General features: G+C 36.9%; 3 protein-coding genes and 3 long non-coding RNA genes across 11 annotated transcripts; 5 read left to right on the forward strand and 1 right to left on the reverse strand.

Annotated features, from left to right (window-relative positions):
• The first annotated feature begins 3,406 nt into the window (after window positions 1–3,406).
• LOC139116596 (zinc finger protein 665-like) lies at window positions 3,407–5,051 on the forward strand. The gene is made up of 2 exons (XM_070679192.1): window positions 3,407–3,691; window positions 3,960–5,051. Exons 1-2 carry the CDS (start codon window positions 3,407–3,409, stop codon window positions 5,049–5,051), a joined length of 1,377 nt encoding a protein of 458 aa, XP_070535293.1.
• A 10,924-nt stretch (window positions 5,052–15,975) lies between these two features.
• LOC139115187 (uncharacterized) lies at window positions 15,976–72,474 on the forward strand. 5 transcript variants are annotated; one of them, XM_070677123.1, is made up of 17 exons: window positions 15,976–16,105; window positions 16,679–16,719; window positions 47,035–47,111; window positions 47,992–48,102; window positions 49,259–49,369; window positions 50,290–50,418; window positions 50,674–50,791; window positions 52,167–52,291; window positions 55,746–55,935; window positions 61,201–61,329; window positions 62,648–62,837; window positions 63,206–63,318; window positions 65,571–65,702; window positions 66,659–66,901; window positions 67,165–67,311; window positions 69,194–69,328; window positions 70,570–72,472. In XM_070677123.1, exons 1-17 carry the CDS (start codon window positions 16,068–16,070, stop codon window positions 70,980–70,982), a joined length of 2,442 nt encoding a protein of 813 aa, XP_070533224.1. In that variant the 5' UTR covers window positions 15,976–16,067; the 3' UTR covers window positions 70,983–72,472. The 5 variants fall into 5 exon arrangements, with proteins under 5 accessions (XP_070533224.1, XP_070533223.1, XP_070533226.1 ...); XM_070677122.1 differs by lacking the exon at window positions 16,679–16,719 and having other exon boundaries at window positions 16,024–16,105; window positions 70,570–72,471; XM_070677121.1 differs by lacking the exons at window positions 15,976–16,105; window positions 16,679–16,719 and adding an exon at window positions 45,798–46,133 and having other exon boundaries at window positions 70,570–72,471.
• LOC139115172 (uncharacterized) lies at window positions 17,164–23,584 on the reverse strand. The gene is made up of 4 exons (XM_070677092.1): window positions 22,015–23,584; window positions 21,550–21,810; window positions 21,013–21,107; window positions 17,164–20,880 (listed from the first exon to the last, which is right to left on the reverse strand). Exons 2-4 carry the CDS (start codon window positions 21,566–21,568, stop codon window positions 17,920–17,922), a joined length of 3,075 nt encoding a protein of 1,024 aa, XP_070533193.1. The 5' UTR covers window positions 21,569–21,810; window positions 22,015–23,584; the 3' UTR covers window positions 17,164–17,919.
• LOC139115173 (uncharacterized) lies at window positions 33,918–39,259 on the forward strand. 2 transcript variants are annotated; one of them, XR_011548069.1, is made up of 4 exons: window positions 33,918–34,010; window positions 37,369–37,445; window positions 38,041–38,239; window positions 38,613–39,259. It is a non-coding gene; the product is annotated as an uncharacterized lncRNA (long non-coding RNA). The 2 variants fall into 2 exon arrangements; XR_011548068.1 differs by lacking the exon at window positions 33,918–34,010 and having other exon boundaries at window positions 37,130–37,445.
• Window positions 72,475–84,309: 11,835 nt separating the features above from the next.
• LOC139116439 (uncharacterized) lies at window positions 84,310–88,924 on the forward strand. The gene is made up of 4 exons (XR_011548294.1): window positions 84,310–84,427; window positions 87,556–87,744; window positions 88,070–88,198; window positions 88,742–88,924. It is a non-coding gene; the product is annotated as an uncharacterized lncRNA (long non-coding RNA).
• A 3,067-nt stretch (window positions 88,925–91,991) lies between these two features.
• LOC139116440 (uncharacterized) lies at window positions 91,992–95,971 on the forward strand. The gene is made up of 3 exons (XR_011548295.1): window positions 91,992–92,116; window positions 94,004–94,138; window positions 95,434–95,971. It is a non-coding gene; the product is annotated as an uncharacterized lncRNA (long non-coding RNA).
• Window positions 95,972–107,169: the final 11,198 nt, after the last annotated feature.

The following is a 107,169-nucleotide window of genomic DNA, read 5'->3' on the forward strand; positions in this document are numbered from 1 at the left end:
CATAGACTCCCATGTATAAGGCCAAGAAAAATAAAATTTAGTTTCTCATCGTATTCATATTGCAAAAACGGATGCAGTGACACAGTTTTTAGTCCCCACGGATGAAGTCCAGGGGGCTTATAGATTGGGTCATGTCCGTCCGTGAGCTCATCCGTGAGTCTATCCGTTCACGCAGATATCTCAGATATTTTGACAAAATGTCATGTGACCTTGGTGACCTTTGACCTCAAATATATATATTTGTCCATAACTCAGTAACCACAAGTGCTACACCCTTCATATATGGTATGATGGGACAGCTTATGACGCCACATATTATACCTCATTAATTATGCGTATATCTAATTTTGAGCGAGTCAATAGAGCTAGAGGTCTGATTTTGGTATATAGGGACAACTTAGCAATACAATTTTTTTTACAAAATGTCACGTGTGACCTCGGTGACCTTTGACCTCAAATATACATATTTGTCCATAACTCAGTAACCACAAGTGGTACACCCTTCATATATGGTATGATGGGAGACCTTATGATGCTTCATACTGTACCTCATTAATTATGCGTATATCTAATTCTGAGCAAGCCCATAGAGCTGGATGTCTGATTTTTGGTATGTAGGGATAACTATAGGATAGAATTTTTGACCAAATGTCATGTGATCTCGATGACCTTTGACCTGAAATATACGTTTATGTCGATAAATACGTAACCACAAGTGCTATGTCCTTTATATTTAGTAGGGTGGGAGACCTTATGACAACACACGCTTTACCTCATTAATTATGCACACATCTAATTCTGGGCAAGCGAATAGAGCTAGAGGTCTGATTTTTGGCATATAGGGATTAATTAGCAATACAATTTTTTTTCAAAATGTCACGTGACCTTATGACCTTTGACATTGATTATACATATATATGCATAACTCAGTAACCACAAGTTCTATACCCTCCATTTCTGATAGGATATTAGACCTTAAGATGTCACATCTTGTACCTCATTATTATAGCATATGTATTTCTTGGCTGGCCAATACAGCTAGAGGTCTGATCTTTTTTCCCAATTTAGAACCATAACCATGGCTCATGTGTTTCAAATTGGGAACAACGACATAGACCTATGTGCCCATAGATCTCAACATATACACTCCAGTGATACTTCTTAATGACCACATTTCCCTGCCCCATCAAGACTAATACTCCTATTACAAGTGGGGACTATGTCATTGTCAATGACTTGTTTACATCCATGTTGTGACCGACTCGTTTGCCTGGCTTCCCCGATAATACATCGTCGACTATCCATACCAATGAAGTTCTCACCTACTGTATTCCAACAGAACCTCCACCATGTGCACATCGTATCAACAAAACATCTTGAATGGCAAGGAACACGACTTAGACTTCCTAGTATTACCCCGGTATTACCAGGCTTGCGAATTTGCTTACATTTTCTTGCCTGTTCTCGTTTTAAAATGTTAGTGTGTTTTTCCCTTCCGCGTCCATGTGAAGCGTAAGTTATAGTATTTTCCCCAAAAGACAGACAGCCCTCGCTTCAGTTTCCGAGAACTAGATGGATAAAATCATCAACTTTTTATTCAGTTTTTTGTTTGTTAAGGTGCTGGTACTGCAAGCACGCCTTTTCAATAAAAACGATTTCATGGTATTTGATACATTGTCTATGTATTCTGTCTGTAAAAACGTCAGCGACTGCGTTTAGGTTGTTGCGCGGCACAACAGAGGGTCCACGCTGACTTTTATATATTTTCGCTGTATTGTTATGCACTTTCCACCATTATCATTCTTCAAACACGCAACTCAACGACGGCAGAACATAATTAGAATGAGCTAAATAGGATAGGAAAATGCAGTCAGGAACTTAATCTATGTCATCAAAAATTTTGTAACATAACGGTTGCTGTTCTCCTTCAGGCCGTTCAGATTTATTTTAATTTTTTTCTGAGCTGTCTCTCCACATGACTGTTTCTATTGACTTTTTAACTTTTCTACATTTTCTCTCCTGATCGGTCGGACGGTAGCCTAGTTGATATTTTCTATATTTTCAATATTTCTCTCCACAACCAATGGCGCCAGGTCGTGGCTGTAAAGTGTTGAATTTTACGACATGTTTCTCAACGACCGTGGCTTTCAGGTATTCGACTTCATTTCTGTCCACGGCCGGTTGTGGTCGTGGCCGTAAGTGTTAAATTTTTCCCGACATTTTCTCAACAATCGGTCATGAGGTTACGGCTTTCAAGCTTTGAGTCTGACTTTTTTCCCGGTAATTTTTCTCAACGATCGGTCGTGAGGTCATGGCTGTAAAGTGTTGAATTTAGCCCGACATTTTCTCAATGATCAGTCTTGAGGTTATGGCTTTCAGGCTTTGACTTTTTTCCTGGTAATTTTTCTCAACGACCGATCGTGAGGTCGTGGCTGTAAGTGTAAAGTGTTGAATTTTTGCCAACATTTGTCTACACGACCGGTCGCGAGGTTGTGGCTTTTAGGTTTTCGACTTTTTTCAGTAATTTCTCTCAATGGCCGGTCACTAGGGAGCTCCTTTACCGTTTATTTATGAATAATAAGTTGTTTACCTTCCTGTTTATTTACGAATTCATGAATATTTAAAGCGTCCACTATTTTACGGATGACATCGTGACACTGTGTCTGTGATCTTCAAACCTTTCCTTATTTTAATGCGTGTGGGACGGCTGTGGTGTTGACTCAATCAATACTCAGAGGTGAATCAGAAGGTTCAGAAGGTGCTGGGAGAACACTTGATCATGGCAAAGAACTGCATGGCTCACCTGTACCTAGCCCGAGTGAAGCAGTCATGTCTGATAGTGAATCAGAGGGTACATGTGCAGAAAGTGTCAGTGAAGTGCAAATTTCAAGTAAAGATTTAGGCGGCACACCTACCACAAGTGAAAAAGTGAAACCCGACAGTGAAGCACTGGACTCGGGAAGTGTTAGTAGTAAACCTATTTCCAGCAGAGTTTCAGATGACCTATGCAGCACTACCGATAGCAGAACAATGATGTATAAAAGTCAGTCAGAAGGAATGCTATCTTCCAGCGGTGATTTTGATGACCCAGCTAAGGCAACAAGAACCAGTAACAACAAATCAGGAAGCCTTTCTAAGAAGAGAGAAGACAGTGAGTTGGCGTGTTATAAATCCAGCCAGAGCTCCAAGCCACAGGTTTTGCCTAAGAAGCAACAGAAATGTCACAAACAGACCATTGGCCACAAATGTAAAGAGTGTGGAAAGGTGCTTGCAACAAAGGTGGTCCTGAAGACACATTTAAAACGTCATCATCAGGAAAGATGGAAGATTAAAAAATAGTGTTCCCACTTGTGAAATATGTAAGGTCTTTGCCAGGCAGTGTAATGTCCACAGACATAAATTAGCCATGCATCAGAAAGGTAGCAGAAAACCAGACCCTTGTGAATTTTGTAGCACAGAGTTCCTTCACTTGAGAGATCTGCATGTTCACAAACTTGAATCACACCAAGGTAAAGGATTGTCCACCAATGGCAAGGATCAACTTGAAAAGTGTAGGTGTTCCATTTGTGGCATAATCTTATCAAACTTTTCCAACGTGAAAAGACATGAGAATTCACATGCACGGGAAAAGAAGAAACCTGCGGCTAGCAAAGGTGGAACTCAATCTTCTGACATCAATGTTGGGGGCCAAGTGAGCAGAAGTGAAAAACAACTATTTGCTGATGTTGAAGTAGACCTATATGTACCTAATGCAAGTGGAAGTCTTATTTCAAACAAACATTCTGAGGGGGACTCTCATAATGCTGATATTGGTGAAGGAGAGTGGCAGTGTTGTGCATGCAAGCAGGGCTTTGAGTCTGAGGATTTGTTATGTAAACATCAAGAAAAAGACCATCAGGGCATGAAGCCCTATGCATGTGAAAAATGTGGACATGCATTTGCATCAAAACCTGTTCTAGTTAGACATCAGAGACATCGGTGTTCTCGTCAATTCAACAAGAGTGAAGTCGTCACATGTGAAATGTGATAAGAAATTTGCCAATGCTGGAAATGTTCAAAGACACAAATCAGCCATGCATGAAATAGAAAGCAGGAAACCAGATCCTTGTGAATTGTGTGGTACAGAATGTCTTAACTTGAGAGATCTACATCTCCACAAACTTGAATCACATCAAGGTGAAGGATTGTCTGCTCTCGAGAAGGACCAACTGGAAAAGTGCAAGTGTTCAATCTGTGGCAAGATCTTGGCTAACTTTAGCAATATGAAACGACACCATGAGCTGCATCACAAAATTGGATTTCAGAGCAAATTGAAACAACATCAACGGTCACAGCACACCAGTAGGTCACAAAGGAAGCCCACTGAAAATAACAAGTGGATTTGTCGTGAATGTGAGCAGAGTTTTGAGTCACAAATACTGCTTCGCAAACACTACAAAACTCATGATAACAAGTGCTACAGATGCGAAAAATGTGGGAAGAGTTTTGGAATGAAACACAGTCTGTCCAAGCATGTGATGTGTCATCGGTATGAAGGGCAATTTGAGTGTCCTATCTGCCGTAAAGTCTTCGCTCAGAAGTGGTACATGCAGAACCACCTACGTGTTACCCACTCCACCATAAGACCATATTCATGCAACCAGTGTGAGAAGTCATTACAAGTGAGAACAAGTCTCCTCTCCCACAGACGCATTGTGCATGAGAAGGACAACAAACAACATCTGTGTACTGCATGTGGAAAGATGTTCAAGACTAAAGGTAACTTCAACTTGCACTTCAGGGGAAGGCACACCAACGAAACACCTTATGTCTGTCCGGTATGCAGCAAGGGCTTCCGGTATAACACAGAATTCAAGAGTCACATGCAGAGACATTCACAGGGGCTGAATTTCTTATGTGAACTTTGTGGGAAGGCTTTTAAAACACAAGTTGCTGTTTCAAGACACAGAAATGTGACTCACTCCAATGTATTTCCATATACTTGTCCTCTGTGTGGAAAAGTATTTAAAGTTAAAGCTAAGATGAAGGCACACTTAGCCAGACATAGATGAAGGCATACTTATCCAGACATACTAAGTCTTATTTAAATGGGCAGTGATATTTGGTATTTCTTTTTAAGGGACCATAGCTGTAACTTTGATGAAATATTCTCATATTTTTGTTGTACAACGCAAACAAATTTTCTTATTCTTAGTACTCTACAGCATGTGAGAATACAAGACATTAGGCTAAGAATAAAATGCAAATCATTCATATGCAGTGTTATATAATAAATTATTTTCTCGACAAAAATTCACACTTCAAAAATAACATTGATTATTAACACATACAGATTCTGTAAGTTGAACGCCAGACATTTCAAAGCTTTTTGAGTGGAGTAAGCAGAACAAAAAGCAATTTTACTCTCAGACTACAAATACTGGAAAACTTGATAGTCCTGTTCAAATCATTGTTTATTTTTTCGTTTAGGAATCTCTACCTATCCATACATGTTTGTGCATGTAAAGTCTGTTTTTGACTTAGCTGATTTTTTGTTAGTTGCTGATAAGTATGACATCTCACAATTGCGAGAAATTGTAGTTGAAACTTCATTAATTTTAATTCTTCAAACAGCAACACATACCGGGGTACTCATGCTGTAATGATTATTGAACATATGATTCAAAGTCAATGTTTGGAAGATACATTGTTCTTCAAGTTTATTAGAAATTCAGTTTCTTGCTTGTGAAGTGTAACTCCCTGGGGGAAAAATGATTAATGTTTGCAAGTAGTCATATCTGATATTTTAGCAAATACAGCTAAAAAGTGTGTTTGCTGCATTTCATGAAGATGTCACGCATATAGCCTCATTTGCACATTTAAACTTTTCGATTTGAGTGTGTAGAAAAATTCAAAATTCAGCGTTAGAATTAAATTTAAACTTAATGATAACAAAATGGAAATTTTAATTTTTTTACCAAAACAACAATCTGCTAAATTAATTTTTGACCATGGCAAAGTAGTGATTACAGCATAAAATTTTAACACATTTTGTAATGCGGGTTTTCATCTTGATTCAGGCTTGCGGATGGAACATCATGTAAGTCACATTTGTAGAACAACTTGTACAATCTTTGATGAATTTTTCATTATTTGAGTTAAGGCACTGATGAAATTCTTGTTCAGGCTTCATTATCTCAATTTGCATGGCATGCCAAATCTTTTTTTGATAAATAATGTGTTTTGAATGATGTACATGTAGTGATGGTGGTGATACATCTGAAAAAGTATGATGGTGTGACCGACTCACTGATTCAACTACACTGGCTTCTAGCAAAGATCGGGATACATTCAAGATAATTTCATTTTGTTTTAAAATGTATTGAATTTTTACTCTGATTAAATGTATACTTTTTAGTGTGTTGTAAAGCCTTTTTGAATATTTTACTGTAGAAAAGCTGTTTTGACTGACTAAAACATTGTCATTTTCAAACAACTTGTTGCAAAACTCTGTTACATTCATGTCACAAACCTGCATGTACTAAGTTCTGTGGATCAGCCATTTCCAAGATTTAAGTCCTCATTTTGGCAAATCTGCAATGCTTTCACACAGCATTCCAGTAGAAACCATAGACCCTCCAAAAAGCTATGTAGAAATTGACTCTCTGTTAACTTAAAATTGTCATTTTGTGCTCCCATATAGGTAAAAGTATTGAATAGTTCATCTTCATTACCATGCAAACCACAGGCATCAAACTCTGATCAGTTGTAGCTGTTTCCAAATCCCAATATGTAGCACATTGTATCTCAATTAAGTTAACCACTCATAGCTATCAAAATAACAGACAGACAGACAAACATCTTCCCCTCACTTAGCCCCTTTATGTCAAAGTGGAGCTGTAATCTGCAAACTTGTGACAAGTGCTGTACTTTTTCCCTGGCTTTTCATTATGATAGAGTTCACTGCAACATCTTATTTTATGTTGTTATTGTTCATCAAAATTAGTCACATTTACTCTATAATAATATCTATATAAATGAAACAAGTTTCTTATGTAACTTGTTTTAGTGGGCTTAAAACTAAGAGAGCAGGGGCTCATTGTTTGTAACTTTTATTACAGAACTGTACCCATTTTAGTTCTGATAGTAGGTATTGTTTCAGATATTTTTCATATATTCTCAATTTGATTCTTTTTAATCAAGCTGTAATGTTCATTACTTAAAATGTTTAACATTAATCTGTATTATTCACTATTAAAACTTTTTAAAATGTGCCTGTTATGTATGTCTGTATGTATGTATGTATGTATGTATGTATGTATGTATGTATGTATGTATGTATGTATGTATTGTTACGTGCAGAGAAAACGAACAAAAGGGTGAACTCAGCAGTTAATGTTTAAACAAAATTTATTACAAAAATAAAACTAATTGCTAAGTCAGGGATAGAGTACAAGCTTTAAAAGTGTACAGACTACTTATCTCAGCTGGGACGGCAAAGCTCCAGTCTCAGAGTTGTAACAGTCAGTTGGATGAATGAACAGTCCTTGCAGGCTTGAAGCTGCACAAAGTCCACAGTATAAATCCAGCGTTGGCAGTGAAGGTCTTGAAAAGTCTTGAGAATGACTACTGCTGGAGTTTAGTAACACACAAGAGACACGATCCCAAAAGTCTGACTGGAAGCTGTGCACGTCCCTTTTATAAAGGCATATAAGAACAATCTAGAACTTTTATTGACATGCTAATTACTGTTCTAAAATTATCTCCCTTACACAACTAATCAACTTTCCAGAACATTCCAACATGACTAATTGAATTCAAGGTTGTGAGGTCATCAAGGGCAGTGACCTTGAGAATGTTCTAGACTAGTAACACACAAGAGACACGATCCCAAAAGTCTGACTGGAAGCTGTGCACGTCCCTTTATAAAGGCATATAAGAACAATCTAGAACTTTTATTGACATGCTAATTACTGTTCTAAATTATCTCCCTTACACAACTAATCACTTTCCAGAACATTCCAAACATGACTAATTGAATTCAAGGTTGTGAGGTCATCAAGGGCAGTGACCTTGAGAATGTTCTAGACTAATTGAACTCAGTCATGATGAGTGTGGGGAAATGACCTACATAACACACCCCCTCTTCAAAAAAGAAAATTTTTCAAAGAAAAATCTTTCTTTTACAAATGTAATCTTGAAAAGGATTTAAGTACTCAAATTTTGTTTTACTCTAAAGTAAAATTTCTTTAAAGTGAACAACAATAAAATTTCTTGAAAGTGAACAACAATAAACTCTAATACGAGAGAGACAGTCTGCAATTAAATTGTCTCTGCCTTTGATATGTCTAATGTCAAGATTAAACTCCTGTAACATTAAACTCCATCTTAGCAATCTCTGATTTTTGCCTTTAAATTTCTGCAGAAAAACAAGAGGGTTGTGATCGATATAACCACTATTGGCTGATTTGAAGAAGTAACATAAACTTCAAAATGCTGTAAAGCTAATATCAAAGATAAACACTCTTTTTCAATTGTAGAGTAGTTTCTCTGGGATTTGTTAAATTTGCGTGAAAAATAGCAAACAGGATGATCTATACCATGACTATCCTCTTGCAATAAAACAGCACCAGCAGCCGTATCACTAGCATCTACAGCTAATTTGAATGGCAAAGTGAAATCTGGTGCAGACAACACTGGGGCACTTTGCAGTATGGCTTTAAGTGTATCAAATGCCTGTTGGCATTGCTCTGACCAAACAACTTTACTTTCTTTTTAAGTAAGTTAGTCAAAGGCTCAGTAATTGTGGAGAAATTTGGACAGAATTTTCTGTAGTAACCAGCCATACCGAGAAAGCGCATCAGTTGTCGTTTGCAGTTTGGTATGGGAAAACTTGAAATGGCACTGATTTTGGCATCAACAGGTTTTACCTCACCCTGTCCTACAGTATGTCCGAGGTAAGTCACCCTTGCCCAACCAAACTCAGATTTGGCAAGGTTGACAGTCAACATTGCTTTGCTCAGTCTCTCAAAGAACTTCCGCATGAGTTTGATGTGTTCCTCCCAGGTGTCACTATACAGGACGACGTCGTCAACGTAAGCTTCACATCCGTCTAGCCCGGATATGACGTCGTTGATCATCCATTGGAATGTTGCCGGAGAGTTCTTCATTCCAAATGGCATCACCTTGTACTAGAACAATCCGTCTGGTGTAACAAAGGAGGATATTTCACGAGCACGATCCATCAGAGGGACTTGCCAAAATCCCTTCAGTAGGTCAAATTTCGTCACATACTTGGCTTTTCCCACTCGGTCGATGCAGTCATCAATCCTTGGGATTGGGAAAGTGTCTGTCTTTGTTAAAGTGTTGACCTTCCTAAAGTCCGTGCACATACGATAACTGTGATCTGATTTGGGAACAAGTATGCACGGCGAACTCCAGTTACTTTTACTGGGTTCAATAAAGTCATTGTCCAGCAGGTATTTGACTTCTTCCTGGAGTATTTTGCTTTTGTTGGATTCAGTCTGTATGGATGTTGTTTTACAGGCTTACTGTCCCCAACATCAACGTCGTGATAGATGACGTTTGTCCTCGTTGGAACATCTTGAAACAGGTGTTTATATTCGTGGAGCAGTTCTTTCACCTGTTGTTGTTGTTCTGGCTGGAGGTGTGCCAACTTTGTAGACTCCAGCTTCTCCAGGATTTCTGAGTTCTGAAGCTTGACCGAGCCCAGCTTTGAGTTTAGAGTATTTTCACTCAAGTCAGTTTCAGTATCACTATCTTCATAATGGCCAGAACTGACGGTACTGACAGGCTGAGTTATAGTAGGATTATCCCTATCCAAATATGGCTTAAGCATATATATGTGACATAGCTGTTTTTGTTTTCGCCTGTCAGGTGTTATTATGATGTAATTTAAATCACTCAATTTCTTATCAATTAGATATGGCCCAAAGTAACGAGCATGGAGTGGTTTGCCAGGAATTGGAAGTAGAACAAGAACCTTTTGACCTGGTTCAAACTTCCGTTTTGAGGTGCTTTTATCATATTTGGTTTTCATTGACTGCTGAGATGACTCAAGATTTTCTCTGGCTAATTCACATGCTTTAGAGAGTTTTGTACGAAAATCTGACACATATTGCAAAATATTCAGACAATCATCATCGTCTGATAGGAATTTCTCTTTAACGAGCTTAAGTGGGCCACGGACTGTATGTCCAAATACAAGCTCAAATGGGCTAAAACCAAGAGACTCCTGAATTGACTCTCTAACAGCAAAGAGCAGAAAATGAATTCCTTCATCCCACTGCTTCTCTGTGTCAAAACAGTAGGTCCTAATCATGTTTTTCAAAGTTTGATGAAATCGCTCAAGAGCACCCTGACTTTCTGGATGATAGGCGGATGACCTATACTGTTTAATGCCTAGCTGATCCATTACTTGTTGAAAAATACCAGACATAAAGTTGGAGCCTTGATCGGACTGGACACATTTAGGGAGGCCAAATAAAGTGAAAAATTTGACTAGAGCTCTCACTATAGTCTTTGTCTTTATATTTCTCAGTGGTATGGCTTCGGGGAACCGAGTTGATGTACACATTATTGTCAGCATGTACTCATTTCCTGATCTTGTTTTTGGTAGGGGCCCAACACAGTCTATTAGTATCCTACTAAATGGTTCTTGAAATGCAGGAATTGGCTGTAAAGGGGCCTTTGGAATGGTCTGATTTGGCTTTCCTACCATTTGACATGTGTGACAAGTTTACAGAAATGTGCTACATCCTGCCTGAGATTAGGCCAATAAAAGTGACTGAGAATTTTATGATAAGTTTTCCTTACTCCCAAATGACCAGCCCAGGGGTTTCATGGGCCAGGCGCAATATTTCAGTACGGTAGGGCTTTGGAACCACAATTTGATGTTTTATAGCCCAATCGTCATCAACCAAGACATCTGGAGGTCTCCATTTACGCATGAAATACCAGATTTTGTATAATAGGAAACAGAGCTATCTGAAGTTTTACTCTTCATCATCTACCCTGTCAAACAAACACAAAATATCTGGGTCTTTGTGTTGTTCTGCAATGAGATTTGATCTAGAAAATGTCTGACTTTGGTCAGCAGAAGTTTTACTGGAAGTTTCAAATCCACGAGGGATAACGGAATGATCCGTGTCAAACACCTGACTGAGAAAGGTGTCATTTAAGTCAACATCTGTGACATTATTCTTGAGAGTATTTTGATTCTCGGAAGTTTTCTTTGACATGGCTCGAGTAATTGCACACGAAGGAAATAAATCGGGTATCTCTTGTTCAATTGGCTCTGGTCCTGATCTAAACTAGGATTATCAGTCACAAGTGGATTAGTAATGACCTTGTCCCCAGCAAGGTCGTTTCCAAGAAGAAGGTGAATCCCTTCAAAGGCAAAAAAGGCCTAATACCTAAAGCCACAGGTCCAGAAACAAAGTCCGAAGACAAATAGACATTATGGAGAGGAACAGGAATAAAGTCATTGCAATCTACCCCCTTAATAAGAACTTTAGAACCTGAAAATGACTTTTCAGAAAACGGCAGGGTATCTGCCAACAAAAGAGACTGGGAAGCCCCGGTATCTCTTAAAATTTTGACAGGGGTAGCGGAAGAAAAATCACTAGAAAGTGATATAAAACCATCATGAATAAATGGTTCGAAAATACCCATAATGCTATCTTGAGAAGAATTGACCTTGACCTCATTAATTGGGGATAAGAGGGGTTTAACCTCAGAAAATGTGTTACACACATTATTAGACTCTAATTGAGTTGATGAAGAAATAAAGCCGGTGGGCTTAGATCCACTTTGACCACTTTGACCTTCACGTTTTCTTTTCAACTTGAAACATTCTGACATTAAATGGCCGTCTTTCTTGCAATAATTACAAGAAAGTGTACCGAACTGTTTGTCAGAAGGAGATTGAGACTGGGATCTGATGATGTGGAAGTGTTACTTGAATTTTGTGAACTGTTGTCATTTGATTTCCTACTCTCCTTTGAAAAATTCTTGATGAAAAGGAGGAGTTAAATTTACCTGCATTGTTTCTGTATGAAAAGGACTGGGATGGTTTGCTGAGAAATGAAGATTGTGGGTCAATGAATAATCATCGGCCAAACGTGCAGCAACCTCTAATGTATCTGCCTTTTGTTCATTGATAAACGTCTTGATGTCACTCCGGATGCACCTTTTAAATTCCTCAATCAAACGAGCTGTCGTAATTGTCATAATTCTGACTGACCTTTTCAGAAGAACACCAACGATCAAACAGTTGTTCTTTTGTACGAGCAAATTCAACATAAGTTTGATCCTTCACCTTCGCACAATCCCTAATTTCTGACGGTAAGCTTCAGGCACCAACTCATAGCCCTTGAGAATTAATTCCTTCACAGAATCATAATTTGAAGCCTGCTCTACTGACAACTGAATGTAAATTTCTCTGGCTTTACCCACCAAAACACTCTGCAAAAGCATAGACCAGGACTCCTTAGGCCAATTCAGACTCTGAGCAATTTTCTCAAAATGAAGGAAATATTTATCAACATCCTTCTCTTGGAAAGGGGGAACTAGCCTGAAATGCTTAGTGATGTCAAAACCGTCTGAAGGGAAGAATTTTCCTGACTTTCCAAGCTCTAAACGTCTCATTTCTAATTGCAGTCGGTGTTCTGCTAATTCTCTTTCCTTTTCTTTTTCCTCTCTTTCTTTCTCTCTTTGTCTTTCTCCCATTTCTAATTCTTCTCTCTCATTTGTAATTCTAGTTTCTTGATCTCCAAATTTGTCTGCATTTCTAATTCTAATTTCTGAGTTCAGAGGTAGACTCGGGCTCATAATCTTTTAAGGCAGACTCCTCAAAATGGCCTGATTTAACTAAATGTTTTGCAATCTTGAACTGTATTTCTCGCTTGCGCATAGATCGTTTAACTTCTACCTTAAGGAAATTGGCCAGTGTTATGAGGTCGTCTTTTCTGAGGGAATCAAATGTGTCCTGATCAAGGTCATCCATTTCCTCTGGTTTAAATTCCGCCATGATTAAATTTCGCTGAGTTCACAGTATACAGTAGTTTTAAAAAGGCTGGCAAAATGTTGTCAAACGGCTCAAAATGTTCGATCCCGGACAAGCCCCCAATTTGTTACGTGCAGAGAAAACGAACAAAAGGGTGAACTCAGCAGTTAATGTTTAAACAAAATTTATTACAAAAATAAAACTAATTGCTAAGTCAGGGATAGAGTACAAGCTTTAAAAGTGTACAGACTACTTATCTCAGCTGGGACGGCAAAGCTCCAGTCTCAGAGTTGTAACAGTCAGTTGGATGAATGAACAGTCCTTGCAGGCTTGAAGCTGCACAAAGTCCACAGTATAAATCCAGCGTTGGCAGTGAAGGTCTTGAAAAGTCTTGAGAATGACTACTGCTGGAGTTTAGTAACACACAAGAGACACGATCCCAAAAGTCTGACTGGAAGCTGTGCACGTCCCTTTTATAAAGGCATATAAGAACAATCTAGAACTTTTATTGACATGCTAATTACTGTTCTAAAATTATCTCCCTTACACAACTAATCAACTTTCCAGAACATTCCAAACATGACTAATTGAATTCAAGGTTGTGAGGTCATCAAGGGCAGTGACCTTGAGAATGTTCTAGACTATAACACACAAGAGACACGATCCCAAAAGTCTGACTGGAAGCTGTGCACGTCCCTTTTATAAAGGCATATAAGAACAATCTAGGACTTTATTGACATGCTAATTACTGTTCTAAAATTATCTCCCTTACACAACTAATCAACTTTCCAGAACATTCCAAACATGACTAATTGAATTCAAGGTTGTGAGGTCATCAAGGGCAGTGACCTTGAGAATGTTCTAGACTAATTGAACTCAGGTCATGATGAGTGTGGGGGAAATGACCTACATAACAGTATGTATGTATGTATGTATGTATGTATGTAAGTATGTATGTATGTAGTATGTAATCCCGTCAACATCGATAACTCGCAAACCGCTGCACTTTTCAGCTTGGTATATAGTGTGTTGATGCATCCAGGACTATAGATGGGAAAATTACTATTCTTGGGCAATTTTTGTCATTTTGGTCATAAAATCGTAAAAGTATTTTCTTTTTAAAGCCCCTGGACAGACAGCTTTTATATTTAGTCTCAGATATCCAGAGATGAAAATAGTTAGATATGTGGAAATTGTCCTGAAATATACAAATTTGTATTTTTAAGACAATTTGTCATTTTTGGTCACGAAAACTTGTTCTCAAAATTGCTTGTCTGATAGCTTTATAATTTTGTATAAAGTCCCAAGGGATGTTATTAGATAAATATTCTGCTCGAAGTGTTGGGAAACCCCCAATTTGTGTATTTTAGGTAATTTTCTCAGTTTGTAACCTTAAATGACCTACAACAACCCAGGATATGTTGTGATACAGTTTCAAAGGCTGTGAACACAATTTTGTCATATTTGGTATCAATTTGTAGGAAAATTTGATCCAGAAAACAAAGCATAGGTGAATGTTTCATTGTGGACCAATTTCTGCAACTTTTCTGGAACTGATGAGAAATTTGGATCCAGGATAATTTCAGTGGAAGGCTACCTCATCAATCTTCTAGACCCTACCCCCTCTAGAATACCACCCCTTGGTATTGCTTTAATATTGTTTCCATAAGGCCAGATGGCAGGAAATATATTTACAACCTTGGGGATTTTTTAATTAATGCTATGAGTGCTATCATTCTAATGTAAAAAGAACTTAAGTTAGTTATAGATAGTGGAATGCATTACTTTTTACCAGATCCCTTGTACATTTTCCCCCACTCCCACCTTTTCTTTTTATGAAGCCTTCTGTGGCTATTTTTTGTTGTTGACATAATGTATTTAGGATCTGCTTGTCCCATTGCTATAGAAGTTGATATGCATGACCCTAAAGATGACCTCCAGTACCTAAGTTGGAGATCTTATTTGCTTTTGTCATTCTCGTTTTTCTTGTTTAAATATTTCTTGAATGGACCAATCAAACCGAATGTGAGCACATAGTGTCCTTGACAGTATTTCTGTTTTCTTGTGCTCTTCTTCCATCCAGGATATTTATCTGGTGATTTTGGATGTAGTACTGGTATGATGTCCAATTTAAGTGTGGCTCCTTTGACCAGTTAATACAGAATGTACCTGGAGGTCAGATATTCAGACTTTCAAGCATTTAAGACATCCTTTTGGCATATTATGAAATGGCAGATCATTGTTATGACACTAGATTTATACCTCCGTTGATAGATTTGCAATTTCGTACATGGTGCCAAGTTATGGAACAATTTATCGAATACTGTTAAAATAAGTACATCACGATTTCAGTTCATAAAATCATTAAAACAGTGGTTGTTACAAGACTAGTTGTGAGAAAGTTTAATACTTATCACTTCACTGAGCGCCACATGGTGGAATATGTAATGTAAATATTTATGGTACCAGACTCGATTAGCATAAAGCTATTTTTCTGGATCCATATTTGCATTTTGCCTAGTTTTAGTTTATGTAATAATGAAGTTGTCAGTCTAAGATTTCAAAAAGGCAATAAAATGATGAATGAATGAATGAATGAATGAATGAATGAAATTTAAATTTACCCGTTGGCTGTAAGTCCGCTCTGCGCCAGATACACGTCAATCTTACAATACCATGTCATCTTCCGCGTTCGATATCACTGTAAAAATAAGCAAGTGTATTTATCACGTAACCGTCAATCGTTCCCGTTCATTCCCAAAATAATAATTCAACATTTTAGATATTCGGAGATATTTTTCTGTGACCTTTCTTTGTTGACAAGTCTGCAAAGCGTACGGAAGTAAAGTAAGCTATTAATTATTATTCGAACGGTTATGTTATTGAGCCAAATCTGTCTTTTGTAAGGGCACAAGGCTGTGACGTCATGAAACTCTTGAATGCTTCCGTTGTCATACGATAACATTAAATACTATTAGACAGCAGTGAACGCTACACGAAGGCTACACCTTCCAGCAGCCATGAATGTAATCACAGATTTAATAATTGTTTTCAGTGTCCTATGTTACTTTGTCAACTCTGGAACTGTGATGCCTCAAGGTAAGATGGCAGTGACTGCATCTCGAGTGTATCTCTTTGCTGTGTGTTGGCTATTTGTGGTGCAACCTCGCTAGCCAAAGGTGTTTATTCGGGTAGGGACTTCCCCTCAAAAATGTAGGTTAGACTACACCACACCGATCTACTCAAGCTGTACGGACCGGGCGTTTGTGGCTTAAGCTTGTAATTCTGCCAGTATTGTCTGTTTCGCCAAGCAATTCACAGATTTTATATAATCTTGGAATAGGGATGAGAGAAAAGCATCGGGGAGAAACTTAATGATAAAGACGGGATCAAGATATCATGTTCTGGGTATGTATTTTCTTGACTGCTCTGAACGCTAGCAGACCAGGCTCCCTGTGGTCTCGATTGAAATTGTTTTGTATCGCGACATCATTTTCTGTGTGAATTCATCGAAGAAATTATAGTATAATAATAAAAATGTTGGCAATCGATGAAATAAATTGCATGTCCACAAATTTGAAGACATAATCTCGAAACATAAATAATTGTAAAATATTTATAGCATTTAGAATAGACTGTTTTTGTTAGCTTTTACCTTTTAAATAATTGCAGCATAAAAAGAATCAAGTTACAGGTACTAAGGAGTATCTTTGGTAAGTAGATTTTTCAGAAGCCAGACTTTAGCCTTTACTTTTGTTTGCGATCCTGTACAACAAAATGTGTATGTTTATCGTTTTGGGCTAAGAACAGTACAGTAATATCGTATCATATATCCTTCCTGTGTGTTGTCCAGAGGACCTTGTCACTTTTAAAAAAACTAAGGTAAAAACTCGTAGAAAGAATATAACTATACTGGTGTCACAAACTTTGTGGTTGAAATAGTCTGTGGGCCAAACCCTTAAAAAAGCTCTGGAAGTTGATTTTTTATGTCAGGATATTAGGGCATATTGATATTATGGGAAATTACAGTTGACAACATGCTTGTATGGAATCTCATAATTCAATTGCAAGATCTGGAGCAATAATTAGAGTTTTTGACCAAAAAAGCTCATTTTTTGATATTTTCAGTAAAAACGGAGAAATGAATGTTGTTGCTCTGTTAATGATATTTATTGCAAAGTTTACAGATGAAATCCATGAAAATGATGAAAACCACTTTTTTTTCATTAAAAAACCACAAAAAGCTGTTTTTTACCAAAAGTACGTAAATTTGCATTTTTTTCAAGTAAATAGTGAGGCGATGTTTAATGGTTTACTTTCAGTGAAAAAATATTGAAACATCTCCCTTTTCATGATATGACATCCAAATTTATTTATTGAAAATTTCTAAAATGTATATTTTAACCAAAACTACAGTTTTTAAGCTTTTTTCACTAAAATAGAAGACATACTTAAAGGGCATTTCAAATGATTTAAATGAAATGGTTACTGATTCGATATGAAAAGGCGTTATGTGTTTTGTTATTCCTTCTTGAAAAAAACTGATTAGTTTTAATTTTTGTGCAAAAGTATTCGTATTTACCAAATATGGAGAAATCTTAAGATCTACAATTCTAGTAATTTTTACCATTATTTGCTAAACTCTTTCAGATATGATCAAAATACAATGGAAGTATGGAAATTGGTGAAGGAGAAATAACCACATTTGTTAGACTTTTAACATGTTTTTATTCTCCCTGTTGTTTTTGAATGCAGCAATCAGCAGAAATACATTTGAAAAAGTTGCAATTTTCTACGTTTTAAAGACACAGATATTCCTCATATTTCCTTGTAATTGGCACGTATTGTCCGATTTGTCATCACTATGACTGAGCATTCTATTTTGTCTCCCATACAGTTAATTACTAATTAGTTCATTCAATGTCACTTTCAATGTCTGAGAAGCTATCATTCTCTTCATCTCCCAGTTCGCTTTCATCAATGTTTGTTGTGTTTGTACAAGAAACACACTGACACAGCTCTGTGCAAAGCAAATCCACTTCTCTACACGAACATCTTGACGAGCATCCAGACTTCTTGCATTTACAGCTTACAAACTTGATGATAGAATCTGGTGCAGGGGTAAGTGTCATCCATTGGATTGATACATCTGAGTCTTGCACTATCCATCCATGTCCGTGTGGGCTTGGTGCATCCATTTTGGCTTGCAAACATCGCCTGTAGATTGCTGTTTGGTAGTTTGCACGCTGTGTATGCAATTTCAGGCTGTCTTTGTTTGGAGGGAGGGCACCATCACTTTGTAGGCCAAGACGAAAACAATTGTATCTTGCTTCATTCACATTGCTGCATTGGCTTTGTCCATACAAATCACAGACAAAGGACTCTATTTGTGTCATCAGTGTATCAGACAATGTCCATGACATTCCTAAGTCATGGAATGTACCAGTGTAGGTATCACTTCCCAGCAGCAGTTTTATCATCTTCTTTTTGCCTTTGCCTTTGAAAGCACTCACGCTATCACAGCCAGAGAACACATGAAGGCTGAGGAGAGCCAGGGCAGTCTTGTCTCCCAAAGACTCTGATATTTTGTTCACATGGAGTATTTTACCATTTTTGCTGGTTTGATGTAGGAACAGCTGGCCCTGTAATTGATGAGCACAACTCACAGCTAACATGAAGACATCTGTATCAGGACTGCGAATGACAATGTTGTCTACCTCCCCGATGTATGATGCATGTTGAGCATGAAGTAGTAGTCTTGTGTCAGCCTCTTCATGGTCACACTGTAATTCAGGTACTTCAGTTACATCCATGACACCATCTGCAGATTGCAACCTGTAGCATAACTTGCCATTGGTAACATACATGGTGATACCCTGCAGGCATTCTGATTTATATTCTTTCCATGATTCAAACAGAAAGAGTAGGAGAGATTCATTATTCTTACCAGGGGCAAGATACTTTTTGAACTGCCTTGGCATATTTAGAGTTGGTCTTGTGATCCGGATCTCAGTAAGGGTACCTGTCGTTGCCCTACGTTTTCTCTCTGCATCTTTTATGGACTGTTCTCTGTACTGATCGATGACAAAGTCAATTCTTGTGGCATCATACTTAGCGGCGATTGCTCTCAACTGGTAAAATATGCTGGATGCAAATTCTCCAAATGTCGCCGGTATCCTACTTTGTATTTGTATCATCGCCATAGCATCAACCATAATGGCAGTCTTGCCTTTGAAACTGAGGTCAACAATAGCTTCTGGAAATGTTGCCTCCAGATGATGAGCAAGAACAGCTTTATTTGTCTTCGTCATTGTCTCATCGAAGTTAGCCAACATTGCTGGAACTGGGCCTAGTGGGTATGTCAGGGCATCATGAAGATCAAGTTGTCGTACCTGTGCAATCAACAGCATTCTCTGGAGAAGATTTCTATTTTCTTTCAGTGACAAGCAGTTCATGGTTACTCTTGACTTTGGTTTCTTGGATATATCTGCAAATGTTTTCCCTCGTACCACTGACATTTTGTCAAACAAATCTTTGACTCCTTGTGTCAAACGCTCATTCTCAAACTGTAGGTAGGCCTCTTCACCTCTTGAATATGCATTGGTAAGATCTGATGTGATCTCTTCACTAGCTAGGGCACCAGCTGTAAGATGAACTAGTTGACTATCTTTATCACTGGTGAACGGTGACCCGACTGACAGCAAGGTTGACATCACTTCCTGCACATCCGACTCATCTCTCTTCATTCTAGATTGTGTCAGGTCTTTGTATTCTGACTGCTTGTCTGTCTTGCCAGCTTGGATAAAGCAACCTGTTGTGATAGCTGAACGTGCCGGATGACTGAGAATCCATCGGTTGAGTGCACCCTTGTTCTGCGTGAAACCAACCAGACCACCTTTGGTCTTCGACTCACGATTAAAAGTCTGTTCGATGACTTGATCACATGCTGTCATTGAAAATGGATGGTCACATGATCGCTGTACAGCAAATTCACCTTCACAAAATTTCTCATATACATCTGGATGTACCTGTGGCAGAGCTAACATTTCCTGCAGATAGACTGGAAGATAACGTGAATAATTGACCTTCCCATAGGCAAAGTACCATGGTAACATCTGTCGTACAGCAGCTAGATGTAAATGCCAGTCCCCCTCACGTGTACCTCTGATGAATAGGAGTAGTAGCTGTACCATGTTCAAATACGAACTCCAGAAAGCATAATTGACATTGCTTTCACAGCACTTCTGTATGTGGTCTGTGTATTTCTGTTGTAACTGCTTCATTTCTTCTGTATTTACTGCATCGATGAACGAATGTGGGTAGCTGTCACGAAGATCAAGAAGGCTGGCGATTACTGGTAAATGTTCCTCTTCAGTCAAGCTGTCGAGGAATTCATTAAAGCGGAGACGGTGCATGGCCTCTGCAACCAGTTTATGGCTGCGAACACTTCGGTTGTAATGATGTCCGCTCATTACACCATTGACTGAACCTTGGGCTAAAATACCAGACTCTATCATGATATCCTCCAAGCCAGCATCTCTGAAGCGCTTTCCTATTGCAGATAGAAATGACATTGCTGTGTGAAATTCTCCAAGACGTAGTATTAGGCGTTGTGTGTACTCTTCATTCTGCCATCGGATTTCCTGTGCCTTTGAATAAATTGCCAGATCCATATTAAGTACCACACTTTGCAGACGGAGTTTATTGGCAATATCAACACTTGTACTCAGTACTGTGTTTACTGTGGACTTGTCTGTTGGACTGGCATCTATCACTGGTAGGTAGCCAATTTTGCTGACAGGCCGGATTATGTTGCCTGAGAGTTGCTGATTAAATCCAGTCCATGCTGGCAAAGTCACATTACCTTCCTCGACCTAATGATGGAAACATGAAAAAATCAAAGTGCAACTGTTTAAAGTAGAAACAAAATGTAGAAATAAAAATATCAACAATCATGTGTAATAAAGGGATTGAAGACTTTGCCAACTTAATTAGTCAATACAAACCTGCACAGTTTTGCACATCCAAAATGCCAAGTCTTTAGTAAGTGGGATATCAGTCACGCTGTCCTTGCTTCGAAGCATGCAGTCAGCATCTGACCCTACAAGTAGCATGAAAAAAATTGTTGTATTGAACTGGATATTATTTATATGATAGTCATAATGTTATTTCTTCTGATAATAATGGAATAACACAATTTGTAATAATAATACTTATGTTATCTCTTCTATGAATATAGTACAATAAGAAAATGGACACTAACAATGCACATTATTCACACACTTAAAATATTAAACAATACAATAATGCATGTTGGGGTTTATTAAAGGGACATTAAATTGGGGTAAAAGACACTGTATATATGCAAAGTAATTGGTTTGATTGTTTATGTATTGTGTAAACTGCATGGATGTAAAAATGATGAAGGTTTCGGATGAAGGGGAAGGGCAAGTAGGGCATAGTGCAATTTGTGCAATAAATGGCAACATTTCATTAATGAGTGTGCACTTAAAGTACTTACAACCGTAATATGAGACCATTACAACCGTAATATGAGACCATTACATCATGATACGTGGTGACTGTGATGATTATTGTATTTCACAATGTACAACCTGACGGTGCAGGGCCATGGCGGGGTTTACCATGGTACTCAATAATGTTGCTTGGTGGAGCAGTAAGTGTCCTTTGCTTTGACTTTGTAATGGCAACTGCAGTTGAAAGGTTGACAGCAGTACTATCAGCTTCATCTCCAGAGTTCCTTTGAATTATGATTCCATTGGTGTTGTGAGTTGTACCTTTTCCTACAATAAATGAAAAACAAATATAATTGTAAAAAATTACAATATAAGTGTGCGATTCTCCTTGTAGTAAAACTACAAAAAGTAACAGGACATCAATACTTTTCAAAGTCATTTTTTAAAATTTTGTTCATGGTGTCTTGTCATAAAATCAAAACCTTTAAAATAAAAAAGCTAACTACAGTATGTGTATCTGAGTCTACTTACCACTTAGAGTTTCTTCACCAAAATCATTATTGTCCCAAACTAAGGTGGTAAACACTTCTTGACAAAATCCCGGTGGCAAACCATCACTGTGAAGTTGTTGAAGAGCCAGTGCTGTGTCATGCTCTAAAACCGATGAATGTGAAATACAGTGGCCCAAACCATTCAGCAATCCTATCAAAGATGAAGACCCTGTCATGTGACGCACTGCCATACCAAGAGACAAGTGTTTTGGGGTGACTTTCCGTCCTCGAGATGACAAGAATATTAAGTCCTGACATATCGACAGCAATTTGTTTTCTACATCTGCTGGGACATCCACACGTTCACTTGTAAGAAAGTCCTGTGATGTGCCAGTACACCAAGCTAGGAAATTGAACAGCTTTGTTGGCACAATACTTCTACTTTGTTGGATTGTAAGGTCTTCTTCCCTTGGAGGCCAGTTATGAACGCCTTCTGTTTCATCAAGAATACCTCGAATATTCATTGCAGTGTGAATCATCTCAAGCCTTTCATCTTGGCTGTTATCATAGCTTGTTGTCATCGACTGTGATTCCATTTCCTTTCCACTCTCTTCACTTTCAGAATCTGTATTGATAAAATTCAAGATATTACAATCTGCAGCAGAATCTTCCCGGGTAGCCATCAGTACTTTGCATTGCCGATACTTAGGTCGAATAAACGCAAGTTTGTCACCAAACCTTGTTTGCAGTCTTCTTTTCAGTGACGAGGTTTTATCTGGATGCATCTATGTCTTCATCATCATTGATCATTTTAATAAGATATTTCTCATCACGCCCATTGAAATGCACTCCCTGCCCTTCAATGATTCTCTTTTGTATAACTTCATCGCAAAATTTCTTAAAGGATGGAGCGTACATGATACTGCTGTCTTCCTCTGTTTTTTTCTGATACGTGTTAGTTACGCATCTGATATAACTTTTGTAACATGATCTGTGATACTTCACTTCAATACTCACTAAGTCTTGACCTCTGAGTTGAATCAAAAGTTTCTCATCTTTCCTATATTCGGCGGCTTTAATTAATGTACGTCCGTCAGTTTCACATGAAGTAAGTTTTTCAGTTGACTTCTTTCTTGTTATCGGATCACGTCTTTGCTTCCGACGTCTGCACAAAATGCATATCGGTGGTAACACATGTATACTTCGGCGTTTTGCTGCCGATATGGAGGTGGAAGTAGGGTTGGATCGAAGGTGTCGCTTTTTAGAGAAACATGGCATTGACCATCGTTATCAAGTTCTGCGGCTCACTTATTTGCTTGTTAAAAGCGTTTTTCGCAGAGTACCTTTCTCTTTGCGTGTCCGTGCCTGAGTAAGCCGGTGTTTATCTGTGAAACGCTGATAGCATACACGGTGAAAGCCCGCCCGATCTCGGCATTCAGCGCTTACCTGCAACGCTATTTCCTGCTCCAAACCATCAGAATCCTTCCATACTTCAGTACATTGAAGCAATTTAGCCCATGATTTATCTGTGAAGGAACAAATAGGCTCCTTTCTTTTCGTCTTCACGACGTGGCATACACACTGCATATCAACAGGGGCGGCCATTTTGTGCGACTATATAACGCATTGTTTGATTGGACCATGTGCAGGGAATGTTGCCGCAGCCGCCAATGAGAACGTTTGTTGCTGTAGGGAACAAAGCTCCTGACCTTTAACCCCTATTTGCATCTGCTTCGTATTTTGAGACTTTTCGGTCAAATTTAGCGCTCCGCCCCAGCAAACGGGATTGAAAATTGACTTTTCTGTAGCTCCTAAGCAAGGATTTATGCATGAAGTTGAAAAAATAATGTCACCTCTACTATGACACATTTTTGAAACGATAGACCGGGTCGGCCCACAGACTAAAAAGAGAAAATCGTGGCCGTGATTCGCTACGCAGATAATATACGCTCCTTCTTTCGTTTTCGAGAGTGACGCCTAACACTTTTAGGTTCCAGGGAGCTTGTTGACTATTGACGAGGAACTCGACAGTAGATAATATGAAGTCATGATTTCCGAGGCAAGTTTGAATATTTTCTAAACCATATCATGTATACGTGACAATATAAGGTGAAAAGCGCTGAAATAATCGCAAATTGTTCTTCCATAATTTTAAACTTATGCAGGATTTAATTTAGTAGGACTAACCTGTAAGGGAAGGCATTATCGCGCTGCAGGTTTAAGGTCCTGTAAAATTTATGTGCAATCCATGCGCTGTTAAGTTTTGCATAGTAAACCGTCATTTTGTTTGTGTGTGTAGAACTGTCCAGATCCAAGGAGCGCACGTTTTTAATATTAAAACTGTCGAAGCATAACGTCAACCAATGAGAAATAGAAGTGCGAAATCATATCTCGCTCATGTTTACTTCCGTTTAATGAGTAACCCACACAATCAAACATGTCAGTCCTTCCACTCAAAGGTTATCAAATGTCACCCCGAACGGGAAGAAACATTTAGCCGCTGGAAAACCCATGACGGGCGAAGCGATAATATAAATGAAGATAAAACGTAGGCAATACGCATTCATCAAGAATGTGGAGCATAATATATTATTGTATTTCCGATTTTTTAAAATATAAGCTTAAATTTGTATCCTCCGATGACATTTACTTGACTTTTTTCTTGTATGTATTTTTTGTAAATACATACCATCCTTATAAACGTGGGATAGCAGCTGATTCAGTTCTCATAATCTTTATCCATTGACATCATTATGGCCTAATGTAATAACAATAATAATAATAATAATAATAATAATAATAAATAATCGCAATCATACCAATCCATAATCCATAACACTAGGTCAAAATTTGTAAGACAATAGTTGTAAACATAGACACAAAACAGCACAGAACAGACAGTAAATAGACGGTACAAACAAAGTCAAATTCATGAAAGAAAGATATATGGACCTCTGGCCAAAAGACCAAGAAGTGATGTCAGGTGTTTCGAAAATAGTAAGCGCATCCTGCCCCACATGTGGCACCCGCCATATATCAATCTGTAAGTCAGATAGGTAGTGGTCACTAACTAAGGCCCAATGTCACCGATGCCATCAGTGATCATTTGTCGAAGAGAGATATTGTATTTATCTACCAGCTTGTGATACCTGCCAAAAAAGCGTTTGAATGTAGAGACAAGTCTTGCTCTGGTGTAACCTTGATTTAACAGTTGAAAGAGAGATGGCCATGTCTCTCTACAAAATCACCATATGAACTGCATGCTCTGCATATCGTATAAGCTGGGAAATGTATACCCCATAAGCAGGTGAGAGTGGAATATTACTGATGAGGTGTGGAAAATTAATTATACTAAAGTTGAAATCATCTCTCTTGTCATATAGCCTAGTAGAAAGGTGACCATTGGAGTCAAATTCAAGTAAAATGTCCAGATATGAAGCAGAAGAGGCCGTTTCTGTAGTTTCTTAATCTCCAATTCTGGAGGATAAATCATAGCGAGATATTTATGAATTCAGAGTTATTCAATGAAATAACATCGTCTATGTATCTAAATGTTAGGTTGAAAGTACGAGCTACAGAGACCTTTTTTCTGCTTGATAAGGTTCTGGATAAATTCTGCCTCGTATGAGAACAGAAATAAGTCGGCAAGTAGGGAGCACAGTTAGTGCCCAAAAAAAATAATAATTAATATAAGTATTATATAGAAATAATAATGCGAATAATAATAGGTTCATTTCCGTGAAAATTTCACCATAAGGGTATTTTGGGTCGAAAGACCAAATATGATATCAATTTCACTGCCCCATGTTTCCATGGTAACCATTTTAGGGGTTGAAAATTTCAGTTTTGCTAATATCCCATGAAAAGTTACTTTGATTGATATGAAAATTACCTAGTGGGGGAGTTCGGGTCAGAGAACACAAAAACCAGACTTATCTTAATGTTTCGAGTTGCCATGGTAACTATTCTGGGATTGAAAATGTTACTCTTTCACTAATTCCTATTAAAGAACTATTGATTGATGTAAAAAAATCATAATAAGGGTTTTTCTTGTTAGCACACCAAAACAATCACACTCATTTTAATGTGAGATGTTCCATGGTACCATTCAGGAATAAAAATTACCAGTTTTTCAAAGATTCCACCTAAAATCCAGTAACCGACAGAATATGTTATAGCACAGGGATATTTTGGGTTAGAAAGACCAAATATCCAGTGTAAAAATCCAGTAATCAACAGAAATATTACATCAAAGGGTTATTTTGGGTTAGAAAGACAAAACATGGTATCAATTTTTACTGCCCTGTTTCCATAGTAACATATTTGCGTTTTAATATTTCAAAGTTTTCCAAATTCCATTAAAAGTAATCCCAGTTACTATGCAAATGCTCTCCTAAGTGTATTTATCACAGCATGAACTCCATCTTCATTTTATTTCATGTTGCCATGGTAACCATTTAGGTAACCACAGTTTTTTTATTTAAAACCATGCATATTTTAGATCAGGGGTATCTTTTTTCGTTAACCAGACAAGAAAAGGCTATTTACGAGATTCTGCCCATGAAGTGAATTTTCTAGTCTTTTGATGTGTATACTTGCACACCTTTAATACCCAAGGAAACAGGTATAATGGACGACAGTGGGACTCAAAAGTTTTGTGACCTATTAACAACCCGTTTCACTCTCAGAGTTGTATGCAAATTTTAAAAGTCGCCATGACAACCTGGCAACAACATGGCCTTTTCAGCACTGAGACATACTGTAGCAGGGCTAAAAATTGGCCACGGCCCTTCTGCCGGAGGAGGCATAATTTCTGTGTCATTGTGATTGATACATTATTATCAAATCATAAATGCAACGAGAATGCGTTTTATTGGCCATCGTTTCCTGTGCCTGTCATTCAAGTAGTCAGTTCAGATATTTAACTTTGTTGCAAAGTTCCACCGCACGGCCGGTCGTCTTCGTAATTTCCAGAACAAAGTCACATTATGTGCCCAGCTGGGTTTGACTGCATTTATCTACCTCGTCCCAAAGTGACGGACGGATCTTTCAACCTTTCAGCTTGGTGAAAAACGCATTTATTGATTCGCCAAAGGCCTGTGGATTCGGTTATTTTTGCACAAGTGCTACATGGACATAGGAAAAAGTTCGACTCACCTAACCCTCTCGATTGTTGAATACAACCACGGTCCATGATGAGAGTTTTCGAATCAAAAACTGTAGCCGTGCTCGAATACAAATGTCTTCTCATTAAATTACGTCATTCTATATACAAGAGTTAGCATTCCAAACCTGTCACCTTTTTTTTCCAAAGTTTTGAGAAGGGCTGTATTTCCATCTGAATGATTGAACGACGTGAAACGCAAATTCCATCGCATATCCGGCAATATGTGCACTGTACAGTAGAAATACTGTATACGCTGCAGCCAGTGCAGGTACGTATTTTACAGTATAAGCCTATACTCCACAAATGGCCACAGACGGCGTGAACTTTCTGAAAGGATTTCCTAAACATCCTCCTTGGTACCTTAGAGACTTACATGTGATGTTCTGGAAAGTATTCTCTGCAGTAATTCCAGTTTCTGTTAACATGCACACATTTTATAGCTCAACGACATGATAGCGCGAGACAGTTCTACGGTGCGCCGCTGGCGGTAGGACATGGCGAGTCGCGGAGCGACGAGCGCCGAGTCACGAAGCGACGAGGGTCTGGTGACTACCACTGCATTCCACTGTGATGACGCATCAGGACAGACGGAGAACAAAATTTGAATATAACCCTTGACCTACTTGAATATTCATTCTGAAAAACCAAGACAAATGCATGTGTTTTCAATATGCGATGGTCAACATCGAGCTCGTCGCAAATGTCCGGGGCAAATGTACTCTGTAGACAGTGACAATGCTGAAACTCCCGTGAAAATATACAGAAAGCATGCGAAGACAACAGCCAACAGACTTCCCGTACCCAGTTGGCAAGTTTACGATCTTAGACGTCATTCCCCTGTAGAAAAACTGCGATTGCTTCAATTTACTCGTCTTTCAGGCATTCTATGGCTAATTTTTCTTTGCCACAATCGATTGCCTTCCTAAGTTCGGCTGTCAACCCCATTTTCGCCAGTTGAATTTATGCACGTCCGCGTACTGTGAATGCCCAGTGCGCTCTTTATCAGCGCGGACGCGTCATTTGGGGAATCCGAGGGAATCCTTTTATGTATGTAATATCATTGCGTAGTCACTTGTGACGAGCTTATTGACATTGTCAGTCACAGAAGTTCCTAAAAGTTGTTGGTAGATATTTTTACAAGCCCCTCCTTCTATTGAATATGCATGAAAGTTTGCCTGTTGTTGTGGTTGTCGATTGAGCCATATGATTGGTTGGGTATAAATATCTTGGAATGCGGAAGCCAGTAGTCTCCAGACCCCGTCGCCCAGCCAGTGGAAAAATCACTTCATGCTCCTACCGCCAGCGGCGCACTTTGCACTGGCGAAGCGACGAGGTCTGGAAGCGAGACTACGGTATACGGTACTATACACATTCTCGCGCTCCCAGGCTCAATTGCGCATGCTCATACTTGCAGACAACGTCACCTGTGTTTTGCTTCCGGCGCGGCCGACTTGGCAACTTAGGTTGAGCAAACAAATAACGAACAGCCGAACGCACTCTCAATGCCATTATGCTCGATTTCTCAGTGATGGCGGCCATCGTATTGTGTGCATACCGAGACGATCGCTCGCCGTGCGCGTGTTGTTCCTCGAATTCTGACCCATAAACATTTAAAAAATGCATTCAAATGTGATAGTGAAAGCTGTTCTCAATTAATAAGGTGGCATACTCAGCATAGCTGGATGTTTATCGCTAGTTTACCTTTGACCTCGCGACATTTGCAGGAGAAGTTTCTTTGCACGGACAACTTGATAATATAAAGCATGGCGGTCTGTAAGTATTTTCATTAATGTGTTGTGTAATTACGAGGTTCAATTTTAAGTAAATCAATTTTAACAAGATTGAAACCGATTTAACCGTGTCCGCAGTGATTTAATCTGTACATTTCATGGCGTGATTTGTCATGGGTTATTTTTTATGCGTGTGGGTTTTTTATTTCCGTCCATATGTGCGTTGCAGTTGAGCATAGTTTTTCGGACCATCACGCATGTCTCCCTGGTAACGGGTTTGTTTACACACTGGCATATTTTCTGGCGCCTTTTTCAATCGTCTGTTGGCCTAGACTGTGAAAATGTCATTCGAATTTCATGCTCGTGTGCTAAAAAACCGGTGTCGTATTTGTGCACGGAAAATAAATGGTACAAGTCATCCATGCTCCAATTTTATCTTACAGGTACTTACAGGTACTTACAGGTTCTCTTCTGACTACAGGCCTTAATTAGGCCTCTAATGTCAGCTCTGTTCGGTTTTGTCGAGTAGGTAAATCCTCATTTATGTTAAATTTAAAGGGTTGATATTTCCACAATTTATCCAGTCTGTTTTCAAAAACTTGTACTGATTTTGCTGTCACAACTGCTTCTGGTAAACTATTCCATAAGTCCACACTTCTATGAATAAATGAATATTTCCTGATGTTGAGCCTGGTATATTGTTTGTTGATTTTGTACAGGTGTCCTCTGGTGCCATGAGCTGATCTATGTAGTTGGATGAAGTTGGATACTTCACTGTCATATTTCCCAGTTAGAATTTTGTATAACTCTATCATGTCACCTCTGACGCGTCTGTATTTCAGCGTGGGTAGGTTTAGTTTTCGTAATCTGTCTTCATAGGAGAGATCTTTGAGGCCTGGTATTAATTTTGTCGCTCTGCGTTGAACGTTTTCTACTTCTATTTCCTGTTTCCTGAGGATAGGTGCCCATACTTGGTTTGCATACTCAACATGGGGTCTTACAGAGCTTTATAGAGTAAAAGAAAAGACTTTTCATCCAAATATTCATATGTCCTCCTTATGAGTCCCATGATCGAATTGGCCTTATTCACCTTGTTACTGAGATGCATCGAAAAGGAGAGATTTTCATCTATATATACACCTATGTCTTTTTCAACTGATGTACGCCGAAGTATATGCCTCTCTTGGCCCATAGTATAGTCTTTCCTATCTAGGTTTGATTTCCCGACTCTCATGGAGACACATTTGTCTGGGTGAAACTTCAGTAGTGAGTGATGAGTCCAATTGCACATTGCATCCAAGTCTTCTTGTAGTTTACAACAGTCATCTTCTTTAAAGATACCTTTGAAAATTTTAGTGTCATCCGCAAATAGGAACATCTCAGAATTTGTTATCACTTCTGGGAGTGAGTTGATATACATCACAAAAAGAACTGGTCCAAGAACTGTTCCCTGAGGTATACCACTAAGTACTTCATGCCAAGGTGAATGCTTCCCATTGACAACTACCCTTTGCTTTCTGTTCAGAAGAAACTGTTCTATCCAAGCTAGCACTGGTTTACACACACCATATTGTTGTTATACTTGTAGTAGTCTTCCATGTGGTACCTTATCAAACACCTTCATGAAGTCGCAATAAATGACATCAATACAGCCACCCATATCAAGGATTTCTGTCCATTTATCAATTACTTGAATAAGTTGTAGAACAGTAGAGCGACCTTTTACAAAGCCAAATTGTCTGTCACTTAGTATTTTATTTTCTTTCAGGTAGTCCATCAGGCAATAACGGATCAAAGATTCCATGAGCTTGCACACTACACTAGTAAGACTGACTGGTCTGTAGTTGCCCGCTATTACTTTACTCCCTTTTTTATGAAGTGCAGTGATATTGGCCTTTTTCCAATCATCTGGTACAGCTTGGAGTCTAATTGTTTCCTTAAATAAGAGAGTCAATGGTTTGCATAATACTTCCCTTGCCTCTGCTAAAACTCTTGGGTGAATTTCGTCAGGTCCCGGTGATTTAGAAATATTGATCCTTTCAAGTAGTTTAAGTACATCTGTTTCTGAAAAGCTGAATGCCATTGGAGAAGTTGGTGCTATTGGATTTGGTAGTTTCCAAATACCTGCTGGTTCTCTGGTAAATACAGTTGAGAAAAAGTCTGCGAGTACCTCAGCCTTTTCAACTTCATTAATGGTCAGATCTCCTTTTTCGTCACCACTCTTCGATAGATGAGGTATTCCACTCTTTACTTTTGTTTTAGTATTGACATAGTTCCAAAATTTCTTTGGGTTCTGTCCAACTTGTTTAGCTAAGCTGCTCTCATATATTTTAACAGCTTTTCTGGTCAATCTTCTTATGTTATTTCTCAGTTTACAGTATTCCTTATAAACTTCTGGTCCTTTGTTGTAAGTAATTCCTCCATAGTCTGGTTTTTCTTTTAATTTTTGCTCTAGTTTTATGGTCAAGTGGAACACGCCCTTTTATCCTGTTAGTACTTTGTTTCAGTGGGATGCAATTCTCTTCCGCTTCTTTCACTTTTGTTTTAAATGCCCGCCATTGGTTATCAATATTGTCCCCATGTTCAGTAGTTGCTCCCAATCTATGTTCAGTAGTTCCTTCAATTTCCCATAGTCACCTTTATCATAATTTCTTCTGGAGGTTTTACTGTTGTTGATTTTGTGAGAGACGTTCAGTTTGACACACAGTATCGCATGGTCACTCTTACCTAGTGGAGCTTCGATTGCTACATGGTCAACAATGCTTTCATCATTTGAGAGAACAAGGTCAATCAAGGATGGCTTGTCTGATCCTCTGCCCCTTGTCGGCGAAGTTACATGTTGAAATAGATAACTATCACGTACAGCTTCTAGAAACTTAAAGTCTTCACTGTTTTCACTTGTCGCACATTTGCCAATTTGCCAGTCAATGTTCCTATAATTTAGATCTCCTGTGATTATTAAGTGAGAATAGCGATTGTCTGCAAGCTTGGTAATCAGATCATTAATGTTGCTATTGTTTATTGTTGTAGAAGCTGGGCTTCGATAAATGGAACAAAAACATAGAATATCCCCCTTCAAAAGTTTCACTTCCAATACTATAGCTTCGTTGATATCTGTATTTACCATTGTAGAAATATCGATAACTGAAAAGTCTAAATCCTTATTTACATAGATGATCATTCCTCTGCCAATCTTCTCCAAGATATTTATATGCTCACATTCATATCCATCGATGCCGTATAGAGCTAAGTTAATTTCCATATTGCGTGTCTTTGGTCTAACCTCTGATATAGCTATAATGTCTGGTTTGGTAATTGCAGAGTTAATTTTGGCTTTAAGTTCGATGATTTTGGCTGAAGTAAGAACATCGGCATTGGATGATCATATCGTTAAACTGTAATGTTTTCTCCCCTCTTTTTTATTCGGACAACTTTTCTGTTCCATGGTTCGCCTCGCACTGTATAAAACACTTGAGGGTCCAAGTTTTCCTGGTTTTTTTTGTATGCTTCTGATCTCAATTATCGTAGAGTTAAAGAATTGTTTCAGAGTACAGTTTTAGTGAAGACATTCTGATGTTCACCCGTCCAATTTTGTTGTCTCTGTAAGAGAGTCATTGCTTCATGGCAGCAGGCAGAAAGCAATAACAAACCTATCGGCCAGGGACACACGTAGTTAAATGGTCCAGACACTGTAGAGTACGGAGATGTGCGGTGTGTGATGCATTGTGTAAGGCAGGAAAGAAAAAGAAGACAGTAAAAACAGGGGCAGACCAAGTCAATACCAAGGCAGTGACATTTCTGGTATCACTGGCAAGGAGACAGAAAGACGGGGAAACTACAGAGTGAAACTATGGCAGTACAAATCTAACAGCAGCTGTAAAACAGAGGGCAGGAAAAAGATGAGAAGATTCATTCCCTTGCAGAGACAGAGGTTCAATGATCTCATTGAAGAAATGGAGTGTCCTATTTGCAAAGACATAATAGATGGACCAATACAACTTTTGTGTGATGGACCACATGTGTTTTGTGCTGAATGTTTGTGTCAGTAGTTGCAAGTTTCTTCATCCTGTCCTGTGTGCCGTCTCTCTATTATGTGTGAATCTATTGTAAGTCCCCCCATTGCCTCTGCAAACATGCTATCAAATGCCAGTCACATGTGATTATGGGAGTGTCGGTTGTAAATCAGTTGTGCCACTGCAAGATCTGCAATACAACACGGAACGGTGTGTTTACCAGTCCATTGCTGGAGACCACTGCTTCTCGTCAGTGAGCACATTTCCCTTCAGAAGCCACCCTACTCCAGTCCCCATTCCTGACACAATCAATACCGAGACATCAAATGATGAAACATCAAGGGATAGGCAGAACAATATATGTGCAGTGAAGGCCGCAGAAATTGTATTGCAGAATGTATCAGCTGTGCATATGCTGAGCTATGAAGAAACCGAAACAACACTTGTCAAGAAAAAAATAGAAGCAAACGGAAGTGATGATAGTTCAATGAAGATTAAAACCAAGGGCCAGGTGAGTTTTTTACCAGCATTACTCTTGCTGATCTATACCCACATATCAATATACAGTTAGATTTTGGAGTAAATTCTTCTGATAAAGCTATCATGGAATATGATAATTTGTAAATTTGTATTTGTAATAACATTTATTTGGTTTTGTAGTACATGTGTGACCTGGTAGTGGTTCAACAAATTAATTTCATCAAGTAATGAGCTAGTCCAATTTCATGAATTTATCACCCAGTCCCACATATACTTTTGAAAGATAAATTTGGTTTTTCAATTTTTGGTGTGATTTTTTTCAGCCATTGTGTTTAACATATACACCAAAGCCACGAAAAACAACCTCAGAAGCTAGCACTAGGACAAGACGTCAGAGGGTGTTGCAGTTAAGTCAGAGGAGAGACATTATCAGTGGTGGTGATGCGATGCTGCAGCTGAGTGAGAGGAGGTGTGACACCAACAAAAGGACAAGAAGGAAAATCCTCCAGATCTTGGGACTCACTCTACTCCTGACATACCTCCAGGCGCTGGCCTTCATTTGGAAGTTGCTATGGGAACAACATGGGCTGCCAAGAGGAAATTACGGCGTTACTTCAAGGCATGGCATGTGAATATTGGAAGTGAGGTATGTTATGCAGGTCATTTTCCCCCACACTCATCAAGGTCACTGTCCTTCTTGACCTCACAACCATAAATTTAATAAGTTATGTTTGGAATTTTCTGTAAATTTAATTAGTTGTGTAAGAGAGAGAATTTTAGAACAGTAATTAGCATGTCAATAAAAGTTCTAGATTATTCTTATATGCTCTTATATAAGCACATGAGTATTAATATTGGGACAGCAGGCTTCCAGTCAGACTTTTGGGATTGTGTGCAAACTCTATTATGATCATGTAGAGAAAGACTGGATAAGTAATCTTGTTATCACATATTACTGAATATATGTGTTACTGTTGTTTTTGCATCTTGTTCATATTTGTCTTCAGGTCTAGCAAACTTACCTGGCATGGTACAATACCTACCAGTGAAATTTGGATAAAGTTAGGTGGGGACAAGGGTCAGGGAACCATGAGAATGGTTTACCAAGTTGCTAACATCAGTAATCCAAATGTAGCAGATAATACAGTGATTTTGAATACATTTGCAGCACCTGATTCCTATTACAATTTAGAAATAGCTTTAGCTGTTAACAGAGGTCAGGTAGACAAACTGGATGGCACAAAGTGGAAGTAAGTCTAAACATGCATACTGTGTTTTACTAAACAATGAACAGATTGTACCATATATCTATTTTGGTACAATATTTGGAAACTTAAGGTGAAGGCCGACGAATTCGGACGCGCACAGGCTTCAGAACGTTTCTGCGCAGATTTAACTCCAGCCTGCCGCAAATGGGTTATTTTGTAGTAGGGAGGCCAACTGAAATTTTGAAATGTTCAATCTGCATTTTAATTAATGTAGTTTTTTAGATTTCAATGAGAGAAGCTAAACATTTTTTTAATTTTCGAAATTGGATGAACGGTTACAATTTTACAGCTTTTTAAACATTTACTTTTACTCTTTCTGTAGAAAGACAATACATATAATAACAATGGGAACAATGGGACAAAAATGAAGGAGTTTTAGCTGAAATTTACAGTAAATTTGCTGTAACTTTGTTAATAAAACATCTTTTTGTACCAAATTTGGCATGGAGATAGATTTCAATGGCACACACAAATGTATCCTAAAATCACGCGATAACGATGGCCATATTGGATTTATCCATGGCAACGGATGACCGACACTTAACGATAAATGACAAAATGAAAATATTAAGCTCAAATGGCATAAGTGATATATCAAATTGAAGGTCTTTTTGAGCTGATGACACTTTTGAATAGCTCTACTGCATTAAAACTACCTACAAAAAGTATTTTATCCAAATAAAGGCTTCTTCAATTTTATCAGTTTCTGAACAATTTGAAACTTAGAATTTAATTTAAGGATTATTGGTTAAAACTGTGTTCTAAATTATTGATCATCTTTAAAATTCAGGAGTAAATTGAATGAGAAGTCGATGTTTGGAGGTGCTAAAAATTGCACACTTGTCATGGTAAAGTTATCAGCAACTAAGATGGTCTCATCATACCACCTGTCAGACATGCAAATTTCCTTTGTTACAAACATTTAAAAAATCAATACCCTTTCTTTTGCCTACACAGATGCAACTTATTCCCTTAGTTTCCTTGAAAATATTGTGCATGGCTGTCAAAAATCTATGTCGACAAAATCACAAAATTACTATCTCCTCTGCGCAAAGGGATTGATCTTCTCATTATTCACCGTGAGAAATTAGAGAATTATGATTATCAAAACTATGGTCCCAGAATTTTGATATATGGACCGAGCTGTTCTGTGTACAGAAGAAATTTGCTCCAGTTCAATGAGTGATCTCCGTGTGTACGGATCATGGAGAATTGTGGGTAGCCTCACTTACTGTGAAGCGTGGTTAATATCTCCGTCAATAAATACGTGAGCTGTTCAAAATTTCTCATTTTTCTAGCAAAAATTCAAAAGAAATAATGATAAACTGCGTACTAGAGGACGTTTCACTGAGAGTTGGTCGGGTTAGGTCTCAGAAAAATTGCTCTCAATTTTTTGTCTTGGATTTGGTTATATACACTGCCCTATGTTGGTGAAGAACCTTATATTGCGAGAAAGAGCGAGATCTGGGCTTTCAAATGAGTATTCGATGTAAGGGATGTTTTGATTGGCTCACCTTCAAACATGCGTTTCAAAATCGGCGATGTAAATATTAGGTGCTGCCATGTTTCAGATCGCCGTTCCCGGTACGTTTCTAGCTCATTTTGCAGTTTATTCAAAAAGTAAGTAGTTCATATAAAGAAATAAAAAACATATGAGAGAATAGCTGCATTTTTAATTTTTAGCCTCATGTATTTTTTTCCACAATTTTCTTTCCCGTTATCGATGTTTTTCAATTTTGAACATGACTAAGTCACTGGTGATTGAGTGTCAATTCAGCACGTCCTGGGCGACCTGCTGGCCTCCCTATTGTAGCGCATGTATTTAACATCACCTGTCATTGTTGAAATTGCGCTTTTACCGAATTTTTTGACCCAGTGTCTTAGAAATACATGTGACCTATAACCTTGTCATATTTTGACCCCCTAGGAAGCTGGTTTTTATTCAATATGAGCGAAAATTAACATTTCTCTCCCATTTATATGGCGCATATTACCCATTCACCTGGAGATGTTGTAAAAGGTAGCGTGGTGACACCCTTTTATTAAAAGTGTTAACTAATGGTATTATGTCAGGATTTTATTCGCCAAGTTTGGTCAAAATGACACCATTCAAAGACGACAGGAAGAAAGTTCAAAAATCATGTAGTGATATAATTTCGATATCGTCATTTTGTAATCGATACTTATGTTAAAATTTCTTCACAAGCATCACGAAACTATACAGTCGATAGATATGGATCTTAAGTCTTGGTATTTATTAAAATTAACTCATTTGCTAAGCGTTTTATAATTGCTTTCTTTAGTTTAAGTGAATTATATCATTTTTATTTATTTCTAACGACGCCATTTTAACATCCGTTTCCATGGAAACGAGCTTGGTGACCCCCATTTTTATTTCATTTTGCACTTGCACAACTTCCAAGGATATTTGTGCAAAGTTTCAAGAAAATGACACCACAACTTAATTTTGACGTAATTCGTAGTACTTCACCTTAAGATACATACATATTGGTTATCCAAGTTTAATACATGCATTATACTGCTGATCCAAAAATCTGAAAAACAATGTGCAAATCTGACCAAACTTATGCAGCATAAATATGATACCTACATTAAATAGTACAAAAGGCAAAGTTGTTTTCTTGCATGTACAAAATGCATTGATGTGTAGAAACATGGGCATTAATTTAGAATGGTGTGGACAATTGTCTTACATTCCACTTTGATTTATTTCAGGGACAAGACACTATTAGCACGGATGATGAGAGATTATGAGTATCTGGCCAAGAGTTATGGATTGTCTGGACCAAATGGTATGAAATGTATACTTGCATGCTATGATTTATACATAAGAAAAGTTGAGGCACTGACAGGACAGACAGTTTATTGTGTACACTTCAGTTTTACCTATGATTTACATGTGTACGTCCTTGACCTATCAGTTTGCAATATGTGCGACTGTTAATAATCAGCATGCATTGTGTATGATATGCTGTGTATGATAATTTGTTGTAGTTTTTCGTTGACTTAAGACATTCACAGCTAACATTGATTAGTCAGATAAATTTAAAGGAAGGGGTACACAGTGGGTCAGATCTTGATAAATATTTGCAAGCTATTGACAATGATTGTTTTCCTCTGTAGAAATTCTTGTGTTTATTTCTCAATTTAATTCTTACACATAGTATTAATATGTATACTGGCAATGCAAAATGTAGTAACCATGAATTTCTTTGAAATAAATATTTAAATTGATAAGTTTGCATATTACAGGTACATCCTCTCCAAGAGTTCACACATGCACATCAAATTGACTTCATGAACACCAGTCATGTCTATACCTACGAAGGTTTTTAAGTAATTATGTCAGTTTTTGTTCCTTGTCTTCCTCACATTGAAATATTTTAGGGAAATATTTTTGCGTATGCTGTGTGATCAGCAAGGAACAAGCACAGTTGCCGAAGGAGGAACAACCATTGTCATCAATGAAGAAGAGAACCCTTGATGATATCAGAAAGTGTCACAGTGAATTTCTTTCAACTGGTGGAATCCTAAGCAGCACTACAATAGTGTCAGAAAGCCACTTTTCAATGTACCACTGCACAGAGTATGTACTAATCAATTCAATCCACTATGTTGTTTGCTTCCATTGACCAACTAAACATATAGCTCTGTTCTGTTTCAATCAGTTCACTTTACCTTTCTCTGAACAGTTCAACAGACCACACTGTGACCTATCTACATGTATGCATGCCACTATGTCCATAACGGTGTGCACAAATAGAAGTTTATTAGTGAAGCTATACGCGAAAATAAGTTGACAATGAAGGCAGCACATATGTCAGCATTTGTGATCAATCTAGTTGTTGTATATTTGTATGTAGTGTTTTCTTCATAAATAGGTAGGTATGAACGTTACAAGATATTGTCATACATTAAAAGTAAAAGATACATGTGCTAACCCTTATATTTTATCACAGGTTGCAGTCCCAGGGTTGCACATCAGTCCTGGCTTGTTTTAAAAGTTTTTCACCATGATGGAAGCTAGCTGTGCAGTACTGGATATCAAGATCATCACGACTCTGGAGAGAGATGATGACATTGATGAACCAGTGCTGAAGCCTGCTGGATTTGACACATATGTAGCCATGTTGAAACAAGTTGAGACATTACAGTGTGAAGCGAAAGAACTCCAAGAAGAAGCTAAGACTTGGCTGATAGTGTTGAAAAGGCTCTCCTTGCTGATGATGACTGTGACAATGATGATGATGATGATGATGACAACAGTGAAGATGATGACAGACCGCCACTAATGACCTTGGGCAAAGTTAAAAAAGCCCAGGAGAAAGTGCAGGAACTCAGTGAAGAAGCTGACAGGTTAGTATTTATGAACAGAAGACCATACTACATTAACAAAATAAAAATACATGATTTTGTGATAATTTTGAAATCTTGTGAGACACAATTAATTTCAGTGGCAGTGAGTTGCTAGCCAAGTCAAACTTTTTATCAAACTGGAATAGTTGCCATGTTAAATAAACATGTAATGTTTGTTTAGCATGGTGTTAAATTTCCTGTATCATGTGAGAACACCCACAGATAACCTGTCTAGCAACCTGAGATCTCAGAGGGTCTCCTTCATCTTTAACCAGATATGAACTGAAAATGCTCACGTGTTTCATTATATATTGCAGTTATGTGTAAATTAGAACCTTTGCCACATGTTTGCAACTTCATTGAAAGTATTATGATCAACATGATGAGCAATAATCACCGCCGATTAATTCTAAAACGTCATGAAGTATACAAATATGTAAAAATATTAAAGTTCTTTGACTGCTGTCATTGTATCACCATTTTATATAGCAAGTGTAATTACCGTTGGCCAAGACCTTCAAGCCATATATACCGAGCTGTGAAAGCTCATTTGATATGCAAATTATAAATTAGCTGACATGAAAATGTGAAATGACTTTCGATATTGTTTTAACCAGGTATAATCATCAATATACATAGCATGTTTTGCCAACTTTGATCAAGTCAATCCCAGTATATATCCCTATAAGCAAAGTTCATTAAATATGTAAATTAGGAATTGACTCAAGTAAAAATGCTTAATGATTGTCAATAATGTTGCATCATTGTATCTGCAATATATGTAGCAATTTTGTGAACTTTGGTCAAGTCAATTCAGATATTTATGTCTAATTAGGAAAGTTCATTCAATATGCAAATTAGGAATTGGCTGAAGAGAAAATGCTTAATGACTTTCAATAATATTGTATTATGGTGTCTTTAATGTACATAGCAAGTTTCATCAATTTGATCTAGTAAATTCAGATAAATATCCCTAATTATGAAAATTCATTTAATATGCAAATTAGGAATTGGCTGAAGTAAAAATGTCTTTTGACTTTCAATAATGTTATATCACAGTATCTTTGATGTATATAGCAAGTTTCAACAACTACAATCAAGTTAATTCAGATATATCCCTTATTGGGAAAGTTCATTAAATATGCAAATTCGGAATTGGCTGAAGTAAAAATGCTTAAGACTTTCAAAAATGTTGTATCATAGTAGCTCCAAATACATGTAGCAAATTTCATCAACGTCGGTCCAGTCAATTCAAATATATATCCCTAATTAGCAAAGTTCATTAAATGTGCAAATTAGGAATTGGCTAAAGTTAAAACGCTTAATGACTTTCAATAATGTTAAATAATAGTATCTTTAATATATACATACCAAGTTTGGTCAATTTTGATCGAGTCAAATCAGACATATATCCCTAATTAGGAAAGTTCATTAAATATGCAAATTAGCAACTATCTTTCATGTAACCCCTTAATGGTTCCCACTGGTGATATATCTTGGTGTGATCAATATTGTAGCAAATCTCATCAAATGGTGTGTAGTCGTTTTTAATGTATATCCGTTTTTTCTAAAATCATTAATTATGCAAATGAGTAAAAAGTATGCAAGCCACACCCACCAAAAACTAATCAGTTCTTGCCATTTGCTAACTGAATATATGTACCAGATTTGATTCTGATCTGACAAGCCGTTTTTGAGATATCGGACCAACAGACAGACAGACAGACAGACACACAGACAGACAGACAGACAGACAGACAGACAGACAGACATCGCTGCGACATATGCTCACGTGTGTAAACACGTGAGCAAAAATGGCATATTGATACCAGAAGTAAGATCATTTTTGTGATGAAAGCAATAACATTGTAAATCTCAAGTGCACAGTCATGTCTATGCTGCATTTTCAGAATTTTGGCTTGTGCACATTTGTAGTGCAGTCATTTCCAGACAACACAGTGTTTATCTTTGTTTTCTTAGATATCCGAAGCTACAGTAAAAGCGAAACTGCCAAAACAATGTGGTTTTGTAGTCTGCGGTATTGACCAAGCTCTGCAGTCATTTGGTGTTGGACGTCATTCTTACCACGGGCAGGCATTCATCGGAAATCATGTGAACGAGTGCTGTAAAGTATGTGTTTTACAACTGTACACTGTTTTGTTGCTAAAGTCATTAAAAGGTTCAGTATTCTGCTTGTCATGATTTTCAAGCTTTCAGTGTCAGATTTATTGTGTGTTATATATATACTACAGAAGATGTATTTCGTCTACATTATTTTGACCTACTTTCAGTGAAACAACTCTGTTTGCTTCTTTGAAAGAAAGTTATCATATCCTTTTTTTATTTTTTTGTGTTTCAGGAAGAAACATTCAAACGTTGTGCAAGAGCGTCATCAGGACCACAGCCAGAATATGCCCATAGCTGAATGAACAGGTTGCACACATTTGTGGTCTGTATAAGCCAATATTTTCAAATTTGCAGCCTGCCATAATCTTTAGAGTACAAGTAATAGAATGTCAGATGAATATATTGCATTCTCAGTTCAAACATATCACATTTAATGGCATATTACAGAGAACACTTTCCTTATGAAAGTGTACCCCCAAAATGCATATGTTAGAAGATCATGTCATCCCTCAGATTGAAAACACAGGGTTTGGCTTTGATTTCCTCACAGAACGGTGTAGAGAGTATCCATCATGAGATTAGGAAGGGAAACATATCACATTTAATGGCATATTACAGAGAACACTTTCCTAATGAAAGTGTACCCCCCAAAATGCATATGTTAGAAGATCATGTCATCCCTCAGATTGAAAACACAGGGTTTGGCTTTGGTTTCCTCACAGAACGGTGTAGAGAGTATCCATCATGAGATTAGGAAGGGAATGGACCGGTATAGTAAAGTATCTGGCCATAACGGTTTAAAGAAATTAGAACTTATGGTAAGGGAGCATAATGTGATGACCAATCCCAGTCATGTGAAAGTGCCAAAAACACAAAGGGGTTCATACAGAACCAAATAAGCAACGTGAAATAATGATGGCCATAGTGATAAAAGTAAAGATAAATCATGATAAAATAAACATGTAAAGAACAAATTAATTAATTCAATAACAAACCAATATGTAAATAAAAACATTGAAATCTGGTTCTTTCTATGAATCATATTTTTACTAAATTGATGCTTGTATTTTTAGTCCCCAAGATACCGTCCGGGGGGACTTATAGGTTTGGTCATGTCCGAGCGTGTGTCAGTGTGTGCGTTTGTCTGTCCATGCATCCGTCTGTTCACGCAGATATCTCAGAGATACATGGAGCGATTTCATTCAAACTTGGTACAAGGATTACTTGATATGTCATACATATGCACGTTGCTTTGTTTTGTGATATGATCCAATGTGGCCGCCATGCGGCCATTTTATTACAATTCTTTTATGTACAGAGCCATAACTCCGACATGTTTCAACCGATTTTATTGAAAGTTAGTACAAGGACATTGACCTTCATCATACATATGCACATCAATTTGTTTCACAACATTATCCAATATGGCTGCCATGCGGCAATCTTATTACAATTTTGTCATGTACGGAGCCATAACTCAGACATATCTCAACCGATTTTATTCAAAGTTGGTACAAGGACATTGACCTATGTCATACATATGCATGTCAATTTGTTTCATGATATGATCCAATATGGCCGCATGGCAGCCATTTTGTTACAATTTTTTCATGTCCTTAGCCATAACTCAGGCCCGTCTAAATGGATTTTATTCAAACTTTGTACAAGGACTTTGACCTATGTCATACATATGAACACGATATGGCTACCATGCCACCATTTTGTTACAATTTTTTCATGTACGGAGCAATTACTCAATCATATCTCAACCGATTTTATTCAAAGTTGTTACAAGGACATTGACTCGTGTTATACATATGTATGTCGATTTGTTTCACGATATGATCCAATATGACCACATGGCGGCCATTTTGTTATGGTTTTTTTTTATGTCGAAAGCCATAACTCTGGCAAGTCTCAACCGATTTTATTCAAAGTTGGTACATGGACATCGACTTATGTCATACATATGCATATAGATTTTTTAGACAGTAAGATTAAATATGGCTGCATGGCGGCCATTTTGTTACGATCTTTTCATGTACAGAGCCATAACTCAGACATCTTTCCACCAGTATCATTCAAAGTTGGTATAAGGACATTGATGTATGTCATACATATGCACATTGATTTGTTGAACGGCATGTAGCAGTATCATGTCAATTACCTAAGTTTCATAATTAGACTGATATGTCGAGAAATACTGCATCAGATTTCATTAAACTTGGTACAGATGTTAAGCTTACATTGCTTTAACAATGAAAAAGGCATTTATCAGTGTCATTTTAATTAATTTGTAATTGCTTATTTAATGAACTTTCCTAATTAGAGTTATATATCCACAAATACTGCGTCAAAATTTGATGAAACTCGGTACAGATGTTGATCTCATAGTTAGTAAATACTGCATCAAACTTTATGAAATATGGTACCGGTGATAATCTATTAGGATAGTATGCAAAAATGTTCGGCAACATCCTGTTGATTCATTACTAATTGACTCATTTAATGACCTTTTGTAATTAGGATGGCGGCCTACATTGGTTTTATGTTTTCACCACCGTGGAACTCATTCTTGGCCATTTAGCGCCATCTGTATCACAGTATTTTTATCATAGACCTTATTAATGAAGAGGACTCTATCCTCTCTGAGGACTTGTAATTAAAGTACCAATGAACAAGTGGGGACTGTGCCATCAACGACTTGTTCAATTAAAATTGATGCTTAAAAAGTCATCTTTATGGTGAGTCCAGTATATGTAATGATGAATTAAATGTAAACTTACCATTTTAGGATGTTTTCACATGTTCAAATGAAACTTCCTTCAGTTTTATCTTACATGAAATATCATTGGAAAAGTTAAATTTTTAGCATGAAAATAAGAATGAAATACTTCTAAATGCTTTCATTATGATTTAGTATATATACTAACAAGTACAGATGTAAATAACCTTGTTTTGCTTATCTATTTACAGAATACAACGACCCTGGAAGTTGCAAGGTGTCCATTTGATTTCAAGTATTTCTCATTTTTTAATTTTGTTTGTATTTTTCAGATTGTATTTAAAATAAAGGTATTTGATCATTTCAATTTGTATTTTTTTCAGCTTCTGTGTACCTTTCCTTTTCGTTTCCTATATTTTTTGTTTAGCTCTTTATTTGTCCCTTTTTTAAAATGCAACTTTGTGGGATAAGTTACTTTTGATATTCAGAGAGTTTGTAAAAGATGTTTGCCCGAAACTTTGTTACCGGTACATGTAATTTATTTGAGTCTTGTCACTTCAAGAAATAAAAAAAAATGTTTTATTCTATATGCACGTGCCTGTTTTGATCATTTATGTTATGGTTTGAAGTAATTTTTAATAACATTACAGTTAATTTGCCATTGTGCTGTTAAAACAATCACCGTACAATACAATAAGGCAATAATACATTGATTTCTGCCTATATGATGAAAAGGTGCCTCTCTAATTTTTGCCGTTTGTGGCGCTGTTCTGTGGCTTCCGATTGAATGTGTATCCATAAAGTTCGCACACAAGTTAAAAGTCTGGGCCTGCTGGGTATCGCTTTAAACTGCTTAGTGTCACTTTTCCGACTAGCATTTAATTACTCCTTGGCCTGATGATGTCCCTCTCTCCGTACAGTATTATGTATAATTCTGCGCTGCACGTACAACAATTAGAAGTCACCCCTTTTGACAAAATTAAAATAAACAACACCTCTTTTTCAGAATTCCCAGAGCTTCAATGAACTAGTGTTATTACATTTCTATATAATACTTATAGCTCCTAAACTTGTAATAATAATAATAATAATAATAATAATAATATGTAATATATATTGATTATATCTTTATTATACCTACCCGTATGTGTACTTATGTTTGACTCTGTGTCTCTCTCTACCCCGGCGTTTTTCTCACAAAAGGACACCAAACCAGGAACCGTGGTATTTACACCACCGGCAGGTGTACAAAACCTAAAAATTTGAGTGATGTAGGTGACTTAAACCATCAAATCCAGGATGAAAATAAATTAAGTAGACACAATTTGCATCCATTTTATTAATGCAGTTCACTTATAAATTATTAAATTTAACTACAAAAATACAAGTTCACAGTCCGCACGTGTTAAAAAAGAAAGAAACAGGTTATGGCGATATGAGATAGCTAACTTCTTTCCGCCAGTTCTAGACTATTTTTACGCTCGTAAGGAAGTCCTGCAAACTTAGAGTAACTTTAAATACCGGATGAATTCAATGACGTCATGTTACAGCAAATTCAATACTTAATTCAGTGTTCGTTCGGTAAAAGTGAAAGGGGCTAGAATATTCCCGAGAAAACTGGTACGTATTACAATAATCAGAGTTAACATAAATATTTACGGATGAAGAAGACAAAAATTCTGCTCCTTTAGCTATTACATCTAAAGTTCCCATGAAAAGGTCTTACACACAAACGTTGGGATCGCTCCCAGTTCTAGTATTTCAACCGTCTTGGATGACACGATTTATCTGAATTTGATTAGAAGGCGGTAATACTACCTCCCCTACGGGACATACAATACCAAATTATCGACTCAACCGTTGATCTGTAAAAAATAAATGCAAAACGTTCCCTCATTCATCATATCAAAGTAACTTACATAGAAAATTATTCTTTGATGACATTTATAGAGATAGCTTGTGGCCGAGCTGACGTTTGCAAAGTTGGTTTGACTTTACTGTTGGCCTGGCTGAGTTGGTTTTGGCCGAGTTGATTTTGTGTCGAGTGAACTATGAACCTAACTGTACCATTACCTGTCTGCTGTATAGCACGAGACTGTGACGTCATGAAACTCCCTTGAACAATTTCCGTGTCATATGATGACAGTATTCACTAGACCAGTATTAAACGTTCGACTACAGATCCCAGTAACCATGAATGTAATCACACATTTAATAATTGTTTCCAGTCTCTTGTTTTACTTTGTCAACTCCGGAACTGTGACTTCTCAAGGTAGGATAGTGGTGACTGCATCGCGAGTGTATCTTTTTGCTGTATGTTGGTTAATTGTGGCGCTACTTCGCTAGGCAATTGTTTTTGTGCTTTCCCTCAAAAAAGGTTGGTTAATGAGGTAATGCCACCTCGACCTACCAATCTGTACGGACTGGACGATGTTTGTGCCTTATAATTTTGATGTATTGACTCTTTCTCAAAAACAATTTATAGGTTTTATGACATCTTGCAGTAGGGGTGACAGCAAAGCATCGGGGCAAAACGTAATGATAGCGGGATCAAGACATATTGTCAGCATGTATTTTCTTGACTACTCTCAACGCCGAACAGACCAAGTTCCTTGTAGTCTCGGCTGAAATTGTTTTGCATCGTGATACCATTTAATTTGTTAATTCATCAAAAATTGTAATTACAAAAACGCATGCGATCGACGAAAGAAGTTGAATCTTCACATTTATGACGATATAAAGTAAAATTCTCGAGAGATCAATCATTTGAAAATATTTATAAAATTTAGAATAGACTTATTTTTCTACGTTTATGTTTCAATAACAGCATGAAAAAGAGCATCTATGATCACTAGATTTCTCACGGGCCAAACCTTAGCCTTCAGTGCCTTTGCTTGCGATCCTGTACAACAAAATGTATACCCATCCAAGAAAAATAGGTTTATGTTTATAGGTGTTCGGGCTTAGAACCGTAATATAGTATCATATGCCCCTACTGTGAGTTTTCCAGGGAGACACTTCACTTTGAAAAGACTAAGAGTAAAACTTGAGGGAGAAAGTAACTATTATGGTGTTGCAAACATTACGGTTGAAAAGAATCTGGGCCGTGATTCACTAGGTAGAAATGTACGTTTTCTACTTTAGTTTTCGAGAGTGATGTCTATTGCTTTCAGGTTCCAGACAACTAAATGGCTGGTTACCTATTGACGAGGAAACCATAAGAAGACAGTATGAAGTCATGATTTTCGAGGCAAGTTGAAATACTTTCTAAAGCTGCAAGTTCATGACTATGTAACAATTATGTGCAATCCATGGGCTGTTAAGTTTTGCATAGTAAATCGTGACTGTAGAAATGTCTAGATCAAATGAATGCATGTAATTCATATCAAAAAGAAAGTCTAACGTCAACTTAATGAGAAAAAGGGAAGTGCGAAATCATATTTTGCTCATGTTTACCGCTTGAGTGCTCAGTGCAATCAAATATGTCGGTTCTTCGACACAAATGTCAAAAATCTATTCAAATAACATTTCTGATGATGACGTTACCTGTGTGTCACAACTCCTTCAGGGAAGAAATATTTAGCCGCGGAAAACCCATGATGGAGGAAGTGAATGTTATGAAGCATAGGCAATACGCTTTTTTCAAGAATGTGGAGCATAAAACATTAAAATTTTTAGAGTTTGTCATCATTTTAACCGTGTACAGTTCTTACCTTTTTTATTGTTTTTCGCTCTTAGTTTCTTGTCTTTTGCTTTGCTGTTATTTTGTCGATTTAAAAGTGTAAAACGCACTGAGAAGTATGTGTAGAACGTTTTTAAAGAAATATAATTTTTTATTATTATCATTATATTCGCAATTTTAATACTGGAAATATAGATTTGTATCAGCGATATCACTGTCACTTATCTCTTTTTATCATCTGTTGTTTTTTTGTTTTGTTTTTGTTTTTGTTTTGTTTTTTCATAATACACAAGATCCATACACATAGCAGCAGATTCAAATCTTCACAATCTTTATACGTTGCCATCATTATGGCTTGTGATTTATATTGGTTATATCTTTATTGTACCTACTCGTCTGTGTATCTGTTTTTGTCTCGGTGTCTCTATACCTGTCTTTCTCACAAAAGGACACAACACCAGGCACCGTTGTATTTAAACCACCGGCAGGTGTACAAAACCTTTCTAAAAGTCTGAGTGATGCAGGTGACTTTAATCATCAAATCCAAGATGGAAATAAAGTATGTTGACACACTTTGCATTAATTTTATCAGTACAATTCACCTACATATATATTAAACTACAACAATACAAGTTTACAGTCTGCATATGTTAGCAGGGGAAAACATATCGAACTTCTTGTTAGGCTATACTTTTACTCATTAGGAAGTCTTGCGAGCTTAGAATACATTTACATTAACGGGTAAATTCAGTAAATTCAAAGTGAACCGCAACTATTTTCAATTTGACAGTTTTGCAATGGGTTTTACAAAATGTTGTTTCATAGAAAATCCAGTTTGTAGAAAATTATGCCTGAAAAATCGATAAACTGCTTACCAGTGATTTAAATATAATTTGACTCACTATAACGGGGAGTTTAGTGATTAGTTGTACTGCCGTCGCATGTGAAATTATGTTGCATGAGCTGTTCAGTCAATCATTTCAATCGTCTTTCAATATGATCTTGTCTCTTACACTCACATACTTACATTATATATATATATATATATATATATATATATATATATATATATATATATATATATATATATATATATATATATATATATATATATATATATATATATATATATATATGCGTTTGTGTATAAATTTGTTTGTTTTTTCATTTATTCAACGTTCTATGATATTGTATGTTTGTTTATTTATCTATTTGTGTTTGTTTGTTTGTCTGTATGTTTGTTTATTATTACATGCCTCGATGTGAATGCAAATCAGTGCAATGGTTTGAATAGGAACACCCGGGGAGTTAGCGGGCCGATGAATGATGTACTAACCAGTTTCCATAGTTACCAGGGCCATTGAAGCCCTTCGACGTTTTCTACGTCAAAGTAGACGATTAATGCTAGATGTAAAATATCCATACGCGCACTGCCATTTTGACTTTCGTTAAAATCTCTTTGATGCTTGTGGTCGATAATGGTAAATTGTTTAAAAATGCCCTGCATGTAACTAAATGTCATGTAGCATTAACTGTGGAAGAGGCATGTAATAAAAATATTATTGCCTGAATACATGGGCTTATGCACCCTCGCAGCACATAAACCCATGTATTCTGGCAATATGGCAATATATAATATATATCATGAATGAACAAACAGACCTATGATTGAATATATAAAATAGGTGAATACTATTGATATCTTTTCTTTCAAGAATCAACGTTTCCAAATAAACCAAACTAATGGTGATATTATCCTTGCTGGTTACCTTGACTACAACATCGACCAGACGTACGAGTTACACGTAATATTTGCGTCATTTCAGGTAGGTTATTAAGAGAATAATTTTTTAAAAGAATAAGTTTTCCAGAAGTGTCTCACAAAATGTTAGTACTGTAAATCGTATCCGGTTCCCAGGTTTGAGACAGATTACAGAATAGGATCTTGTTTTCCTGTGAACTTTTAAGAACGTGAATAATTTATCCCCAGACATTGTGACAGCTGAAACACTTGACACCTTCAGAGCCAAAGTGGCAAACTACTTTGACTGAACCGTTTTTCTTTATGTCCTTAAAACTCTGTAAAGTTAAGTTGCGTACAACTAGCAAAATCTTCAATTTGGTGAAGGTGGCTAGGATAGGAAGAAGAAGGAGAAGAAGAAGCAAACAATGTCGCGCATTTACACATTGTCGATAGAAAAGTGGCACACATTACCTAGAAAATTACATGTGAATAAAGTTGCCAAAATTTAGTTGGTACAAGTTTGCTTATTTGAACGTTGCCTCCGTACAGCTCCACCACCACCAAATGTTTTTGGACGAAGATGTTGGCAAGAGGACTAGGAAAATAGTGTATAATCCGTTGCTGTTTACAGTTCATAAACATTGTACCTCTTCGCAAATTTTAAGATCTCCATTCTTGACTTGGATATACATAAACGCGTGTCGCTTGAAGTCGTTGTTTTTACAAAGTAAGCCAAAATGGCGTTCTCCTTCCTTGGTTGCTTTTATCCAGAACAAGTTTAATCCTATTTTGTAGGCATTTTATCTTTAGTGAGTATTTTCACCATGGCCAAAGTCTGCATTCAATTCAAACGTCTTTAATCGGTAAGGCAGAATATACAAAAGAGCTACTCTCATCGAATGGTATTAAATGATTTTAGCACTTTATACTTCACTTTAGCTTTTGAATCCCAAATCACATTATCATTTTCTCAATACTTTTCTGTAAACATTCATTCGATAGGCCGCACGCATTTATCATGCTGAGGATGATATATCCTATACGTTGTTTGTCAAAATCGTTGACGTCATAGAATGGCCGCTGGTCTACAATGAATCATGCGAAACCGAGTCACGTGAACAAAGTGACTGGGTACGTAGGTTGATGTTATTATTTTCATAAGTTTACCTTTTGCTTCTTATTTGTTGTTAACGAGAACACAAAATGTTTTTTCTGATGACACATTATAGTTAGTATCAAGACTGTAAATGCTATCAAGGGTATTGGCAACCACAATTTACAAATTTTCGACTCAACCTGCTGTCAGTAATCGATGTCACGCAGCAGTAATTGTCCAAATATAGCATACATAGTAATGTATCACTTTTTCCGCCATTTCTCTGTCAGCCAGCGTTGTTTAGAGTGTATTTAGGAAAAGAGAAGTTCCCAGCAGATAAATTAGTTTATACACGTGTTGACGAGCCCCCACTCAGTTATATAGAAGGCGATTTGAATAATGATCAATGTAAGTACTGAGTCTTGTGGTAAGCACTTGTAATTTTTAGATTTGCCAGTTTTGAATCATTTTCTGAGCGAAACAATATCAGGCATAGTGTAAAACACCCAATATTTCAAGCATATGCGTTAATATCTTTTTACTTGTAAAAAATATGATCCAATCATGTAATGATAATGTAACATGACACACGTATAACCTGGTCATAAGGGCTATAGCGCCCGTTTATTGCCCCGAGGACCATGCGTTACGAGAAACACATTGTTCCTCCCCGAGCCCGTGGGCCGAGGGGTAAAGCAACGTGTTTCTGGTAACACATGGCCACGATCCGAGGGGTAATAAATGGGAGCTATAGCCCGAATGAAGACCAGGTTATAGGTGTTGTATAACACGCCACACGCTCATGTTGTATTATGTTATGGGTTTGGATGTGCTTTAATAAAATTTATGTTATGCACTGCATCAATTCATTTTAACAAGTTTACTTGACGATTTCTCCACAGCGGTAACAGTGGTACCACATTCTTCCCAAAACATTCTAGGCATACCTAGCAACATCCTTCGTTGGTTGTAATTGAATCTTTTTTTTCGATAAGCTGCATAAGTTCCTACGCTGTTAGAATGGAAAATCTTGCTGTTTTAGAGATAGCAGCTCGTCATTCATCCAGGGCGAATCACCCACCATTGTTTCAAAGCTAGAAGCAGACGACATTACGTCACATGACTAGGCACTTTTCAAAATGTGGTCATAAACTATTGCTCTATGGACATAGTCAATTAAAATACCCTTTGAGGTCATTTTTGTTGAGTTTTGAGGGACAAGAAGTATCTATTTCCCCGTCACACGACTTATTCTGGTAAATCCTCACACCAAATGAGCATGTGGCGTGTTATAAAATGTATTACGTTTTAGCTTTACCAACATCAGTGAATTTTGAGTCATCGTCTTCCCAAATTATAATTGATAAGGTATCCGATTATCCAGTATTGTGGCTCAATATGTTTTGTGAATCTGCAAATTCACCGGCATTGCCAAAGGTATAAAATAATAGCAATAATGTACCCCTCCTGGCCAATAATGGACTCAAACAAACTTTGCAGACAATAATGTACTCTGCTTCGCCTCGTACACTTTGTCGTGCAAAGTATGTTTTCGTAACTTATGGGCCGAGGGGAGGTACATCATTGCTTAAATATACCAGGTTATATAATATAACAGTAATAAATTTGATATAAAACAGTACTTTATTACAAGATGTCACAAATCCAGTACTAAATCATGTCACAAATTCAGTATTAAATCTGGTATTATATCCTGTTCATTAAATATCAATATGATATTGGACGCAGCAGACTACAAGAACTTACGATATTTTTCTAATAGGTCATCTTCGAGCATTCAGTGAGGTCAAGGATCGCCATTTGCCGATTCAGAGTGCAGCGGACATATTACTTCTTTGTTCAAACCACATTATTCCAAACGTTCGTATTCTTCGCCACTACAGCAAAGTAAGATATTCTTTTAATGGTATGATTTGTTAGCATCCGTTCATTGGCAATTTGCCCTTCCTCTGCACACGATTAAAAGGTCTTCAAACGACAAAGGATAAGTGTTAGGAACCGGGTAAGTCTTTGATTGAGAGTCCTAATTTCTGACGTAACCGATAAAGATAGATTATTTGACAATGGAAACCCGACTGATTTATGGAACATTTTCGTAAACTAGGCCAGAGAAAAAATGATGATTTTCCTTGAGCAGTCTGTGGGCAAAATAATTTTTTATACATATTGCCGATCGTGTTTTGCAGAAATGGAAATCTGACTTTGAAAGTTTTGAAAGTCTCCAGAAAGCATCCACTAGCAAAATTAAACCTAGATTTGATGATGAGTTTAGCAATATGTACCAATATCCAGAGCAAAATTTGAATTGCAGCTAGATACAGGAGAAGGATATCTTGAAACAGCCCCATTTCTAAATTCTAATATCTCTTTTGAAGAAGTCGGAAAAGCTGTTTATCACTAAAATCTTAAGAAGGCAGAGAATGTTGACACACTAATATGTGAAATGCTCCAAAAACTCTATTATGATCGATACACTTCCTTCGATGTTTCAAAATATCATGTATATTGCGAGGGGGGGGGGGGGTCAATAATACAAAAACACCGAAAAGTGGATTGAATGACTCACGATAACCTCTCAATTATTGGGGTATTAGGGAGTGTTCAGTTATTACGGCCGGGGGAGGGTCGGCAAAATCCAGGGGTCATCTTAAATTTTAAAACTGCAAAGAGGGGCTATGTATTTAAAAAAAAGCATAGAGGAGGGGTGCACTTCATTTTCACAAGTATCTATGCCGTCAAAAAGCAGTTTCAGTGGTGATATAAAGGAATTTCAGAAGACCAGAATCTCGGAAAAATATCTTTTTCACTGATGTCACACTGTATCTATGCTTTGGTAATGACCAGTGTTTCATTTACGATTGGATCAATACTTTTTTGGTTTTGGGGGGTCGTGAATTTTTTGTCATCTTAAAAGGGAGGGCATCAATTTTGGGGATCATTTGGTAGGGGGGATTCACTTATTTTAACCGATCTACAAGAAGAATTTGCCGGTCCACCTCGACCATAATAACACGACGTTCTCTTAGCATTGTTTCTTCTGAAAGTAATCTGTACACCACAATGTCATATAAGAGACTTGTTTAATATTTAGATTAAAACATCTTATTCGTTGAGGCACAAAACTGATTCAGGATAGTGAGAGCATTTATTGTTCGTCTTTATGTATTATTAAGTATGATTTCAAAATTCTACAATGGCATGTGGTCAAGAATCTTAATGAAAATCCACTTTCTTGTATCAGCATTAATGGTGACTTTACATTCCCCTGGCTTTCAAGTACCGGAGTATGACAAAGTGATGCCCTCTCTCCTAACCCTTTTTAGCTCACTTGTTCACACACGTGAGCTATTGTCGTAGCGATATATGTTTGTCTGTCCGCGTGTGTGTTAGTTTGTCTGTCTGTCTGTCTGTTTACACGATAACTCAAAAAAGCAGAACGGATTCGAGTTAGATTTGGTAGACAGGTACTGTATCCTCATTGCAAGAACTCATTAGATTTTGGTCAGTGTGGCTTGCATATTAATGAAGCTATGAACTGTCATTTTCAGCTCACGTGTTCACACACGAGAGCTAATGTCATAGCGATGTCTGTCTGTCTGTCTGTCTGTCCGTGTGTGTATGTAAGTGTGTCTGTTTGTCTGTTTTCACGGTAACTCAAAGAGGCCCAAACGGATTAAAGTCAGATTTTGTAGACAGATAAACTGTGCAAATTGCAAGAAAGTATTAGATTTTGGTTAGTATAGCTTTTATATTAATGAAGTTATGAACTATCATTTTTTTATATAGTGGTTGAATACAGAATTGTTATTACTTACGAAATAACTTCACCAAATTCATGAAATCTGCTGCAGGTACTGATCCAACAGCTATGTGACTGGGTTGTGAAGCATTCAAAAGTGTGAAATTAATTAATTATTCATTTGCATATTTAATGAACTTTGTAATTAGTGATATAACTCCGAAACTACAGAATTATATTTGATGAAACGTGCTACAGATGTTGATCTTTTAGATATCTTATTTTCTCATGAAGAATTGAGCAGTGTCAAATTAATAAGCAGCTCAGCTGTGATGAAGAAGTATGTATTCATGTATACGCTGACGACATAGTTGTTTTAACAGGATATGAGGAGAGTCTCAAAAACAAATTTACAGCTTCAAATTCGGAAAAACAGCGGTGTCAAAATTGATACTTGGTTATCATTAGCCAACATATACGGATAGCTAACTTTAGAAATAATACGCACAAATTAGGGTGTGTATTAATAAAGTCAGGGGAACTTTGAGTATCATTTTTCACTTCAAGTATATTTGGATTGTCACGAATGAATATTTAGACAAAGGAGCAATCCTCTCAATGTTCATAAATTTAAGGATTTTCATTTCAATCCTTTGTCTACCCTGTTTACCTCTTGTGCTTTAGTTATTTTTGGTTACTAAAAGCTATCATGATTGGCACAAAAATATTTTGAACATTAATGTATCATGAATTCAAGATGTGAAACTATTTACGTCGGGAAACTGATAAAAATAAGCAAATGGGCCAAAAGATTGAACAAGTAAAACCTAAATTGACCACTAGTCAGATTGCTGGTGGTTTGTATAGTAGAGTGGTATCACTTGGCAGCACTTTTCAATCTTTCGTGGTTTTCTGTCGTTAACTCTCCCGTTTGGCATATGCGATATATATGGCAATACCAACTGTTTTGGCTGTGAATATGTGTACATTTTACATGTTAATACCTATATAAATTATATATGTACACTTCTGTGTATATTTCAAACTTTCCACCGCCATGGAAATATGTGGCATGAAAAAGGTCATTGATTTTGTTATTTACATCCGGTAATTTTTTTTAGCAATTAAGCCTAGATTTAGTGGGATTTATGTAATTGATAGCATCAGCCCACACAATGGTTTCAATGGAAACGTGTGACATAAAACATTTTATCACGATCCAAGAAACCAACTTCATAGTAATCAAATCTATTTTCCATGGGATTTGGAAAAATGGATACTTTCAACCCAAAAACATTTGCCGTGGAAGCAGGTGGCATCAAATTTGAAATACCAAGTTGCTGAAACTTTCGTGAAGGGAACCTACTTTTTCAGTTATGATATTATATTATTCTTTATTTGATTACTTAATTGTTATCATTACTATCAATCTAAGGTTATGCTACCACTACGATTGGTTGATGATGTATATAGGCCACAGCCCAGGTATCATGTATGCCACGCGGCAACATCGGTAGAGTGAGTCAATTTTTGAGATATATCCATGCAATAAGAATGAGCGTCGATCGTTCATAAGCCGATACTACATCTTAACTATTACAGGAAGACTTCCCATCCGATGCCATTGTTAGTCCCTACTGGTTTCGACAAAAAGCATCACACGGTCACTACAGCCTGTTTCAAATTGACATCTACAACATTGAAACAAGGAAGCAGCCTTTTGTGAGCAACTGTTCCCTGCATCTTCAAAATCATCTCATGTTTGCAAAGGAGGTTTATGCATATATATTAGGTAAGTTGGCCTGACATCAAATCAGCATATTACACAGCCATTTTTCTGTGAGGGTCTTTTATTCAGCGAGTATTTAGACACCTGTTATTTCAATAGTAAAAACGGACCCGAAGAGCAGATTGGCCGATCCTTGCTTATAGAGTGAAAGTTCCTACGTACTGGTCACTGTTACGTTTGGGTTATTTCATTTGCTGCCTTCCAGAAGGAGGCAAAAAATAAATACACTTCATCTCATCCCAGGTGGAAACCGCCATGAGATCCCATATTTAATCAGTTCTCAACCTCCATAACAGACTATTAAAACAGTGGAGGGGGGGGGGGTTTGACAGGTCAGCAGGAGTTTTTGCAAAAGATGTTTCCTTGGGGCTTTCATTCAGCTTCATCCCCCTACTTACTTGTCACCGTTACTGTAGGTTTACACAGAATCCAAAACTAAAATGGAGGAGGGTACATCCAAATAAATTCTCTAGGTAGAGCCACACCTCAAAGAACCTAAAGCGGAACTTGCTTCTATAGGCACATCCCTGAGGTAAAATTTAGTAAAGGTATTTGGTGAAGCCCAAAAACCAGCTTTCAACTGACACGCCTTTAAACAAAGCCCACGAGGCAGCCATAGCTCGCGTATCATGTGCTCTGATGGAATGTACAAGCCTACGTAGGCCATCGAAAGAATCATAGGCAAGTTTGATTGTTTCCCTTAATCATCTAGAAATAGTGTCCTTGGATGCTGGTCCATGTTGAAGAGGGATCACCTTAATGAATAACTGTTCTGTATCACCACGAAGTTGTGCAGTCATATTAATGTAGTAGCAGAGAACCCTTAAAGAACAAACAAGTTTATCCTGTCGATCACTAGACATATTAACAAGACTCGGAATGAATATATCTGTACTAACATAGATACAATTTCATTAGTGGAAGGGAAACCTGCCCTGGGCAACAATGTAACACCTGTAGGGTCCCATCTGAGATAGCAGTGTTCATAGACATAGCATGAATCTCACTACGACTACGCCCAGATACCAAGGCTATGAGAAATTCACTGATAGGCTCATAGGGAGCTGGCTTTAGTGAATCTAATACTAAAGGAAGACTCCAAGAAGGAGACAGTCTCCCCTGAGGAATACGCTCAACAAAAAAGCCTTTCATCATACTATCCAAAAGAGGATGCTGACCTTCACTATGTTCACCCTAACTTAGAAGAAATGAACACAACGCTGAACGATGTGTTGAAATAGTTTGGGGTTTTAGACCTCTAGCCTAAAAGAGAAAAGCCAAAAAGTCAGCCACAGAACTTAGAGGTGGATGCATGGGACCGACATCATGTTCTTTGCATCATCCACTGTATACTCTGAACCTGTAATTGTATGATTTAATTGTTGATGATCGACGGGATTGTGCTGAATATTCTGCAGGTCTCACTTAAAATCCCTCTGAGCGGTTCTTGACATTTTCCAAGCAGTCAGCTGGATGACAGATGGATCTGGGTGAAGAAAAACCTAACAACGACTGTCTCAGAATGTCTAGGGTCTCTGATGGCGTCATTGCAATTTCTATTAGCAACTCCAGCAATCGATGAAACCATGGTTGTCTGGGCCAATTTGGCGCTATCAGCACAGGCGACCCATTTACTGAGATTTTCATACTGTTTTCTTTATCATTTTCTCCCCTTTCTTCATGCTCTGACTGATCGGAGTAAATAAAATAAATGGTTTATATAACCTAACCTAGCCTCTGTGACTCTTTATTTATTTTACACTCCATTACATGGACGTATATCTCTCATACACACATGTTGTAATTAATTAGTCAACACAACTAATTATGCTAATCCGTGGACTTATCAGAGGTTGGTCAACATCGGAAAGATAGTGATGTTAATGAAAAATGTTTTAGTAACCATTCCTATCTTTTGCGATGTTGACCGACCCGTAAAATCCCTGATAAGTCCACGGATTAGCATAATTAGTTGTGTTGACTAATTAATTACAGCATGTGTGTATGAGAGATATACGTCCATGTAATGGAGTGTAAAATAAATAAAGAGTCACAGAGGCTAGGTTAGGTTATATAAACCATTTATTTTATTTACTCCGATCAGTCAGAGCATGAAGAAAGGAGAGAAAATGATAGAGAAAACAGTGTGAAAATCTCAGTAATACTTTATGGGTCGCCTGTGCTATCAGATGACAACATCCTCATCGTGTCTTATCTTGCGTAGAACTCTAGGAATCAGAGACACTGAAGGAAAAGCCTACGCAAACATGTTAGTCCAAGGAATTGAAAAGGCATCCACTGCCTCTGTTCTTTAGTCTGGAACCAGAGAACAATACACCTGCAGATGGTATTGTGCGTTGTTGCAAACAGATGAGGCCTGTCTAACACTTTAAAAGGGGACAACACCAGCTGGTGCTTTAATATCCACTCTGTTGAGATAGTTCGTCAGATTGCACCTGCCTGGTAATGAGCTGCCCTGATCATGATATTTCTGACAATGTATCAATTCATTGGTTGCAAAGTAACGATGCAGAGAGATTGGGACCTTGTTCCCCCTTGCCTGTTCAAATTTGATACTACGTTTGAATTGTCTGATATTAGAAGAACCAATTTCCTGAAGATATGAATTACGAAGGTCTTTAAACTTTCCCATACTCCTGAAGCTCAAGAAAGTTTATGTACTCTTGTTTATAGGCTACTAACCAGACTCCAGAAATGGTCAAATCTTCCATATGAGCTCCCCAACCTTGCATTGAAGCATCTGTGGTTATTGTCACCTGGGGGGGGGGGAGGATGAACTATTCGCAGAAAGTCTAATTTTAGCAGGAGGCTGCGAGTGGGGCTAAAACGAAGCAGATCGCTTAACTCCCTGACTGGATCTAAAAAGAGAGACTATTTTCCTAACATCTGTGGTAGCTTAAGCTTCGATTCCTGGTGCAAAATATCTGAGACTTCCCCATGGAAAAGTTCATCACCACGAATAGGATACTTTATAAAACGATTTCGAGTTGATCTCGCACTAAAATCTACCTGATCAAGAAATAATTCTCTTCAGGTAGAAACTGACAAAGCAATGGCAAAATTTGATTTGTCGATAACTAAAGAAAACTGGAAATATTCCACACCCTTAGACTACTGGTCACCAGAAACTGCAGTATGAGAAAAAGTGGTCGCAAACAAAGAATGCGAAATGCATCTGAGTAAAACTCTAAGAGCTTTATCTACCATAAGTTGTCCACGATCGGCTTTATGGGTAAAACCTCTTAAATCCTTGGCTGAAATATGCTTCTTATCAGCTGCCAATTTAGTGTGGACAAAACTGTCTACACTCGGCGCTCTTGCAAACTCCTCAATTTTTTTTAAAGGAACCGGAAATTCTTGTCTGCAGACTTTGTGTACTTTACACTTGGGCAAACTTTTCTCAATAGCTGCCCACCTTTGTACAATGAGTGATTCAATGGGCAAACGAGGAGCACCTGAAACTAAATTGTACTAGTGAAAAAGACTGACGTTGACTATCATTGCTGTCATCTTTTGTAGAGCCAAGCACATTGCGAATAATGATAATAATGCCATGCAATTTCCAAGACAAAGCTTCTGACATGTCAGTATCAGCAGATGGAATTTCTGAATGAGTATCATAATGAGCTATATCACTTCCTACGTGATCCTGAGATCTAGCCACGGTATTACTGTCTCCATCTGCGCTTTTATCAAGATCACTCGGAGCAAACAAAGAAACAGAATACGGATCTCTATTCTTGTAGGCCGGCTGAGGAAAAACTCCCGACTCAACTACCTTCTCCAGATCACGTATCACCACTGTAGGGTCCACATGTAAATCCCTATTCAGATTGTGCTTTTGGTGTTGGGGCTCCACATAATTGCCCTCTATCACACAATTACTCTGCAATTGAGCAAGAAAACCGGCCAAGATAAAAAGAAACCTCCTCCGAAAATTGTTCGAATCTAGTGTTAAGAATGCACTCAATCTCGTCTTTGGAAACATATGAATCGTCAGAGTGCAAACTAGCTGCTGTACTACAAGCCGACTTCCTGGACTTGTCCTTCTGAGACTTTCGTTCGAACTTGCTTAACCTGCAGCAACTCAGAAAATGACTTGCATACAGCCGAGACAGTAACTCACACTCCCAAGAAGGAACAATAGAGTACAAATGGACGTTAAAAAAACAGATATACTGGAAGGCTAAACAACGGTGTATTTACACACACCAAGGCAAATGAGAACTATTTGAATATTGAATCTCATGACGGTTCCTGCCCGAAGAGATGACATATATTTAAGTGTTTGCCTCGTTCTGGAAGGCAACAAATGAGATAACCCAAAAATAACAGTGACAGGTCAGTAGGAGGATGAAGTAGAACGGCAGTGTCAACATTGCTTGAGGTTTATAAACAGGTGTCATTGTACATATTAAGTAAGGGTACGGGTAATTGCAACTTGAGCGAGCATGAGCAAGAAAAGTACAAATACTTTAAGTTAAACATACATCGGATTGATTAAGACCCACATGATAGACGTGCGGACATGGACGTGGACTCTCAATTACTGAACGGATAGTCAAACATACATGTCACCCTTTCTGCCGTAAAAGCAAGTGTTTCCTTCCGAGATACTATACGCTGTTCCATCAAAGTTACTATGCCAATCTGCAGTTTATTACCTTCGTAATATATGGAACCATTTGGCCACCTGACGTCGGGCAAATGGTCACCTACGTTCGGACACTTCTTTTGGCTATAACATATATATTATTCAATAGTGCTTTCAAATATAAACAATGTCAGACCACTCATTAATTCTCACAACAGATAAACAAAACCACTGAAATAAAACCTTAAAAAACGATAGCATTTTGAAGTTAAAATTTATCACATTAATAATATTCATTTAAACAACTCATAGCATGTCTTTAAGTCATAACATGCTATTCTCCATTATTATTTTTGGTAATTCATAAACAATCATCGTCATGACATTCCGTAGAACTCTTTGAATACTTCCACCCGTCTTAAATGGCCACTTATCGCTTTCGATCTGTTAAGCTCAATTAAATGGTAATGCTGATGACAAAGTACATGCTTGCGGAAGTGTTTCTACATGTCATCGAAAAATGTCATTGCGCCGTCGATATTAGACCATATACATTGTCTCTTTCGAACTCTTGTTCCTTGTTTTGGACTCCGGGGGACATTATCAGAATGGTTGCTGGTTTATATTGCTTGGTCGGTTTATACTATCAACAGGTTGCCCATCTGGTAAGTACGGATTCAAGTGTGAGAAAGAGTGCATCTGTCAGAATGGTGCCAGTTGTCACGTGTTTAACGGGGCTTGCAAGTGCACCACAGGTTGGTATGGATCGGCATGTGATATCCGTAAGTGTTATTTGTTGATTTGTAATTGTTACGGTAAAATAATGCAATACAAACGATGAATTTCTTCACTGTAGGCTTTGAACTAAAGGTGTACCAAATCAATAGTCTCTCAATGAAGGGGGCTTTGTGTCATATCTTGTAACATTTGGAAACAAGTTATTCTCAATGACTGCTTTTAAAAGGCGTCATGAACCAAGTAACAGATACAGTAATCATAAAAAAAAATAATAAATTACTGAACAGGAAAAAACATCTGGGCCTCTAAAAACACATGACCATGTCCTCCAGTGACGTAAGTGGTTATGTATGGTGCATGTTACATATCAGCCATGCTGCATCCACTCTATGAGAATCATCTTAAGTTATGGCTTAGATGAAGGATAAGGCGCAGACTATAGCCGACTCAACATACTTTTGTTTCTTTTTTCTCAAATGTTCGTTTATTGTACGTCGCGAATGATTCTACATATACATAATTAAGATTTCGATACTAGGATTTGAAAAGGTAAAATGAACAGATTACATACATCATAATCATCTATACTTTTATATCTAACATAACTGTTTTCTGAGCCTGTTAGGCAGTTTGCAAAATTTACTGAGAAGCATTTTATATGTAATGCCCTTACGTTCATCTGTACTTACTCACTCGTTTGTATATTTTTCTTGCTTTTTTGAAACCTTCAACTGTTTGTATAAAAGTTCATTATATTACCATGCCCTGTCCATCGCATTTTAATTGGTCGAGCTGAACGATGTGACTGCCCATAATTAGTGATGGTTTATTTACATGCCAGTAAATATGAATAATATCGTAAACATAGTAACTTTACAGCTAAAACGAACATTGTGATTTGAACAAAGATAATAATCAATCACAAAATAATAATGGAGCACTTGTGGGCCAAGTTTAGACACTTTTTCAAAAAATCTCCGGATTTGCAAAATGTTTGCAGTGCGCGCATTACTCACTGACAAGTTCTGGGGCCCTGTTGTCGTTCGCACGGGAAATTCTCGTAAATGTTGATGGTTTCGGGAGTTCGTTGATAATATAATGGAAATACTAGACTCCGCGCTGACCATTAACGTTTATTTATGGGCGGGGACGAAAGGAACGCCAAAGGCAAGCCTCGCCCGTTAATTTTTGGCTTTCCTTTTGCCCTTGAAAATAAATAAATGTTAATGGTCATTGCGTCGCCCGTTGTTTCTATATTGAATGTTGACTTATTAGCCAATTGGGCTAGACAACTGATAAAGCTGCAAGTCACATAATAAACAATTACTACTACAATATTTAAAATTTACATCTATTTGACAGCGAGACCTTCAATCGTTTTGTCTTCAAAAGACGAAGCGGCCAGTTATGGCGGCACACTACAACTGATTTGTGAAACTGACAACATAAAGAGTGTAAATATGCCATCTATTAGCTGGTTCTTAAATGGCCAAGAACTCGTGGACGAAAAGAATACTCTCTATGCCATAATAGGCGAAGAGAGATACACCAGGTGATTGCTCACGAAATTTGCATTGACGTGACTTCGTAGTTAAGATGTCGAGAAACAAACATCACTAAATCTAGTTAAGAGACATACTACGAATACATGAACTAGCACTTGACTTGAGCATGAGTGGTAAAATGTGGAACTATCGTTTCCAATTTTAGCTAATATGTGTGGCCAGACAGTTGTAATGCGACATTTGTTGATATACATCTGTAACAATATATTGATCGCGATGATATTGTCGTTTCTGTGGTAGGCTGCTGCTATTTTCAAACGATTGGCACGATAACATAATCGAAAATCAGATTAAATTTATTGGCTTGCTATACCGAGCAATAAAATTATACGTCTCGTTTTATTTTTACATGCAGTTACAGCCAACTTCTAATTCACAATGTGTCAGATGAATGGGCTGGGGTGTACACATGTCAAGTACAAGATATCAATGGCAAAATATACACGGATTCTTCCACCATTGACGTCAGTGAGTGTGCTTGATGTAATTCGTAAATTCCTGTGAAAAGGGGAACATGGGATATGTGCAAAAGTAGACTTAAGTACCATAACTTCCTCTGAGACTCAATTACATGTTTGTCTGCCACATACGGGTTTGTATCTCATTTCTCTATCTCAAGGTCAATGTTGTTCTATATATAAAAGTCATATAACTGTGAGATAATTACTGCCTATTCAGATGATGTTTGAAGACCATAAGATGTTTTACTTTTCTATTTCTTTCTCACAGCATTCTAACACGCGCGTCCTACAAGAGAGACAAGGTCTTAACTGTCCGTGCATAATGACACACTACCTATAGATCAACTGTCAGCATACTGCATCGTACTGTCTGACGTTTGTACGGCGCCTATCTGACAAAATGTGCTTTTCTGACAAAACTCTTTTTAGCAATACCCTGGGGAGTCACTTTAGCCAGCGCACTTAATGCGCGTGGTGCATGTCGCTTCGCTCTTCGTACCATGTTGTGTACACGGAGTGTGCCAATTTAACGTTAATACGAAGTCTTCTACACGAAGGATTTTGTTTCTGTAAACTACTCTCAAATTGTTGACATGTAATTAATTCTTTTTTATTGTGGTTATTCTTCCATCGGCCGGGCTCGCGCTCGCTCACTGTACTGTAGATAACTGTAGATAACTCCGTATTGCAACATGTAGGTGCTTTTTTCTCATCCACTTGCATGTTTATTGAGTATAATTTATGTACTTAAAGCCCCCACTCAATTATCAGATTTATCTAATATAAATATTATTAACTTGATAAAATATTCAATGGAAACAAAAGAATGACAAACTGTTAATGGGCTATTGACACATTTGCTAATGCGAGAACCTGGGATTGAGAAGGGCGCCTTTAAATGGCAAAATTAGCGATCGAGTAAGGTGATGGAAAACAAAAACAAGAAGTACTCTGCTTGCCATTGTGGTGATGTTGATACTCCCTCGCGTACCGTGAGAGCGGACGACCTCATGTGACCTCGTGCCCTCTCCTCTACCCCTTAAGACAGCCTCTATGTGTTGATCGATGCATACACAGTGATTGATTGAGGTGCTCGGCGATTTTTGCAATCAATGATATTTACTGTATTTTTTAACTATTATATGGCTATTTTGTGATGTTTGTGATTTTAAAATGCTCTAATTAAGATTTCGTTTGTGTGTTTTAACAGACAAAATATTGTGTGAGGGATTACTTTCCACAAATGAGTATGGCTACAAGCAGTAATTAGTTGTTTTTGTCAGATAAGCACATTTTGTCAGATAAGCGCAGTACAGACGTATTTCCAAATTATCAATTAGTGCCCCTAACATTCGGTCTTGAAATATGACTCCCTCTTACACAGTCAGGATAAGATAAAGACCATATGTGGAAGACACGAGGCTGTAAAACTCGAAAAGTGCGGAAAACAAGTTATGGAAATTGTCAGTTGAAAGCAGCAGCTCTGCCCCTCCATTTGAGTTCCCACAGCACAGTCCTAATATTATTTCACGCTTCTCATTGCTTCTTCTAACGTTGACGAAGGACCTCATATAGTAGTTACTTAACGTCTGTATATTAGACGATGTAATCAATTGCAGAATAACGCAATAACCAAAACAATCAATCCATTTATAAATAAATAATAAAGTTATTGAATAATAAATAAATGAATGAATAAATGAATAACGAGCAAATAGTATTTATGATTTATTGCCGCTATTAACATCATTGTAAACCTTTTCTTGATGTACCTCGTATATAAGATTGATATGTACAATCCATAATATATAAATTTACCAGATTTTCAAATATTCTTTGTCATATATTCAAACTTGCTATTAGGGTTTTTTCGGAGCAATGTAATTAATAATAATAATAATGATAATAATAATAATAATAATAATAATAATAATAATAATAATTATTATTATTATTATTATTGTTGTTGTTGTTGTTGTTGTTGTTGTTGTTGTTATTGTTGTTGTTGTTGGTGGTGGTGGTGGTGGTGGTGCTGCTGCTGCTGCTGCTGCTGCTGCTGCTGCTGTTAGTGCTGCTGATGATGATAATGATGATGAAAATTATGCTGCCGCTGATGCTGTTGTCGTCGTCATCATCATCACCGTAACCAGCATCAGTAACTATGCAGGCATGTATCATACAACACGAAAGGTTTCAAAAATCCTCTCGATTCTTGTGTGACTATTACAAATAATTCATAGATTCTTTTTTCTCTTACAGAATGTTTCTATAATACCTTCGGTTCTGCTTGTCAATCGCCCTGTAACTGCATGCCCGAGACATCAATATCGTGCGATCGATATCGAGGTTGCATTTGCAAAGAAAGCTGGAATGGAACGCACTGCCAGATAGGTAATGACAAAAAGAAATCACTGATGCTCTTTCAAAAGCTCCTCAATATTGACAGATAGTTATTACACCACGTCATTGTGTCGTTTTTCGCTTTGTATATGATTTGTTTATGATTCAATTCCTGTTTGTAAGCCTGTAACAGCTCAGTTCACTACTTGTGTGAGTGGAGTATATAAAGCTAAGTAGTATATCATTTAAAGCTTATTTTGCTCACCTTTTGAAAGTGCCTTCTATACTAGCAATCTGGTGGCAATTTAGTTTTCGATAATGCAATTCCCTCTTTCAGGCTCAAATAACGTTCCTTCAGAGATGATCAATCTTTTATAATATTGGCTAAATTTGTACATTCCGATTGTAAAGCAATTATCGTGTTCTGACACTTATGCCTCTTATTCAAAATGTAAGAATTTTATTGCCAAGCAAAATAGTCGTTTTTATTTTATAGTATTTAAAGAACATAATATGAAAATTTCAGAAAATTTGACCCAGTTAAATTCTTTGGAAATTTGGAAATTGGGAGGAAAAAGAAGCCAGGAAATTGGGTGATTTGCATACATTTGCATAAATTAACACTTCTTTATCACGCAGCTTTCGACTGCTTGACAAGCTACAAGGTGAGCCCAACAAATATTTTAATCGTGGGTTTACAAATTAATTAAAATTGAATAAATATTTTGCAAAAAAGTGATTTTTTGAGCAAAATATGCTGTGTTGGGTGCAGCGCCCCCTTAAGCAGCGTTGTCAGGAGTAAGACATCCAAAATTGGCAGAGCTAATGAAGATTATTTCCAAAGCTTGATACTTATAGAGTTCTATGTTAGTTGAGTTCAAAACTCTATTTTCGTAAGTATACCTCATTATTTTATGTTTCCTGAGTTTGTAAATTGGCACAAAATGTTTCTGTGATGTCATTTTTACAAGAACTGAAAGGTTTTTGTCCTATATATCTTACCACAGATAACATAAAACCGACAATACAGATGTGCCCGTTAAATATCACACAGTACGTAGATCGTGGCAAGGACTTCGCTACCGTCACCTGGAACAAGCCTGAATCTTTCGACAACTCAGATCACCTGAATTTTACCGGTACACATCGACCGAACGACAAATTCAGAATCGGGAGAACTTTAGTTACTTACACAGCCGTTGATGGCAGTAACAACATGGCGACCTGCACGTTTTACATACACGTCGTGGGTAATGTGAACTATTAAACTTTTAATGACAACTATTTAACATTTAATCTGACATAACCGGATAATGCCATTTTTTTTTACTTTGATGACTATATTAAAAGTATGTATGTATCTATCGATGGATGGATATCGGACAGATAAAAAGTAACCTTTGATTTAAGAGATAAGAGGACCTTTTGTATTATATTGCATTATATTAACATATTGAACCGGTTTTTCTCTCAAATGCTTTTACGTGTACTTCCATCCTATTACTGTTAACAGCAAAACCAATCGATGTGGGTAAAGTTGGAGGAGCTGCCATATCTATTTTCATCATCCTTGTGCCCCTGTTCATTTACATTGGTTATAAGTACAGGCTCAAGATATATTTAGCATTTTCACTTCCCATTGAAGAATACGATGATGACGGTACGTACCCCTACAAGAATAGATATATCCTGTGTCCATAGACATTACAGCTTTCACTCCACTATCATTGTCCTATCATCTCTATGTTTGATAAATAGAATATTTGACTATGATCACCCCTACCTCCTTCATCATCTGTTTTTTTACACCCATGATGCATTGCATCATTGAATCCATGGTGATGTCATTCTACGAAATGCTATGTTTGGTTTACATGGTCATCAACATACATAAAGTTCGATTAAATTCTTCTGGTATGTATTAATTTCATTTATTTCTTTTAAGGTTTAACAATTAAATATCAAAGGGAAATGGTTCTGTCTGATCTTTGCCGCCCAGTCACAACAAATCATACAACATTCAACCAAAACCACAAATATTTCACTTTGACACTGTGGTCGTCGACATTTGATCATAAGATTCAAATCGTTTGCTCTTGTGTCATAATCTCGATGATATTCGTATTATCAATCAGCCAACTAAATAAATCGTCAAAATGTGACATTGTATCATTGTTTTTTCCACATGTTGGCCTAATGGCAGATCTAGCCTAAATGTTAAGATAGTTTAAAGTGAAGAGAAGGGTCAGAAATGCTGGCATATTTGGATTAAGTGAGAACCGGAAAGAGGCGATTCTTAGTTTTACATTGGGTCCCCGCTATCGACACAGCAAAGAGGAAATATAAAAAAATTAGTCAGTAGTATGTATTAATTTCTTAATGAAATTGCCATTGAATATGTGTAATTGGACGATGTCGAGTCACTCACAATAAATTGTATACGACTCCCCAGGATTATGCTGATATCTTATAAGCTTATTGTTCAGAACGATCCTTGTATTTCCAAGTCCTTTCTATCATTGTAAGAAAACTGACTTAGCAGGGGTACCGACCGTACACACACACATTGGCACAGCCAAGAAAAATGATTCTTGATAATAGATGACAGTCATGACAATGAAAGTATGTAGTGACAGCACGGATGACAATGAAAGAATGCAGTGACAGCACGGATGACAATGAAAGAATGCAGTGACAGCACTGATGACAATGAAAGCATGCAGTGACACCACTGATGACAATGAAAGCATGCCGTGACAGCAATGATGACAGAAATAGCAGAGACAGAGAGTAGATGGTTTCGCAATCACCTTATTGCCACTGAATTCTGTGTATTGCTAAAAAGCAGTCCATATATTTTTTTTCACTCAATGATGCCGTACATACAAACCCGGTACAGACTACAAGCACTGCTGTAGCCTTAAACTATGTTTACATTGGAGTTCATTCACTCAACACTAATTCCTAAACACAAGGTGCCATGCATATTCGGGATTCAATGTTGCAACTCTCACAATCCGACATACTATATCGTAAAAGTAATTCTAAATTGACAAAATAAAGCAAACCATATGCCTTCTATTTTATAGGTGTTTATATGCCCCTTATACTATACACATCATGTGATTGTTATGCTTAAGCAATAGTATGAAGGGTGTGGAATTTATTTGAAATGACTTGTGATGGAAAAAGATATATCACAATACCTAAATCAGCAGAATAAGCTTAAAATCATTTTCAAATATTAAAATGAGCAAGCTGAACAATGGAAGCAGTGATCATGTTGTAATCAGTCAACTCACAATCCACCCCTTTCCTGACAGATCAAAGTCCCTTCCTAAAGGCTATTTGTTCTTTATTCTGGCAGCCATAACTAGGCTGTTGTACATTTGTTGTGTTCGATGAACCTTTTACACCTGATTATATAGGATACTTTTTAATTGATTTTATAATGATTATATAGTTTTGCCGATTCAGTGGGTTTAATGTATCGAATCAAAAATTTATGTAATAATGACCATGTTTTATTTACGAAATCGCAGATGAAAAGGAATGTGACGCATTTGTGACATATAGCAGCAAAGATGAAGAGTTTGTAGATACTGTTTTGACAGATCTCGAGAGAGACAACAGATACAGGCTTTGTCTGCATCAACGAGACTTTCAGGGCGGCCGAAGTAAGTACCATATATTCAGCCATTCGATAATGATTCAAAACAATCGCCACATATACTGTAAAGAATGCGGGAGCATTATTTGTGATTGAAATGAGAAAATATTGATATGACCTTGACAACTTAGTTCAAATATTAGCAATGATCTTCGGCAGCTGTCAACTAAGGGGCCCGACTAGCAATAACATTTGTCTAAAGTTCAATTTGGTCTTATGATTTTCATAAAAATCCTGAAGAACAAACAAATAAACAAACAAATAAATAAATAAATAAATAAATAGCTGACTGGTGCAGAGGTATGTACACAATTGCAAGGGAAAAATAGGGAAGTCATTGAGCGGGATCATGAGCTAACCAGTTGCCCTGTTTCTCACCTTTATTGTTTGTTTTTAACTTCAGTAGAGTGTTAGGGTTAGCCTTTTGTGATCTGCAATAGCAGATCACGGGAATGTCACATGATGATCACATGACTGGAGAGTAAGAGTGTTGATCAAGTGAGCGATAGTGCTCAGACTGGCTTCGCCCTGCCTCCGCACAACTCCGTAAGGGTCACATTATAACATTCATTTTTAGAGTTTTGATGTTTACATATATATAGTAACACAGCACTGTTTGATGAAAAGAAAATATTGACGTTTATGAAAAGCGCAGAAAGAGTTGTGTTATTCTGTAGAAGTAAAGTGGTATAAGCTGGAAAAGGACAACATGCGTGTTCTTCAGGTAAATCCAGGACAGTGGTTGTGTTAGGTAGCTTCAGTGTAATGCAGTATCCTGGCTTTGTGAAAGAACGATGATTCTCAAATTTAAAAAAACCTTGAAACTAATAGTGTTTTTCAGGATGCAGAAGTTGACGAATAGCTCCGTAAAATGCGAAAATGTGTGGAAACCCTATTTGATTCATGACACAAAAAAACTTGTATTTTCCAGATAGAAAGGAATATATATTATATATATATATATATATATATATATATATATATATATATATATATATATATATATAATTGTGACCTCACAGAGTTGCTTGGCAGTCTAGCGCAGTGTGCAAAGCCGACAACAGTAATGTCAAACAATCAGCACCCTTGCTTTTTAGTCATGTGATAATATCACCATCAGGTTACTGCTGCATGATCAGCAATACAAAACTTCTTTTCTAGAAAATAGCCTTGCATTCTACTAACCTCATGACCATTGCAACTTTTACTAAAATAATCGGTCACAACTTCATCGCTTGGTTTTTTCAGGTATATTTTACAATATCGAAGAGGCATTAAACAAGAGTAGATGTACCATTTTGGTACTCTCTCCAGCATTCATAGAGAGTAAATGGTGCCAATTTGAGACAATGTCAGCTATGAGAAGATTAGTAGACAGTGGACAAAGGCTGATACCAATCATGAAAGAAGATGTCATGCACCTTGAACTACCTCTTCTAATGAAGAGGATTCTGGATTCTGTTACTTACATAAAGTGGACACAGAATGGAACGGCGAAACAAAAAGAGAAGTTTTGGAATGAGCTTAGTAGTGCTATCAGGAGACGAACAAAACACCCTGAAGGCCGTTTGAGGAGGATAATGATTGCCTTTCACCAACGAATTTTGGATTGTGTTGCATTTCGTTATAGGAGACTCAATAATCACGAAGATGTTGCGTAGCTCAGTTGAAAGCATTCCATGATGTAAAATGGTTATGCAGTAGTATGATATCAGTAGAACTAGCATATTGGAAAAAGAATGCATTAATTCGTAAAAGTAATAAAAGCAGTCGTGAATTTTCAATCCCTCACAGTTACAATACAGATATGTAACAGTATATGCTGCACTTGTCAGAAAATTGACATTTTACTATTACAATATTGCCATGAGTCTGCCACGTCCTTTAAATTTCTATTTCTAAAATCAGGAGCGATAATTGAGAAAGGTCCATGCAATACACAATTTTAGTACATACCTGATGTAAAAGTTGCTAAAAATTGTCATTAATAGCATCTTTAATGTACTTAGGCCAATCTCACTTTTGCCTCTATTTAGTATGAGTTTTGACTGATTTATAATTATCATTATAATCATGTTAAATTTTCAATCAGTGAAAGTCAACACGAATTTGTCAATGGTCGTTCGGCTGTGACAAATCTGATATCATACACCAACTTAGTTGTGGACAAATAAGTGCAGCCTGACTCCATTTACCTGGATTTTTCAAAAGCTTTTGACTCAGTACATCATCTTTTGTCGCTTCATAAACCAGGCTCTCCACATATATAAACTGTAGAGTACAAAGGATTGCTCTTGACGAACAACTGCCGTCATAGTGCCAAATAATATTAGGTATATTCCAAGGGTCTATTTTGGGGCCACTCCTATTTGTAGTTTACATCAATGACATGTCTGAATGTCTGAGTCATGCAAATTTATCTTTGTATGACGACAATTCCAAGTTATTTATGTCCATTAAGTTGTCTGATTGCGTAATGTAAAAAAATGTTTCTGTATTTCATGTACGATGAAACAAAATGTCAACATATTTCCTACAAATGTGGGAAACAAACTTTCTAGAATCGTGCAAATCTTGTATGAGACCTTGGTGTATTTCTAAACTTAACTGGAGTATGCATACTAAGCATGTTGTTGTAAAGGCTTTCAAAATGTTTAGATTTATCGAGCGTACTTGTAAAACATTTTATCAGTATCCAAGTTTAAGAACATTATATGTCTCCTTTTCAGAAGCCACGTTGAATATTGCTCACCTATCTTCCCCCCCCCCCACAAATTGTATTATATATGGAAACTAGGAAGAGTCAAAATGGAATTTATCAAATATCCTTGCATCCGTTCATCGCATGCTTATTCTAAGGAAATGTATAGTAATTTGTGTTATAAATTTCGCCTTTCTACACTCGACAACAGACAATAAGTTTTAGACACAGTCTTTCTTTTTAAACTCCTACACTCTTGTTATAGTATACCAGATGTGTTTACACAAACTAATTTTAACTTTCCTGCTTTTACATTGCGTCATAGTTTTTTTAAACCAACACATACAAATATCTTGAAAAACGTTTTTATCAAGCTCCAGACATATTTTAACTCCATTTGCCACTTGCAAAATGTTTATGTTTTTAATAACTACACTCATTTCCGACATTCACTATGCAAGATTCTTTTTACTCAATAGTTTGACATGGTTCTGCTGAGTGTTTTTAACTCTGTGAAATATCATGTTTGTCTTTCGCTTAGTTGTTATTTACTTTGTAACGCATTTTATTTTAAACGAACCTGTTATTTGGGCAACCTGTTGGTTCGTGAGTAGAATAAATGAATAAATAAAAATAAATGCATAATATCCTGAACATTACTTTTCCTCAGCTGGTGGCGTTTGCGATGATAGGCGGTTGATTATGTTACTCATACAAAGATTTGCGCTGCAGTTACACCTAGTGTTGTTACATTTCTATCTATAATAACATGGCTCATCCATGTTTTCAGTTACATCAGCAGCTGCTGTTTATTTAAATGCAGTCATCTCTTCTATGGATTTTGCCTTGATCATCTTGTTATGTTTATATATCCCCTTGCATGATAATATCATTCAGACTAAGGTGCTATACGTTGGCAAACCTTTATTGGTGGTATCTGACTGTCGCCAAAACATTACATCACTTTTTCTGCCATATCTTCCATTCATCGAATCCAATACACATTACTACAGACTTTGCTTTTAGGCAGAGCAGTATCAGCTAGGTCATACAAGAGCTATATCGCCTCACATTTCAGTCACGCCAAACACCCCTCATTACCGAAGGTATAAATCACTGCAAAGTAGCCTTTAGTTAGTTAAACATGAATGTATTTGTCCGGACACAGTATTAGTGTGCACGCTGGTCAAGCTTTCATTTTACATTCATGTTTGACATTCGAACTGACCACAGACCCTCGAGAAAACTTCTTGATGGTCTAGAAAGTTGTGTACCTATCCATGTTTCTTCAATGTTATTTATTTTATGTACGTGTTTGTAAACAAACAAAAATGCAACAAGAAAACATCGGAGACCGACTTCCCGATGAATACAAAGACTAAAAATGGTTATTCGATTAGAATGTACTTCTATTCGGAATATCCTCTAACACACTTCCAAATACAAACGTAAATTGTTGTAAAATAATATATTGTTACTATTGTAGTAGGTCTATTTTAACGCTAACGCTCATGCCCTTGTCTAACCCTTGTCAAAGTACATTTCAAATGTTGTGCTTAAAGGTGCTGGAAATCGTAAAAAAGCTTGAAGTCTCTGAAACATTTGATATTGGGGTGGATGCTTGAAACCCTTCATGTGTAACACAACCTTTTGTTGACAAGTCAGGATAAGCTTGGCCTATAATTGTAAAGAACAGCAATGTACATCAAATATCCGGTGCAAGCTATGTAAACAAGCTGAATTGAGTATTCCAGCATGTTTTTAGGAGTAAGGAGGGAGACAAATAAATAATTCAACCTAAATTGCCAAATTGAAAAACCGGGTAGAGATAAAACATCAGAAAAGTATGAGAGACGTTAGGATCTTTGGTGAAAACGCAATTCTGAAAATTGGCGACCTGAGGGCACGCCGGAAATGAAGGGCAGAAAGAGAATGTCGGTTCATTTTCTCTTTTTACTTCGTGTCTGCTTGTAATCTTTTTATCTTTCCTGCCATCCTTGGCTGCATTTCTTTTTAAAAGCAACCTCTTGTAATTTTCCCCCCATCTTCCAAGGCCCCCAGGATATCAAATGGTCTAACCAGGCCCCCAGGATATCAAATGGTCTAAGTTAAAAATTGGGACCGTCTATGATGATGATGGTGATGATGAATATTATTATTATTATTATATTATTATTATTATTATTATTATTATTATTATTACAAGTTTAGGGGCTATAAGTATTATATAGAAATCTAATAACAGTTCATTGAAGCTGTGTGGGAATCCTGAAAAGAAGTGTGTGACTTCCAATTGTTTTACGTGCAGCGCAGAATTATGCATCATACTGTACGGAGAGAGGGGGATATCATTAAGCCAAGGGGTAATTAAATGCTTGTCGGAAAAGTGACACTAAGCAGTTTACGCGATACCAGCAGGCCTAGACTTTTAACTTTTGTGCGAACTTTACGGATACACGTTCAATCGGTTCAATTTAATTTTGTTTTTAGTTTTCTTCCATCAAAAGTCACGACTATGAAAAAGATTTCCAATATAAATTAACAATCTCTCTCTCTCTCTCTCTCTCTCTCTCTCTCTCTCTCTCTCTCTCTCTCTCTCTCTCTCTGCAGTGAAATTGCTATGCTGCGACCACCGAACGAATATTTTCCATACAGTAGGGATAACATTAAAAGTTCATTATATAAATCTAACTTAATTGCTTAAGTTAGTTCTCAGACCCCCACCCCACCCCAACTCTAACTTAACTGACCTAAAATTGAAAAACATTTCAGACACGTATCCTGTACTAATTCTTTCATAAACGTACCAATGTACAATGGATTCATTCTGATGTATAAATTAAAACTTATTCAGACTTACTTCGTAAGCGTCATATTGGCATTGCAGAATAAACATTTTTCTGCATTTCGCATGTTTCGCCCTGGCAGTGTAGTCTGGCAGAAACCCTGCGATTCGCGTTCTTCTCTGTCGGAACACGCGCGCGCCCTTGAGAGACGCGACGCGAATCCCAGAGCATGCGCAATTGAGAGTGCGTGGCATGACAGTCAAACGTCTACGCGTCTCCGATCTCGCGCTATAGTACGTGTCGTTGAGCTTTCAAAATGATGGAATAATGACAGAAACTGGAATTACTGCAGAGAATACTTTTCAGGATATCACATGTGAATGTCTAAGGTACCAAGTAGGACGTTTAGGAAATCCTCAGAAAGTTCACGCCGCCTGTGGCCATTTTCTGGAGATAAGCCTATAAGCTTACGTAACTCAGCAGCGTATACAGTATTTCTACTGACAGTCCTGTACATATTGCCGGAACATATGCGATAGAATTTTGCGTTCAACGTCGTTCAATCATTCAGATGGAAATGCCGCCCTTCTCCAAACTTTGAAAAAAACAGGATGACAGACTTTAGAATGCTAACTCTGCATAAGAATGACGTAATTTAATGAGAAGATATTTGTATTCGAGCACGGCTACACTACAGTTTTTGATTCGAGAACTCTCATCATGGACCGTGGTTGTATTCAACAATCGAGAGGGCTATAGGGTGAGTCGAACTTTTTCCTATGTCCATGTAGCACTTGTGCAAAAATATGCGAATCCACGGGACTTTGGCGAATCAATAAATGCGTTTTTCACCAAGCTGAAAGGTTGAAAGATCCGTCCGTCACTTTGGGACGAGCTAGATAAATGCAGTCAACCCAGCTGGGCACAAAAATTTGCCATAATATGACTTTGTTCTGGAAATTACGAAGGCAACCGGCCGTGCGGTGGAACTTTGCAACAAAGTTTCAATATCTGAACTGGCATACTTGAATGACAGACACAGGAAACGATGGCCAATAAAAACGCATTCTCGTTGCATTTTGATAATTAATTATCAATCACAATGACACAGAAATTATGCCTCCTCCCGACAGAAGGGCAATGGCCTATTTTTAGCCCTGCATGTTACACTATGTCTTAGTGCTGAAAAGGCCATGTTGTTGTCAGGTCGTCGTGGCGACTTTTAAAATTTGCATACAACTCTGAGGGTTAAACGGGTTGTTAATGGGTCACAAAACTTTTGAGTCCCACTGTCGTCCATTATACCTGTTTCCTTGGGTATTAAAGGTGTGCAAGTATACACATCAAAAGACTAGAAAATTCACTTCATGGGCAGAATCTTGTAAAATAGCCTTTTCTTGTCTGGTTAAAGAAAAAGAAATACCCCTGATCTAAAATATGCCAACTTCAGAAAATGGTAGCCCAAGTGGACTACCAGGGGAAAAAGTTAATTTCGAGCATAAAACATTTAACTTGTAATATTTCCCCCTTGTCTTGGCCTGCTGGGTTTAAAAAAATGTTTAAAGGTATACAGGAACCATGTTCAAATTTAGCCGTTGCTACCATAGACAGAGGAGATCTAGCTAATCATAAAGTTTATGGCCAGGCCAGGTCACAAAAAAAATAATGCACCACTACATGGTCATAATTTTACTTTACTTAAACAATCAGAAATAATTTGTCTTCATTATTCTTCCGAGAATGAGGCAAAGAAATCAAAATAAATTATTATAACATGAATATTAATACGTTGTTCATTATAATATATAAGATAAATAAGCACCAGTGAATTATGTTTTAAATAAAAAAAACTGTGCGCTACTCTTACCGCCTGTGATAAATATTTGTACACTGGGTGAAAAGGGGAATTGGTTCATAAATTAATTGAGATACTAGTAGAATTAATTTTAGCACATAAAATTAATTTGAACGCATAAACATAATTCGATGCATAATGAGTTAGTACTGTACTATATACACTTATTTGGGATGACTGCATGAAACAAAATTAAAATACTTCAAAAATTATTTCTGGTCTATATACAATTAATTCTAACACACTAAAATTAACGGAAAACATAATTTTGACCAGAATGGCCCAAATATACATTATGTTTACTATTCATCCTAGAATGAAGGCAAAGAAATTACAATTATTATTATATAGAACATATTTCTAAGTTGTTACTTAGAAATCCATAAAATAAATGAAAAACAGTGAATTATGTTTTAACATAGACCCTCTCGAGGGTCTATGGTTTTAAATAAAAAAACTGTGGTTACCAAAATGGTTACCAGGGCAACATAAAACAAAAATGAACATGGAGTTCATGCTGTGATAAATACACTTAGGAGAGCATTTGCATAGTAACTGGGATTACTTTTAATGGAATTTTGAAAAAAAATTGAAATTTTAAAATGCAAATAGGTTACTATGGAAACACAGGGCAGTAAAAATTGATATCATATTTTGTCTTTCTAACTCAAAATAACCCTTTGGTATAATATTTCTGTTGATTACTGGATTTTTACACTAGATATTTGGTCTTTCTAACCCAAAATATCCCTTTGATATTACACATTCTGTTGATTACTGGATTTTAGGTGAAATCTTTAAAAAACTGGTAATTTTTACTCCTGAATGGTTGCCATGGAAACATCTCACATTGAAATGAGTGTGATATTTTTGGTGTGCTAACCAGAAAAACCCTTATGATCAAATTTTTACATCAATCAATCGTTCTTTAATAGGAATTAGGGAAAAAGTAACATTTTCAATCCCAAAATAGTTACCATGGCAACTCGAAACATTAAAATAAGTCTGGTTTTTGTGTTCTCTGACCTGAACTCCCCCACTAGATAAGTTTCATATCAATCAAAGTAACTTTTCATGGGATATTAGAAAAACTGAATTTTTCAACCCCTAAAATGGTTACCATGGAAACATGGGGCAGTGAAATCGATATCATATTTGGTCTTTTCGACCCAAAATACCCTTTTATGGTGAAAATTTCATGGAAATTGAACCTATTATTATTCGTGTTATTATTTCTATATAATACTTATATTAATTATTATTAATGCCAACCCGTTCGTCTAATACAAAATGAAAATGCGTGGTGTATACAACCTTAAGACAAATTCGCGATCTATAAAATACAAAGTGACGACAAAGATTAAAACACTATTCAAAAAAGACAAACACAGCACTTGTCGATCAACAACAGTACAATTCAAACTAATAATGATGTCGCGTAAGCTGTCACTGCGATAAGGTATTCACTTGGTAGAACATTGTTGAGATTTCTTACTGTTTAGGGTCAAAAGGTATTTTTAAACCTGTTTGTGCGGCACATAATTGAGTGATACCTGGTATCGGACCTCAATTTAGTGAAATTACTATTCAATGGATGAATCTTGTCAGACAATATAGTCGCAGGTTTGTTTTTCATGCATTTCATGTACAAGTCGTTAAAACTAGACAATACCACACCAAGAATATTTCAACCGTCTTCGATGACACGATTCATCTGATTTTGATTTGAAGGAGGTAATACTACCTCCTGCAGAACAGGACATACAATACCAAATTATAGACTCAACGGTGATCTGTAAAAATACATGCAAAACGTTCGTTCATTCATCATATCAAAGTAACTCACAAAGGAAATTATTCTTTGATGACATTTATGGACATAGCTTATGGCTGAGCTGACGTTTGCAAAGTTGGTTTGACTTTACTGTTGGCCGGCTTAGTATATTGCTGAGTTGGGTAAGGCCGAGTTGGTTCGGGTCGAGTTGGTTTTGTGTCGAGAGTGAACTATGAACCCAACTGTACCATTACCTATTTGCTGTTTAGCACGAGACCGTGACGTCGTGAAACTCTCTTGGACGATTTCCGTGTCATATGATGACAGTATTTACTAGACCAGCATTAAACGTACGACCACAGATTCCAGTAACCATGAATGTAATCACAGATTTAATAATTGTTTCCAGTCTCCTGTGTTACTTTGTCAGCCGGCTTAGTATCTGGCTGAGTTGGGTAAGGCCGAGTTGGTTCGGGTCGAGTTGGTTTTGTGTCGAGTGAACTATGAACCCAACTGTACCATTACCTATTTGCTGTTTAGCACGAGACCGTGACGTCGTGAAACTCTCTTGGACGATTTCCGTGTAATATGATGACAGTATTTACTAGACCAGCATTAAACGTACGACCACAGATTCCAGTAACCATGAATGTAATCACAGATTTAATAATTGTTTCCAGTCTCCTGTGTTACTTTGTCAACTCCGGAACTGTGACTTCTCAGGGTAAGATGGTGGTGACTGCATAGCGAGTGTATCTTTTTGCTCTATGTTGGTTAATTGTGGTGCAACTTCGCTAGCCAAATGTTTTTGTGCTTTCCCTCAAAGAAGGTTGGTAAGGAGGTAATGCAACCTCGACCTACCAAGCTGTGCGGAGTTGACGATGTTTGCGGCTTATAATTTGAAGTGTTGTCTCTTTCGCATAAACAATTTACAGTTTTATGAAATCCTGCAATAGGGGTGACAGCAAAGCATCGGGGCAAAACTTAATGATAGCGGGATCAAGACATATTGTCAGCATGTATTTTCTTGACTACTCTCAACGCCGAACAGACCAAGTTGCTTGTAGTCTCGGCTGAAATTGTTTTGCATCGTGACACCTTTTCATTTGTTAATTCATAAAAACTCGTAATCACAAAAACGCATGCAATCGATGAAAGAATTTGAATCTTCACACCTATGACGACATAGAGAAAAATTCACGAGAGATCAATCATTTGAAAATGTTTAAATCTTTAGAATAGACTGATTTTTTTACTTTTATCTTTCAATAACACCATGGAAAAGAGCATCTGTGATCACTAGATTTCTCACGGGCCAGACCTTAGCTTTCAGTGCCTTTGCGTGCGATCCTGTACAACAAAATATATACCCATCCCAGAAAATACGTTTATGTTATAGATGTTCGGGCTTAGAACCGTAATACTGTGTCATATGCCCTTACTGTGAGTTGTCAGGGGACACATGTCACTTTGAAAAGACTAAAGTAAAAACTTGTGGGAGAAAGTAACTATTATGGTGTTGCAAACATTACGGTTGAAAAGAATCTGGGCCGTGTTCACTACGCAGAAATGTACGCTTTCTTCTTTCGTTTTCGAGAGTGACGTCTATTGCTTTCAGGTTCGAGACAACTAGATGGCTGGTTGACTATTGACGAGGAAACCGTAAGCAGACAGTACGAAGTCACGATTTTCGAGGCAAGTTTTAATATTTTCTAAAGCTGCAGGTTCATGGCTATGTAAAACTTATTTGCAATTCATGGGCTGTTAAGTTTTGTATAGTAACCTCATTTTGTTTGTGTACGTAGAAATGTCTAGATCAAATGATGACACCTTATTCATATTAAAACGAAAGTATAATGTCAAACTAATGAGGAAAAAGGAAGTGCGAAATCATATATCGCTCATGTTTACAACAGTTGTTCCGGTTGAGTACCCAACGCAATCAAAGATGTCAGTCCTTCGACACAAAGGTTATCAATTTATTCAAAGAACATTTCTGATGATGAGGTCACCGGTATGTCGCAACTCCTTGAGGGAAGAAATATTTAGTCGCGGAAAATCCATGATGGATAAAGCAAAAATGTTATTGAAGATGAAGCATAGGCAATACGCCTTCATCAACAATGTGGAGCATAATACATTTATATTTGCAATTTTTGAAAATATAAAACTGTATCCTTCCATGATACTAATCGTTATCTTGGTTTTTCTTCTGTTTTCATAAATACATACCATCCTTATAAATATTATACCATCCGTATAGAATAGCAGCTGATTCAATTCTCATAATCTTCAGTCATTGATATCTTATGGTCTTGTGTAATTTATGTATCCTTATTATATCTTCTCATGTACCCGTCTTTCTCACAAAAGGACACCAAACCAGGCACAGTTTTATTTAAACTACCGACAGGTGTACAAAACCTATCTAAATATCTTAGTGATGACGGTAACTTAAATCATCAAATCCAGGGTGGAAATAGAGTAAGTGGACACAACTTTGTACCGTTTTTAATTCACGTTATGTATATACAAAAATACAAGTCTACAGTCCTAACGTGTTAGAAAGGGGAAAAGCCGTAAGGAAGTCCTGCATGCTCAGAGTAACTTTATGTTAAGGACAAATTCAATGACTTCATGTCACAGCAAAGTTAATATTTTACTTCAGTGTTGGCTGGTATAAGTGAAACGGGCTAGAGTATTCCCGAGAAAACTTAGTAATCGGAGCGGAGATATTTGAGGATGACAAAGACAAAAATTCATCTCTTTTAGCTATTATATCCATAGTGGATAGTTTACATGTCCGTCCCCAGGCGTGGGCGGGGTAGAGGTGTCTTGGCCTCAGCAAAGGCTTTTTGTAACTATTGTTCATTTTATTTTAATACGTTTGACTATGATATAATCGCCATTACAGATTAATACTACCGACCTTGGTTATGTTGGTCCTATCTTTGTAATAGATTTGTATTTTATAGAGGTTTCTTTTCCTCCTTCACTGTGCCATGTATGTTTTCTTTGACACTCTTACGCGAAGTTTTATCACCATGCTGCGTCTATTTATCTGATGTGTTTGATTGCCTAATACGCTAAAGTAAGCAAAGGTAAGTTACTAATCTGTTGATGCTGCCACCAAATAATCAGCGGATTAACTTTTACACATTTAAACGGTGAACGCACCAGTAAAGGTATAACAGTAATCTGTTATACGCTTGCTGGCCGATTTTCATCGTCCAATGGCGCACTGATATATTTATATCACTGTTATGTAGTTTATCGACATTTACATTTGCGCATGTGAATGAATGAATGAATGAATGAATGAATGAATGAATGGTATTAATCGTGATTAAACGAACTGACGCATGAATCAATATATGAATAATTAAATAACACTGTTATTTTATGTTTTATTTCAAGAATCAACGTTTCCAAATAAACCAAACCGATGGTGATATTATTCTTGCTGGTTACCTTGACTACAACATCGACCAGACTTACGAGTTACATGTAACATTGACCTCACTTCCGGTAGGTGATTATAAGAATAAATTTTCCAGAAGTGTCTTACAGCAAGTAAGCTAACGGTTAACTGCATGTACACGTCGTCCATAAAATAGTGACACATGTTGCATCACAAAATTACATTAGCATATGGTTATCATCATTTAGTTGGAACAAACTTGCTCATTTGAACGTTTCCTCTAGAACAGCTCCACCACTATCAAATTTTTGGACGAAGACGGAAAATAGAGCATCAACCGTTGCTGTTTACGGTTTATAATCCTTCCTTGTATTTGTCCAGAATAAGTTAAATCCTATTTTGTATGCATTTTATATTTAGTGAGTATTTTCACAATGCCTAAGTTTGCATTAAATTTTACAATACATTAAATTTCACATTGCGTTAAATTGGACACTATTTTAATCGGGAAAGCAAATTTCAATACTTCTTTGTAACACATTCGTTCCATAGGCCATGAACATTTTTCATGATGAGGATGACATATTTTATACCTTGTTAGTCAAAGTTGTTGACGTCACAGAATGGCCGCTGGTCTACAATGAATCATGCAAAACCAAGTCACGTGAACAAAGTGACTGGGTATGTAGGTTGATATTATTTTTCTCATGTTTCCTTTTTGCTCTACGTTTGCATTTAGATAGCTTTTCTTCTTAGTATTTGCAATGTGTTGGCCGAAATTCAGACTCAAAGATGTCTCATTAGTATAGAGTACGATGTTTTCAATCGGGTTCGAACTCACAACATACGGCATCCAGTCACCTAGCGGAGAAGCAACAGACAGAACTGCTCGGCCAAATCCCCACTCTCAAAAAGAGTGGTTCATTAACCGGGCTTAGTTGTTACATTTTTCTGACTGTGACCCCTCCACACGTTGTAAAGTTCATGAAAACACTCACGCTTGTACACTCACTATTACATATTGCCTAACTTTCTCAAATCAATGAATACATCGCTTAAACTGGGCGAAAAAAAAAGTCTCGGTGACAATACTGTCCACCAGCAAAGCTATCAACCCAGTATAGAATATACGATGTTTTCAATAGGGTTCGAACCCACAAACACACGGCATCCAGTCATCCAGCGGAGAAGCAAGAGACTGGACGAACAGATTATTAGAGGATTAACAATTTCTCGGACTCGTTACACATATTTTAAACGGTACAAATAGTATCTTAGGCCAAATGAAAATATGTGTGTTTCCGGGAGCTTGATCTTCCCTATTTAAAAACCTCCGACCTTAAACTTTTTATTCTCGTTTTCAAAAACCAGGGATAATTTTTTCGATTTTGTTTGTTTTGTTAAAAATAAAACATATTTTATGAGGGTTTGTGATTAAGGGATCACACAATGTTTTTTTCTTGTCGTAACGCCTTACTAGCACGTTACCATGTATAGTCAGCATCAACATCGTAAATGCTACCAAGGGTATTAGCAGCCATAAATTATATATTTCCGACCGAACCTGTTGTCAGCAGTAATTTTCAGGCAGGAGGAATATTCTAAATACATCATAAAAGTAAAATATATCTTCCTTCACCCCTTCTCCCAGCCAGCGGTTTAAGATTTTACTTTGGAAAAGAGAAAACTTCCAGCGGATGAGCTAGTTTATAAACGTGTTGACGAGCCCCCACTCAGTTATTTCGAAGGCGATGTGGATAATGATCAATGTAAGTAATGAGTCTTGCTGAGGTATCAACTTGTACGCACTTGTGATTTTTAGGATTTGCCATTTTAGAATCATTTTCTATGCGAAACCTTATGTGGCGAAGTAAAAACACACAAGATTTCAAGCATCCGAGTTAATAATCAATTGTAAATTTCTTTTATAATAGATTAAGCGACTCGTCAAAATTATGACCCATTTATGTAAAAATAACGTAATATAATATATTATGTTTTAGCTTTACCAATACCAGTGAATTTCGAGTCGTCATCTTCCCAGATTATATTGATAATATACCCGATTATCAAGCATTATGGTCCAAGATGTTTTCTTCATCTAAAAATTCACTGGTATTGCCAAAGCTATAAAATAATAGCAATTATGTACCCCATTGCCCCATAATAGATTTGAGCAAAGTTTGCACTCCATAATGTGCTAATGTTGGTCTTGTATATTATATATAGTGCAACGTTTGCTTTCGTCCAATTTGGGTCGGGAGGGGGCACATCATTGCTTAAATATAACAGTTAAATACATATCTCATAGTATCATATAACAGTAACCAATTAGTATAGGAAGCACTTAATTTAATGATGTAACAAATTCAATATTAAAATCTTGCTAGACATATGATATGGCACGCATCATACTATAATAATTCACGATATTTTTTCTAACAGGTCATCTTCGAGCATTTGCTGAGGTCAGGACGGCCATTTTCCGTTTCAAAGTGTAGGGGACGTATCATTTCGATGTTCAAACCACAATTTTCCAAATGTTCGTATTCTTCACTACTACGACAAAGTAAGTTATTCTTTTCAAATTTGTTTTCAACCGACCATGGGTCATCGGTAGGAACCTTGTAGATATTTGATTAGGGTCCTAATCTTCGACGTTACCAGTAAAGGTAGATTATTTGACACTGGAACCCTGACTGATTTATGGAATCTTTATTAAACTGGGCAAAATGAAAAATAACGATATTCCTTGGGCAGTCTATGGCCAAAGTAATTGTATCATACATGATACTTATCTTGTTTGCAAAAATGGAAATCCGGCTTTGAGAATTTTTAAAGTATCCAGAAAGCCTCAGCTACCAAAATTGAAGCTATATTTTTATGACAATTATGTACTGAATGTCAAAGCAAAGTTTGAATGTCAGCTAAATACAGGAGAAGGGTATCTTTACTGCCCCGCTTCTATATTCTGAGTTCTCTCTTGAAGCAGTTGCGAAAGCCTTTCATAACTAAAATCTTAAGAAAGCGCTGTGTGTTGATAATTTATTATATGAAGTTAGCCATCAACTCAAATGCGATTAAATTCGTCCGTAAGACGTTTCAAAATACCATGTATATGTGGGGAAATCGATACAACAACAACATAAAAAAGTGCTTTTAATGACTCACGAGAACCTCTTAATTTTAGAGAATTAGCCTTCTTTCTACTGTAAGCAATATGTACACTGCAATTTCCAATAAGAGACTTGTCAAATATTTAGATTCAGACAGTTTATTAGTTGAGGCAAAAAACTTATGCAGGATAGTGAGAGCATGTATGATGGATTGATGATTGTTTATGTTTTATTTACTATTATAAGAAATAGAAATGGTCAATTTTTGTCGCCATTTGCTGCTTTTCTAGATATAAAAAGGTGCTCAATTGGGTAATAGAAATATGCATTTCTTTAAGCCATTCTAAAATTATATTACTGGTAAACTCTTCACTGGAGTCAGGAAATCTCAATGAAAATCTTGTTCTTCGGTAAATATTAATTGTTAATGCTCTCCTTGGTTTTCAATCAGCAGCGGAGTTAGACAAATGATTTCCTGTCGCCTACCGTCTTTTGAATTTAGTTGAACTGGTTCGCCACAGTGATTACAATCTTCACCTTGGAATTTTAGTCTGTGATAAGAAATAGGCATTCTCCTGAATGCTTATGACATTAGATTTGTTTTTGCAGAAAATTAGAGAGAGTCTCAAAAACAAATCGACAGCTTGAAACATGGAAGAAATGGTGTCCAAATTGGCGTTCGGTTATCAATAGCCAAAAGGCACAGATAGCTCACTTTAGAAATCATAATGCGCATAGATAAAGGCTTACATGTATTGTGTATTTATAAATTCAGGGGAAATTTTACGTAGCATTTCTTATTTCATAAATATCTTATGGTTTGTAATGAATGAATATATAGACTAGGGAGTAAATGGTCACAAATTTAAAGATTTCTATTTCAATCCTTTCTCCACCCTTTTTAACTCTTGTACTTTACTTACTTTAAATTGCAAAGTTAATAGGATTGGCAAAATATTTTGTGCATTATCGTATCATGAATTCAAGATGTGAAACTATTTACGTCGGATAACTGATAAAACAAAGCAAATGGGCCATAAAATATTGAATATGTCCAAATTAAATGAACTACTTGTCAGAATGCTGATTGTACTGTATAGAAGAGTCTGTATCACTTTGCTGCACTTTTTAATCTTTCGTGGTTTTCTGTCATAAGCTTTCATTTGGCACACGATATATATATATGACAATGCCACACGTTATGGCTGCGAGAATATGTGTACATTTTACATGATAATACCTACATAAAAATATGTATGTACAAATCTGTATATTTTCAATTGCTATGGAAATATGTGGCAAGATGGTCATTGATTTTGGTATTTACGACAAATAACACACTTCCGGTAGTTTTTGGCAATGCCGCCTAGGTTCAGTGGGATTTTGGAAATGATACTTTCAGCCCTTAAATGGTTGCAATGGAAAAGAGTGACATGAAACGTTTTGGTTATTACGATCTATGAAACCGTTACAATAAAATTGTCATAGTAATCAATCCATTTCTGTTCGATTTAGGAAAATGGATACTTTGAACCCCACAATGGCTGCCATGTAACAGGGGGCATAAAAACGGACGCAGAGTGTTCGTTTACATCTGAAATACCAATTCACTGCAATTGTCGTGCAAAATGGAACCTGTAATTTTTAGATATGATATTTTTATCATTCTTTATCTCTAATTACCCGATTGTTATCAAAAGTATTAATACTATGGTTACACTCCCACTAACATCTGGGGAGTCAATATTTGAGATACACTATATTCAGACTGGAGCAAAATTCGAAACTTTTCTGTGACACTATTTGTGATTTGCATGCAAACACAGGGGAATAATTGTTTGAGTTCACTTATGTCCACAGATACAACATTAAGTCTTTGTTTTGGTATTTAAGCTGGCTTAATGCGCCCCTAGAGTTCAAAAGGTGTATATGGCCAAGCATATCGCATTGCAACAAGATGGCTGACATGAACCATGTCATATTGGCTTGTCTTTTGTTTTTTACCTGCTGCATACGCGATCCAGACGGAGTCGTCGTTTCGTTCATGACCTGAATGCAGACCAAATGCAATGATTTACTGATTTAGCCCATGAGTTTGATACGCTCAAAACTGCCAGTCACGGGAACATGCATTACGGATTGTACTGGTCAAACAAATGCTAAGTCTGCAGACTGATCTCATCATTAGAATAATTATGGCCATGAGATTTAGTGCACTGTTCGGCAGCCATGAAGAATGGAAATTATATGTTGGTTTGTTTTTTGTTATATGTTACAAATATCTGTCACGTGAGGGCGTTTAAGACGGCCCTAAAGTGGCTCAGTCCTGTCACACAACAAGTTGCCGATAGAGTTCATCCTTACACCGACTCATGTCTGGCAGGCTAAACCGTTTCAAATTTGAAACGTTTCAGAATCACTTGGGAGAGTCCACATGTAACTTTTTCATGCAAGTGTTGGACCAGAGCCGTTACAGAGGCGTTTTAATGGCCTGTGTGTGAACGGCACTATATGCTCATGAGATAAGAATGAATGTCGACCGTTTATAAACCCGTAGCCTACTACATTGTAACTGTTACAGGAAGACTTTCCATCCGATGCCATTGTTAGTCCCTACTGTTTCGACAAAAAGCATCACACGGTCACTACAGCCTGGTACAGTTTGACATTTACAACATTGAAACAATGGAGCAGCCTTTTGTGAGCAACTGTTCTCTCTATCTTCAGAATCATCTAATATTTGCACAAGAGGTTTACTTAAATGTGATAGGTAAGTTGGCCTGATAGCAAATCAGCATAGTCAAAAGCAATACTGCCATAACATTTTGTAGAACTCTGTGAATATTTATACGTGTTTCAAATGGTTACCTTTCGCTGTCGATCCGGTAAGCGCCATCAAATGGTAATGTTGATGGCAATTGGAAAGTACATAATGCTTCAAGATGCCTTAAAATGTCATTGCAATATTAGGGCTTCTTGTTCTTGATATTAGACCATATGCATTTTCTGTTTCGAAGTCTTGTCGCGTTGCGCTTGACTTCTACTAGGAAGGTTGATGTTTTATATTGCTTGATCGATTTTTATGCAATAAATAGGTTGTCCAACTGGTAAGTACGGATTGAAGTGTGAGAAAGAGTGCATCTGTCAGAATGGTGCCAGTTGTCACGTGTTCAACGGGGCTTGCAAGTGCACGACAGGTTGGTATGGACCGGCATGTGATATCCGTGAGTATTACTTATTAAACAAAGTTTCTTTGTCATCGTTACGTTAAATCATAGAAGATAAACGTTGAGTTTTAAAGAAAGAAGGATTTTCTCCGCTGTGGGTTTCGAACTAATGGTGTACCGATTCAATAGTCTGTCAATTTAATTGCGTTTTGCACATATCATGAACCAAGTCACAGTAAATACTCGTCACAAAAATAATAATAAAGATATAAAAATGCGTCTTACTTAACGTGACAGCATCCTAAAACGACTTACGTGTTTATGTATGTATGGTGCATGTTACACAGCGATGTTATAGCCACACTGTGTGAAACATCTGAAATAATATCTTATATTAACGACTGCGTAAAGAGTATGGCGGACTCTATATAGTTCTGCTTTTTTATGAGTATACGTTTTTGTATCAGTACACGTCGCAAATGATTCTGTAAATACATAACTTAGACTTTGATACTGGGATTTGAAAAGGTAATATGTAGTGATTTACATATATCATGTTAATCTGTAGTTTTATATCTAAATATTACATCTATTTGACAGCGAGACCGTCAATCGTTTTATCTCCAAAAGACGAAGCGGTCAGTTTTGGCGGCATAGTACAACTCTTATGTGAAACTCACAACATAAAGAGTGTAAATGTGCCACCGATTACCTGGTTCACAAATGGCCAAGAATTGTTGACGAAAAAGACCACCGCTTTGCCATAATCGGTGAAGAGAGATACACCAGGTGATTTATCATGGAATTTGGGATAGACGTGATCTCGTAGTTAAGATGTTTGAGAAACAAACACGACTAAATCTAGTTAAAAGACATAGTACGAATACATGAACTAGCACTTGACTTGAGCATGAGTGATAAAATTGGAACTACCCTTTCCATTTTTAGTTAATATGTTGTGGCCAAGACACTAGATAGATGTAGATGAACATCTGTAACAATATATTTATCGAGATGATACTGTTATATCAAAATCAGTTTTGCTTTTTAAATTTGTTAGCTTCATATTAAAGGGAGCAAAAATTGTACGTCTTGTTTATTTTCACATGCAGTTACAGCAAACTTCAAATACCAATGCATCAGATGGAATGGCTGGTGTGTACACATGTCAAGTACAAGATACCAATGGCAAAATTTACACGGATTCATCTACCATTGACGTCAGTAAGTGTACTTGATCTACTACGTAAATTGCAAAAGTAGACCTGATGTACCATAAATTGTCGTGCAAGAAACAATATATATTCTCCTGTCACTTTCGTGTTTAATTCATTGTTAATCTTGTTCTATTTAATAAGCATATCAACTCGTGGATAATCGTTGCCAATTCAGATGACTATTGAAGACCATAAGATTTTAGTATTTCTTTCTCTCACTATTGTCACACGTATGCTCAGAAATGGCAACTCTCTCAAGACAGGCAAGGGTTATATCGCGCCCTGCAGGAAGGCACATTATCTATTTTGAACCGTCAGCACACTGCAACTTTATTGTGAGATGTACTAGTATTTCCAAATTAAGGAGGCGCTGCACCAAACACAGCGTATTTTCCTCAAATATAACTTTGTTTGCAAATATTCATTCAATTTATTTTAATTAATTTGTTAACCCAAGATTAAAATATTGTTGGGTTCACCTTTTAGCTTGCTAAACAATCGCAAGTTACGTGATAAAGAAATGTTAATTTATGCAAATTTATGCAAACCATCAAGATATCCTGGCTTCTCTCTCCTCCTAATTTCAAAATTTCCAAAGAATTTAACTATACTCTGGCTGGGATGATGATAATATTCAATATTACATGGAAACGATTAAATGTAATGTTAATGATGAAATTTGGACCAATGGCTTAGAATTGCATTATTTACTAATAATAAGCTTCTAGTAAGCGAAATTTTCGATGTGTATTTGTTTACACAAGAAATTAAAAAGGGACTATTCATCGATCAAATTCTGATAGTCCTGGGCAGTGGCCCAAAGTTTGTTGTTGTTGTGTCGTCGTCATCATCATCATCGTCATCATCATCATTGTTGTTGTTTCTACTGCTGCTGCTGCTGTTATTTTCATCGTCATTACAATAACCAGCATCGATATCTATGCATACATGGATTGTACACCACGAAAAGATCTCACAAACCCATTGTGTTTCTCGGTACACTGTTAAAAAATAATTCCTAGATTCTTCTTCCTAACAGAATGTTTAGAAAATACTTACGGTTCTGCTTGTCAATCACCTTGTAATTGCCTTCCCGAGACATCAGTATCGTGTGATCGATATCGAGGTTGTATTTGCAAAGAAGGCTGGAGTGGAACACACTGCCAGATAGGTAATGATAAAGAGAAACCAATGATGCTCTTTCAAAAGCTCCTCAATGTTGACAGATAGTTATTAAACCACGTCGCAATGGATTTGCCTGTTTTATATCTAACTGATTTATGATCATTTGCTGTTTGTAAGCCTGAAACAGCTCAGTTTACTATAGAAATGTTAGCGGCCTAAATAAAGCAATGCCATATATCATTTAAAGCTTATTTTTCCCATCTTTTTTGAAAATGGCTACTGCACAAGCAATATCTGGCGGCAGTTCAGTTTTCGAAATGTATGTCATATACCTTTCGATAAGGCAATCCCCGTATTTGGATTTTAGCTAACGCCCCTTCCTAGACATCAAACATATAACATCTTTCCTTCAAATTTGAAACAGTTCATAAACAATCGTACGTAGTTGCATCATTGAGGTATGCCATAAACAAATACAGAATATCAACCATTACATCTAATATTTTTTCATGTAATATTGAGTAGTAGATATTTTTATATCCGTTTGTAAAATAGCTAAATTCTGTTCTTCCACTTTCGAGCAAAAATGTCATTTTGTATTCATTTTTCAACCTTACATGCATGTAAAATAACTAAATTCTGTTCTTCAACTTTCGAGCGAAATGGCATTTTGTATTCATTTCTCCAACCTTACGAGTATGTTCAAAACATATTTAAATATCCCTCATTCATTGAAGAAAACACGTCTCGAACATGATAAATTGCATTCAATTACTACGAAATATGCATGATTTGCAGCATGAATGGCAACGTTACACCTTGTTTACGATATCTTTCACCAATTAGAGCAAGCAAAATTAGTAACGCTTTCGAAGTATACCTCTGTATACGTTTTCTGAGTGCATATTTAAAAAAAAATAAGTATTGTCATTTTAATAAAACTGACAAGTTTTTCCTATATACCTTACCACAGATAATATGAAGCCGACAATACGCGTGTGCCCGTCAAATATACACAAAGTACGTAGATCGTGGCAAGGACTTCGCTACCGTCACCTGGAACAAGCCTGAATCTTTCGACAACTCAGATCACCTGAATTTTACCGGTACACATCGACCGAACGACAAATTCAGAATCGGGAGAACTTTAGTTAACTTACACAGCCGTTGATGGCAGTAACAACATGGAGACCTGCACTTTTTACGTACACGTCGTGGGTAATGTGAACTATTAAACTTTTAATGACAACTATTTAACATTTAATCTGACATAACCGGATAATGCCATTTTTTTTTACTTTGATGACTATATTAAAAGTATGTAGTATGTATGTATTGATGGATGGATGTCGAACAGATAAAAAGTAACCTTTGATTTAAGAGATAAGAGGACCTTTTGTATTATATTGCATTATATTAACATATTGAACCGGTTTTTCTCTCAAATGCTTTTACGTGTACTTCCATCCTATTACTGTTAACAGCAAAACCAATCGATGTGTGGGTAAAGTTGGAGGAGCTGCCATATCTATTTTCATCATCCTTGTGCCCCTGTTCATTTACATTGGTTATAAGTACAGGCTCAAGATATATTTAGCATTTTCACTTCCCATTGAAGAATACGATGATGACGGTACGTACCCCTACAAGAATAGATATATCCTGTGTCCATAGACATTACAGCTTTCACTCCACTATCATTGTCTCATCATCTCTGTGTTTGATAAACAGGATATTTGAATATGATCACCCTACCTCCTTTATCATCTGTTTTTTTACACCCATCATGCATTGCATCATTGAATCCATGGTGATGTCATTCTACGAAATGCTATATTTGGTTTAAATTGTCATCAACATACATAAAGTTCGATTAAATTCTTCTTGTATGTATTAATTTCATTTATTTCTTTTAAGGTTTAACAATTAAATAGCAAGTGAAATGGTTCTGTGTGATCTTTGCTGCCAAGTCACAACAAATCATACAATATTCAACCAAAACCACAAATATTTCTTTTTGACGCTGTGGTCGTCGACATTTGATCATAAGATTCAAATCGTTTGCTCTCGTGTCATAATCTCGATGATATTCGTATTATCAATCAGCCAACTAAATAAATCGTGAAAATGTGACATTGTATCATTGTCTTTGCCACATGTGGGCATAGTGGCAGATCTAGCCTACATGTTAAGATAGTAAAGAGTAAGTACGGCTAGTTTTCAATCGGATTCGAACCCACAACATACGGCATCAGTCGCCTAAGAGACGGGTCGGAAATGCTAGTATATTTGGATAAAGTGAGAAGCGGAAAGAGGCGATTCTTAGTTTTACATTGGGTCCCCGCTATCGACACAGCAAAGAGGAAATATAAAAAAATTAGTCAGTAGTATGTATTAATTTCTTAATGAAATTGCCATTGAATATGTGTAATTGGACGATGTCGAGTCACTCACAATAAATTGTATACGACTCCCCAGGATTATGCTGATATCTTATAAGCTTATTGTTCAGAACGATCCTTGTATTTCCAAGTCCTTTCTATCATTGTAAGAAAACTGACTTAGCAGGGGTACCGACCGGTCATCACACTCATTGGTTTAGCCAAGATAACAGTTTCTTGATAATAGATGACAGTCATGACAATGAAAGAATGCAGTGACAGCACTGATGACAGAAATGGCAGAGATTTCGCAATCACCTTATTGCCACTGTATTCTGTGTATTGCTAAAAAGGAGTCCATATATTTGTTCACTCTATGATGCCATACATACAAACGCGGTACAAACGCCCCTTAAACTATGTGTACATTGGAGTTCATTCACTCCACACTAACCCCTAAATACAAGGTGCAATGCATATTCGGGATTCAAAGTTGCAACTCTGACAATAAGGGAGTTTGCCATTGCGTTACCCTTCTAAGTCAACATACTATATCGTAAAAGTAATTCTAAATTGACAAAATAAAGCAAACCATATGCCTTCTATTTTATAGGTGTTTATATGCCCCTTATACTATACACATCATGTGATTGTTATGCTTAAGCAATAGTATGAAGGGTGTGGAATTTATTTGAAATGACTTGTGATGGAAAAAGATATATCACAATACCTAAATCAGCAGAATAAGCTTAAAATCATTTTCAAATATTAAAATGAGCAAGCTGAACAATGGAAGCAGTGATCATGTTGTAATCAGTCAACTCACAATCCGCCCCTTTCCTGACAGATCAAAGTCCCTTCCTAAAGGCTATTTGTTCTTTATTCTGGCAGCCATAACTAGGCTGTTGTACATTTGTTGATATTGCGTCATCCGGTTTCAGCATATCCATAACATGGAATCTATCCTATTTGTGTTCGATGAACCTTTTACACCTGATTATATAGGATCTCTTTTAATTGATTTTTTGATTTTTTAATTGATTCTATAATGATTATATAATTGTACCGATTCTGTGGGTTTGAGGTATCAAATAAAACATTTGCTAACAATGACCATGTTTTATTTACGAAACTGGCAGATGAAAAGGAATGTGACGCATTTGTGACATATAGCAGCAAAGATGAAGAGTTTGTAGATACTGTTTTGACAGATCTCGAGAGAGACAACAGATACAGGCTTTGTCTGCATCAACGAGACTTTCAGGGCGGCCGAAGTAAGTACCATATATTCAGCCATTCGATAATGATTCAAAACAATCGCCACATATACTGTAAAGAATGCGGGAGCATCATTTGTGATTGAAATGAGAAAATATTGATATGACCTTGACAACTTAGTTCAAATATTAGCAATGATCTTCGGCAGCTGTCAACTAAGGGGCCCGACTAGCAATAACATTTGTCTAAAGTTCAATTTGGTCTTATGATTTTCATAAAAATCCTGAAGAACAAACAAATAAACAAGTAAATAAATAATAATAAATAAATAAATAAATAATAAATAAAAATAAATAAATAATAGCTGACTGGTGCAGAGGTATGTACACAATTGCAAGGGAAAATAGGGAAGTCATTGAGCGGGATCATGAGCTAACCAGTTGCCCTGTTTCTCACCTTTATTGTTTGTTTTTAACTTCAGTAGAGTGTTAGGGTTAGCCTTTTGTGATCTGCAATAGCAGATCACGGGAATGTCACATGATGATCACATGACTGGAGAGTAAGAGTGTTGATCAAGTGAGCGATAGTGCTCAGACTGGCTTCGCCCTGCCTCCGCACAACTCCGTAAGGGTCACATTATAACATTCATTTTTAGAGTTTTGATGTTTACATATATATAGTAACACAGCACCGTTTGATGAAAAGCAAATATTGACGTTTATGAAAAGCGCAGAAAGAGTTGTGTTATTCTGTAGAAGTAAAGTGGTATAAGCTGGAAAAGGACAACATGCGTGTTCTTCAGGTAAATCCAGGACAATGGTTGTGTAAGGTATCTTCAGTGTACTGCAGTATCCTTGGTTTTGTGACAGAACGATGACTCTCAAATTAAAAAAAACTTGAAACTAATAAGTGTTTTTCAGGATGCAAAAGATGACGAATAGCTCCGTAAAATGCGAAAATGTGTGAAACCCAATTTGATTCATGACACAAATATACTTGTATTTTCCAGATAGAAAGGAATATATACATATATATATATATATATATATATATATATATATATATATATATATTATATATATATATATATATATATATATATATATTAAATTGTGACCTCACAGAGTTGCTTGGCAGTCTAGCGCAGTGTGCAAAGCCGACAACAGTAATGTCAAACAATCAGCACCCTTGCTTTTCTAGTCATGTGATAATATCACCATCAGGTTACTGCTGCATGATCAGCAATACAAAACTTCTTTTCTAGAAAATAGCCTTGCATTCTACTAACCTCATGACCATTGCAACTTTTACTAAAATAATCGGTCACAACTTCATCGCTTGGTTTTTTCAGGTATATTTTACAATATCGAAGAGGCATTAAACAAGAGTAGATGTACCATTTTGGTACTCTCTCCAGCATTCATAGAGAGTAAATGGTGCCAATTTGAGACAATGTCAGCTATGAGAAGATTAGTAGACAGTGGACAAAGGCTGATACCAATCATGAAAGAAGATGTCATGCACCTTGAACTACCTCTTCTAATGAAGAGGATTCTGGATTCTGTTACTTACATAAAGTGGACACAGAATGGAACGGCGAAACAAAAAGGAAAGTTTTGGAATGAGCTTAGTAGTGCTATCAGGAGACGAACAAAACACCCTGAAGGCCGTTTGAGGAGGATAATGATTGCCTTTCACCAACGAATTTTGGATTGTGTTGCATTTCGTTATAGGAGACTCAATAATCACGAAGATGTTGCGTAGCTCAGTTGAAAGCATTCCATGATGTAAAATGGTTATGCAGTAGTATGATATCAGTAGAACTAGCATATTGGAAAAAGAATGCATTAATTCGTAAAAGTAATAAAAGCAGTCGTGAATTTTCAATCCCTCACAGTTACAATGCAGATATATAATATGGTGTGAGAACACCGCCAAAATTATCTTGAAATCTTTATTTAAACTTATCTCATCATTATTATCATTATTTGGTGATTTGGTCATTTTTACGTTATTATTTGGTCTTTATTATGCGATTATTTGGTGATTATTACGACATTATCTTGACATTATTACGAATTTATTATGTTAATTCGGTTCTTTTTCAATTATTCGGCATTGATGTCTTGATTTGGAACTTATTTCATCATTATTTTGCCATTATTAGGTGATTTGGTCATTTTTATGTCATTATTTGGTCTTTATTATGCGATTATTTGGTGATTATTACGACATAACCTTGAAATTATTATGAATTTATTATGTTCATTCGGTTTTTTGCCATTATTCGGCATTGATGTCTTGATTTGGAACTTATTTCATCATTATTTTGCCATTATTAGGTGATTTGGTCATTTTTATGTCATTATTTGGTCTTTATTACGCGATTATTTGGTCATGATTACGACATTATCTTGATATTATCTTGACATTATTATGAATTTATAACGTTAATTCGGTTCTTTTGCCATTATTCAGCATTGATGTCTTGATTTGGAACTTATGTCATCATTATTTTGCCATTATTCGGTGATTTGGTCATTTTTACGTCATTATTTGGTCTTTACTATGCAATTATTTGGTCAGGATTAGGACATTACCTTGACATTATTACGAATTATTATGTTAATTCAATTATTCGGCATTGATAACTTGATTTGGAACTTATTTCATCATTATTATTCCATTATTTGGTGATTTGGTCATTTTTATGTCATTATTTGGTCTTTCTTATGCGATTATTTGGTCATGATTACGACATTATCTTGATATTACCTTGGCATTATTATGAATTTATTATGTTAATTCGGTTCTTTTTCAATTATTTGGCATTGATGTCTTGATTTGGAACTTATTTCATCATTATTATGCCATTATTTGGTGATTTGGTCATGTTTATGTCATTATTTGGTCTTTATTACGCGATTATTTGGTCATGATTACGACATTATCTTGATATTATCTTGACATTATTATGAATTTATTATGTTAATTCGGTTCTTTTGCCATTATTCGGCATTGATGTCTTGATTTGGAACTTATTTCATCATAATTATGCCATTATTAGATGATTTGGTCATTTTTATGTCATTATTTGGTCTTTATTACGCGATTATTTGGTCATGATTACGACATTATCTTGATATTATCTTGACATTATTATGAATTTATTATGTTAATTCGGTTGTTTTGCTATTATTTAGTATTTATGTCTTGATTTGGAACTTATCTCATCATTATTATTTCATTATTTGGTGATTGGGTCATTTTTGTGTCATTACTAGCCATTATTATGCGATTATTTGGTCATGATTACGACATTATTATGACATTAGCTTGGCTTTCAATTATTTGACCTACTTTATTATCTGAACTCATTATTTGACCTGCATTTGAACCCTACCCAGAAATCATTGCACATCACAATGGCGGCTGTGATTTGGTCGGTCTCCTCGGATAGAGAGAGGAAAGCGGGCTTTGTGTAAGTTTTAAAGCGCAGCTCAGCATATCGCGTATCTAGAATAGTTGGGCGTGCTCGAAAACAGAGGTCGACCACCATTTCGGATTAAAAATCGATTGTTTTCGGCGGCGGAACTGGGCGCTCCATACTGGAAGCCAGCGGGCTGTCGACAGCCCCAGCCCTGCCACGTAGACTCTCGTAGAGCCACTAGCACCATCGTAGTTGATAGCGCTTTTAGTGTTGTAGAAAAGGGCACTAAAAACGCTATCAACTACGGTGGTGCCTGTGCGTAGAGCTAAAAGGTGTTATTAATACCCGAACTCTATCATATAAATCGGCCCGACACGGTTTACATCATAGGGCACAGCAATGGTGGGGGCCTCGACCTCCACGCCTATCTGCCTGAGTCTATGAAACCCATGGCTATACGTAGCTGTGGGTCGATCCACTGTGGTGTTTTCTGACCGGATTCCTGCCTTTTAAACTTTAGGCTGGTTTTGACTTTTACGATTTTGTGGTGGCGGGGTTAAAATAGTAAAAGTCAAAACCAGCCCGTAAAAGGCAGCAATCCCGTCTGAAAACACCACAGCTATGGACCCACAGCTAGGCTATACGCATCGAGGCAGCATTTTTAAGCTTACTCAATTTTAATAGAGCCGTCTTTTTAAAATTGTGTCCTAAACATTGTGTTTAGAAAACTTCAATGTGATTCGAACGATTCCTTTTTTGAAGAAAACGTCGAACCTTTGTAATTGAAATATATAAACCATGATTCATCAATGTGATATATATATTATGCTAAATTACAATAGGCCTAAATCATTTATAGGTGATTAGAATGGCATGATGTAGGCCTAAACAGGGCGGAACTTTCCGATTTCCACTGTACCCGATTATCAGAACTTACTTTTAATTTTCTTGGTATAGTTCTGAACGTTTTAAAAGAAATCCGTTTCTCATAACTGGCTTCACCAAATGTAGAAATTATTGCGGTTTTTCAATATGATTTGAGTTGGGCCGGTGATCGTATATCTTTCATTTGTACTTGAGTACAACGCGTCTCTATACATGCTATAGCCGAGATATTGAGATGTAAGGTTTTGAAATCATTTTCTAGACGATGTTATATGTAAAATTAAATAAATTTAACAAACAGGAATGATATCGTACAATATTTGACAAACAATTTATATGGACAGAGTCGGTTGCAAAAATGTCAACAATAAGCAGGGAGGAAATTTTAATTCCCTTGAGTATTTCAATATAAAACTTCCAAAAGGTAAAATATATTCGTACATTTCCAAGAATTTTCCATAACTGATGCATCTTTGAAGTTACGGTTATAGGTAATATTTAATTTCTTCCTATATGCCCGTGGTATAAAAATTGAGTGTGTTTCAAGTCCTCGCATACCGTCCTTCCCGACATGTTATTTTCAAAAATACTCCTTGCAGTAAATGTTTATTTGTTTTAGTAATTGCCAAGTCATGATACTGTACAAGACACGGCACAACAGCTATGTGTATGGCGATGCTTCGGTGTATGCAGTATGTTTTATTTGCCTAATCAACACAGCAAAAAATACGTACAACTTGCAGCTTGAGGAAACAGCGACTGCATGTTCGGCCGTGTGGACTTGATAAAAACAATTGTTTTCGCTATTAATATCGCGCTCTGCGGAAGAAAAACAACATCGCACAATCGAAAGGGAAAACAAAAGAAAGAATAAAAATCGTGCATAGGGAGACAATACAGTTTTAAATGTTGGAGTCCTCACAACGAATCAACATACTTCTTTACGGGGGAAAAGTCATACAGTTTCATGACAAACAACGCAATAAAAAGTCGTTAGGTTAGCGACCGTGCCCCTATGAGTTTACGATAAAATAACATATGTTCGAGAATAGTTCCTGACAAACAAAAATGATAATGTGGCATACGTATGATAAGACATCTTCATTGAACGAATATTTCCTTGATACTTATCACCGGCTTTTCAGACTGTAGCATACAGATGCAACTCTAACTGGCCTTAAAATAAGATAAAGAAAAGTAGGCCCTATTGCTTTCTCATTTTTTTTCATAATTCTCATCTGGACTCATCTGGATGAGAAGGCTTCAATAATGGCACGAATATGTTTAAAATGTAATCTTAACCACATAAAGGGACTGTGGCTTAACCTTAACTGTGACTAAGGCAAATAGCCATCAAAGTCAGAACTACTTTCCACAATGTAAATGTCGGACATTTACTTTCTGGTATTGAAGTTTGACGTCCAACATATTTCCGTCATACACAATCTATATATCGGGTCTAATATCGGTACTAGACGACAAAAAATGACTTGCCGTCTGTCGCAGCACGCCGGGTTTGAGAAATTGCCGATATTTTACTTCAAGCTGATACATATCGGCGATTTTGGGACTCTAAATTATAGTAATCGACACTGGGCAATTCTAGAATGACTTGCCTTGCGTCTCAACACGGCGGATCTGTGAAATCACATATATTTACTCGATATTTATCGGCGATTGGGACCATATGGTCACTAGAATGACTTGCCTTGTGTCTTAGGCACGTCTGATCTATGTAAAATCTCCTATGTTTATCGGCGATTCCGTACAAATGTCCGATATATATGTCAGAGATTTGCCACCTCACAGATCTTGCAAAACCCGCCCGGCAAACCCGATTTCCTCAATATGGCTCTAACTTCGATACTTAACGATACTATACTTGTCAAATCGTGGGCAAATAATTGATGTTTATCTGGGAGATCACTATGTGTAAAAACTGGTCCAGTGGTCTAGCCAAGCCCGACTTCCGTAGTCCGAATCTGACTTAAATTATACGATACTTGTCTAAAACAGTGGGTAAATATCCAACATCGGAGATTTCACCATCTCACATATCTGACCATAAAACGTAGTTTTTCTCGGGGGTCCACGATCTGACCAAACAATTCTAATTTCGATACTGTGTCGTCCAAAAGTCCAATGTTGCAGTGTCCTCGAAATTCAGTTTACCGCGACACATGCAACACGGTCGATGCGCTATAAAACAATTACGCTATTATGACCACAAGGAGATCTTGAACCTAACAAATGAAATGCTTTACAAATCAGGATATTGCATAGCGCCACTCATTACTTTGGCGATAAAACGTGAGGTGGGCCTAGGCCTAAGGTCTTTGGCTTTGACGTCGTGCCGATCAGTCTGTTAACTTTTATTTGCGAATCGCGTTTTGCAAATCTCTTGAAAGAATAAATTTCGTATCTTTGAATAATTTTGTCGGGTATTTAGCTTAGCAAAACATTTTGGTAAACATCTGTACATACAGGAAAAGTTTAACGTTACTGTCCCTCGTCTTTAGGAACAGCAGGACATCTGTCAAGTGTTACTGGTCCGGCATGAAAACAGCTGGTCTTAGGCCACGGGGTTAGCGTGAATTTCGCACGCTGGCTATGCGTGGCAGGTTGGGTGTAACCTCGCTCTGCATGGCAGGGCTGTGTGTTACCGGCGTTATACGGCCTGCCTAATGTGGAGGGAGGCCGTATAACGCCGGTAACACACGCCCTGCTACGCAGAGAGCTAGGTAACCACAGTCCTCTACTCTGGGGATGGAGGCGACTGTAAGGGAATGGACGTAATTAGCAGGGGGGGGGGGGGGGGGGATTTGGGGGAGGGTCACAAATTTTTGAGCCTCTGTTTGGGGGAGGGTCACAATTTTTTGAGCTCCTCCAAGGGGGAGGGTCACAAATTTTTGGGCTTGTTGTCGATGCACTAAAGGTAGAAAGCAAATTGTTTGTATAGACAATTATGCTCACATGACATCACTCACACACTGCCTCTTACTTTCTATTAAGTGCTCATTCCCAACTCTCTGTGTATCTCTTCCCCACCATTATCTTAAATAGGATTGTCTCTCTTGTTGCTATTCTTATCGCCATTAAGTTTGTAGCAAATCCAATCTATTGTTCCTCAGCTAACCCGTGGCACTCTGGCTGCCCAGTGTACATGTAGTGTGTTTCGTTAATAAACATTGGACAGTGTTTTTGCTAAGATTGGGGAACATCGGGAACCCTGGTAAAATTTCTGTTGTCCGCTAGTATGACTGCACTGATATACCAAGGCTAACCCTGGTAAAATGACTGGGAACCCTGTAACATTTACCTAGGTACCGCTCTTAACAAAAACACTGCTGGATATTACCACAGTATCTTGCATTGTTCCACTGATGTAGTCAATCTTGAACCTATAACTATTTGACAATATTATTTCTCATTCCACTTTTTGTTGATCAACAAAAGTTCCCTCTCTTTCATAAGCCACTTCCCTTTAAAGTTTAAGGCCAAGCTCCACCCTGCATAGTCACTTTATAGGTACATGAATTTTAGTTTTTAGGATACTATTGTTTGAAATTAAGAGTAAGCTTTGGTGTGATAATTAATAATTTTGATTCCAGAAAAGTGATTTTAGTATACTTAAATATTTCGGTACAGTCATCTAATTGGTATGGCTACTTGTGGCATTTTTCAAGTTTATATTGGCTTTACCTCGTGGGTACTATCTTTGGAATGGATAGTGTTCATTTGTGTTGTGAAGGCAGGATATATGACATTTGTTGAAATTTAATGTGGGTAATTTATACAGTGAATCAGCCATGTTGATCACGTATTCAGATTGAGCTTGATTAAATATGGTGATATCCAAATGTCATTTCAGAATATGGAGACTTGATTGGTCATGAAATAGTGTTTGCCACTTCTGTGTCAAATCAGGATCAGTTTATCCTCTATCATCTAGGTGCTTTCTGTGATGTGTTTAAAATGCAAAGAAACGTGGCACAAAAATTGACAAAGTATTGTCAATGTTAAAAACACCATAATTTAAAACACCATTTCACAATCCATGACCATACTTTGAATTGTTTGCTTAAATTATTGTTTGAATAGGCATAGCCTTTCTGTTGACCTTTCTCCACAAACAGGGCAACATGACCAAAATTTCTCATTGTCTACTGGAACACATAGTACATTTTGTAAAACTGGATTTGATATGAGTGCAATGAGCACATGTACAGGTATTTTCAGTTCTCTGACTACACAGGTCTATCAGGAATATTATAAAATCCAGTGAATAATAGGGTCATGCACACATGTAGTTCTATATCTGTACCAGGAACACATTTTAAAAATACATTGTACTTTCCCATATTTCCTCCCCATGTAGAGATTGAACTGCTCAATACATTGTACATGACCATATATCATTGTTATGGAGATCAGTGTCACATTGTGTTTCCAGTATTCCCTCAATTGTCAATGTGATACATTCCAAAATTATGAATTTCACTGATATTTTGATAAATATTAAATTATAATTTCTTAGAAAAAATGGCAGGCACTTAATATAAAAGAAAACATTTGAAGAGCATTACTTATCACAATCACTCTTAATGGAGTATAAGTGTGCTCTAGTCCATTATGAGCCAATTTGGGCATTCATTGTTGGAATTATTGGACAGCCTGTTGAATCATAACATTCCACATCTGCAGTTCAAAGCCAAAGTGAAAGGGTACATATTTACTGCCTACTTTACATGATATATGCCATTGACTTGGTGTAGCAGTCTAAGCCCTACGAGAATGGTAAGAGTATTCAGCTATTGGCTGCTTTGATTGCCTCCAACAACGGCATACTCATCACTCAGGTGCAACCACAGTCGCAACGCGAAGGCCTATGCACCCGGTAGAGAGAGAGCTCTTTGGGGTAAGTAGTCTTTGCGTAGCGACGGTGGTACACATATCCTCCTAGCGTATGGCAATATTGCCGTTGTACCTCAATATTTGGACTGCTGTTTAGGTAGGACATCAACTTGATCAAACCCTAAAAGGCAAACCCTTCAGTTTCGGAACTGCAGCTACATAAAGCAATATATGATACCACGGTACTACCAAAAGAGTGTGGTAGCTCCTAGCTTTGCATGGCAGGGCTGTGTGTTACCAGCGTTATACGGCCTAGGAGGCCTTATAACGCGCGCTGGTAACACACTGCAGCCCTGCCATGCAGAGCTAGGTCAATGGTGATACTGATACGCTCTGCTTGGGAAAACAACAACGAGACTTATGAATGGCAATATAATCGCAATCATACCAATCCATAATCCAATAACACTAGGTCAAAATTTGTAAGACAATAGTTGTAAACATAGACACAAAACAGCACAGAACAGACAGTAAATAGACGGTTACTGTAACACAAACAAAGTCAAATTCATGAAAGAAAGATATATGGACCTCTGGCCAAAAGACCAAAAAGTGATGTCAGGTGTTGTTTCGAAAATAGTAAGCGCATCCTGCCCCACATGTGGCACCCGCCATATATCAATCTGTAAGTCAGATAGGTAGTGGTCACTAACTAAGGCCCCATGTCACCGATGCCATCAGTGATCATTTGTCGAAGAGAGATATCGTATTTATCAACCAGCTTGCGATACCTGCCAAAAAAGCGTTTGAATGTAGAGACAAGTCTTGCTCTGGTGTAACCTTGATTTAACAGTTTGAAAGAGAGATAGCCATGTCTCTCTACAAATCACCATATGAACTGCATGCTCTTGCATATCGAATAAGCTGGGAAATGTATACCCCATAAGCAGGTGAGAGCTAGTGGAATATTACTGATGAGGTGTGGAAAATTAATTATACTAAAGTTGAAATCATCGCTCTTGTCATATAGCCCAGTAGAAAGGTGACCATTAGAGTCAAATTCAAGTAAAATGTCCAGATATGAAGCAGAAGAGGCCGTTTCTGTAGTCTCTTTAATCTCCAATTCTGGAGGATAAATCATAGCGAGATATTTACTGAATTCAGAGTTATTCAATGAAATAACATCGTCTATGTATCTAAATGTAAGGTTGAAAGTACGAGCTACAGAGACCTTTTTCTGCTTGATAAGGTTCTGGATAAATTCTGCCTCGTATGAGAACAGAAATAAGTCGGCAAGTAAGGGAGCACAGTTAGTGCCCATGGGAATTCCTACACACTGTTGGAAAATGTGTCCTCCAAATTCAACAAATATGTTGTCAATGAGGAAATCAAGCATACTGATAATGTCTTTCTCGGTATAAAACACTTTAGCGTTAGTAATATTTTAACAAAATATGTAGAATTATACCCTAATACCACATATTTGTAACGGCGTGAACCGTTTTTGTAGAAAAATGCTTGGTTGATGATGTTTTTCAAGCGTTCTTTCAATTTATCATGTGGTATTGTGGTATACAATGTGGAAAAATCGAAAGTTTAATAGATGTTATTTTTGAAACAGATCTTGATTTCAAATTTTCCAAGAGTTCCTTCGACATATCATATCGAATATCAACATCCTTCTGATCCTTAATTTATTTTTCATAAGCCAATAAGTCAATCATTTAAACATACAGACCTTTATTTCTGAAAATGATAGGCTAAAATGTACAGTGTATGTCCAGAGAACTTCTTGGTACAGCGCAAAACTTGTAAACAAACTTGTATGCGTTGAAGGTATTTGAATATTTTTAGAATGATGTTCACAGTCACACTTGGAAGTAGTGACAATTTAGTCAAGTTGTAAGTGAAACATATTTGTGAAAATCATCATTAAATTAAGTACTTTCAATACTTAGACCTCAATCAATTTTGACAGTCAGGAAGAACGGACAGAAATAATTGAGAGAAATTAATGAATGACGTTGAAATTACTGTCATTTTCCAGAATACATGTACGTACAAAGCTTGCAGGTCAAGTGCAGAGGGTCAAGTATGATGTGAAATAGGCCCAGAAGAAAGTTTTTAAATAGCTTTGAAACAAGCGGACCGCCAGTCTTGTCAGTGGTCATCTAGTACCACGACTTTAACTCTTTCACATAATGCTATGCTTGGTGTCTACCTCCATTGTGTACAACATACTGGTACATGATTCAACACTAAGCAGAGGACTGCACTTTCATGTTGGAAATATTTGTGAGTTCAAATGGTGGTAATCTTACATCCCTGTTCAGAAATGGCTAATATTATGATACTTTGGACAAAGCTATTTTTGTCAACATTTTACAGTACTATCTTGTCAATGCACCAATTATAAAAATATTCATTGCCACCATTTTAATACTTCAACAGTGCAATGGTCATGCTGCTTGACACTTGAATTAAAAGAATCTCTACTAGATATGTACCAAGTTAAAGGGACAAAGTTGCTCATTTTTGACATTATTTTGCCATTTAAATTTCTTTTGATAGATCATTCTCATTGAAATATGCTCACTCTCTTGGTTATTGCAATTCAATTCTCACTTTTATAAGGCACATTAACATGTGAAATTTACTGTGAAAATTTTTGGTACATACCTTAAATCAATTATGAAGTGACCACATCTTATATCCATGCATGCATATGAGTTGAGCTGTGACAACCAGAGATTGCAATTAAGCCCATTTCAGTGAGCAGCAGAAAAGCATATAATTCAACGGAAATTAAAATGACCAAAATGTTGTCAAAAATGAGTGACTTTGTCCCTTTAATGGCCAATGAAAATGGCTAAATTCCATGTTTGTTGTTTTGTTATTTTTGCCTGTCAGTCACTGTAATTTGAAACAATAGTGTATGGACAAGATGTTGGTTTTTTGTTTACTTTGCAGGTCAGAGTTATATATAAATTCATAAGATTTCAGAATTTTTCAGTATTAGCTGCTGTATTTTAGCATGATATGCTCTGTATTAATTCAGTTTGTCAGCCTAGCTTGATGACACTTCGAGCAGTGGTGTCATGTTTGTGTCCAGTGAAGTCTTAAACTGTTTTTTGTGGTTTGTTCCACATTAACAAATGTGCTGACAAAGTGGAAAATAGAGCATTTCATCAAACTTGTGCAGAAAATCAAACAATGAATTAATTTAATCATAGAGTTAATCCTATTGTGTTCCCCAGAACAATCCACCCATACCACACTGGAAACAAGAATACAAGTACTCCTTTATCTGGTGATTGGTTTACTAAGTTAACCTGTCCACCCCCAATTCCCTGTAAACAGGTCCACACTCACCATTGATAACAATGGGATTGGGCCAAACCATGGTGGTGAAAGGGTTAAACAGTGTAAGAGTTAAACAGTATATTAAACCATTATCATAACAATCAAAATGCGTATTGTGTAGGCAGAGAAATCAGGGGTTTCCCTTTTATTAAAAGTACTGAAAAATCTGTAGCATAGAATTATCGAGATTTTTTCTACAAGATTAGTTTTACCCATGCTGGTCAAATGGGACTGACACCATGTCATTGAAAGTATTCTTAGGTAAGGCTGACATCCATATCTAGACTTGTTCTTGTCACAAGCAGAAGCAAATAAAAAATTTGCAGACATCCCTTGCTGGTATCCATCTATATTGCCCTGTGTTGTAAATCCCTACCTCAATTTTTGATCATTGAAGATTCGATCAATTTGTAATATTCTATTTTTTTGAAACTGGGGGAGGGTCACAAATTTTTCAGCCTTGCTTTGGGGGAGGGTCATAAATTTTTCAGCCTTGCTTTGGGGGAGGGTCATAAATTTTTGGTCACTCTCTTACGAAATCCCCCGGCCCTCCCC

This window comes from Ptychodera flava, chromosome 17 (genome assembly GCF_041260155.1).
Source record: "Ptychodera flava strain L36383 chromosome 17, AS_Pfla_20210202, whole genome shotgun sequence".
NCBI classification, from domain to species: Eukaryota; Metazoa; Hemichordata; class Enteropneusta; family Ptychoderidae; genus Ptychodera; species Ptychodera flava.

What these genes read in the sequence shown, in the direction of transcription:
- LOC139116596 (XM_070679192.1), top strand. Translation starts at nt 3,407, where the DNA reads ATGCATCAGAAAGGTAGCAGAAAACCAGACCCTTGTGAATTTTGTAGC. An exon ending in ACATCAATGTTGGGGGCCAA is followed by an intron (nt 3,692 to 3,959) that starts GTGAGCAGAAGT and finishes AACCTGTTCTAG; the next exon opens with TTAGACATCAGAGACATCGG.
- LOC139115172 (XM_070677092.1), bottom strand. An exon ending in GGATGTGCAAAACTGTGCAG is followed by an intron (nt 20,881 to 21,012) that starts GTTTGTATTGAC and finishes TTCCATCATTAG; the next exon opens with GTCGAGGAAGGTAATGTGAC.
- LOC139115187 (XM_070677121.1), top strand. Translation starts at nt 45,998, where the DNA reads ATGATGACAGTATTCACTAGACCAGTATTAAACGTTCGACTACAGATC. An exon ending in TTCTTCGCCACTACAGCAAA is followed by an intron (nt 52,292 to 55,745) that starts GTAAGATATTCT and finishes TAACTATTACAG; the next exon opens with GAAGACTTCCCATCCGATGC. An exon ending in TGGATCGGCATGTGATATCC is followed by an intron (nt 61,330 to 62,647) that starts GTAAGTGTTATT and finishes TCTATTTGACAG; the next exon opens with CGAGACCTTCAATCGTTTTG.